We start from the raw sequence: 105532 nt of genomic DNA, 5'->3' as shown, positions 1-105532 counted from the left end.
AGAATAAATGATTTAGTTTGGGATATTACGGAGACGATTCCGTGGGATTACGCCACCTCATAAACGGAGCAGCGGGGATCAATTCCTCGCCGTGGGAATGCGCCTGTGCCTACGTGCTGCTGCCTCAGGGGCGTGGCTACGGCAGCTACGGCACAGGTGGGGTGGCTATGGCACAGGTAGGGTGGCTATGGCACAGGTGTGGTGGCCATGGCACAGGTGTGGTGACTATGGCACAGGTAGGGTGGCTATGGCACAGGTAGGGTGGCCATGGCACAGGTGGGGTGGCTACAGCACAGGTGTGGTGGCCATGGCACAGGTGTGATGGGTATGGCACAGGTAGGGTGGCTATGGCACAGGTGGGGTGGCTACAGCACAGGTGTGGTGACTATGGCACAGGTAGGGTGGCCATGGCACAGGTAGGGTGGCTACAGCACAGGTGTGGTGGCTGTGGCACAGGTGTGGTGGCTGTGGCACAGGTAGGGTGGCATTGTGCTGGGGGTTAGATTTATTTCGTTTTTACTTACAGAATTCTTTCCCATAAATTGTGAGAAGATTAACTGCTGGGTACTCGTGGGTGGATGAGGTGGCCAAAAGTCCAGAGAGGAGTGTGGCACTGGGCTGCACTCCTTTTGTCTCTGGGAATTTCCTCGGAGGGGGAACATAACAGGAGTTTTGGGGGCAGGTAAAGGACAGGGCTGGGGCAGTTTCTCTCTCTTGCTCTTGGCATCAGAGAGAAGACAGCCAGGCCGCTGCTTGCTGCAGGAGGAGGTCACTGTCACCACCAAGTCCGGTCCTGGGAGATCAACCACCATCTGCTCGAGTGAATTCTGAGCTCGTCTCCTCCTGCCCTGCTGGATCTGGGCCTGCCCTGTCCCCTCCTCAGCGCGGTGCTGGTGCCACCACGGTGTCCCCGCGGTGCTGTGACAGGGGGTGGGCAGAGCTTTGAAGCGCGGGGCTGAGTGGGTGCGGGAGCCAGCGCGGCTGTCAAGGCTCCTAATTAAGAGAATCCTTTGGGAGATGCAGATCCCTCAGCTGCTGGGGCTGTGTGGGAGCACAGCCCAGCCGAGGACCCTGGGGACAGGGGTTTCATTGGGAAGCCACCCCTGTCACTGTCCCCACACCTGTCCCAAGCCCAGGGAGGGGCCTGCAGCCCCCAGCCCTCCCTGCAGATGGGACACCTGGCTGTTCCTTGGCATTCCATCATGGAAAAGGCATCTCTCCTCCATCGTGCCCTAGCCAGCCGTGGATCCCACCAATCCAAGGGACAAATCCAGGGGAAAAGCAAGGCAGGAGAGCCCATAAGTCATGGCTGCCCTGAGAGGTTCATCAATAATGCACAAACTCAGGGCTGGGGAGGCCTTTTCCCAGTTAATTCCGTGCACGGGGAGTGCCTGCAGCCACGGCGGCACAGCTCCCTGCTCCCAGGGAATTCCTGCCTGCAGGACTGACACGTTTATTATTTCTCCCGTAATTACGTTATTGTGAGCGTTTGTCAGGAAGCTCCCTGGGAGCCACGGCCCCACACGGGGCTCCCAGGCAGGAGCTGCCTCTGGAATGCTGACGGAGAGGGATTTGATTGGGAAAGTAGGTCAGGATGGGACCTGTGGCCTCGCTGGTGCGGCCCGGAGCTGGGATTCACTCCAGCTGCTGTACCTGGGATGGGATGGGATAAAGATGGGATGAGATGGTGATGGGAATGGGATGAGATGGGAATGGGATGAGATGGGAATGGGGAAGGGGGTGGGAGGGGATTGGGATAGGGATGGGAACAGGGATGAGGTGGAGATCGGAATGGGAAAGGGCACGGGGTTGGGATGAAGATAGTGTGGGGATGGGGATGGGGATGGCATGGGATGGGATGTGGATGTGATTAGATGGGAATGGGTTTGGAATGGGATGAGACGGGGATGGGAAGGCCATGAGGATGAGGATGAGATGTCCTGGGGATGGGCACAGGGGCAGAGGGGACAGGGACGGCGCCGGGGCAGCGTGTGCCGTGTGTGGCTGCTGCAGGCGCCGTTCCAGAGCCGCTGGATAATTGCAGCGCTGCCGCCCGGAGCCGAGCGGATGAGCCGGGCGACAGCTCCCAATTATTGCAGCGCAGCGGGAGAAAGGGAAAGAAAGGAAGAGAAGAAAAGCACAATTATCGGGGCCTCGGCGACGGCGCCGCACACGGCTGCAATTTCCAGGCACAGCCCCGCTCCCAGCGCGTGACACTGCCATTGATTTTTAAACGGGCACTTTTCCATCTCTGCCTCCCGTCCTTCATCCCACGGGCACTGGGACAGGCTCCTGGATCCCCCCGATGCTCCCTGAGCATCCCTGCCACCGGCTCAGCCCAGCCCTTGGTGGGCACCTCCACACCACCCGTGTGTCTGGAGACTCCCATGCTTCCCCCATTTCCTTCTCACTCTCCCACCTTTCCCTCCCAGAGCTGCTCCCGGCTCTGGAATCGCAGCCCTGTATATTAAAAAAGGTCAGATTTCAGCTCTTGTGAGGAAGCAGAGAGCAGAGCAGCGTGAAGAGCCGCAGCTCCTGGTTCTTGAGGGATCAGGGACTGGGGGCACGGGGGGGTCCCGGCGCTGGATCCGCTCCCTGCTGCAGGGGATGGGCGGGGTTGTGCCGATCCCACATTGTCACTCCTTAATTGACAATTAAATTTAATTACACCTTTGAGAAATAACAGCGTGCGCTGGGTTAATGGGCCTGTCTGGAGCAGGGTGGGTTCCTCCCACTCCTCGAGGTGGAGCAGGGGTGACATCCATGACATGGTGACACCGTTTGCCAGGGTGGGGTGGCAGCTGTGGGGCTGAGCAGCGCTCTGGGGACCCCAGCAGTGGAGCTGGCCTTGGCGTGGGGACATGCTCCATCAGCAGCAAACTCATCCCAGGGCACATCTTGGACACTTTTCCTGGGAATCCAGAAGCACCCAGAGGAAGCAACATCACTGGCACCTGCAGCTCCATGCTGGGGGTGCTGGAGGTCCCCCAGCACAGCTCAGTTATTTATCTCCATAAAAACCACAGAGCGTGGAGCTGCCCAGCCACCTTTACCTGTTCCCATCCTTGCTCTTTTTCCCTTTTTTTTTTTTAATTTTCTTTGAAGCAACATCACAGCTGTCTCCCAGATTTGCTTCCTGCTTTATGAACCTTTGGATGCAATCATCGGCGGCTCTCAAGGTTTCTGCTGCAATTAGAGAGATTTTTCCAGAGCGAGGATCAGGTGCTCAGCGGGAGCCGAGGTGGTCGGAGGCTCAGCAGTCCCAGACTCCACATTTGGGATAACCAGCTCAGCATGTCCCTGGCATCCCCATCCTTTCACACCTCTCTCTAATTAACGGTAATCACCTGCAATTTCCTAATTAGCTGGCTGATTTTTGCCCTCTGATCCAGTACTCATTGCACTCTCTTGGAGCATCAGCACTCAGCAGCTGCCCCACACTTTGGGGTCACACAGCACCCAGGTGTCCCCAGGCAGGGGACAGGATGGGTGGCCAACCCTCAATATCCCCTTGGCACCCAGGTGCTCACAAACATCGTCCCAGTGTGGCCCTCAGGGGGACAGGAGTGACCTGGTCCCCTCTGGCTGCCTGGAGAGCCACATGTGCCACGGCGGTGGCACCTCCCCATGGCACCCTCTGACATGTGCCATGTCTGTGGGGACACGTGCCAGGGCTGTGGGGACACCCAGAGTGCACAGACTCATCCTGGAGGTCCCCAGTGCTGCTGTGCTCCCGAGCCACACCAGACTGTGCAGGGACATTCTCGGCATCCTCGGATTCCCACAGCACTTCCTGGGATTGTGACCCCCAGGGTGGCACTGTGACATGGTGTCCCTGCTCTGAGGGGTGGCACAGAGGTGACAGGGCCACAGCCAGCGCTGGGGAGGGGTGACCCTGGCTGCTGGACGCTGCAGGAGCGCGGCAGGGAACGAGGCCAAAGCGCGGCCGCTCTCTCCCTCCCAGTGATCATCGCCCTCATTAAAACCCAGCTAATTATTATTCGGGCTCATTAGCAATTATAAACTCCAGCACTGGCACTTCATTAAAAAAATGACAACTTCGCACTTAATTACGTTCGCCAGCAGCCCAACGGGTGGGAGCGCTCGCCCTCCTGACCCCTGCCCGTGCCAGCGCTGGCAGCGGCACCCACGGCAGTGCCAGAACCAGAGTAGTGCCAGAACCACAGCAGTGCCAGAACCAGTGCCCAAGGCAGTGCCAGAACCAGAGCAGTGCCAGAACCACAGCAGTGCCAGAACCAGTGCCCACAGCATTGCCAGAACCAGAGCTAGTGCCCAAACCAGTCCCAAAGCACTGCCAAAACCAGTGCCAGCACTCACACTAGTGTCAGGACTCAAACCAGTGCCAGCACCCACACCAGGACCAGTCCCCAAAACAGAGCCAGCACCCAGGGCAGCGCCAGCAGCCACAGCAGTGCCAGCAGCCACAGCAGTGCCAGCACGCTGCTTCCTGGCACTGGGCAGCCTCTCCAGAGCAGCACATGGCACACAGGACACGGCACATGGCACACGGCAAAGGACGCAGGGCACACGGCACATGGCACCCGGAGCTGGCAGCCAGCACCTGCCCGCTCCCTGATGGATAATTGGCCACTAAATCCCTCTGGGGGGAGAAACGGTTGGGGAAAAAAAATTACAGCTGCGGAACCAGCTCTCCAAAATTATATCACCTTCTCTGACAGGATAATTGCTCCTTTTCCCTGAGATTTAGTACGGATCTCACATCCTTAAACAGTTGGGTGTTATTTTAAGGGCTCCCAGTGTTTTTCCCTCCTCTCCCAAGTACCAGGACTGGAGGAGAGGGGGGGATGGGAGTGGGGACACCGGTCCCGGGAGGTGATGGAGGGGAGGACACGCCTGTGGCACCCGGAGGGGAGGTGGGGATGATCCCGTTCCGGCAGTGCCTTGTTGTCCCTGCGCTCTAATGGCCACATCAATATTATCTCGACTGCACGTTAGCCTGTGACAGGTGAATTAATGACACGGAGCCAGGGAGGGACGCGGGGCCACACGGGCACGGGTCTGCTCAGGACAGCCAGGGCCTGCCTGGGGTTGTTTGAGGGGGCAAAGCCCTTTGGCAGACCCCAGACTCAGAGTGGTTTCAGCCCTGGGCACAAGGAGCTCCTCCCTGAGAGCCTCCCCAATATTTTGGGGTGCCCAGTGCAGCGCGTGTGGCTCCCTGGGTTCTCACCCTCTCCCAAGGAAACCTCTCCCTCCCTCTGGCTCCAATCCAGCTTCCCAACCTCCAGGCCCACCGCGGCGAGTGATAAATCAGCCGGAGTCCTCGGTGTCACCGGCGCTGCCACCGGCCGAGCCCCATCCATCATCCCCGTCCCTGCCGCCCGCCACCTGCGCCCCACGCGGGGACCGTGACCCTCACCGGGGCTGCTCCGGGGGACCCCGGCCGCGCCAGCCCCCGGCACAGCCCGGGCTGCTCATTAGGGCCCCCCACGCCAGCCCTGTGCCACAGCCAGAGCCACAACCATCAGTGACATCCCGGCAGCAGCTGGTGGCCGGCACACGGGAGCAGCTGGGGAGCGAGCGGAGCGTGCCCGGGAGCAGATCCTGGGAATCACCATCACCCCACACCTGCCACACGCTGCCTGCCAGCCCAGGGACCCCCGTGTCACCCTGCTGTCACCCCAGCCCCGAGCCCGTGCCAGGGCTCAGGGCGAGGAGCAGCCGTCCTTGTCACCGCACGCGCTGCTTGGAAAACAACCCCCCATTAAAGCGTTTGGGGATTACAGCCAAGCAAGATCGAGTTCGTCAGGAGCCAGGGAGCATGAAAAGACGGCTCAGCGAGAGGATTTCTGCCTGCAAGCCCTGGTCGGGAGCATCACTCTGGGAGCCGCTGCCTGAGTGTGTCCCCGTGTCACCCAGTGTGGGGACTGGCACCCTCCAGCAAAGTTTGGCTTTGCCAAGCCACACCAAGCCCCGACGTGGCATCTGCTGTGCCATGGGGACATCCCTGCCAGCCCCACGCCGGGGAGCAGGACTGTAAGTCTGTAAATATATTATTTATTCTCTCTATTACCCTCCTCCATTATTCATTGTTTAATCCTCTGCTATTCTATTATTAACTCTCCCAAGCGCTTCGGCTCTGCTCTGACATGAAAGAGGCACCGCGAAATTCCGCATCCCGCGGTCCCCGCACCGGGATGGGGCGGGAGAGGGACCAGGAGCACCAGCAGTCAACGCTCCACTGGTTTTTCCTTGGGTTTGGAGCACGGCCCTGCCAAAAACCCCTCACCTCCCGCAGCTGTGATGGGTGGATGCACGGAGCAACAAGAGGTGCCTGCTCCGGAGGGGAATTTGGGGTTCTGGGGATCAGGGAAGATTCTCCCGCAGTGTGGGGGTGGGGGTTTCCCACATTCCTGCTTGAAATCGTTCCAGCTAAATTCTGCACCAGGGTTTTAAAGATCCCTTTGGGCTCGGGGGGAGCTGGTGGGGGTTTGTAGCAGTGCCTGGTGCCCAGCTCGGCCTCTGAAATTTCATTCCAGGGTGGTCAGAGGGCTCCTAATTCCTGCCATTCCTGAGATGAGGGCAGCAGCTCCTGCCCTGGCACCTGGGCACTGCGGTGCCCGGCAGAGCGGGCCGTGGCTCTGGAGCCTCATTCCTACTTGGATTGCCCCAGGATCAGTTTTTGGGATGATTTTCAATGAAGGCAGTGAGGGTGAGGCGTGGAGGATCCTGAATCCGCTGTCAGGACGGATTTACACCAAGAGCCAGGGAAAGGGATGTTCATTAATTTGGGATGATCCCAGTGAGAACTGGGATCTGCAGGGATCCAGCTCCAGGTTCCTCAGGGATGCCGTGGGGAAGGGGCTGGGGGAAAGAGTGTTCCCCTCCCTCGCTGGGGACAGGGCCCAGCCCTCTCACCTCACACCCTGGGGAAGTGTCCCAGAGCTCTGCTCCTGTCACACCTCCCGGTGTCACACGCTGTCACCACACCTGCCCCCAGCGCCGCTCCCCTGGAGGGAGGGAGAGGAGGCACTTCAATCTCAATCAATTAGAAATAAGGCAGCCTTAACGACAGGGCAATAAAAGAACACTTTAATTTTAGAGCTAATTAAATATCAACAATTGGAATGCAGCAACAGACAGTTAACCTGGAGTATCCCATTATTTATAAGGAATATAATGCATTGACTGGGGGGTGAAGTGAGTTGTAGTCATTTTAATATCAGCTGTCACAGTCTAACTGTTCTCTTTTGTCTCACTCCAGCACAATCATCTCCCCGGCTTCCTCCGGGACCATTCCCACTTCTCTGCTCGACAGAAGATTAATTAAGCCCAGGTCCCCGCAGAGGGCGGGTGCGTGTGCTCCTGTCCCCGCTCCGTGAGCCCGGGTGACACCGGGGCTCCGCGGGTGCAGCCGAGCGAGGCGGCGCCTCCAGCCCCGGGGCTCGCTGTAATTGCAGCCCCCGGCCGAGTGACAACGCTCCGGAGCCGGGGATTATTGATGGGGAGCGCTGGAGGCCCTGCCGGGCACCCCGCGGCCGCCGGGGCTCCGGGCAGGGACAGAGCCACGGTCCCAGCTGCCACCCCAGCCCCCCAAAACCCGCAGCAAATCGCTCTGCTCCCCACGCTGCCACAAATCCCGGGCCCTCTGCTGCAGGAAGAGGAGCCTCTGGATCTGCAGGAATCTTTGGGGTTCTCCTAGGGTACCCCAGCACCCCTGCAGGGCTCTGAGTCCCTCTCCAACCCAGGAGGAGATGCTGAGCCCCAAACTGGGGATATTCATCCCCAAAGTGGGGTGCACGTCCTCCCCACAGCCCCCAAAGCCTCGGTGGCTGCGCAGCCATCCCGGGGCTCCGGCTCAGCCTCGTTCAACGCGTGCAAAGGCCCTGCTTAATTTGGCACATTCGGTGGATTTTTAATGGTTTCAGCAGCGCGAGGAGAGGCGGGGACCGAGCGGGTCCAGCCACCCCCGGCAGCGGCTGCAGATCCCTGGAATGCCGAGGGGGGGACACAGGGCTGATGTGACACCCTGAACACCCTGAGGACTCTGCCCCTGGAGGCCAGGTGGAATAAACCCCCCGGCAGAGGCTGTGCCCCATCGCTGCTCCCTCTGCAGGAAGGGAAACTCCTGCATTCCCAAAATTCACATTTTCCTCCGCGAAAGTTCCCTGGAGCTCACCTGGGTCTCTCCAGGGCACGGTCCCAGAACTCACACCCTGTGCTGCCACCCTTGTGTCACTCATCCTGCTGTCCCCATGGCAGCCCCTCCGCAGTGTTCCTGCACCGGGCTGGGGTGTGGGCAGTGCGGAAAGGTGGGAATGACCCTCACTTTCCATCTGCCTGCCCCGCGAGGCTCTGGCATGGCCTGGGGGGCTGTGCCACCCCTGCCACCCCGGGGGCGTCTTGTGCCACCAATCCCTGCCAGTAGAGTGGCACAGAGGGAATTATTCCCATCTTTAGGCCATGTTGACTTTCCCCTCTCTATTTTCCGCTCTGGCTGTTCCCTGAAGGCGCCATAAGGCTGGAACAGCACCATGGAGCAGCTCCAGTGGGAAGGGATCCATGAGGATCAGCGAGTCCCATTCCTGGGGTCTGCCCCTGCCCGGGCACCCCAATCCTGGGGGAACTGGGGGGTGCAGCAGCAGTGGAAGGGACCGGCGTCAAGGCAGGGAAAACGTTTTGGTTCCCAGTCTCCAGGTTTTTGTCACAGGTTGGGGATGCTGGATTTCAAAGCAAAATGCCACTGTGTGACAAGGAGCCAGGGAATTTTCTTTGGGAAATGTCAAAACGAAGCACTGCCAGAGGGAAATGTCTCACTGCCCCCATCCCCACAGCCCGGAGCCTCCCCGCTGCTGGCAGTGCCACCCGAGGGGGCCGGGGAGGGGCAGGGGAGGGAGGGAGGACAAAGCCCCCATCCCTCCATCTGCAGCGTTTCCATGGGAGCTCTCTCAACCTTCATTACTGGAAAAATAATCCCAAGCCCTTTTCCACCTGCCAAGGCGGAGAGGGGCTGCTGTGAGTGGGAAGTTCCGTGGGATTTCATTAGTGTTATTATTGTTATTATTTAATTCTCAAGGTCATGGGATTTAGGCCTGAGCTTACTTATTATCCAACCCCGCCAAATAAATGATGGATTCCCATTCCTGCCTCCAGCCGTGGCTATTACGGTTGCTAAAAACGTTTTCTGCTCATTAAAAAAAAAAAAAATAAAGGGAGAGGAAAGAAAAAAGGGGGAAGAGAAAGAGCAAAAGGAAAACTGCAATAGGAGCCAGGGAAATGATGGATTGCGGGAGATAATCCATCTTGTCAGCCCAGGACTACATAACCTTGATGTCAGCGGGTATTTTTCTCTGCCTGAGTCTCCGGCTGCGTGCGGGAGAGAGGAACAGGGATGCTCCCGCCACACCTCGGGGAAGCTGCCGGGATTCAGGGTCCGCCCTCATTCCCGTGTCCCAGGTGGGGAGGGGGATGCCAAAGCCCAGCGCTGGGTCCCAGGGGGAGCTGGGGAAGGACTGGAGACGTGGTGGGCAGCGGGGGACAGCAGGGGACCATCCCCAGGCAGGCCCTGGCAGAAGAATGTCCCTCCCCTCAGCCTCTTTTTGTCACCAGCCGGTCCCTCCTGTCCTCCCCGCTTTTCTCTCCCCTCCCGCCACTCCCCCTTCCCGGCGTCTCTGCCATTTTTATCCGACGCTGCCCGTGAAAATTGGTGTGAAATAAAAAAAAGGCCTCTGTGCCCAGAGATGAAATCAATTGATTTGGCAGGGTCGCCTGTGGACACCTCCGAGCAGCTCTTCCAATTTGCAGGACGGGCGCCGGCGCGGAGCAGCTCCTTCCCTTTCTTCTCCTCTGTCTCCCGTTCCTCCGCCCCGGTTTGTTTTTTGTTTTGCTTCTTTCTTTTTTTTTTTTTTTTCTTTTTTTTTTCTTTCTCTTCAGTCTTTCCAATTTCCCTTTGATGTTCCCCTTATTTCTGCTTTCCACTTAATGGAAATCAGCCCTGGGTGTGTGAGCGCTGCACACGCGGTGCCGCTCGTCGGAGGCGGCTCAGGATGTGCTGGGTCCCGGAGTGCCCAGGACACGGAGGATTTGGAGGATCCCAGGGGGCTGGGCAGGGGGATCCCAGTGTCCTGGGTTCCTGGGCTGGCTCCCAGGCGGGCTCGGAGCTGGGAAGGGTCCCCTGAGCTCAGAGCAGCCTCACACACGTCAGGGAACAGGACCAGGAGCTGCTGCACCTGGAGCCGATCCTGTCCCAGGCTCTGCTCCATCCTTCCTCCGTCTCCTTCCTTCCTCCAGCTCCATCTCTTCATCTTCATCTCCATCCCTCCACCTCCCTCCCTCCTCCATCTCCATCCCATCCCACCCAGGAATGCACTGGAGGACAAATCTGGAGCCAGAGGGGTTCCAAGCCAGCTCTCCCAGCCCTCCAGCCCCTGGGAACGTTCAACCCCAAACCAGCCACATTCACCCCCAAAATCCAGGGAAAATCCCAGTGCAGGGATGGGAAGAGCCAGGGCCAAGCAGGGGAAGCACCTGGGCAGCTTTGAGCCCTGTTGTGACGATTCTCCCTCCTTTAATGGATGTCCCTGACCTCGGGCACCTCCAGGATGGGCACAGAGGTGCCAACACCTGGAGGATCCCGATGGATCCTCCCTGGAGGGCCAGGCAGGCATCCCCACCCTGCAGGAGCTGCCTCAGCCCCACTGCCACCACCCTGGCCTCGCCCAAAATTTGCCCTCGACACAACTTCCCTTCATTAGAGCTTCAAGGCAGATGCAACTCTAATCAGGAGAACCTTGATATTCCACAGGAGCCTTGAGCCCTGAAAGGGAAGGGGAAAAAATCCCACGCTCGCTTTGCAGCGCTTTCATTGCGCTTTGAGGTTAATGGAAGGCTAATTTGAAAGGACTCGGTTAATGAGAAAGCTAAAAATATTCCTCCCGTGCAGCCCCTTCCTCCGTGCGCCCAGCTCCGCGCCAGCCGCTGCCGAGGATGCTCCCTGAGCCCAGGGACGCCGTGTCCCTCACCTGACCCCCGTCCCCACCCTTGGGGACATGGCCATGGAGAGACGTGGTGGCATCTCCAGCAGGGACGTGTCCCTGCACCCCTGAGGTCGTGCCATGGCCCCCTGGGAAGGGGTGGGTGGGAGTGGGAGGCTCCTGTGGGGGTCTGGAATTCCAAGGATTTTGGGGTGGGACAAGGGTGGGGACACCTGGGGTGGCGGCCACATCTCCCCTCCCAGGAAGGAGCAGGGATGATAAAGCTCCTCCATCCTCGGGGTGCTTGGGTGGACTCATCCTTCCTCCTGAACATCCACCCATTTCCAGGGTGGATCCACAGGGCCTGGAGCAGCCGATGATGCTCCTGCAGGAAGAGACTGGTTTTAATGGGAAAGATGGAAACTCGAGGGGATTTTCCAGCTGTGGAAGGGTCGAGGCTGGCTCTGCTTCGTCCCTGCCTCTTCCTCACACGGCTGTGGCAGCTGGATTCTGGTTTTCCATCAGGGAGACTGGATCAGCTCCAGGCTTGGCAGGGGCCAGTGGGGGCTGGCGGGGACACATCCCCTGTCCCGGGAAGCTCCCAGCTCACAGGCAGCCACTCGGGATGTGGTTTAATTAGGGAATGATCTGCATGGAAAATTACTCACTCGAGCGCCTCCCATCCCAGGCTCGTGGCTCTGCTCCAAACCAGCAGAAAATCACCCAACTCTGAGGACAATTCCTGGAGATTTTCTGGAGCTGCTGGCTGGGAGCAGCAGCCGTGGCCAGCAGGGGCTGAGGATGGCACCGAGTGCTCGGAATGCTGCCAGTGCCATCCCAAAAGGAGCCCCATTCCCTGGACCCCCAAACTAAACCACTGGAAAGGGAGGTTTGGGGGAGCCCTGGGACCAGCCGGGAGGATCTGGGACATGCTGGGACATGAGATGCCCAGGGAGGCTGGGATGTGCTGGGATGTGCTGGGATGTGCCAGGAGATGCCCAGAGAGGCTGGGATGTGCCAGGAGATGCCCAGAGAGGCTGGGATGTTCCAGGAGATGCCCAGGGAGGCTGGGATGTGCCAGGAGATGCCCAGGGAGGCTGGGAAGTGCTGTGTCATGCCAGGAGATGCTGAGACAACTGGGGACATGTCAGGAATTCCCCATCCATGGGCAGAAGCAGGAGCCAGCAGTGGGAGGCTGTGCCCACAACCCTGGAATTCTCCTGTCCAAAGCTGCCCCAAAGCTTTTATCACAAACAGGGATCAGGAGGGCAGGGCTGGGTTGTCTCCCTGGAATAATCCAGGAGACTTTCATTCCCTTTCCACAGCGCCACATGAAAGGATTTGTGTTCTCCTCCCGGAGATCAGATTCCCATCTCCCTTCCCTGCTCCTCCAGAGACAGATCCCACATTTCCCCTTGAGGGGCTGGGTGCCTTTACCCTCCACTTCCCGGGAAATTAGGAAAAATTACCGGGGTGACACGGGGAGGTCCAGGCAGGGGGAGGGCACTGGAGCTCCCTGACCCCACTGATGGTTTAATTTTCCTTGGGAGAAGTAAAGCAGGAGATAATCGTGGCTGCTCAGGGATGTTTGGGCTCCTGTTCCAGCCATTCCCCAGGAGCCCATTATGGAAATTTTTCTCTCACTGGGAAATTGTAGAACAAGTCAGGATGAGAACCAGCAAAGCCAGGCAGGAATTTGTGTTTTAATCCAAGTCCTGTGCCCTGATGTTCCTGACTCTCGTCCCATGAAGTCCCCAAGCCCTGTGTCACAGTGCAGGTCTGTGTCACAATGTCCCCAAGTTCTGTGTCACAATGTCCCCAAGCTCTGTGTCACAGCATTCCCAAACCCTGTCCCTCAATGTCCCCAAGCCCTGTGCCAGCTCCACCCAGTTCATCCAGAGCTGTGAATATCCCACTACCCAAAAACCTGCTGGTGACACCCCAAGGTCTTGGCAGGGCTGTAAACAGCCGCTTTGGATCGCGTTTTAAGGCTGGATTAAAAATAAAAGTGGGAAAAACTGCCCCTGGGACCAGCAGCCCCTTTGTGGGGTCACAGTGTCCCAGGTCACCAGGCCAGCAAGCTGTGCCCATCCCTGTTCCAATCTGGAGCCTAATTAGGATCAAACAAACCCTCCCCCCACAGAGAACTGTCCCTGGATGAACAATGCAGAGACACCCAAACTAAGTTATTTTCCTGCCCTGTTTTATTCCAGTTTTTAATTAGGTGGCTGCTGAGATGTGACGTGGCCCCGTGTAATGGTGTCACCGTGATTTATTAGGGCTGGAGTTACTGTCACCCTCCACCCTCTGTGTCTCCAGTCACTGATGGGGTCCTAGAGGTCCCTGTCCCCAAACCCTGGTGGGGACACCTCTTGCCACCTTCCCAGGGGAGGGAAACCTGCTACAGATTTTTTAAAAAAATAACACCAAAAGACACCCAAACCCAAGAACAAAAAAACCCCACCAAACACAAAAGAGATGAAAATAGTCTGAGCCTTCTTTTTAAATAATTACAAATATATTTTCCAGCAAAGCCCCTATGCTGCCAGCAGTGAGGACAGTGACACGTCCCCAAAAGGCACAGGGGAAGGATGGGGTGCCGGGGGGACACGGAGCCACATGCCAGCTCTTCAAGGGACAATAACCCAGTGCCACCATCCTGGAGGTTTTCCCAGTCCCAGCAGGATGCTGAGCCTGGATCCGTCTCTCCTGCACCACCAGGGACCCCTCGCCTCCCCCTCCGAGCCTGCCTGGCTCCTGCCACCTCCAGCACTGCTCCGTGATTGACGGGATAATCCAAGCGCCAGAGACCCACAGAGGAGCAGGAGCTCCTTGGTCTGCTCCCCTACAGGAGGAAAAACCTCCCAGGGAGCTCTGAGGGCAGGGACAGGGCGGGAGCAGGGGGAGAAGGGCTGGGAATGAGCTCCAGGTGAGATCCAGGGGTCCCACGGGTCACCCCCTCACCTGGATGCCAATGGGGCAAGATGAGGGATCATGGGATCCTGGAATCATTGGATGTTTGGGGTCGGGAGAGACTTTAAAGCTGAACCCATCCCACCCCTGTTGTGGGCAGGGGCACCTCCCACTATCCCAGGCTGCTCCAAGCCCTGTCCAACCCGTGCCAGCAGAGACCTGGGATCACCAGGATGGATTCACCCCAAGGCTGGGCTTCACCGGGGATCTCCCTGAGCATCCAGGTGGGGAATCCTGATCCCAGGGAATCCTCATCCCGGAGAATCCTCATCCCAGGGAATCCTCATCCCAGGGAATCCTCATCCCAGGGAATCCTCATCCCAGGGAATCCTCATCCCGGGGAATCCTCATCCCAGGGAATCCTCATCCCAGGGAATCCTCATCCCGGGGAATCCTCATCCCAGGGAATCCTCATCCTGGGGAATCCTCATCCTGGGGAATCCTCATCCCAGGGAATCCTTATCCCGGAGAATCCTCATCCCAGGGAATCCTCATCCCAGGGAATCCTCATCCCGGAGAATCCTCATCCCGGAGAATCCTCATCCCAAGGAATCCTCATCCCAGGGAATCCTCATCCCGGAGAATCCTCATCCCGGAGAATCCTCATCCCCAGGAATCCTCATCCCGGGGAATCCTCATCCTGGGGAATCCTCATCCCAGGGAATCCTCATCCCGGAGAATCCTCATCCCAGGGAACCCTCATCCCAGGGAATCCTTATCCTGAGTATTGGGGGCTGTGAATAATGAGGGAGGAATCCATGAGTAATTGCATTCTAATTAATTAAGGATGATGGATAGAGGGGACCGGGTGACTCCGTGCAGAGTAAAGGACCTCGCTCCTGTCACCCCCAAAGTGATTTGCTGCTTCCGAGGGGAGAGGGAGAGGAAAAAGAGGAAGAGGAGTGGGAGGAAAGAGGGAAAGGAAGGGGAAAGGAGAGGAAAAGGATGGGGAGGGGAGGAAGGGGGAAGGGGGAAGGGGGAAGGGGGAAGGGGGAAGGGGGAAGGGGGAAGGGGGAAGGGGGAAGGGGGAAGGGGGAAGGGGGAAGGGGGAAGGGGGAAGGGGGAGGGGGAGGGAAGGGGAGGGGGAAGGGGAAGGGGAAGGGGAAGGGGAAGGGGGAAGGGGAAGGGGAAGGGGAAGGGGGAAGGGGAAGGGGAAGGGGGAAGGGGAAGGGGAAGGGGAAGGGGAAAAGGGGAAGGGGAAGGGGAAGGGGAAGGGGAAGGGGGAAGGGGGAAGGGGAAGGGGAAGGGGAAGGGGAAGGGGAAGGGGAAGGGGAAGGGGGAAGGGGAAGGGGAAGGGGAAGGGGAAAAGGGGAAGGGGAAGGGGAAGGGGAAGGGGAAGGGGAAGGGGAAGGGGAAGGGGAAGGGGGAAGGGGGAAGGGGAAGGGGAAGGGGAAGGGGAAGGGGAAGGGAAGGGGAAGGGGAAGGGGAAGGGGAAGGGGAAGGGGAAGGGAAGGGGAAGGGGAAGGGGAAGGGGAAGGGGAAGGGGAAGGGGAAGGGGAAGGGGAAGGGGAAGGGGAAGGGAAGGGGAAGGGGAAGGGGAAGGGGAAGGGGAAGGGAAGGGGAAGGGAAGGGGAAGGGGAAGGGGAAGGGGAAGGGGAAGGGGAAGGGGAAGGGGACTATCAATGCTCCATTCAAGCTCATTCCCTGTCTGCGATCCCTGGCTTTTAGCAGCCCAGGGAAGACAACATGTTAGGAAATTTCTATTATAAAAAATTGCCAGATTCTCTTTAATTTTGCAATGAAATGAGTTGGAGTGTGAGGAATGGCACGGTAATTCATCCTGAAGATGTTGGGCACCTCGCCAGGAAGATCCTCTTCCTGCAGTGAGGAAATTTCATTTAAAAAATGGTTTGTTTTACCTTTTTCTTTTTTCTTTTTTAACTGTTGTATTTTAACCCAGAGGCCATAAAGTTCTGAGCAGCGAAAGCCTCTCTGAACTTCCACCACATGAACTCCTTCCAATGACCAGACAAACACTTGACCCCCCACTTCCTTTTCCCATTCTGATATTTTAATCCAAAATTATTTTATCGCCCACTGCCACCAAAAAAAAAAAAAGAAAGAAAGTGCCTAAGTAGTCATTTATTAACAGTTATAAGTATCATTAGGTAGAAAGATGTGGTAAAATATAGATTAGAGCGGGAAGAGCGGGGGATCCGAGTGCCATTTTTCCTGTTCAGCGTTGTCATTACACATCCCGGCGTGCCGGATCACAGCCATGATTAGTGGCATCAAATGACTCCTGAAAAATGATTATGTGCCATTAAAACCATCAGTCTGCCTGAAACCAGCACAAACAAATGGCCGTGCCGGGCATGAGGCAGCAGCTCCAGGGCTGTGGGATGTGACGGGAATCCCGGAGCCACAGAGGGCACGGGGGTGTGGGGCTGGGGCCGGGGCTGCGGATCCCAGCGGGGTGACACTGAGGGGACAACAGCCAGGGCTCCTGGGGGGTGGCTGGGGGGATCCAGGGCGGGATTTGATGGTAAATGGCTCCAGCACCGCAGGCTGTGGTTGTGGGGTGCCCCTGCTCCAGCTTCCTCCTTCCCTTTTGTCTGCAGTTCCAGAATGAAGCCCAGGCACCGCCCTCATCCTGGGAAAGGTCTCCCTGCAAGGGCTGTGGCATCAGCCCCACCACCCCAAACCATCACCCCAAACCATCACCCCAAACCATCACCCCAAACCCATCACCCCAATACATCACCCCAGCTCCATAACCCCAACCCATGACCCCAATCCTTCATCCCAACCCATCACCCCATTCCACAACCCTGACCCCTGACCCCAACCCTTCATCCCAATCCATCATCCCAGTTCCACCTTCCCAGCCAACCACCCCCAAATCCACCACCCCCTCTCCATGACCCCAACCAATCACCCCAGCCCATCATCCCTGACCCCTCACACCCCACCCCGACCCTGTGCCCACGCCGTGCCAGCCACTTCCAGCCCTTCACTCCCTGCTCTTTCCGCTTTCCGAGGACATAAATCCAGTTAGTCTGTCCAAGGAAGTGAAATCCAAATGTCACATCTGCCGAGACGGCTCAATCGAGGGTATTGATTGTCACGGAGAATATTCGCACTTCATTCACCTACTTAGTCCCTTCCCCCAGGCACACAGGAATTCATCAAACCTTGTCACACCACATAATAATACTTGTTCCCAGGTGTTGTCGCAGCAGCTCAGACTTTCTCCAGCCTTCCTGGGCAAGCAGGAATTTAGGGAAGAAAGAATTCGCCAGCAGAATAAATGTGACGGTGCCGAGATGTGAATTAACCCTGTGGCAGCCGAGGGAGGACTTGACCCCCTCCCTGTGCCCGTGCAGAGGCTGCTCAGGCTTTGTTTCCGGCTCCTTGGGATTTTTGGTGACAGGAATGAAATTAAGTTGGGGAGAAAAGGCATTTTCCCATTTTTTGGAGCCTTTTATTGACGTGTCTGCAGTGCCTTTGAACCCTTTGGAGCAGAGCAGGGACGTGGCTGCTCCCCCTTCTCCAGAGGGGAACCTGGGCAGGGAAGGAAAGACAACGGGGAAGGAGATTTGGAGGGGAAGGAAAGGCTGGATGAGGAGAATGGCTCAGAGTTGGAGGGGAAGGAAAGGCTGGATGAGGAGAGTGGCTCAGGGTTGGAGGGGAAGGAAAGGCTGGATGAGGAGAGTGGCTCAGGGTGGTCTCTGCAGCCCTGCGGGGGCTGTGGAGGCTGCAGGGCCCCACTGGAGTGAGCAGGACGCTGGTGGGGTGAGCCTGGACCCCAAAAGGGACCCGCAGAAGGGGGCAGGGTCACAGTGGCACATCTGCTGTCATTGTCCCCAACCCTGGAGCTCGTCCATGTGTCCTCTGTCCCTGGACCACGTGGGTGGTGGCAGTCACCAGCCCTCGCCTGCTGGCTGAGATAAAGTGGAAGCAGGAGCTGCTGCCCCTGAGCCACGTTTATTATTCATATTATTTGTGAGCTGATCTGATTCCCTGTAATGATTTAATCTGTTAATGGCCCCTGATTCAATCGCTCCTCTCCCGTTAATCTCCTCTTGCCATTTGCACCTGATTTCCTGATTTTTCTGACGGCGTTTTGGCAGCTGAGGGTCGGATTTGCAGCTTTCCACAGGCGCAGTGCCACGGCAGGTCACCCAGGGGCTGTGACAGGATTCTGCAGAGCCATGGCTGGGAGCGGGGGAGGAGGAGGAGGAAGAGGAGGAAGCAGCAAGGAAACCTTTGAGGCTGCCCAAACCTGGAGATCCAGAGGGCATCGGGGCAGGTCCCAGCTCCAGCACCATCCCTGGGCACCACAGGACACCAAGGTGCCCCAGGCTGTAGGTGCTGGATGGGAGAAGCTGTTCTGTTCCTGGGAAAGCTCCCGGCATGGCAGCCTGCATCCTATCCCAGGGACGGGGTGATCCTGGTCCCTACATCCCATCCCAGGGACAGGGTGATCCTGGTCCCTGCCTCCCACCCCAGGGACACGGCTGTGCTCGTCCCCTGCCTGTGACATTTGCCATCCCCCCTCTCGCTGCCAGGCTCCCCGAGCTGATTTATGGAAGCGCAAGATGCAATCAAGGCCCCGGCCCCGGAGGACGCGGCGGCGGCTCCGCTCGTTTGGACCGGGCGCAGGCGGCGGGCGCGGCGGCGGAATGCCAATGGGAACCGCGGCCGGCGGGGATGGATCTCCGCACCTGAGGCTGGAGACGCTCCAGGCAGGGCTGGAGTAGCGGGATGTGCTCCCGCTAATGGGAATGTGGTGTCAGGAGAGGGGACGCGCCGCATCCATAACGCCGGTGACAAATGCCGCCCCTCCGGGAAGGAGCCCCCGAGGCAAAGCAAATATCTCTCTGCAAAGACAACACCAGTGTGGCGAGTGACAGGATTTGTCACCAGTTCCTGGGAAGGCGCCAGAGCCGCGCGGAGCCTTTGCCTTCGCCTCTGGGGAGCCCTGGGCACCCCGCGCTCCCCTGCTCTCCCACTCCAGCCCCGAGCAGCGATTCTCGGCGGCGATTCCTGGTCTGTGCCGGTTCCTCTCGCCTGACGTGAGCTGATTTTGGGAGGCAGTGGGTGACGAGGGAGTACAGCTGCCGCTAAGTTATCCAAACGATTTATCTTAAGATTCATCCAGAATTCATGGCGCGGGAGCCTGGGCCGTGTCGGCCGTTAATATTCATGCGGATTTGGAGCAGCGTTAATCACCGGCGCTGACAATTGGCACTTTCCTTAATTGCCCGTGCAGCCGGCTGTGCCCGCCGTGTCCCTCCCCCTCCGCCCCCCGGGATGGGTGCAGGGTCACAGAATGTCCCCGTCCGGCTTTTTGTCCCCGTCTTGGTGTGGCACGCGGGGCGGCTCGGAGCATCCCCAGCGCCCCGGGTGAGCATCGCTGCACCCACAGCAAGGCTCAGGGGGCTGGCGCGTCCCCGGGGGCTGTCCCTGTCCTCCAGTGGCACATCCCATCCGGATCCCGGTGGAGCTGCGCCCTCGCTGCCGCCGTCCCCGTGGTTGGTGGAGCATCCCCAGGGTGACATTGCTGCTCCCACGGCAGAGCTCAGGGGCCTGGATCCCGGGACATCCACCCCCGGGGCTCTCCCACGGCTCATTCCACCGTGGGGACACGGATCCGGATCCCAGCGGAGCTCTGTCCTCGCTGCCGCCGTGCCCGCGCCTGGTGGAGCATCCCCAGCACCCCGGGGTGGGCGCGCCCTGGAGCGGCTCCCACCCACCCTGGAGCCCCCAGGGCGCTGCCAATCCTCCCGCGGCACATCCCGGCGGGAACACGCGGCTCCGGACGCCAGCGGAGCGCTGGCCCGGCTGCCAAGGCGCCGGCTGCCGCCGCGGCCGTGGCTGGCGTTACCTGTCACCGCTGTCACTCGGCTCCCATCCCGCCAGCTGCCGCGGCGCGTCCCCGGAATGCCAATGAGGATCCGGGAGCTGCAGCGCGGGGCCCCCTCACCGAGCACCGCCGGGACCCCCGGGCACGGGGGACAACGACTGCCACGGGCAGGGGTGACACTGTCCCCCTGAGAGGTGCTGAGAGCCCTGCAGCTCGTGAATCAGAGGTGCCACCGTGTCCCCTGGCAGGACACGGCCATGAGAACACATCTGAGGTCACTTCCATCCTCTTGGGGCCTTGCACCCCAAAACCAACGCCGGGAAGCAGCACACGGGGCTGGGACCCCCCGATCCCATCCATCCCCCTGCAGAGCCAAAGGAATCCCAAAAAAGCCCCTGAAACCCCCCAAACCCTGGTGGCCCCTCTGGCCGCTGCGGCTCTGGGCGGGTTTCAGCTGTCCTCGCGCTGTAATTGTCCTAATTAGATCGACAGATTTTGATGAAGGTTTCACAAGGAACAGAAAGCGGGGAGGCAGGAGGAGATAATGGAATCGCAGATGACATTCCCATCACCCAGCCTCTCCCACAGCCGCTGCTGCAGCCCGGTCGGAAAATTATGCGTAAGGGGGGAGGAAAATTACCATAATCTTCCTCTGCAGGATGACACCAAATTCGGCTGGAGCCGAGAGGGGTGACAGGGAGCTCGCCTGGCGGTGCCACCACGGATGTCACCCATCTGTGTCACCCACTGGCCGCTCTGTGTCCCATGGTGCCAGCACCCATCGGGGCCCTGGTCTGGGTCCATCTGGGGCTGCCCACCCATGGCACCCCCTCCTCCAGCACCCATGGGTGGGGGTCTCCCTGCATCCCATCAGGTTCTGGATGTGTCAGGTGTCATCGCTGGGTCACTCTTGGTGACTCACGGTGGATTTGGGGACATTGGGGTGACATGTGAGGGACACACAGGGACAGTACACAGCACCTCACATGCCAGCCTGTGCCCCCAGCCAGGACAGGTCCCCTCTGAGGGGGAGGGAGGGTGACATTAGGGTGTCACCCCTGGCTCCAGCTTCTCACAGCCCCCCAAAACAATTGGAGGCAAAGCAGGAGCCGCTCCCCATCCGGACTCCCGGATGCTCCTGGCTCCCGTCTGGATGCTCTGCCCGGGCAGGATCCAGCCCAACCCATCCCTAATTAAAAATATCTCTGTATTCCAGAGCTTCCAGCAGTGCCCAATGCCTGCAGGAAAACTTCCAGCCCCGTCATCCTTCTTTTCCCTGCTCTGCCAACACTGAACTCAACTCTCCCCCAGACCTTTCCCCAGCCCTGTGCTCCCCCTTCCCCAAATTCGCTGCCTCCTTTCCAGGGCATTTCCATGAAAACAGGCGCTTTGTTTCTTGGGATTCAGCTCTGCCTCCGCTGCCCGTTCCCCCTTCAGCCTGCTCCTGCCTTTGTCCTCCGCGGAACAAAAGGGGAAGAGACGGAGAAAATAGGACGGAGCCTCGGAGGGGGCCGGCGGAGCTGCGGCGGCTCGGAGCGATGTGCCGGGCTGATGGATGAGGCCGGGGGAGCTGCCTCGGGAGAGCTGAACAAGGAGGGAAACGAGAGTGGAAGGGGAAGAAAGAAGGAAAGAGGGAGAGACTGGCGAGAGATTCCTGTCCCTGGTAGTGATAAATGCTCCCAGCACGCGGCAAAGGGGGCAATCCCCCTTTCCCCTCTGCACTGGGGGGAGGAATTCAGGGAAACTGGGGGAGAAATCAATTCCTGGTGCAGTTTGTGCCCCGAATCTCCAGTGAACGTGTCCTGTCCTGTCTGCTGCTCCCTCTGCCAGCTCCCACCTCCTCCTCCCGGCACAATCGCTGTTCTGAGGGACACGGGGGCCGGGGGAACAAACCAGAGGCTGCACGGTGGCAGCGGTGGCAGCGGTGCCACCCCCGGGAGCGGTGTGGGGACAGGCTGCACTGTGTGCATAGCTGGAGACACGTGTCTGGAGGAATTCGGGGGGAATTCCCCCTTGGAAGGGTCCTCAGGTACTGGGAGGGGCTGTCCAGGGAGGTTTGGAGTCCCCATCCCTGGAGGTGTCCGGGTGCTCCGGGCTGGGGACAAGGTGGGGATGGGGCACAGCCTGGATCCAGTCCCGGAGCTCTTTTCCAGCCTGAGTGATCCTGGGATTCTGTGGGGCACTGGGATGCACGGCTGCATCTGCCACATCCCAGCCGTGTGTCTCGGCCACTCGTGTCCCCCCTGGCACCTCTCGGCCCAAACCGGGGCTCAGCACCTGTGGGATGTCCCTGGGCACCCCAAACCTGAGTGTGGCTGCAGAAGCACAGTATGTTTTGGGTTGGAGGGACCTTAAAGCTTGTCCAGTTCCACCCCTTGGGCAGGGACACCTCCCACTGTCCCAGGTTGCTCCAAGCCACATCCAGTCTGGCCCTTCCCTCCTTTCCCTCCTTTCCCTCCTTTCCCTCCTTTCCCTCCTTTCCCTCCTTTCCCTCCTTTCCCTGCTCTCCCTCTGTTCTCACTGGTTGGGGGTCACCTGCAGCTGCCAGGGACCCCCCCTCACTGTCCCACCGGTGCCCTGTCGAGGTTCCCCTCGTTTGCAGCCCCATTAAGGACAGGTTAATTATGGGTAATTGACCTACGGCAGCCCTCGGGTGCCGGAGCTTCCGCTCCCTCCAGCCTCCGGCTCTGTCCGCCCCGGGATCCAGGGATGGAGCAGAACCGTGACAAAAATAAAAATCCTTTTGCCTTTTCCTTCTATTTTTTAATGATCATTCCCTGCCGTCCCCGCCCCGCCCCGCAGCCCGCGGCGCTGCCGGCGCTGATAAGGTGATATCATCTTGTCACCGGCTGTCACCGCGCCGGGGGGACACCCCCGGTCCCTCCCTCGCTGTCCCCGCTGGGGGGGTCCCTGCGGACCCCAGGGACGGACCCGGACCGGGCACTGCTCCCAAGGGTGCCGGGGGAGGGACCTCACCTGTGCCCGATGTCCCCGAGGGGACAGGCGGCACCCGCAGGTCCTGGCAGGGGAGTGCGGGCAGGATGGGATGCGCTGGGGTGGATTTGGAATCTCGTTTTTCCTCCATGTGACTCCATGGACTCGCAGCTCCCAGAGCCTCTGGGGCTGCTGGAGGAGAGGAGGAGGAGGAGGAGAAAGGAGGAAGAGGAGGAGGAGGAGAAAGGAGGAAGAGGAGGAGGAGGAGGGTCCTCGCTGACCTGTCCACCACACCGCACACCAAGGGGCTTCACAGCACCCCCAAACCACGAGGTTCAACCCCCCTTGATCCTTTCACGGCTCTTCCCGAGCAGAATCCGAAGGATTTTTTAATCTAAAATTGGCACTCGGAGGGTGAATTAAGGCCGTTAATTGAATTTCCTCCGGCGGCGGAGCCGGGCCGGGGGGAGGCGGCAGGAAACGCATTTGATGTCTTGGAAAAGCTGCGGATTCTGAACGTGGTGGGGTTTGGGGTTGGCAGTTTTTAATTTTTTTTTAAATTTCTTTTTTTTTAATTTAAAGTCGGTCGTAAAAAAGAGCCTGACTTTGAGGAGCTAATGACTCTCATGAATTATTTTTTGTTGATTTAGGCACCCACTCGGCTTTAAATATTATTAATAAAGGAAAAATGATTCCTTTCCCCGGGAAGCGTGGGAATGACACTGCTTGGGGGGTGCAGGCACCCCCTGCCCCACACCCAGCCCCGTCCCCTGCTCCCGTGGGGAGGCCAAGCTGCGTTCTGGGAGACAAATGGTTGTGGATGGATAAGGAATGGGTTGGAATGTCCTCTCCAGAGGGTGGTGGTCAATGGCTCAGAGTCCTGATGGACATCAGGGTCCAGCAGTGACCTCAGGGACCAGCGGTATTTTGTATCTTCACTGATGACACAAATGAAGGGATCACAGGAATGATTTGGGTCGGGAGAGACCCTAAACTCATCCCATTCCACCCCTGCCATGGGCAGGGACACCCTTCCCTATCCCAGGCTGCTCCAAAATGTCCCGCCCGGCCTTGGACACTGCCAGGGATGCGGCAGGGGTGGAACAGGGTGAGCCTTAAAGTCCCTCCCAACCCGAATCATTCCATGATCCCACAAAAACCCGGGGGTTTTGGGGTTCCTGGACGGTGCCTCAGCCCCCCTCGGCATCAGCATTCAGCTTTGGTGCCAAAACGGGCGCTTTTCATGCCGCTTTAGTTTTATTGTTATGCCAAAAGCTTTAATTCGGGGCTGTCGTCCTCCCGCGCCACTGATTTACGCTGCCAGGGGTTTAATTACACCATTCAGCATTTCTTAAAACATGAAAAACCGCTCGAGTTTGGGAGCAATTAAAAGGCAGCCGAGTAGATCAGCCCATCAGAGAGGAGATAAGTAAATCAAACAATTAAAAAGCTCTTTCGGTGGCGAGGGAGAAGGGTCCCACCCCAAAATCATCTCCTGGGTGGGAGCTGCGGGTTTCACCCCATAACTGGGCTGGGGTGATACTGGGAGCTACTGGGGGGATTGTGACCCCCTCCAGCATCCCAGCACCCACAAAAACCGGCCCAGCCCCACTTAGGGCTTGGCGGGATGGGGATGGGGACAGAGACAGGATGGGGTTCCTGCCCCTCGCCACCCGTCCCCAAGGATTCTGCCGGGGTTTTGGGGCGGTTTGTACGGCTTTGGGGTTTTCAGCGGGACTGAAGCTCTCTCTTGTGGCAAAACCGCTCCATTACAGCCCGAGCCGGGCTGGCATCTCCGGCTGCCCTGGAGCACGGCTGAGACGGAACCTAAGGCGGATCATCCCCCAGAGATTCTGAGGCTCGGGAAACTGCGAGCAGCCCCTGCTCCCCGTTCCCGGCCGCCCGGCTGGCTCTGGGAGGCTGGGGGTGCCCGAAATTCCCCCCGCAGCTCCCCGGGCGCACCGCGGGCTGAGCCCCCGCGGGCTGAGCCCCCGCGGGCTGAGCCCCCGCGGGCTGAGCCCCCGCGGGCTGAGCCCCCGCGGGCTGAGCCCCCGCGGGCTGAGCCCCCGCGGGCTGAGCCCCCGCGGGCTGAGCCCCCGCCCGCTCATCGCAGCCGCCGCCGCCGCCTTCGCCATCGGGCGCTTTTTGTCCGCCGCCCGCGCCGTAGGAAATAAAGCCTCGGAGGCGGAAGTGCCGCGCTCATTTCCGGTTTCTGCGCAGCGGCTGCCGGTGAGCGATGGCGGCCGGGGGGGCCCGGGGGGATCCGCCGCCATCCGCGGCCTCGCGGCACTGGGCGGGCCCGGGGCGGGCCGGGGGGAGGAGGGGGCGCGGGGGGACCTGATGGCCGTGGCGGGGGCCGCGATGGGCGGGGGGCTGCGCTGACACCATCTTGATTCGTTTATGCCGCAGGTCGGAGCTACCGAAGCCGAGCTGGAACCATGGTGAGGGGCCGGGGGCTGCGAGGGGGCCGGGGGGAGGCAGGGGAGGGCGGGGGGCCCTGGAGTGAGGGAGGGGCGGCTTTGGGGGGCCCTGGAGTGAGGGAGGGGCGGCTTTGGAGGCCCTTGTTTGGCAGGTTCTGGGGGTCTCGGTGGGCAGGGGTTCTTGGGGGATTCTATGGCCAAAGCCTGAGCTGGGAAGGAGCTTTGGGCGGGGAGCGCATCCCTGGAAGTGTCCCGGGCCTGGAAGTGTCCCTGGCACGGCGTGGAACCGGAGGAGCTCCGGGGTCCCTTCCAAGCTGAACCGTTCCACGAGTCTCTGTTCGGCCCTGCAGCCTCGCAAGATTGAGGAGATCAAGGATTTCCTGCTGACGGCGAGGAGGAAGGACGCCAAGTGTGAGTGGGGTCCCTGGGCAGCACATGGGGACACTGAGGGGATCCTTGGGAATGCCGAGGGTTTTTGGAGTCACCTGGCGTGGCTGTGCTCCGTGGCCCGGGTCCCTCCTGTGGGGACAGGAACCCCGGGGCTCTCCGGGGAATGCTGCTCCCAGCCCAGAGCACTCCCGGGGTGTTTGCCCAAAGCCCAGGTGCAGCTCACTGGAAGCCATTCCCAAACATCCCCTGCTCCGTGGGATGCCGTGTGGAGCGCTGGGGTTCTGTCACAGCGGGTGATTCATCATCCCCAACGGGAGATGTTTTGTTGCCACCACAGAGTGGGGATAACTGGGACAAAGCACTGCCTTGTCTCAACAACACGGGAAGAGTTTTCCCTCTTCTCCCCCTCGTTTGGATCTGGCTGTCGGGATTCCTCGGGAATGTTTTGGTGTGGGCCAGAAGGGAGAGCTGAGCACTGGGACAGCCCTCAAGGAGCTTTTTCCTCCCCATCCTCACTCTGGCTGGAGCTGGAGCCCTGCACGGGGAAGGGACTGGGTTGGGTGACACGGGGGTGTCCCTGCTGTCCCCCCACAGCCGTCAAGATCAAGAAGAACAAGGACAATGTGAAGTTCAAGGTGCGCTGCAGCCGGTACCTCTACACCTTGGTCATCACCGACAAGGAGAAGGCGGAGAAGCTGAAGCAGTCCCTGCCCCCAGGTATCCCGGGAATCTCCTGTTGGATGCTCGGGATGGAGAGAGCCCCCTCCCTGCAGAAGGGTCCCTGAAGCCGGTGTCACCGGCAGTGCTGGGTGTTCCCGCAGAGCCCGGGGGCTCCAGGCAGCCCCTCCGTGCCTGAGCCCCCCAGTGCACGTCCTCTTCTCTCCTCCCCAGGTCTGGCCGTGAAGGAGCTGAAATGAGCCACGATCAGCTGGTGCCTGCTGGATTCTCTTCGTTTGTTAAAATAAATAAAAAACTGTTCTCGATGTGGTGTTTGGTGTTTCACAAGTCGCTCTGCCTGGCCCTGGAGCCCGTCCAGGGGTCTCGGAGCCACTCCGGGGGTCCTGGGGCTGGTGTTGCTCCCGGTGGAGGAGCCCAGGGGCCGGTGCTGGTGCCTGTGGGCGCCGGGGAGGGTCCCCAGCGCTGGAGCCGTGCTCGTGGGTGGCTCTGGAGTGACAGCGGGGGGGACGCGGGGCTGGCACACAGCGTGTCCCGGTGCGGTGCCGCGGCAGCGGGGCTGGCAGGACGCGGTGCCCCCGGGCGGGCGGTCCGGGGTGCGCAGTCCCGGGCCGGGGCCGCTCCTGCGGGCAGCGCTGCGCTGCGGACGGGCCCGGCCAGCGGGGGCGGGGGCGGGGCGCGGGGCGGGGCGGGGGCGGCGCCGGCGGGGCGGGCCCGGGGCGGGCGGGCAGAGCCCGCGGCGTGGCGGCACCGCCGCCCCCCGCCCGGCAGCGCGGCGACCCCGGCCCGCCATGGGGCCCGCCCGCGCCGATTACCTGGCGCCCTGGTGGGCGGCCTGGCTGCACGGGCTCCCGCACCGCGGCCCCAGCCTGCAGCCCGTGCCCAGCACCTTCCGCCCGCAGGACCCCGACTACCTTCAGGTACCGGCCCGGGACCCCCGCGCCCCCCGGGCCCTCCCCGCGCCGGGTCCCGCTCGCCCCGCGCCCCCCGCGCCGCTCCCCGGCGCCGCCCGGTGCCGGCTCTGATCTCCCGGAGCACAAAGCGCCTTTCATCGCCCGGCCCCCCCCCGCCCCGGGCCGGCCGGCACCGGCACCCCCGGCCCCGCCGCTCCCCTCCCGGCCTCGCCGATTCCTCTGGTGCTCCCGAGCCCCTGCCCCGCGCTCCCGGAGCCGCCGCGGCATCCCGGGGCACGGCCCGCCGTGACCCCTAACGGGGAGGGGGGACAGCGCCGGGGTCCCGGTGCTCCAGCATCCCGGCAAGGGGCGGCTGCAGCCCCGGCTCGGCCCCGCGGCTTGGGGGCCCTGCGTGGGAATGGGGACAGGGACGGGGACGGGGATGGGGATGGGGACAGGGACAGGGACACTTCCTCTTCCCCACGTGACAGTCCCGTGGGGCGCCGAACGCGGCCGCATCCCGGGCGCACCAGCGGGTCACGGGCACGGCTGCTGACCGTCCCCTCTCCCCTGCAGTCGCTGCTTTTCCTGGGCTTGGTGGCCGCCGTGTGCCTCGGCCTCAACCTCCTCTTCCTCACCGTGTACCTGATCTGCCTGTGCTGCTGCAAGAGGGCCCAGGACCCCGAGACCAAGCGGCCCCACTCGTGTTGTGTCACCTGGATGGCCGTCACCGCAGGGCTCATCTGCTGGTGAGGACGGGGACAGGGACCTGCTGCCATCCCCTGCCACCGAGGGGACTCTGTGCTCCAGCCACGAGTCGCTTTAATTAGATCTGTGCAATTAAACGTGCTCCATCCCTGCCTCCTCCCGTGCAGCTGCTGGGGCAGCCCCAGGGAGCAGCTGCGGGCCAGCCCCGTCCCCATCCCCGTCACGGCTGTGCCTTCCCGGCTAATCCCGGGCGGGAGCGTGGCCGGTCGCTAATCCCAGCCCAGAGCAGATGGCGGGTGGCAGCGTGACCCAGCTGGCAGGTCCCTTGTGCCCGACCTTAATTGCAACCACAACAATTAGGCGAGGGGACGCTTCTTCACCCGGCACCGCTCTGGGGCTTTCCAAGCCCACCTCAGTTCGGGGCAGCCGTGGCTGGGAGGACCCCCAGGGCAGCCAGCCCCAGTGTCCCCCAGCATTGGTGGCCTCGGGGGGAACGGGATGGGCCAGGGGCCCCTTTGGCTGCCTGGCCACGACCCTCGCTCCAGACAAAGGGGCTGCTTTGCCGGGGCGGAGCGAGATGGCTGCCTGCGAGCCTCGCACGGAGCGGGGAAACAGCGAGACAGGGGAACGGCAATAATGAGATCAGCGAGCTGCCCCCGGCGCCCCCACCACGCCAGGGGCCACTCTGCAGCTCCTGGGGACTTTGAACCCCCCCAGCAGCCTGTTGGTGGCCGTCCAAGGGCTAATGGTGGCTGTTAGCGGGCTGGTGTCTGTCGGTTGTACCGGGGTTTGGTGAGCACCGTGTGCACCCACCACATGTGGGCACATGCCTGGCCAGGACACGGCCATGGGCACCTCTTTCCTCGGAGCCAGCTCTGAGTTCCATCCCTGCTCCCTGGGGAGCTCTGCAGGGAGCTCACCACAGGGCCTGGAGCCGCTTCAGCTCCCAGAGGAAGGTTTCATCGGGAGCCACGGTGCTTCCAGCAGATTTCCCTAATCTGCGTGGCCCAGCCCCTCCTCCCTCAATCTCTCAGGGTTTGGCAGGAGGAGCTTCCAACCCACCGTGCCCACGGAGCAGCTCTGGGTGTCCCCAGGCCCCTGTCAGCAGCAGGAGCAGGTTCCCATCTCGGCGCTGTCCCTGTGCCACTCTTTGTCTCTGCCCTGCCATTGGTGGGCTGTCCCCCAAAGGCAGGATGGCCCGGGGAGTGTCCCCTGTCCAGCCAGGGTGGCAGGGTGAGCATGTCCCTCCCCTCTCATCAGGGTCCCCTCTGTGCCCACAGTGCGGCCGTTGGCATCGGCTTCTACGGGAACAGCGAGACCAACGACGGCGTTTTCCAGCTGCTCTATGCCCTGGACCACGCCAACCAGACCCTCACAGGCATCGACTCCCTGGTAGGGCCACAGCCCCCGGGGTGCATCAGTCCCCTGTCCTGGGTTTGGTTAAAGCACCAGGGAGGGATGTCCGGCCGCTCCAGCCGAGCCCCTGGCGTGGCTGCGCTGTGCCCAGCGCAGGAGGGTGATGTCACCCCAATAATGGGACCTTTGTGGCCCGGCAGGGCCATGGCAGGGCTGAAGGCACAGCGGGTTGGGGTGGAGCTGCTCTCCTGAAGAAAGAGCGTTCCAGGGATGGGACACATGGCTCTGGTGGGTGCTGACCATCCCACCGGCCGCAGGTTGCCAGCACCACGCTGCAGATGCAGGGAGGGCTGGAGCAGCACCTGGCGCGGCTGAACGAGCTCCTGGCCTCGCGGGGGGATTACGTGCAGACCCTCAAGTTCACTCAGCAGCTGGCCAGCAGCATCGTCCTGCAGCTCCAGGGGCTGCCGGCCTGGCGGGGCATCAGCGCCGACCTCACCGAGCTGTCGGGACAGGTCGCCTATGTCGAGTATTACCGGTGAGCTGCAGCGTTCCGGGCATGCCCGGCGGGGCTGGGGAGGGGCCCTTGTGTGACAGAGCCTTCCTCTGCACACAGGTGGTTGGCTTACCTGCTCTTCTTCATCCTCGTCCTCACCGTCTGCCTGCTGGCCTGCCTGGGGCTGGCCAAGCACTCCCGCTGCCTCCTGGTCATGTGAGTACCCAGGGGACGGCCCGGGGGGCTCACGGGGACCCCCGGCCGTGCTCCCCACTCGTGCTGTCCCTGCAGGATGCTGTGCTGTGGGCTGCTCATGCTGGGCCTCAGCTGGGCCTCCATGGCCGTGGACACGGCGGCCGCGGTGGTGAGTGGGGCAGGAGGGGAGGGGAGGGGCTGTGCCAGCACTGTGGGCATCAGTGACGTCCCTCTGTCCCCACAGGGCACCAGCGACTTCTGCGTGGCCCCGGACAAGTTCATCATGAACCAGACAGACGATGAGATCAGCGCAGGTGAGAGCTGCCCGTGAGGGGGGGGCGAGCACAGGCAGGGACCCCAAAACCCACCTGGAGCTCCGGTGCCCCCCACGGGCACTGTCCCCCCCATGGCTCCCTGTGCCCCGGGCTGCTCCTGCTGATGTTCCCGTTCTCTCTGCAGAGGTGGTTCATTATTACCTGTACTGTGACCAGAGCCTGAGCAGCCCCTTCCAGCAGGTACAGGGGGGGTGGGGGCTCCCCTTGGAGCTGCCTGGGGCTGGGGGGGGGTCTGTGACTGTTCCCCACTCCCCCCTGCAGGTTCTCACCGTGTTCCAGCGCTCGCTGACCACCATGCAGATCCAGATCCAGGGGCTCATCCAGTATGCACTGCCCCTCTTCCCAACAGCTGAGGTACAGCGGGGGGAGCAGGGGATCCCCATCCCTCCTTCTGCTCCCCAGAGCTTCCTGACCCCCCTTTTCCCACAGAAAGACCTGCTGGGGGTCCAGCAGCTCCTCAACTCCTCCGAGACCAGCCTGCACCAGCTGACGGCCCTGCTGGACTGCCGGGGGCTGCACAAGGTGAGGGGGGGCTGACTGGGGACCAGCTCGGGTGTCCCCCTGCGGTGCCACCAGCGCTGCCCTGCCTGTGTCCCGCCAGGATTACCTGGACGGCCTCATCGGGATCTGCTACGACGGCGTGGAGGGGCTGCTCTACCTGGGGCTCTTCTCCCTGCTGGCGGCCGCCGCCTTCTCCACGGTGATCTGCGCGGCCCCTCGCGCCTGGCAGCAGCTGGCAGCACGGTGGGTGTGCCCAGAGACCCCCGCCCCAGCCCCCTGCTCTCGCTGAGGACCCGGGGCGCGAGCGGCAGCACCTTGTCCCCCCGCAGGGACCGCGACTACGACGACATGGACGAGGAGGACCCGTTCAACCCGCAGGCGCGGCGCATCGCCACGCACCGCCCGCCGCGCGGGCAGCTGCGCAGCTTCTGCAGCTACAGCAGCAGCCTGGGCAGCCAGAGCAGCCTGCAGCCGCCGGCGCAGACCGTGTCCAACGCGCCCGTCTCCGAGTACATGTGAGAGCCGCCGCGCCGCGGGCAGGGCGCTGTGCCGGGCCGGGCGTGACGGGCTCTCGCTGTGCCCCCCCAGGAACCAGGCCGTGCTCTTTGGAGGGAACCCCCGCTACGAGAACGTGCCCCTCATCGGCAGAGGCTCTCCTCCCCCCACGGTACGATGGGCAAACGAGGCCAGAGCCTTGTGACGTCCCAGGAGGGTCACCTTGGCCAGCCACTCCGGGTCACTGAGAGTGACAGGGACGGGAGATCCTGATGTCTGTGCCCTGGCAGAGGACGTGGCTCCCTCTGCCCGGCTCTAACCCAGTTCCTGGCCACCCATGGGGAGGGGGACACCAAAATAACCCTCCCCTCCCTCCCTCCCCTGTGTTTCCTCCATTGTGGCTCTCAGAGGACGCTCCTTGCAGTCTCTCCCTTCACGTTCCCATTTCCCTGCTCGTTAATCCTGCCCTGGTATTGCTGCTTTATTTTTTATTCCTTGTCCTTTTTTTTCTTTTTTTTTTTTTCTTTTTCTTTCTTTTTTTTTTCTTTTTTTTTTGTGATTTCTTTTAATTTTTTGCATCCATTATTTTGGAGCTAAGTTGCCCATCAAGAGTAAGTTCAGCCAATTCCTTCTCCCTCCTTATCCCGGGGCAGCAGCTGGGTTCTCCCCTCCTCCTCACCCTTCCACGCCTCCCTCCATCCCCTTTTCCTGCTTGGCTTTTGGGATGCAGAGAGCTCAGGGAGGGGGGACAAAGGGCCACATTTTGTGCCCAGCCACATTCCAGGAGGATTTTCAGCTCCTGCATGTTGGGATGCTGGTCCCTATCTCCATCCCTGGAGCAGTGAAAGCCCTCCCAGTCAGGATATGGCTCCAGGAATGCTGCCGTGGCAGGAATACTGCGTCCCTCTCCTCCAGGGATGGTGTTTTCCATCAGGTGGAAGCTTGGATCCCATCTCACAGACCTGGCAGCTGGCGAGAGCCTCCTCCCGGGGGGGGACACGAGTGGGGGGATTAATTGGAGCGCTTCTCCCAGCCCTGAATAGTCCAATTTACCCAGGATTGAGATCCCTGAGGAAAGACTTTCCGAGTCCAGAATAACAGACTCGGAATAATCTTCCTTAATGCCTGGCTGGGGAGATCCTCCCTGCTGTGAAATCCTGGAGGAATGTGATCTGGGGTGGGCTGGAGGCTTGGGCTCGCTGGTATCCCTCAGACACCCCACGGGCAGATTTGGGGTGAATTTCCTGTCGGGCTGAAGCTGGGATGGTGGAGGATGAACCTGGGAAGGGGCAAAGCAGAGCTGGACGGGCTCAAAGGGTCTTGGCTTGGGGGTCTTACCTCCCGCAGCCCTCAGAGCTGGCAGATGAATTTGGGATTAATCCACATGGGATTGATCCGTGGGGCAGCGCAGGGGCTGGCCTGGTGTTTTTGGGGTGCTGACCCCCGTGTGCCCCCCCAGTACTCCCCGAGCATGAGAGCCACGTACCTGGCGGTCACCGATGAGCACGTCCGGCACCGCGGCGACCTCTCGGCCTAGGAGGAGATTCCCTGGGGAAACCAAAGACCCTGGAGAGAGAGCACGGGCTGGGAGACACGGCGGGGCTGGAGGGCGAGCCTGGAGCCCCCCGGTGCCCCCTGCCCTCGGCAGCCCCCTGGCCCCGAATCCTGCTGCCTTACGGGCTCCCGGGAGCGCTGAGGGCTCTCCGGTGTCCTCTCCTTGGGAATGTTCTGGAGCACAACTCCCGGGCCACGCTGCCTCCGGGGCGGGCAGGGGCTCCCGTAGCAATGCAGCACCAACCACTCGTGATCCCAACCCCTTCCCGGCTGTCCCAGCTCCCCGTGCCCCCCTCGCTGCCCCGGCCGCAGCGTTCCCAGGATGAGGAATCACGGATGTTCTGGCTTGGCTGGGTTTCCTTTGCTTTGCCCCCAGGATTTGGGAGCTGTGGGAGGTGCTGGCTCTGTTCCAGAGAGGGCAATTGCCATGGGGTTTATAGCAGGTTTTGGGGTGGGTTTAGGCTCTTTTTGGCTCCCCAGGGCAGGTGTGGGCTGGGGCAGGCTCCCCTCCTCCTCCTGCAGCCCTGGAGTGAACACAAATCCCCTGGGAGGGGGACAGGAACTACTGGGGCATCCCTGGGAAGGGACAACGTGGACCTGCCACCCTGGGAGCCTCATCCAGGATTTCCAGGCTCCAGGGTGAGGAGCTGAGAGAGCAGTACGAGCTGAACTTGGCCCTTTGGGGCTGCCCTTTGGCACATGGATCCCCAGGAAAGGCCTCTTCCCCCTGGAGCAGGGATGGACCCCCTGCCCCATCCCACCCAGACCCCCAAAGGGTGCGGACAGGGCCGTGGGTGTGACGCCCACCCAGGGCCAGGACATCCCTCTGACTCCCCATCTCCATATTCCCCGTGACTAGCATCCCTCCCCTTCGGGAAACTCCCGAGGGATTTTTTTATTCTTTTGGCTTTTAACGTTTCCATGTAATGGTACTGGTAGAAGAGCTGTTGTAACCGCATGTGAACTAACCGAAGGACTCTGGCTGGGAGCTGGAGTCCGGCTGGATTTGTATGTGCCCTTTTGGGGGAAAAGGTAATAAACACTTGGACTAAATTAATCTCTCCCGTGCGGGTTTTTTTTGGGGGGGGGGGAATAATCAGTGTTTGGAGCATCATTGAGTTGACCTTCCCAACATGGCAGCGGTCACGTGATGTCACGAGCGCCGCCATTGCGGGGAGGGCGCCACCGGGCTGTGTCACGTGGTGCGGCGCCTGTGTCACGTGATGAGGATCAAGCTGTTGCCTGGCAACGGCGACGCGTCCCGAGCAGGCCCCGCCGGGAGCGGGACGGGACCAGGCCCCGCCGGGCTCCCGTGTCACCCCGGGCACTTCATCACTCCTTCCCTGCGGCTCAGCTCCGTTCTGGGGCTCCCTGAGGCTCCTGCTGCCTTTTGGGGCCCTCTCAGGGTCCTCCCCTCTACCGGATCCCTGCTCACATTTGGGGTTTGCTGAGGTTCCTATTCCTTTTGGGACTCCCTGAGGTTCCTGTTCCCTTTGGGACCTTCTGGGAGTCCCCGAGGTTCTTGTTCCCTATTGGGACATTCCCAGAGTGCACACTGTCTTCTGGGGCTCCCCAGTCCCTTTTGGGGTCCTCCATTGAAGACCCCATTCCCTTTTGGGGTTCCCTGAGGTTCTCAGTCTCTTTCAGTGTCCTCCCTCTCCAGGGTCTCTGTTCACATTTGGGTCTCTCTGAGGCTCCCATTCCTTTCTGGGGCTCTTCATCCCTGAAACCCTCACTCCTTGGAGCTCCCTGAGAGCCCCACTCCCTTTCCAGGTCCATCTCTCCATCCCTGAAAACCCCTCTCCTTTTTGGGACCCTCTCAGAGGCTCCCACTCTCTTTTGGATCTCTCTCCTCCTCCCTGAGGCCGCTGCTCCATTTTAGGCTTCCCCAGGGTGCTCCAACCCCTCTGGATCTCTCCTTCCCTGAGGCCCCCAGCCCATTTTGGGGCTCCCTTTGCGGACCCTCCATCCCTGCAGCCCGTCCCGCTCTCTCCCGCCATGGAGATCAGCTTTGAGTACTCGCGGAAGCGCAGCGAGTTCGGGCGGCCCTGCAACTTCTCGGACTTCCTGGCCGAGGTGACCGTGGACATCCCGCCCGACCCCAGCCTGGCCGACAACTTCATCCGCCAGGACCTCGTGGACTCTGCAGTGCAGGAGGGTCCCCTCATGGCCTTGCACGAGGTACGGGGACAGCCCCTCCCCAGGGGCAGGCGGAGGGGACAGCCCAGGATGGCAGCTGGCCCGAGGGGACAAGGTGTGTCAGGTCCCTCCTGGGCTCAGGGCCCCGACCCCTGGTGTCCCCACGCCCAGGTGAACACGGAGCGGGTGGAGGTGTCCATCCGGGGCGTGAACCACGTGGAGGGAGGGTGGCCCAAGCACGTCGACCCCAAGAACTCGGAGCTGACCACCCGCTACCGGGAGGAGGTGGAGAGGGAAGAGGTCTACACCAGGAGTGTCCAACACCTCGGCTCCGTAAGACCCTGCCCTGGTCCCCCCCAGACCCCCTGAGCCCCCCAGGGCTCCCCAGAGACACGGCCGTGCTGTCCCTGCAGCTGGTGGAGCACTACATCAGGCAGAACAACACCATCGACATCTACGAGCAATATTTTGAGGAGGAAGAGGAGGAAGAGGAGGAGGAGGAGCATCCTTCAGCCAAAACCATCAATGTCCTCAGGTAGCACAGCTGGGGGGGCTCGCCAGAGCCACAGCAGGGTCAAACCACCTTCACAGAGAGTGGGAAAGCTTTAGGATTTAAATCCCAGTGGGTTTGGGATGGTCCTGGTGCAGTTTGTGTGTGGAGAGCCCTGCTGAACCCTCCCTCTTCTATCACATCCCTGCCCCTCCACCCTGCCCTGGTGATCTGGGGATGGGAACCAGGGTCAGTCTCAGCTCTGAGCATCTCCTGATGGTGCTCTTGGATTTTCCTTCTTATTTTTGGTGCCTCAAAGGTTAATCTCCACATCAAGGGTGTTTAGGAGTCAGATCCCGTAAGATAATTGGATTTTTAGAAAGGTATGCCCGGAAAGACAATGAAATCATCAATGAAATCATCAACCCTTCTCCCCCCGCCCGACCCCCCAGGAGAATCATTTCCTGCACTCAAGGCTCGAGGGCTGCAGAATGGTTTCCTTGAGATTCCCACATTCCCTCTGGGGGATGTTCATCCCAGGGATTTGCACACTGACCTGTCTTGGCTGCTGTGTCACCCCAAAGGGACCCCAACCTGCCCCGGAGGATGGCCACGCACCTCTGCTGGCACCCCGACGCCAACAGGGCAGTGGCTGTGGCTTACTGCAGCCTGGACTTCCAGGACAGCAGGAAGAACTTGAGCTTTGACTCCTACATCTGGGATCTGGGTAAGGGCAAACCCACCAGGCATTAAGGGAAGAGAATGTGTGGGGAGTTTGAGGGGATTTGTGTCCCAGAGAGGAGGATGAGGCCTTGCAGCTCCCCAGGGAGGGTTGCTGGGGGAGCCTCCTGCTTTGCCCACACAGCAGTGCAGAAACAGGGAGAAATGGGAGCTGCAAGCTGGGAAATAACCCCTAAAATCCCATTCCATGGCTCCAGAGCTGTGACAGGCTGCAGAGCCTGGAGCCTTGGATGAGGTTCTTGTGTTGATGTGGTTCAGTTGGTAATGAAGGAAGAAAGAGGCAGCAGGAGCCTGGGGGGACTTGCCCTGGTCTGTCCAAGCCTGGGTCACACCTGATGTACTTTGGAGTGAAAAGCACAAAGAAGAGGGGTGGGAATGCAGGAGATTTGTGTGCTGGGGGTCTGTCCCCAGGCCAGCTCCCAGTGCCATGGGCACCTCACCCTGCACAGCAGCGTGAGGGAACGGGGTGGGGGCAGCAGGGTGGGCTGGGGCTGCTTTGAGAGGGCTGCCTCCACCCTCTGCTCTTCACTCATCCCTCCTTGGCAGAAAAACCCTACACCCCTGAGCTCACCCTCAAGCCCTCGTCCCCTGTGGTGACCCTGGAGTACAACTCCAAGGACTGGTACCACGTGCTGGGAGGCTGCTACAACGGGCAGATAGGTGAGGAGTTAATTGTGCTCCAGCCTGGCTCCAGCACTGCTGCACTGCCGGGATCAGGGCTGGGATTTACCTGTGCACAGGTGTGTGCTCACCTGGGGGAGGGGAGTGCCAAGGAGCCCTTCACAGCAGAGGGATAAAGGGATGGATGGATGAATCCAGGGGATGAGCAGGATGGGTGCTGTACTCCTGCCTCTCCCACCACCCTGAATGATCTCCTGGAAGCACTGGGTGAGGTTTCCTCCCTGTTCCAGCATGAACAGTGGGGGAATTGTGACAAGGAAAGAAGCTGGGCAAGAGCTTTTCTTTTCCTTCCCAGTGTATTGGGACACCAGGAAAGGGGGGCTGCCCATGGAGATGACCCCTGTGGAGCTCAGCCACAGGGACCCCGTGTACGGAGCGTGCTGGCTGCCCTCCCGAACGGGCACCGAGTGCTTGACAGGCTCCACCGACGGGCAGGTGAGGGGCCGGGACAGGCCAGGGGGCCAGGGGCTCCTGAGGGGTCCTGAAAGAGCTTCCTGTGCCTGCTCTGCCCCTCAGCAGCACAAGATCCAGGTCTCCCAGGCTGCCCCACAGCCCCTGCCACGCCTTGTCCCCGCAGGTCCTGTGGTGGGACATCCGCAAGCTGTCCCAGCCCAGTGAGAAGCTGATCTTGGACATCACCCGGGAGGATCAGCTGAAGAAGGCTCTGGGCGCCATCTCCCTGGACTTTGCGCCCACCATGGTGAGAGTCCCTGTGCCCACCACCCACACCCCGGCCTGGGCAGGAGGGAGAGCCCAGCCGGGCACAGGGCACTGTCTGCTCACCCCTGTGGGCACAGCCCAGGGCCAGATGTCCTTGGAAGAACTGGGGGTTGATGTGCTCCAAAAACACAGGGTCCTGCAGTGTCCCTAAACCCCCAGGGTTGGTGGTGGTGGGTCCCAGGGTTCTGGCTACAGCAGGATCCCCCGCTGCCCCCCACACCATGGGGTCTCCATCCTGCTGACAGCTGCACCCTCCTGCCCCCACCCCCAGCCCACCAAGTTCCTGGTGGGCACAGAGCAGGGCATCATCATCTCCTGCAATCGCGACGCCAAGACACCGCCCGAGAAAATCGCCAACATCTTCAGCAGCCACATCGGGGCTGTCTACAGAGTGAGCAGGAACCCCTTCTTCCCCAAAGTCTTCCTGTCCGTCGGGGACTGGACTGCTCGGATCTGGACAGAGGAGCTCATGGATTCATCATCGATTATGGAGACCAAGTAGGTGTGAGAGGGCGTTTACCTGGCCAGAAATCACCCCCAGGGTGGCAGAGCGTGCTCAGGGCAGGCAGCAGTGGGGTCTGGTCGGCTCTGAGGGCCGGGATGGGCCGGTGACCGCAGCAGGGCAGCGCCAGCGTGGCTGAGGGGTGGCTCTGCTGGCAGGTACCACACTGCCTACCTGCTGGACGTGTGCTGGAGCCAAGTGAAGCCGGCCGTGTTCTTCACCGCCAGGTCGGACGGGACCCTGGACGTCTGGGACTTCCTCTACCACCAGAAGGAACCTTCCCTCAGCCTCAAGGTGGATCCCCAGCACTTCTGGGACCCTCGCATCAGCGCAGAGCTGAGTGTCACCACCCCCCTGTGCCCTGTCCCCAGGTGTCCATCGACCCCCTGCTCAGCCTGTGCTCCCAGGACAATGGGCAGATCGTTGCCTGTGGCACCAGGCAGGGCACTGTGTACCTCCTGGAGATGTCCCCAGGGCTCTGCACCATGCGCAAGAACGAGAAGACCCTGACCTCCACGGTATGTGCCAGGCCCCACCCGAGCCCCACGCCCTGCCTGCAGCCCTGTCCTGTCCCCAGACACATCACAGGGTCCCCCGTGCCCCCCATGCCCCTCAGCCCCCATCTCCCCGCAGATGTTCGAGCGGGAGGCGAGGCGGGAGAAGGTCCTGCAGGAAAAATATCGGGAGCGGCAGCTGCGGGAGCAGGAGCGGCTGCAGGCCCAGCCAGAGGAGAAGGAGGATCCATGGGAGGTGTTCAAGCAGGCCCAAGCAGATTTCCTCTCCCACATCAAGGCAGAGCAGAGAAGGAGGGGCATGGATGTCCCCGGAGAGGTAATGGGGACAGGACAGGCTGGCCACCATGGCAGGGACCCCACCAAGGGCAGAGGACACAGTGGACCTCTGTCTTTCAGGATTAAGAGAGCCAGGCAGCTGCATAGCTGGAAAACCAGGAAGAGGAGGAGGAGGATGCCAAGGTCAGTGTGCTCCAGCTGCACCTTCCTTTCCCCTCCATGCCAGAGCTGCTGCAGGGATGAGGCCACTGTCCCCAAGGCAGGCAGCTCTCCTGGGCTCTCTGCGCTCCTGGGGTGGCAAGTGGGGGTCCCTGCGCAGCCCCTGACCCCACTGGCCAGCTGCTCCCTGGCCTTTGCATCCTGATTCTCTTTGGTGTGAATAAACCGGTGCTTTCCATGTCACATTTCCTCTTTTGTCACAGCAGGGTCGAGCAGAGGGTGGGAAAGTCACGTCCTCCTGCTCCTCCTGTCCTTTCCTTGACCCAGCACACTCAAAGCCAGTGGTTGAGCACAGCCAAGCACCCACGGCAGCACAGGGTGTCCCCCAGTGTCCCCAGGCCACGGAGCAGGGCACAGCAGGGTGGCTGGTGGCAGCAGGGGGGCCCCAGTCCCCTCGGGGCCGTTCACAGCTGGAGAGCCCCATGTCCCCACAGGAGCAACCCCCGGGCTGGGTTATCAGCGCTGGGTAAACAAAGCCCTGCTGATAGAACCGGCAGCCACCTCGACTCCTCACCCCTCTTAATTAATCATTAACGAGCTGCCAGCAGCACTGTCACAGCGATGGGGACATCACAAAGGTGATGGCTCTCTGTGGGCTGAGGGGGAGCCCCCAGCAGGACCCTTCCCCAGGCTCTGCTCAGGGGCTGAATCCACCCGTGGGTGAGCGATGCCAGGACAGGGTTCAGGGGCCATCACCCACCCCAACCCAGCCCTGGGGGGCTGCTGTGCCCCTTCCCCAGGCACTGGGCTCCTGTCTGTGATTCTCCTGAGTGCCTGTGCAGCACCCTGCGCCAGCCCTGCCAGGGCCAGCTCTCCCCATGCCAAACCCGTCCCAAGCAGGGACCCAGATCCCCACAGGGAAATGTATCCGAGCCTGGATGGGAGTTTTCCTTCCCAGGAGTTCCATTAGAGGGAGCTGAGCTGGGGAGCAGCATCACCCCAAAGATGCCCCACACGTCCCACACTCATTTTCTGCTTTATTAGGAAAGGGGTGGGGGTACCTGGACAGGGATGGGGCAGCTGTCACCACCAGTGAGGACAGTGACCCACACCCCTGCTCCACTGGGGGAGGCTGATGGGCCCCTCACCCCCAGACTGGGCAGCTCCATTTGCTCCTGAGCTGGACCCAGCTGCCCACACAGAGGGACCCCGGGCCTGCCCCACGGGAAGGATGGGCTGTCCCTGTCCCCATCCCCGCACCCCTTGGGGTCTGTGATGTGCCCGTGGGCTGCACTTTTCACCTCCCACAGCCCCTACATGGGTCTGGGGTGCTCCCAGCATCCCCCATCCCCAGGGACAGCGATGGGGACGGGCCGTGGCAGGGGAACACTCAGGGAGGGGTTGGCAGTGCAGAGCACAGTCCTGGGGCCCCCCAGCGAGGGGACCCCCATCTACCTACGGGACCAGGCGTTCCCCCCGTGGCGCTGGGGCCAGCATGGCAGGACTCAGCTGTGCCCCGTTACTTCTTCACCTTGATGAGGGAGTGGTAGACAGGCTTGATGATGATGTGGAGGTGCAGGGAGTTGTCGATGAGGTACTCGGAGGTGCGTTTCTGCAGGTCGGCGTGCGCCAGGAAATCGGCCGCCTCGTCCGAGCTCTGGTGGAAGCTGTAGGCGTGCTTGACCAGCACGCGGCCCTGCTGCCGCACGCCCACCAGCACGGTCTTCTGGAAGCTGACGCCGGCGAAGTCGGGGCTGCTCATGGCCGGGGTGATGACGAGGCGCGGGCGCCCGTCCTCGATGCGCACGGGCTGGATGGCGCCCGCCACCGAGTCCGAGTACACGGGGCGCAGGCTGACGGGCAGCCAGCGCGGCGAGAACAGCACGTTCCACGTCACCCTCTTGCCGGCGTCGTGGCTGCTGGGCCCCAGCTGGGTCTGGAAGCTGGTGCTGCGGTCGTCCCGCGCCGGGTTGGTGATGACCCACTGGGAGCCCCAGCTGGGCGCGAGGTAGTTGCGGGGCAGGAACATGCTGCAGTTGACGTCGAAGTACTTGGCGAAGTGGAGCGGGGAGGCGGCGTGGAACTGGAAAGCCTGGAAGAGCAGGTCCTGCACCGCGCCGCGGTGCCGCGCCAGCACCGCCGACTGCGCCTGCAGCCGGAACAGCTGGCTGGGCGCGATCATGGGGTAGCGGATGGCGCGCAGCACCCGCTCGGCCACGGGTGCCTCGGGCTGCCGGCGGCTCAGCCAGCCCTCCACGGCGGTGTAGAGCTCCAGCTCGCTGTGCAGCACCAGGTCGGAGCGCTCCAGCAGCAGCAGCAGCAGCTCCACGCTCACCGAGCCCCACTCGGCACTGCCCAGCACCGCCGACAGGTTCCAGGCCAGGAACTGCAGGCAGCTCTCCTGCAGCGCCGCGTCCCCGACGCGCACGGCGTAGTGGTACCAGCCCACCACGTGGCCCTGGCTCGACTCGCTGGCCAGGTGGGTCCTCATGTACTCGGCCACGCCGCGCTGCAGCCCCCAGACACGGTACTTGCTGGCCAGCTGGTGCATGGGGATGGCCTGGTGCAGCAGGATGGAGACCCCCCCGCAGTACAGGTACCTGGGGCACAGCGTGGGTGGTGACACTGGGGACACCTGTCCCTGGCAGCTCAGTTCCCAGGGGGCAGCCTCTGCCCTGGGCTGCTTTCCTCTGACTATTCCCACCCCGTGGAGTCCCCAGAGTTCCCAGGGAAGCATCTCCACTCCTTGGATGCTTCCCTATGGGTGTCCCCATCCCATGGTCCCCAGGGGTGCATCCTCCCTCCCTCCAGGTACACCCATCCCACAGGATCTCCATGGTCACCAGCGGATAATCCTCCCTCCTAGGCTGCATCCCTCCCAAAATGTACATTCCACAAGGTCCCTGTGGTTCCCAAGGGAACATCCCCCTTCCTTGGCTGCATCCCTCTGGGCACCCCCATCCCGTGGAGTTCCCTGTGGCTCCCAGGGGAGCTGCACCCTCCTGACCTCCCCATCCCACGGGGTCCCCACGCACCTGATGAACTTCTCGAAGAGCGCAGCAGTCTCGGGGGGCTCGTACAGGGTCACAACGCTCTGGTTGCGCAGGAGGCTCTCGAAGACCTCGCTCTGGAGGCTCAGCAGCAGCTGGTGCGTGTGGAACACCTTGGGCTCGTCGGAGGCGGCCGAGCGGACCCGCAGCACCGAGTCGCTGCCGTTGCCGTTCTGCAGCAGCTCCTGCAGCCGCTGCAGCAGCGTCAGCGAGTGGTTGATGGTGGCCGCCGTGGAGTCCCCGCTAAAGTCGGCTTTTTGGGCTGCAGGGAGACGGGACGGTCCCAGAGCTGCACCCCAGTCCCAGGCACTGAGGTGGGGTGGGGTTACTGGGGGGCCGTGCACCTCCTGTCTCCGCTCCGTCAGTGCCAAAGGGCCACTGGTGCCAAGGGGGTGTGGGGGAACAAAGGACATGGGGACGTTTGTATCCCTGAGAGCCAAAAAACTGCCTTTCTGCAGCAGAAGGGCTGAGACCACCATGTCCCAGGCTGGGGTGTGCTGGGAAATGGCCGGGTGCCGGCGGCACTGGCTCTCAGCCCGGTCTGCCTGTCCTGACCCCGTCCCTACTGTGGGCAGAGCGAGCCCCGGGCACTGCCCTGATCCCTCAAGTCCCGATGGATACATGGGGGGACAGAGAGCCCGTGGGTGTGGGGAGCCAGACATGCTTAGCCCTGCACCCAGGGATGGGGTCCTGAGCAGTCTGGGGACACCTCTGCCCTGGTGTCACTGCACGTCTGTGCTGGGATCCCAAGAGGACTGGAGAGGGATCTGGGAATGTGGAACAGGGATCTTCATGCTCCTGTGGGCACTGGGATCCTTCCTCTCCTCTTCTCCCTCCTGACACCACTCCCACCCTCTCCTCAGAGCATCCTTCTCCCGGGAGGAATTTGGCCCCGTCTGTCTCAAATCCATCTTGCCTCTCAAATCCCGTCTTGCCGACGGATTACCCTTCCCAGCGCCAGCTTAAGGCCGGCTGAGCGGGGATGGGGAAGGGGAGCAGGCACCCTGTACCCCGCCGTGCTGGACTTGTCTGCCCGTGGCACCGAGCCCTTCCCCGGGCACCAGCCAGCACAACCCGGCTCCGAGAGCACAGCACATCCCGGAGCCACTTCCATTCCCCGCCGGCACCCCGACGGCAGCCGGGAGACGCGCTCAGCGCTCCCTCCGCCGCCAAGCCGCACCCTGGCACCCACGGCTCAGGGACCCTCTGCGCCTCCCCCCACCACGGCCACCCTTACCGGCTTGCACGGTGAAGAGGAGGAGGAGGAAGGCGGCGGCACAGCCCCAGCGGCGGGTGGCCACGGGCCGGGTGCCCGTCAGCCTGGCCATGGCGTCGCAGGCGCATCTGCCGGGTGCAGCACACGCTGCGCGCCCGGGGCTTATGTAGGCCACGCGCCCTCCCGGCCCGCGCGCCCGCGCCGCCGCATCGATTGGTGGAAAGTGGGACCGGCCGTTGCCACGGGAACGACTTCCAGCCTCCCTGCATCCCACCCTGACCCCCAGCCCCGCACCCCGGGGTGCTGCACAGCTGGGCCGTCGCCGTGCGGCACCTGCCGCTGGCACCGCCGCGCCGGAGCCCCACGCGTGGCCGCGGCCCTTTGTGCCGGGGTCTTTGCATTCAGGGCACAGCTCGGTGGCCTCCCGCTCCCCCCGGCTCATGGGTATTCATGCCGGCAGCAGCCCATCACCATGGCATCCGCGCTGCCGGCAGGAACTGCCTGCCCTTTTCCCAGCCTTTGCAGCCAAGAGCCCGCCCGTGCACCCTGTGCGGCCTCCCGGGCCCCCCTGCCCTGACACCCCTTGGGGGCTTCGCCATGGGGCTGGGCCCCCCAAAGCCCCAGTGCCACAGGCACAGGCCGGGGTGGGGCTGGGTGAGCAGGGTAGGGGCAGCGAGGTGTCAGCCAAGTGGTGCCAACCCCGCTTTGGCTGTGGCCCCGGTGGCACCGTGGGGTGGGGACCCAAGAGCAGGACCCCAGGCAAGGGGACGTGTCCCACGGAGGAGGCAGCACAGCTGGCAGGGCACAGCGGCCCTTCACCCGCTGCCAAGAGCCCGTTCCCCTGCACAGCCGTTCGAACACGGGCTTAGACACTTTCCAGATGTTGAGCGTGGGCAGATGTTGGTGCAGCTGCCGAGGGGGTGGGGTCACCATCTGTCCCTGCCCCATGGGCGCGGAGACTGAGGACAAGGCACCAATCACCCCCACGCTACGCTGCTGGGGCTCCCTGGCCCCTTGCAGGGACGGGCAGGTGGGCAATGCTCAAGCCCTGTGCCCCTATGGGCAGGAGACCCCCAAAATCTCGGTGCCAGCAGAGTGCCCGGGCGGTGTCCTTGCACAGTGGGGACCCGGGGGCCAGGGCCCCCCCGCGGCACAGCCGCTTCACGGCTCATCGCGTCCTCCGACGCCTCATTTCACCGCCCTCCCGATAAACAACAGCTTGTGGCAGCGTGTGCCCGGCGCGCCGCCGGCACCGGGCCAGCCCTGGCGGCGGCCACGGCCCGGGGACCCCCGTGTCCCCCGAGGGGACATCGGCTGCTCACGGCGGTGAGGTGACCGCGGGGGGACACGGGGGACCACGGGGCTGGTTCTGGAGGTCGCCAGGGGCCACGGTGACATCCCCCAGCCCGCGGGGAGGTGAGGGAGCAGCTGAGCCGACCCGGAGATTGCGGCTGAGGTGGCGCAGGGCTGGCTCACCATGGCGACCTGTGCCGGGCAGCAGTGCCAGGGCATCGCCGCCGCGGGCTGGGGGCACTGGAGAGACGGAGCTGGACCCAGGCAGCGGCAGGGGACATCAGCACGGTGTCCTGGCAGTGGGCACAGCGGAACTGCCAGGGCAGAGCCCGGCAGGGACACGCAGGCAGGGATCCACACTCGTGTGCACAGGCACACGTCACACCCTGTGCACACCCGCTCCTCTGCATCCCCAGAGGCGGCCGCGGACCCACCTGCCCACCCACCCACCATCCCTACTGCTGTGCGGCGGGGACGAGCTCTGTCACGGTCACTCGGAGCTTCCCGGGTGACCCCTTCCCGGGCCTCCGCGGGAGCCAAGGGCTGGTGACGTCCCTGTGCCCGGCCAGCCCAGCCCGCGGCTCTGCCCGTGGCTCTGCCCACGGCGCTCTCCCTCCGCCCCGTGTCCCGCGCCCCGGGAGGCTGTGCCGTGCTGCGGGCGCCGGCGGGGACAGCGACACTGGAGGGGACACGGAGCCCGGAGAGGACAGGGACACCAGTGGGGACACGGAGCCCGGAGAGGACAGGGACACCAGCGGCAACGCGGACACTGCCGGGGGCACGGAGAGCGGTACGTGCTTGGGAAACGCCAAGCCCAGGGAAGGCGGCACTGCGCGCCCGGCGGGTGGCACTGCGGCCACCCAGGTGAGAGTCCCACTGGGCAGAGGGAGCAGAAGGGGGCCCAGAGCCAACCCGCCGCCCCCAGCAACACAAAAACACCGAGGGGATCGGGCTGGGAAAGGGTTAAGGCGCTCGCACTGCGGCTGCCGCCGATCGATGCCCCAGTTCGGCGGGGGACGTGGATGGACGGGACCTCCTGCTGATGAACCGGAGCTAATTTGCAGTTAATTGGCACCCATCTGCTCCCCCACCCCTCCCTTCTTTTCCCTCGGGCTGTGCTCAGGATCTTGCTTGGATCCGGGCCGGCAGTTCCAGGATCGGGGAGGTGGGACCCCCGCGTTCCCACACACTCGGGCACTTCTGGGAGAGCACATCCATCACTGGGGGTCCCGGAACGGGAGAGAGCCCCGACGGTCCCTCCAAGCCCGGCCCGAAGCCACCGAGTGCCTGCAGAATCAGGGACAAGGGGAATTTGGGGTGGCCCTGGGTCAGACTGGGAGCAGCGTGGTGCCCCGCACCCCCTCCCTGAGCTCAGGTCCCCCCTTTCCACCCCGCAACCCCAAATCCCAAGATACCTCCCCCAAATAGCCCCCCACACCTCCGGGCCCCAGGTGCCCCCTGCACCCCACAAACCCCGGAACCCCACAACCCCCGATCCCAGGACCCCCCACAACCCCCGGTGCCAGGACCCCCCACAACCCCCGGTCCCAGGACCCCCATCACCCCCACCCTCCCCCGGCACTGGGACCGGGGCTGGCGGTCCCCCGGGGATGCAAATTTGGGGGGGATTCTGACCAATCAGAAGGCAGCGCTCAGCTCCGGCCTCACCACTCCCGCGGAACCCCTCTCCCATTGGGTGGGGCCTGGCTGCCCTGAGCCAATAGGAGCGCAGAGCTCGGGAGGGGGCGGAGCCTCCCTGGTTTATGAATGGGCGAGGGCAGCGCGGGCACGATCCGGGCGTGGGGAGCGGGCAGGGATGGGGCAGGGATGGGGCAGGGATGGGGCAGGAATGGGCACAGATAGGGCAGGGATCAGGGCAGGGATCAGGGCAGGGATGGGCACAGATAGGGCAGGGATGGGCACAGAGAGGGCAGGGATGGGGCAGGGATGGGCACAGATAGGGCAGGGATCAGGGCAGGGATCAGGGCAGGGATGGGCACAGATAGGGCAGGGATGGGGCAGGGATGGGCACAGATAGGGCAGGGATCAGGGCAGGGATCGCAGCACAGACAGGGATGCGGATACGGATAAGGATCCGGATGCAGGCGGGTTTGCGGGCAGGGCCGTGGGTAGGGTCGCTGCCAGGCTCCTCCAGCTTTGCTGCCTCAGCCTGAGGAGCTGGGAAAGGACCCAGTTGGCAGCATGGAGATGGCCACCCCACATTTGGCACCTCTGGAACCCCCCATCGACACCTCTGGGTCCTCTCAGCCACCACTGGGAGCCGTCTGGTGGCACCCAGCCCGGGCTGGGGGCCAGAGCCTCCCTCTGCTGGCAGCTGCCCAAGAACATGGTGTTTTAATCCTGTTTTCTACAAAAACGGGGCTGAGGCATAAAGCAGGAGCAGCTCTGCCAGCGGGGGCTCTGCTGGGACATGGCACAGCAGCCTTGGGGTGCATTGTCTCCCATGGGTGCAGCAGCCCCAGGTCTGCCTGTGGTAGCCCATTTTGGAGCTGCCCACTGTCCATGGATGCTTCAGGATAAGGGGTCCAGCCAAAGTGGGGCCACCCAGGTGATGGTCCCTGTCCCCAAGCCCCCAGTGACATGTCATGGCTGACCTCCTGCCCAGGTGCCATCAGGACCCTCATCCCCCTGATGCGCCCTGTGTCTCCTCACAGCCCATCCGTGGTGGAAGATGATGGTCCCAGTGCCCAACAGCACGGCTCTGTCATGGGCACGGCCAGGGCCAGAGCCAGAGCTGGAGCGGTCACCCTGCCTGGTTGGCATCGTCCCCATCGTGTATTACAGCGTCCTGCTGGGGCTGGGGCTGCCAGGTGAGGGGGCTGAGGGGGCTGAGGGGGCTGGGGGGCTGGAATGAAAAGTCCTCAGGATGGAGGAACCCTACCTGCTCCTCCCCAGCCTCAGACCTGGCCCCGCTTTGCTGCCCGGCCCCAGGGCAGGTGACACCGCCACGGGGACAGATGGTATTTGCATTGCTTGGGCTGGCACACGGAAGAGATTAATCAGCCCAGCAAATCCCCACAGCACCAGGATATTTATAGCTCCCCTCAGCTGGAGCCTGGGCACCCCTGGGATCTGGGTACGGCAGGGGGGGCTGCGAGCCCCCAGCTCTCACCTCCACCCATCGCTTCCCTCCTTCCAGTGAACATCCTGACTGCCGTGGCCCTGTCCCGCCTGGCCACCAGGACCAAGAAATCGTCGTACTGGTACCTGCTGGCCCTGACCACCTCCGACATCCTCACCCAGGTCTTCATCATCTTCGTGGGCTTCATCCTGCAGACAGCCATCCTGGCACGGGCAGTGCCCAGCGCCTTCATCCACACCGTCAACGTGCTGGAGTTCACGGCCAACCACGCGTCCACCTGGGTCACGGTGCTGCTGACCGTGGACCGCTACGTGGCCCTGTGCCACCCCCTGCGCTACCGCGCCGTGTCCTACCCGCGCCGCACGCGCAGGATCATCGCCGCCGTCTTCGCCGCGGCGCTGGCCACCGGCATCCCCTTCTACTGGTGGCTGGACATGTGGCGTGACGCCGACCCCCCCACGGCGCTGGACACGGCGCTCAAGTGGCTGCACTGCGTCACCATCTACTTCCTGCCCTGCAGCATCTTCCTGGCCACCAACTCCGCCATCATCCGCAAGCTGAAGCGGCGCAGGCGCGCGGGGGGCGGCAAGACCACGGCGCTGCTGCTGGCCGTCACCACCGTCTTCATTGTGCTCTGGGCTCCCCGGACCGTCGTCACCATGTGCCACCTCTATGTGGCCTCAGTCAGGAGGGACTGGCGCGTGCACCTGGCCTTGGACATCGCCAACATGGTGGCCATGCTCAACACCTCCCTCAACTTCTTCCTCTACTGCTTTGTCAGCCAGACCTTCCGCAGCACGGTGGCCGAGGTGCTGCGGGGACAGCCCCGGCAAGACCCCCGCCGTGGCAGCGGTCACTTCCCACCGCCAGCCCTGAAACCGCTGCAGCTGCTGGGCAGCACCGCGCTCTGAGCCAGGGCAGTGCCAGGCTGGCAGTCCTGGTGCCCACCCAGCCCCACGCACTGCACCGGGACCCAGGGAGGCCCCCACCCTCCACAGAGCCGGGGCTAATTAATGCTGGTGGTGGTGGCAGGGGGAGGTGGCTGTGCCCAGAACTCATCGGGGATATCGTGGTGCCTGCCTGGCAGCAGCACCCCAGGATGGGCAGCTCAGCCCTGCCCATGCTCAGCCCCTCGCGCAACACTGGAACTCATCCAGGGAACTCACCCAGGACATGCCCCAGCTCAGTGGCACCGAGGGTCCTGGGGAGCCCAGGGGCTGCCCGTGGTGAGGGGTGGAGGGCACGAGTGAGCTGCTGGGAGCCCTGACAAGGACGTGGTGCCCTCTGGGTGCCACTCCATAAACTGCCGTGCTGAGACCAAAACTCTGCCTTGGGTCCGGCTCCCTGCGGGCAGCTGGAACGGAGGCACCCTGCACCAGCATCTCTGGCACCGGGTCCCTCTGCCCTGCCCACCCCTGTGCCCTTCTGCTGCCCACGAGTGCTAGAGGGAGCACCCACAGGGTCTGCTGTCCCCGGCAGTGGGGTCTGGACACACGGTAAGATCACAGCTCCTGGCCCCCACCCATTAATCCCCCTGGCAGCAGCCAGGCTGCAGCCCCCCGGGCAATGCCCCCCTGAGTCGGGTGCCCTCCCAGTCACACCAGTGCCAAACTGGTGTGACACTGGAGGAGTGGCCGTGCCGTGCCAGCCTGTCTCCAGCTGCCAGCAGAGGGCAGGGATGGGACACTGTGGGACTGGCACTGCCGGGGCAGGGAGCTGGCACCCCCAGCCCCCCAAACCAGCCCTGTTGCCACCCTAATTCCCTGTAATCCCCTTAGCGTAATCCCCAAAACCGTCCGGCCTTTCCGCTCGGATTCCCGAGACGGGGCAGGACAGACAGGGGCACAGGGGTTGCCCGGGGCAAGGGGGAATTGGGGCCTCAGCTGGCTCCTGGCAGGGCACAGAGACACCCCCAAACCCCGCCAGACTCCCTGCCCACCCCCGAGCCCTGGCTGTGCCCGCGCTGGGGTGGGATGGGGCGCAGCCTTTGCCCGCAGGGTGTGGGGCTGACCCACTCACGGACCCACCCTGCCCCCGCCCTCGGGTCATTCTCCGGCGCGGACAGACCCCGCCGGGGATGTCACCTCATCCCAGACCGGATCCCTGCCGGGGGACAGGGTTAAAGCCCGGCCCGGTAGCGCGGGGGGTACCTGGGAGGTTCTCGCTCCATTAATTCTGGCACGTGAGGAGAGCAGAACCGGGAAGGGATTAGTTATTAACCCGACCGCAGGCAGGGGCTGAGGGGCCGCGGGGCGGGGGGCTCGGCTGCCTCGGGAACCCTCGGCGGGAGCTCCGGGATCGCCACCGGCCCCCCCGACTGCCACCGGCCCCCCTGTGCCAGCCGGTGCGTATTTACTTGGCAAAGGAGGTGGAAATGTGCTGACGGCGTCCGCCGGCGAGGGGCTCCGCTGGGAACGGCTCCGAGCCCCGGCCGGAGCGGCGGGAGGCTCTGGGAGGGCAGCGGGACCCCCGGCCCCAGGTACGGCTCTCGCCTTCCCGAGGGGAGCCCCCGCGGAGACGGGGCTCATCCAGCCGTGCCAGCCGTGCCAGCCGCCCGTCCCTGCGGCTCCCGAGGAAAGGTAAGCCTGGAAAAAATGCGCCCGGCGTGCTGATGTTTTCGGATAGAGCCTGGCCAGGGTCCAGGTGCCGGTGCTGAGCGACATCCCAGCCCCTCGCTGTGGCCTCTGTGCTGGAAGGACCAGTTCTGCCCAGTTCCACCACTGGGATCGCGGTTCCGAGCCCACCCAGAGCACCCGGAGCTGGGACTGGGCTCTGCCCGTGCCGGGAGGTCAGAGCCGGGGATCCACGGCCCCGAGAGGAAACTGAGGGCAGCGTGTGGTGGGCACCACTGCCCAGTGACCCCACAGCCTGTTGGGGTCTTTCTGTAGGACCTGTAAAAACGCCGGGAGCGAGCGACCGGGGCTGGAAGGGCGGGCAGGGAATTCCCCATGGGAAGGGGGAGCGGAAAACGCCCGCAGGGGGTGGAGGGCGAGGGTCCCCGTGGGAACTGGAATCCCCCGCCGTGGGGACGGGGTGCTCCCGTGGGAAGGGAATGAGGAAATCACCCGCCGAGGAGGGGGACAAGAAAGGCAAAGGCTGTGCGGCCGCGGGGCAGCCTCGGCGGGACGGCCGCCTGCCGGTGGCCCCACGGGGGTCACGGGGGTCTCGTCCTGACTCAGCAGCCGGGAAAGCCTCCGGCGGAAGGAAGCAGCCGGTGGAGAGGCCTGGCTGCGGTGTGGGGGCGGCAGGACAAGCGGCCTCCGCTCCCGGCACCGCTTATCCGAGGCTGAGCCTTTCCCGGAGAGCGAGGGCTGCCCAATCGCGGAGCCTGCGCTCCAAACCCCTGGGGAAACTGAGGCACCGGGGCCGCTGCAGAGCCCCTCGCCTGCACTGCCCTGCCCCGCGCGAGGGCAGGGATGATCCAATCCCGAACACCATCCCCAAGCCAAATGATCAAAGAGGAAGAGGGCGGGAGGGTGGCGGTGGCGCCGCTCTGAGCCTGGACGCACCGTCCTGTCCCGGGGGCTCCGGCGGGAGCCGGTCCTTGTGCCACGGGTGCTGCCGGTTCCGGCGGGAGCCAGTCCTCCCACTGCTGCCCTTTCTCCCCGGATTGTTTTCATCCTGGCCTGGACTGGGGCAGGCCACGCCGGAGGCGCATTGAACTTTCCTCTGCATCCTTCACCCTCTTGCTTCACCCTCCCGAAATAGCAGCGCCTGCCTGGAAACCTCTTCCAGAGCTGGCAGGGCCCCCGGGGTGCCCCAAATCTCCCAGGGCTTTTCCCCATCCCCTGGGATGAACGTGGGGTGTCCATCCCAACTCCAGGATCGCGGTCACCCCCATCAGGACAGGGACCACCAAACCCTGCCAGTGCCTCGGGCTGGGGCTGCCCTTGTCCCCGGCCCTCCACAGAAAGGGCTTTTCTGGGGTTTTCTGGGGTTTTCTGGGTCCTGCTGCCCTGCCAAGGGCTCCGGCTTTATCCATCAGCTGACATTCCTCCGGGAGGCCCCTCCAGGCCGGTGTATCCTCGCACGGCGGGGCCGCCTGTGCAGCGCCACCCCCGGCCCCCACCCCAGGGCCCACCGGAGGTGGAAGATCCCGATGGGTGACCGAGACCCCACTGCTCCACCCCTTGTCCCCCGAGGGTCTTTCCTGATGTGCAGCACTCAGCAGGGCCAGGCTGAGACCCCCAGACTCATCACACCGATGGCCAGGTGGGCTCCCCCCTGCTTCACCCCCAGCTCAGGCTCTGCCCCCCTCAGCCCCTCCGTGCCCCCGGGCAGCCCCCCGGCTCCGTCCCATGTCCCCTGAGAGTCCTTCCAGGGGAGACAGAGCCAGGCTGAGCCCCCAGACTCATCACACCGATGGCTGAGGCCGCACTGACTCCTCACACCCATGACCGGGTGGTCTCCCCCCTGTTCCGCCCCCCAGTGCGGGTTCTTCCCCCCACCAGCCCCCTCCGTGCCCCGGTGCGACACCCCCGCCCGGTGCGGCGGGCAGGTCCCGGCCGGCCCCGACCGCGCTCCCGGGGCTGAGCCGCACCTCGGGGAGGGGCCGGGCCAGGCAGGCGCACGGTGCGGCGGCACCGGGGCTGGCTCGGCTCGGCACGGCTCGGCACGGGGGGAGCGGAGCGCCGGGCACCGGGGGCTGGGCCGGTGAGCGGGGCTGGGGGCGGGGGCGAGCCCTGCGGGGCTGGGGGGCACCGGCAACGCCGACGGGAAGAGACCTGGACCGGGACCGAGAGCCGTCCGCCCCCGCAGCTCCTCCGGCCGGAGGGTGGGGGCGGCTCCGGCTGAGTTTTGGGGCCAGGACCCGGCGGGAGCCCCGGGACCGTGCGGGATGGGGGTGCGGGAGGACGGGCGGCGAGAACCGGCGGGAGGGGCAGGGGAAGGGGGACGGGAGCGCGGCGGGACCGGGCTGGGGGAGCGGGGGAAGCCGACGGGCGATGCGAGGGACCGGGCGGGGTTGCAGGAGGAGCAGAACTGGGGACGCGGCTGCAACCGCCGGGGGCGCGGGGGGAACCGAGCGGAGGTACCGGGCTGGAGGTGAGGGGGAACGGGCCGGGGAACGCGGTGGGAACCGGGGGTGGCGGAGCTCCTGGAACCCGCGGGCACAGGGACTCTGTCCTAGGGTGGTGCTGGGGGTTCCTGCCCCCAGCCCGGGCTGGGGGGGTGCCCGGTTCATGGTGCCCCTCGGGGGACCGCTGGTCCTTTTGCTGGGTCCCCTCCGGGTTTCCTCCCCCAGCAGTGAGGCTGCAGCGTCCTCGCTGCCTCCTCTTCCCCGTGCCCACCATGGGGTGGCGGGAATGGGGTGGCAATGAGGGGACAGGGACTGGGACCCCGTGCCTTGCCGTGCCTTGCTGTGCCATGCCGTGCCATACCGTGCCAGGCTGCGGCTGCCTACGTGCCAGCAGGCTGGACATGCAACCTGCACTGGGCCGGTGCCCAAAGCCAGAGGGAAGTGGGACGGGAGGAGTGGAAAGAGGAACGTGGTGGCACGCAGGGACAAGCCAAGGGGACAGCCCTGTCCCCCAGTTATCACCTGTGCCATCTGGTCTGGGCCCACATTTGGTATTCCTGGGAAGCCGTCACGCACGGTGCTGCTCCTGACACTGCAGGAAGGGATCAGGACAGCCCCACAGAATTCCCATGGTGGGAGGGATCAGATGGGGCACAGAGGGGCTGAGCCCCTCCTCAGCTGCCACCAATCTCCAGGCAAGGAGCCAACGGGGGCTGCCTGGTGCCATCTGGAGCTCCCTGTGCCAGCAGGGCAGAGCTCCCCAGGACCCCTCTGCTCCTTGTGCCCAGTGGGGACAACGGGCAGGGATGCTCTGAGCTGAGAGCTGATCCCCATCCCCAGTCCCTGTGCCCTGACCCCGCTGTGTCCCGCAGGGTCCCTGGATGCCACGGTGCAGGATGGGCACCCCGGCCGTGCTGCTGGCCCTGCTCCCCATGGCTACAGCACAGCCCACGCCGCCCCCGGGCTGCAGACACGACCTCTCCTCCCTCTACTACAACCTCTGTGACCTCTCAGCGGGCTGGGGCATCGGGGTGGAGGCAGTGGCCAGCCTCGGCGTGGTGACCACCTTCGTGCTCACCATCGTCCTGGTGGCCAGCCTGCCCTTCGTGCAGGACCGCCAGAAGAAGAGCCTGGTGGCCACGCAGGTCTTCTTCCTTCTGGGCACCTTCGGGCTCTTCTGCCTGACCTTCGACTTCATCGTGGGGCCGGATTTCTCCACCTGCACCTCCCGCCGCTTCCTCTTCGGCGTCCTCTTCGCCATCTGCTTCTCCTGCCTGCTGGCGCATGCCGTGGCCCTCAACTTCCTGGCGCGGCGTAACCGGGCCCCGCGGGGCTGGGTGACGCTGGCGGTGGCCCTGTCCCTCGCCTCGGTCGAGGTCATCATCAACGCCGAGTGGCTCATCATCACGGTGGCGCGGCGCGAGGCCGGCCCCGCCGACCCCTGCCAGCTGGCGGACGCTGACTTCGTCATGGCCCTCATCTACGTCATGGCCCTGCTGGCGGCCGCCTTCGGCACGGCCTGGCCGACCCTCTGTGGCCGCTACGGCCGCTGGCGCAAGCACGGCGCCTTCATCCTGGCCACCACCGGCCTCTCCGTGGCCATCTGGCTGGCGTGGACCGTCATGTACCTGTACGGGAACCGGCGTGCCGGCCACAAGCCCGGCTGGGATGACCCCACGCTGGCCATCGCGCTGGTCTGCAACGCCGCCGCCTTCCTCCTGCTCTACGTCATCCCCGAGGTGACGCACGTGACACGGCGCAGCCCCGAGCAAGCCTTCGAGGACGACGGCTACCCCACGCGAGGGGTGGGCTACGAGACCATCCTCAAGGAGCAGAAGTCGCAGAGCATGTTTGTGGAGAACAAGGCCTTCTCCATGGATGAGCCATCCTTTGGTAGGCAGGGACCCTCTCACCCCGTGGCAGGGCTGCCAGCGGGCACCATCCTCTTGGGGACCCCGGGGGATGTCCCCAGGGTAGATGGCAGCGGTGGCTGGGTGACGGGATGTCTGGCACTGGCGCCTGCTGCTGCTGTGGCTCCCGAGAACTGGCCGGGCTGGGTGTACCAGTCTGGGCTGAGCCCGGCAGCCGCAGGGAGCTCCCTCCCTGGCGTGGGGCGCCCGCGGCTCCTGCCCCTCCGCCCCAGGCCCACGAGACCCTGCAATAACATGGGGTGGTGACAGTCCCAGTGGGTATCATGGGCACCCCATGGGGGAGGGAGGATCCCCCTGAGCAGCACCTGCACCCCACAGACCCTACAATAACAAAGCCACGGCCAGGCAGCATCAATGCCTTCCCTGGGGACAGGAGTGTCCCACGGGAAAGGCACGCAGCTGCTGAGCCAGCTCATTAAACCTGCTAACGAGGTACAGGGAGCCCCAGCGGGGTGGCAGTGGCTCCGTGGTGACTGTCCCCGTGTCTCGGCAGCCAAGAAGCCGGTGTCCCCATACAGTGGCTACAACGGGCAGCTGCTGACCAGCGTCTACCAGCCCACCGAGATGGCCCTGATGCACAAGGGGACGGTGAGTGTGGCACCAGGGGTGGTCACATCCTGCCAGGAGTGACGGGCATGGGGGACAGACGGGGTGTGGGTGGGGGGCTCCCGTGTGTCCCAATGGCTGCTGTAAGGGGGTGGGGACCTTTAGAGCCTTCCCCGGGACCCCGTGGGGCTCGGGCATTCCCGGTGCTGTGACCTCCCACCCCCGTGTCTGTCCCCCAGAGCGAAGGTCCCTACGACGTGATCCTGCCCCGCGCCTCCACCAGCCCCATGCCCGGCAGCGCCAGCTCCACGCTCCGAGCCGAGGACGCCTTCGCGGCACAGGCCCGGCACTGCAGCATCCCCAGGGACACCCGGAGCTGCCAGGTGGGTGAACGGTGGCTGCAGCAGGGGCAAAGTCCGGCCCCACCGTGGCGACGGCTCTGCCCGGCACCCAGAGCCCCCCCTGGTGGGTCAGGGTACACGCCCGTGGTCCTGTTGCCACCGCGGTGCCACCCTGCTCTGCCTGCAGGTGCAGTCCCCGTACGGCAGGAACCGGTGGTGAAGCCCCCCTGAGGCAATCCCACAGCGCCGGCACAGCCACGGCCCCTCTGTCCCTCCGTCCAGGGCTTGCCCAGCCTCATCCCACCCTGCCGTGTGAATCCCACCCCGGCTGGCAGCCAGAGCTGGTTCCTGCCCGAGGGATGCCTGGACACGGTCCCAGAGCCAGCGCTGCCACCTGCCCGTCCCACCCGGCCATGGACCCCACATCCCTGCCTCAAGGACTGGCTCCCGTGGGGACACCCCCGGCTGTTGCCTCACTGCCTTTGTGATGCACAGACACCCCACCTTCCCCAGATCATGGACCCTCCAAAGCCAGGGACCCCCGCCCAGGACACCCTCAGCACCGAGTCCCTGGCCCCACGCTGACCCCCACCAGCTGTCCCCCGAGCTGAGCTGGCCCCGTCCCACTGCAGGGCACAAGGGGACACAAAGCTGTCCCCAGCTCTGCCTCCTTCTGTGCCTGTTTCCCCATTGCTGGGGGTCCAGGGGATCAGTGCCTTGCTGGGGCTGGGGACCGGCCCCCACAGCTCTGGCCATCTTCTTGATGCCTTCCCCCTCCGGGGCTCAGGGACCCCTGCAGGGAGCGGGGAGGGAGCTGGGCCCCTCGCCCTCCTTGTGGCTTTCTCTGCCAAGTTTCCTTTCCCTTTTTTTCAGGTCACCCCAATAAAGGTGGTTTTTCCTATGACGCTGTCACAAGTGGCCTGTGATGGGGTCTCAGGTGTTCCCAATGCCCCTGGCTGCTCCCACGGGCTCAGCCCCCGTTTAGGGGAGTGACAGAGGCCATGAGGGGGGCTCCGGGCAGGGTCCCCAGCACCCCCATCCCCCAGGCTGGGGCCGCTGGGCCAGGATCCCGTGGGCAGATGGGCTGCCGGGCAGGAGGTGGCACAGCACGGAGGACGTGCCAAGGTCGTGGTGGTTTTCCCGCTCGGATTGCCTTCCCCTCCACAGCCATTCCTCCTCCTCCGGGCAGGAAGCCTGCGGCCGGCAGTGCCATGAATTATTCAGGGCTGGAATGGCTCCGTGGGGGCAGCGGGTGACCCGGTCTCCTTGAGCCGGAGCCGGGATGGCGGCACTGGGGCTGCCGGTGGGCACGAGTGCCCTGCACGGTGTCCACGCAAGGGACACACAGCGGGAGGGTGGCACCGGCCGTGTCCCGCCTGTGCCTTTAGCTGGCACAAGCCCACGCTCCCGGCTCCGGGGACACAGCCGGAGGGTGTTTGCAGCAGGATGTGGCCGTGCCCCCCGGGCTGTGCTGCGTCACCCGTGTTTACCTGTCACCTGTGTTTACCTGGCACCGAGCGGCAGCGGGGACATTGCCCGGCAGCACCAGGCACTCGGTGTCACCAGGGCCACTGTCACCACAGCACCGGCTGCGGGCACCACATGGCACAGCGGGTGACCCCCCCCAAAGTCACCTCCACCTCGGCAGGGACACAGCGGTGACACCCTGGGTACAGCAGAGCCACCCGAAAAAACAAGGTACGAGGAGTGCTGCACCGAGGCGCGGCGGGGCACGGCGGGGCGGCCCCGTGGCCGTGCCCGGCCCCTCCGGAAGAGCGGGATCCCACCGGCCCCGCCAGCGCCGGCCGCGGCCGCGCTCCAACAGGGAGCGCTTTGTGCCGGCGGGGCCGCGAACAGCGGCGCCTTTGTCCGGCCAGGTGAGGCGGGCACGGCCGCGCCGCGCCGGGAGCAGCGCCGGGAGCGGCCCCGGAGCCTCCCCGGAGCCGGGGGCTGCCCGGGGGGGTGGCAGGGTGGTGGCAGGTGGCACCGGCGTGGCGCGGGGGCAGCGGTGGGGACGTGGCAGCGCACCTGGCACCGGGGTCACCGTGAGCAGGGCCAGGCAGGGACACGGGCTGCGATGCCAAGGGCAGGGCTGTGGGTGGCTGCAGCCCCAGGGCGCAAGCAGGGTCACCAATAGTGACACTAAAGGCAAGTGACACCGTGCAGGGGAGTCCTCCATGTCCCCAGCACTGCCCCACTGTCCCCCCACCGGGCTGGCCAGGCACTGGGGTCTCCTCATGGCTGAGGAAGAAGGCTCCTGCCCCCACCAGAGCCCTGCCAGGGCCAGCCCGTGGCAACAGTGACATGCCTGGGGCTGCCACCTGCCACCACATCAGTGTCCCTAAGGGATCCCTAAGGATCTGGGAGCACAGACACGCTCACACCACCGGCTCCCACTGGCACTTTTTACTCCAAGCGGAGTCCGTGGCACCGCAGGGACCCCGCTCCAGCGCTGAGCCGTGGAGTGTGGAGCTGCGGGAAGCCCCGGGGCTCAGCAGGGACACAGGAGCATCAGGGCAGGGCCCCTCCCGAGTCCCAAAGTGCTCAGCCTGGACCAGCCCGGGCCCGCTGCAGCTGCTTGCGCCTCTGGATGTCCCTGTAGGCCTGGATGACGCGCGCCCGCTCCTCCTCCAGGATGCGCCGGCGAGCCATGGACATCACCGGGGACACGGGGGACATGGGGGACGCTGGGCCCTGGCCCAGGCGGGGCGTCAGGAGGAGCTGCTTGCGCCCAGCCTGCAGGCAGAGACAGGACAGCTCAGGGGTGAAGGGTGAGACACTGGGACTGCACCCCAAGGAGCTATCACCGCCTCACTGCGGCCACCACTGCCCTCCCAGGTACCCCAGGGTGGGTGGCATTGTCCCCAGAGCTCACCTGCTCGGCAGGACCCCGTCCCCTGGGCCGTGAGGTGATGGTGGGAGGCTGTGTCACCACTTCTCCAAAGGGCACCGTGTCTGCAAGTGAGGCCAGGCTCAGTGGGAGCCCCTCGGGGTGCCCAGCCCAGCTCCCCCCACCCCTCCATGTGCAGCCCCCCGGGGCTGAGGGTCACCCCCCACTCCATGCCCACCTTGGAACAGGCTCTTCTCCAGCATGGCCTCCTTCTTCTCCTCCTTTTTCTTCCGAACTTTTTCCAGCTTCCTTTTCTGAAACCTGAAGAGCCACAATAGGGCTGGGGCTCAGGAGCGGACAGGGAGCAAGGAATGAGTCCCTACCCCACCCTACCCCTTTTGGGAGCCCCTCAAATCCCACAGTTTTTCCCTCAGGAGGGTGAAGCAGGCTTGTGGCTGCTCCCAGAGATCCGTCCCCATGGAAAGGGGGCCCACTGCCCCCCACCTGCACCCGCAGCCACCGCCAACACCGACCTGCCCTGCAGAACCGGGCAAGGGGACAGGCCACAGGTGTGGGCTGGCCCCATCCAGCCCCCATGGCCTTGCTCTCACTCTTTTTTCCTTTTGGACTTCTCTGGAGCCGTCCCCTCCTTCTCGGGCTCTCGCTGGAGCTGGTTCTCCGTGAGGAAGAGGACGTGTTGCACCTCCTGCTCCATGCGGCAGATGTAGGAGCGCTCCGACTCCCCCCTGCCCCTGCGGAACCTGGGCACAGGGATGTCCCCCGGGGCCCTGGGGCCCTTGGACTTCTGCTGCTGCTTCTCCTCTAGGAGAGACAGGGGACATTTCTGCAGCGGTGACACCACGGGGGTCCCTGCGGCTGGCAGAGCCCGGCTGGGACATCACCGGAGGGAGGAGGGTGTCCCACGGCAGGATCCAGCCGTGCCACGGGCTCCTGGGCCAGGCCCTTGGCCACCTGCTGGGGCCACCCGCGTGTCCCACCTGCCACCGGCCTCTTCCCCGGCCCTGGGCGCCTCAGGGCCTCGCGGCTCCGCATGAGCTCCCGCAGGCGGAACGGGATCTCCTGCTCGTCGGGGTGTTTGGGCTTCATGTTGTCCTTCTTCTCCTTCCTGGGGAAAACGAGCACAGTGAGAGCACTCCAGGGAAGCACCAGGACCTGGAGGCTGGGACAGCGGGAGCCGGGCACTGGGACAGCGGGACCGGGCACTGGGACAGCGGGACCCGGGCACTGGGACAGCGGGACCCGGGCACTGGGACAGCGGGACCCGGGCACTGGGACAGCGGGAGCCAGGCACGGAAGGATGCTGGGATTTGAGCATGGTGGGAAACAGACTCGGGCATGGCGGGACACCGGGACCGAGGCAAGGGGAGAGATCAGGGCGCAGATTCCGAGAACGGGACCCCGCCAGGGCCCATCCGCGCCCCGAGACCCCGCGTGGATGCAGACCCCAAACCGGGAGAGACCCCGCGACTGAATCCCGCGGGCACGGACCTTTTGCGCAGTGGGACGGCTGGTCCATGTTCCGATCTCGGTCCCGCTTTCTGTCCCGATCCCGCTTTCTGCCCCTGTCCTGGTCCCGGTCCCCGGCCCTGTTTCGGTCTCGATCCCGGTCTCTGTCCCTGTTTCGGTCCCAATCCCGGCCTCTGTCCCTGTTTCGGTCCCGATCCCGGTCTCTGTCCCTGTTTCGGTCCCGGTCCCGGTCTCTGTCCCTGTTTCGGTCCTGATGCCAGTTTTTGTCGCGGTCCCCGGGCCGGTTTCTGTCCCTGTCCCCGTCCCGGTGCCCGGGCCATGGTTCCGCCACTCCCCATGTGGCCGTTCCGCCGCCACTTCCGCCTTTCTGGCCCCGCCCCCTGCTGCTTATTGGTCCCATCTTACCCGCCCATCCCGCCCCTCTGAGCGTACCGCGTCTCCATTGGCTGGCAGAGCTGTCACTCGGCGCGGGGGCGGGGTCAGAGTGCAGTGGCCGGATGCTGCTGCGGGGGGCGCGGGGGCTGGCGGGGGCGCGCCGGGGGGTGAGCGGGGACCGGGGGGACAACGGGGGGGACAGCAGGGGACAACGGGACACGGGGGGGACAGGGGGGACAACGGGGGACAACGGAACACGAGGGACAGTGGAGGGGACACGGGGGAGTCCTGGGGATGGCGGGGGAAAGGGGGGCTTGGGGGACATGAGGGGACAAGGAGGGGAGGGGGGCTGTGGGGAGTCGGGGGACAAGGACGGCGCTGGGGGGGGTGCAGGGGGGTGCAGGGAATGGGGTGGGGGCAGGAGCTGGGGGTGTGGGGAGGGGGATTGGCGGTGCTGGGGGTGACAGCGGTGGGCGGGGGATGCATGGGAGCAGGGGGCTCCTGTGGCAGGGGGTTCCCCGCCGTGCCCCCCAGGCCGGCTCCAGCACGGGGGTCTCTGTTCCCTGCAGCCCCCGAACAGCCCCGGAGGGTCCCCCGGCAGCGGCCCCCGGGGGCGCTCGGACACCGCAGGCGAGGCCGGCGGCACCTCGGACCCTGCGGGAGGGGACAGCAGCACGGCCACCCCCGGTGGTGACAGCGGGGACCCTGCGGGAGGGGACAGCAGCACGGCCACCCCCGGTGGTGACAGCGGGGACCCTGCGGGAGGGGACAGCAGCACGGCCACCCCCGGTGGTGACAGCGGGGACCCTGCGGGAGGGGACAGCAGCACGGCCACCCCCGGTGGTGACAGCGGGGACCCTGCTGCAGCCCCCCCGGTGCCACCACCGCCCACGCACTGCTGCGGCACCGGCTGCCCCAACTGCGTGTGGGTGGGGTACGTGGAGGAGCTGCTGCAGCGGCACCGGGACGGCGGAGCCCAGGCCCTGGCGGCCGTGGAGCAGCACGTGGAGGACGAGAACATCAAAATGATCCTCAGGATGGAGATCAGGCTGCGGGCCAGGAAGGACTGAGCCTCCCCCGGCCCCCCAGACTGGTGGGGACACCACTGGAGTGGCAGGATCCGGACCTGGAGCATTTGTAGTGTTTGTTGTGTGCTGAGCTCGGGATCCGGGGGTGTCAGGCCAGGCCGGGTCACCTCCCGTGTCAGAGGGAGCTGTCCTTGGGGACAGGCTGGGCTCAGGCCTGTCCTGAGCCCTGGATTTCCCGGGAGCTTGATGCTGTGCTCTCCTCAGCACGGCAAATCCCTGCCAAGGGCAGACTGGGGCTACCCCCCAGCCCTCCTCCTCCTCCTGTGCTCCCAGCTGGAATTTAAGCACCTCGGGGGGATTTTCAGCACCTTGGCCGTGCCCTGGTGATGGGGAGGGCTCAGGGGCAGCGTGTGTCACCCAGCACGTGGGAAGCAGCAGCCTCCTGTCAAGGATGCTGGCCCTGTCCCTGTCACATCCTGCCAGGCTGCTCTCCAAGGTGCCTTTTCTGCCTCCACCTTAAATCCCCATAAACTTGTCCCAAATCCCCCCACTCCATCCTGGGGGACTCGCAGCCACTGAGACCCACACAGACCCCCCACATCATCCTGGGACAAGGTCCCCAAGAAGCCACTGAGCCCTCGAGTGTCACTCATTAATGAACCCCAATTAACAGCCAGGCTCTGCTCTCTGCCAGGGAAGTAGGTGGTTCTCCATGGAAAGCACTCCTGGATCCCTTTGATCCTATTTGTTGGAGCCCAACTAATTGCAATTAGTGGCAGGGACTGAAGTTCAATTAAAGTGTGCCGAGATTATTCTGTTTTTAATTGCTTTAGTGCTGGATTAGGGAAGCTTTAGAGCGACACCGGTCGTGGACAGGGGCTGCCCAACCCTCCCTGGCTGGCACCAGGACCCCACCCCGGCTGGAAGGGAGGCTGGAATGGGGGTCCCATCACTCCCTCTGGGCTCAGGGACACTGAGGGAATCTTTGGGAATGGGGATCCCCCAGGAGAGGAGGCAGGGTTCCCCCCACGTGGATCCACCGCCCACCCGGCACGGTCAGGGCTAATCCTGACACCTCCTCCCCACCAGAGCAGGGGAAGGACACTGGATTACCCCTGGGGAAAGAAGGGAGGGAAATAATCCTATTACCCCCAGGCAGGATAAATCTCCCTCCCCGAAAAGCCCCCCAGAGCATCTCTGGGCCTCGGGACGGAGGGGAGCGGGCGGAGGGAGCAGCTGTGGAGTCGGGACTCGCGGGACTCTGTGAGTCAGGGGTTTGCGGGCTGGGAGAGGGCGTGGGGCTGCTTTGCTGCTCTTCCTGCATCCAGGAACAGCTCCCCGGGTGGGATCCTTGTTCCCAGGGCCGTGTCCAGCTCTGCAGCAGGGCCAAATCCCTCATGCCTATCCCAGAGCTGGGCTTGTGTCCCCAGATTCCCACTCCTGGTGCCGTGGGCCATCCTCTGCTCCCCCTTTCTAACTAGGGTACCCACCACCCCCACCCAGAGCTGGGGCCAGCCATGGGAGGGTCCTGGCAGTGCCCCGAGGGGTCTCCACGTGTCACATCCACACTGGGGTGGGGGACAAGGGAGGAAGGAGCAGCAGCAGCTCTGGGGTCCCCCGGGATGCCCTTCCCTGGCTTTGGGGATTAATGGGGCTGTGGGGAGGGGGCTCTGCAAAGCCCATCAGGGAGCGGGTGGGAGGAGAAGCTGGTGCCCCCCGTTTCCCTCCAGCGGGTGTGAGGAGCCGTCCCTGGCAGCGCCGGATCCGCAGGGAGCGCCGTGAGCCGGGGCTGCCGGCCCCCCACAGCCATGAGCCTGGAGCCCCCCAAGCTGGAGGTCAAATCGGCCACGAGGGTGACCGGGGGTCCTGCCACCCCCCGCAAGGGGCCCCCCAAGTTCAAGCAGAGGCAGACGAGGCAGTTCAAGAGCAAACCCCCCAAAAAGGGGGTGCAGGGGTGAGTGGGGAACAGTCCTGGGATGGGGGGGCTCTGCCTGGGTCAGGCCAGACAATCCCTCTTTCCTTGCAGGTTTGGTGATGACATCCCAGGCATGGAGGGGTTGGGAACAGGTATGGGAAGGCCACCCCTTTGGCATGGGGGGATCAGGGGCTGGGGGGGGTCACAGTGCCACAACCTCTGTGCTCTCTCTCCTCAGACATCACTGTCATCTGTCCCTGGGAAGCCTTCAGCCACCTGGAGCTGCACGAGCTGGCTCAGTACGGAATCATTTAGGATTTGGGCAGGCTCACCACCCCCGTAGTGTTGTGTAGGTCGAGGCCCCCCCGCCCATGCTGGGGGGGCTCAGCTTGAAAAAATGTTCATTAAACTCAAACGAGCACAGGAGTCGGTGTTGTGGGCTGGGGAGGAGGGAAAGCGGCTCCCCGCAGCCTGGGGTGGGATGGGCAGGACACAGATGGGTTCAGGATTCTGACATGGTTTATTTGGGGCTGGACATCCCCAAATCCCCACCCTTGGAGAGCAGCAGTGTCCCTGCACCAGTGGCGATGGAGGCACAGACATCTCCAGATTTTCATAAGGTTTATTTGAGACCAAACCAAACATCCCAATCCCCAGGGTGCCCTCACTCCCACACCCTCACAGCCGTGATATCCCCAAGCACCCTCAGCACCAGGAGCGCTCCCACGGCCTCCACCAGCACCAGGGCGGCGGCACCGGCGGCGATGGCCCCGGCCTGGCGCTGCAGCCACGTGGCCAGCGCAGCCCCACAGCCCCCGCCACCGCCGCCCCCAGCCCCAGCACCCCGAACCCGCACTGCGCGTTGGGCACGGAGCCGCCCTGCAGCGGGTCCTGGCAGCACGAGGCCGGCACGCCGCACGCCTGCGCGCCCGGGGCGCTGCAGTTGAAGTACCTGCGGGACGGACACGGAGATGTGGGGTCACACACGAGTGGGGTGCGGGGATGGGGGTCTCTCACGCTCCCCAGCCACAGAACTGGGCACCAGCTGTGGGTTCCAGCTCATCCCTCTCTTTTCTGGACTGTTCTGGGGCTCCCACCACCCCAAACACGAGACCACAGCACAGACCCCACAAGGAACAGGGGGGTCTTCAGCTCTGTAGGGGGAATGGGGTCCCTCAAAGGAGGTTTCCAGCCCTGTGGTGGGCATGGGGTCCCCCACTACGCCCCCCTGGCCCCGACTCACGGGTTGCTCTCCCAGTCACGATAGGACTCGAGGCCACAGCACTGGAGGCTCCGCTGCACCTCATCCACCAGGAACTGCAGGTCGGGGTCCTCCTGGTAGCGCAGGAGGCAGAGGAGCAGCAGGTCCCGCAGCGCGTCCCGCAGCTGCCGCCGTGCCAGCAGCAGCAGGAGCCCCCCCAGCACCTCCAGCCCCCCGAACGCCAGCACAGCACCCAGGAAGAAGCGCAGCAGGCAGGGGCTGGTGCAGAAGGAGCCCAGGCAGCCGGCCAGGGACACGATGCTGGCCCCCAGCCCTGCCAGCACGAAGAGCAGCATGGGGTCCGAGCCCAGGGGCACCCCACGCTCCCCCCCAGGCAGGGGGTTCTTGGCCAGCAGCCCCCAGACCCCCACAGCAAGAGTCAGCAGCCCCAGCAGGAGGAAGAGGAGGTTCCAGAGGAAGGCCAGGTAGCGCACGCAGCGGCTGAAGGGGCTCAGTTTGGGGGGGTCGGGGTACCACACCCCGGGGTCCTGCTCGGCCGTGTCGTCGTCGTCATCATCGTCATCAAAGGAGGAGTAGGGCAGCTCCACCAGCCTGGATGCCTGCACGGACAGAGGAGCCAGGAATGTTCCTCCAGCCCAGGAACCTTGTCCCACAGCCGGACACTGTCACAGGCTCCTGCAGCCACCCTACACAGCCTTGCTTAGCCCCAAGCCCACCCCTGCTCACCACGGGGGACTGCAGGGGGCACCCCAAAGACTGTGACCCTAAGAGACTCCCAGGGATGCAGCACAGTGGCAGCACGCTGCTACCCGGGGCGGGGGACGTGGGGTGCACGAGTCCCGTGGCAGAGGAGCGAGGGTCCCGGGGTTACCTGGGGCAGCAGCCGGGTGCCCTCCCCGTGGGGCTGGAACAGGCGAACTCTGCTCAGCGCCATCACCGTTACCTCGTGCCCGGACCCGTCACACTCCCATCATGTGAGGGGCTGCGGGCGGGCTTAAATGGGGCTGTGTGTGCCGCCCTACAGCTGGGCACGATCCCCCTACCCACCCACCCCCACAGCCGGCCCCGATCGCCCCCCGCTCCACAGCTGGACCCGATCCCTCCCTCCGACACCGCGGGGACCCTCCGAGGGCACCGGCGGGGGGGCTGGTTGCGTGCAGAACCAAAGAGCGAGGGCGGCAGCGGGGGGACACTTGTATCTGTAGCACCGAGGCAGCAAGGGGGACTGTTATGCCAGTGACACCGAGGCAGCACGGGGGGAACGAGCGGTGGTGACACCGGAGTAGGAACTTTGGTGCGGCGGAACGCGGGCGCGGGGCGCGGGGCCGGGGGGGCGGGCGCGAGGGCGGGCCGGTCCCGGGAGGCGGCGGGCCGGGCCGGGAGGAGCCGGGCAGGGCCGGGCCGGGCCGGGCAGGGCCGGGACGAGCGGAGCGGGACGGGCCGCACCGGGCCGTGTCTGTGCGGCGCGGCCAGCCCCGGGCCCGCGGGCAGCGCCATGGCCGAGACCATTGTGAGTGCGGCCGGGGGAGGGGCGATGAGGCAGCAGATTCCTGTGGGGCCGGGACGGGGCACCGGGACGGGGGGCCGGGGCCGGGGCCGGCGGTGTCCGGGCCGGGCGCCCCCCTGAGCGGCGGCGCGGGCGGGTCCCCCGTGGTTCTCCCCGCGGGGGCCGGGGCCGGGACCCCGCGGTGCCGCTCAGCCGCGGGCGGGGGGCTCGGGGAGGGAGGGGAAGGGGCTGCTCGCTCCGGTGAAGGGCCCCGGGCCCCGGCCCGGCGGGCTTGTGCCCGGGAGGGAAGTTGGGAGAGCGGAACGGGGCTCTGCGGGGTGACGGCAGGACACGGGCAGCTCCCTGTGTCCCCTCGCGTGGGTCTCCCGTGCCGTGTCCCCCTGCCCGCAGTCGCCACCCCGTGCCCGTGTCCCCGTGTCCCCGTGTCCCCGTGTCACACAGCAGCGGCTGAGCGTCCCCTTAGAACGGCTCGAGTGCCAGCGCTGTCCCTCAGCGCTCCGGGGACACCGGTATCCACATTTGTCCCTTGGCTGCCTGTCCCCGGAGGGTTCCCCGGGCCGGTGCCCGCAGTTGCTGCCCGCCGGGAGCTCAGGTTTCCCGGGAGCAGCTGGAGCCCCGCGTCTCTCCTCTCGCGCTCATTACCAGTGCAGTGCCCAGTAACACCAGTTGGGCCGGTGCCTGTGTGAATAACTCCCCTTGGAAGGTCCCAGCCGCCCTCCTGAAGGTTTAATTCCACCTCTGAGGTCAGAGCTTTGGCCAGAGGTGTTTTCCTTGGAGCCAGCTCCTGCCTAGAGCCCTCATGCTCACAGACACCACCCGGTGCTGCCCCAGAACTGCTCTCCTGGGTGTTTGCAGGCCCTGTGCAGGATGGGGACAGGAGGGAGGAGTGGGGGACATCAGGCTGGGGGCTCAGGGTGGGTGCTGTCCCCCCTCCCTGACTCGGTGCTCCCTCATTCCCAGATTATCCGTGTGCAGTCGCCGGAGGGAGTGAAGAGAATCACGGCCACGAAGAGAGAAACGGTGGCAACGTTCCTCAAAAAGGTACCCCAGGGTCCACAGGGATCCACAGGGCTCCTGTGGCTCTGTCCCGTGGGAAATCTGTGTTCAGCCCCCCTGGCAGCAGCAAGGGACAGCATTCTGTGTGGAAAAACACACTTTGATTGGTGCAGCTTGTGTTGTTCCAGAGGGAAAACAAGAAATTTAAAGAAAAAACTCCCTAAGCTTCTCCACTGGGGCCTCCTGGGGTGGGAGCTTTCCTGGGAAGGGCTTTTTGGGGTTCTCCCAAAGAAGTGGCAGCTGGGAAGCAGAAGGGGAGCTGTGGGATGGCCAAACCTGCTGCTCCAGGCAGGTTCCAGGCTGGCTCAGCTGCTGGATTTGGGCTTGGAATATCGTTTGGATGTGCTGTGTGTGCTCCTGGTTTTCCAGTATGGATTTGGAGAGAGCCAGGGAGGGATGGAGTGAGATCTCAGGAGTCCCTGGGCTCTCCTGGGGAGGGAACTCATGGAGTGGGGCTGGCTGTGCTGTGCTGCTCTGTGTTCTTCAGGAGTGAGCAATTCTCCCTTTGCTTCCCTCCTGGAGTTCCTCTCTTTGCTCCATGACGTGGATTCCTGACAGGAATGGGGGCAGGTGGGAGCCTTCCCTTTGTGAGTCACAGCTCTGCCTGGAGCTGTGGCCCAGACAGAGCAGCGTTCCCTGACAGCATTCCCACCTGGCCAGGAAAAATCCTGCTGTTTTTCAGGGCTGGCTCAGGGACACTCCCTGCAGCCTCAGCCAAGGCAGGAGGAGCTTGCAGGACCTCTGGAGCCTGTGCAGAGCGAGCTGCTGCTTTCCAGGGCTCAGGTTACCCCAGGGAACAATCGGGCTGGAAAACACTTCCTGCCAGGACAAAGCACCTGGAGCTGCCTCTTGGTCTGGGGAGGGCTCTGTCCTCTGGCTGAGCTGGAGCAGAGACGTGCTTGGGTTTATCCCCTGCTGCAGGGTTTGCTTGGAAGAGGAAAGTGGCAGATTTTCCCACCTGAGGTCTGTGTTTTGTCTAAATCCAGGTCTGTCCTACCTTTGCTGAGGATTTTAAGGCTGGATTGTTCACCCAGGGGCTGGGTTTGGTGTTTGGGGGCACAGCTGTAATTAGAGAGGTGTCAGGTTGCTGCTTCCATACCAGGAATTAACCTAGATCTGCTCCAAAGGCCCTCAAGGAGTAAAGGGCTGGAGAATCTTCCCTGTCTCCTGTGGCACATCCCAGGGAAAAGCACCCCAAAAAGTCACTCTGGGTGTGAGGAATTGGCTCAAGCCTGCTGTTAATGTGTTGTGGGGTTTGTCTGACCCCCAAAAGGGAATTCTGAGGCCTGAGGAGCAGGAGCTGATCCCTGTGAAAGGGTCCCATTCAAAGGGATCACTCAGTGCTGCCAATCACGGCCAAGCTGACAGGAAAAAACCCGCTTTTCATGGCTGTGCCCATGTGACAGCTCTTTGTGGCTCATCAGATTTGTCCTGTGGGCAGGATCCCATCCCTGACTCCAACCAAAGCCATGTGGATTGTTTTTATTAACGAAAATAAAGGCCTTTCACTTCAGAATCTAGGGTAAAACCTGGCAAACAGACAAACTTTAAACACCACTTTTAAACTGGTGAAGTCCTCAAGGGGCCAAATGTGTAAATTATTTTTGCTGGGAAGAGGTGTTGGAGTAATTCCAAGTAAATCAGACTTAATCTGAACTGGGAGAACCTGCCTGGGGACTGAGGGGTGGCTGTGGGAGTGAATTCTACGGGAGAGAGGAAAAAAGGGGGGGAAACTGGACAGAACTGCAGGAAGAGGTTGAGTGAAGCAGCTGGGAGATGAGAATGGAGCTGAGGGCAAAAGATGCACAGAGGTGGAAGTGTGGATTGTGGAGTTCTGGTCCCAGGAGGGTGGGAATGACTTGGTGGTGTGTGCTGGTGCAGCTGCAGCAGGAGAACTGGGATCACGGAGAGGTTTCCTCCTCCAGTCATGCAGTGTTTGCCTGGCTGCAGCTGAAACGCTGCATTTGTGTTGTGTGAGGCAGAGACAGTTCTGGTGAAGTTGTTCAGGCTCCTGCTTTAATCCATCACTTGTTTTTCCAGATGTTTCCATCTCTTGCTATCCCGAGCTCAGGAAGGGGGGTGAATTGAGCTGAATTTCTGGAGGAGAAGTTCTCTGGGATTAGCTCTGGCTCTGAGTCCCTTTTAGGAGGCTCACACTTCCCCCCTTGTCCCTTGTCCCTGTGTTGCAGGTGGCCAAGGAGTTTGGGTTCAGGAATAATGGCTTTTCCGTGTACACCAACCGCAACAGGACCGGGGAGATCACGGCGGCGCAGAACAAATCCCTCAACCTGCTCAAGATCAAGTGAGTCCTCACGGGAGGGGGCTCTGCTTGGAGCTTCCAAACTGGGAGAAGTCACATCCCAGGAGCCCCCAGCTTCCAGTGTCACTCCTGGGACTGGGGAGGAAGGGCCTTGGTGGCTGTGCTGGAATGGGGGGGTCACAGTGGCACGGGACAGGTGGTGGCTGTTCCTTGGGTCACTCCTTGGGGTGTGTTTGCTGTGGGGAGGCTCCATCCTGGATTTCCCTCCCTAATCCCTGCTTTTACCTTTTTGTCCCAGCTTTCCCTGCCTCATCCCCACTTTCCCTCTTTCATCCTCAGCTTTCCCTGCCTTATCCCTGCACTTGCCCTCCTGTATCCCTGTTTCCACCCTTCCATCCCTGCCCTCCCTCCCACTTGCCTGCTTTCCCTCTCTCACCCTCCTTTCCCTACCTCATCCCAGCTTTCTCTCCCTCGTCCCTGTTTTCACTCCTCCATCCCAACACCCTCCTCCATATTTTCCCCTCAGCTTTGTCTCCTGATGGAAGGATTTGCATTTATTGCAAATAAAAGCAGGAAGAGGTGGCTCACAGAGCAGCCTCCACCTGCCACCTGTGCTGGTCTGGTTAGAGTTTGTGCCACATTCCCTGCTCTGCCTGCTGGGCAGCACCTGCAGCCTCCTGGCTGTTGTTTCCCACAGCTCCCACTACCCCTGTGCTGTTTCCCACCCTGCAGGCACGGGGATATGCTGTTCCTGTATCCCTCCAGCCCGGCTGGCTCCTCCTCAGAGACCATGGACACCTCTGTCTCCCAAAATTCCCGGCCTGGGGGCGCCCCCCAGGTGGTGGAAGATGAGATTGACCAGTACCTGATCAAGCAGGATGGGAAGATTTACAGGAACCGAGACCAGCAGCTGTAAGTGGGGCTGGGTCCTGTTCCTGCCCGTGGGGCTGGGTCTCACCAGAGCCTGGAATGTCATGGCCCAGCCCAGTAGTCAGGAAATCACTGTGGGAGCTCCGTCCTGAGTGCCCTGGGGGCGTTCTCAAGGAAAAACAGCCCCTGCTGTTGTCCTGGGAGGTTCAGGGAGGAAGCAGATGCCCAAATCCCGGGGGCATCTGGTTTGGAAGTGGGACTTGGGTCTCTGCCTGCTCTGGCTTCCCCTCATCACGTGTCTGCCTGACCTCTCCACGAAACCAGGGAGTCCCTTTTGCTCACAAAAATGCACCAAAGTCCAACTTCCCAAAGCTCTCCCGTGCAAGAGGCTTAGGGAAACAAAGCAGCTTCTCTTTGTGTAAAAATAACACCACAACGAGTTAAACCCACCCCAAATGAGCTCTGGTGCTGCTGAAACATCCTCTGCTGGGAGGGGGCTTTTATTGCTCAGTGTTAATGACCCAGTTGGGTCGTGGCTGATACCTGCACTGGTTGTGGCCTTGAGGCTGGAACTCCCTGGAAAAAGAGTCTTGAAAAGGTTGGAAGGAAAATTTTAGAGGCAGGAATTCCTGCTAAAACAGAATGATTTGCCCTTCCCCTTGAGGTTGTCCTCCACGTGGTTTATCTTCAGTGCTGCAGCAATGAGGAAGTTTGTGGAAAATCCTCCCTGACCTTCCCAGCTGACCATAAATGATGGGATGTCACATCACTGGGGCAATAAAGGCAAACCCACCACTCTGTGGCAGAAACACTGCCTTGAGCTTGCCCACTTTTTTCAGAGGAATTGATGGAGTTGTTCCTAGCAGGGAGCCGAGGCCCAGGGGAGGGTGTTGAGGATAAAAGGAGTTGTCTAGGCTGGTTCCTGGCTTTGAGAGTGTGGATCAATCTCTGAGTGCTTTAGCAGCACTTAACTCTCCTTTCTGTACATTATCTGCCACAAAACATACTTTAAAAATCCCCTGCAACTGGATCCCATCCACTGTTTCCACAGCCCAGCCTCACTGCTCCTCTCCTGGGCCCTTCCTTTGGGAAGCAGCACTGGCCTGGTGCTGGGGATGTTTTCTTGTTGGTTTAGAGGCTTTTTTAAAGCAGTCACCACAAAAGGAGATGTTTTCTTCTCTGTAACTCTACCCAGCAGGGCTTTATCTGCCTGATAAACACACACTTGCCTGGTTATTCCTGCCCTGCCTGATAAAGGATGAACATTTTGGGTGGCTTTTTATTAAAATCACCCTGCCACATGGGGGTAGAGAATTGCTCAGAGCTCCTGTGGATCTCCCACACCAAACTTGCTCCAGAGAGACTTTTACAGGCTGATTTTTCCATGATGAAATAAGGTTTATTCCCCCTTTTTCCAGAGGGAATGAGATTTAACCCCAGTTCTCTCTCTCTCTGCCCAGGTGTCGCCACGGCCCCTTGGGCAAATGTGTGCACTGTGTCCCACTGGAGGTAAGAGCCCCAGGAAAGTGCTCCAGGCTCACCCCAGTTCCTCCCAGTAGGAACACTTCTCCTGGGAATGCTGCCTGGCAGGAGGTGGCAGCTCCAGGCTGGAATCCTGCCATGCACTGCCAGAGCTGCTGGTCCTGGTGTCACTAAAGCTCGAGGCCTTTGTGCCCCCAGGTTGACCCTGGTTAAAGCTGGTTTTCTGCAGTAATGAGTTTAACAGAAAGTGCTTCAAAAAAAGATCCATTCTCCCTCTGTCTTCACTTTCCCCTGGATTTTCTTGTTTTGTCTCCTCTCTCCTGGATCCCAGCACCTCCCAGTTTTAACCACCTGGCACAGGGTGCCCAGAGAGGCTGTGGCTGCCCAGCAGTGTCCCAGGCCAGGCTGGACGGCCTGGAGCAACCTGGGATAGGGGAAGTGGCAGGAGGTGGAATGGGATGAGCTTTAAAGGCCCTCCCAACCCAAACTATTCCATGATTATCCGGGTTGAAGCAGCTTTAGTGATGCCTCCAATCGTGCTGGGCTGTGTAATTGATAGCACAAGGCAGCAGCCACCCCTCCAGAGGGGATCCTGGCTGTTCCAGCGTGGCTCTTCCCCTCTGCTGGAACAGCTGGGCCCGTTGTTTGTTGTTAGGTATTGAAAGTAAAAAGCTTTTTGCCGTTGAGATCCTGATTTGTGGGGCCGATCTGTTCCCGGAGCAGGAGGCCACCATAAAACTCCCCGTTGTAAAGCTCCACTGTTTGCATCCCAGTAGTAGCTGCCTTGAAAATGAGCCTGAATTTCCTTGATTGCTTCCACATTGGCGGGGTTGAGTGTGGAACATGCATTTGCTGAGGGCTCAGGGTGTTATCAGACAGGTGTGTGACCTGGCTCTGCTCTGTGCCGTGTTCCTGGCAGCCCTTCGATGAGGATTATTTGAACCATCTGGAGCCTCCTGTGAAGCACATGTCATTCCATGCCTACATCAGGAAGCTGACCGGAGGGGCAGACAAGTAAGGAAATCTCTGGGTTTAAGGGAATCTGATTGGAGCTTCGGTTTTTCTTACACAAATGAAAGTACAGACAGATCTCGGGGTTGGACACGAGGATTGAATGGCAAATGGAGGAGAAAAAAACACTTTAAAAAGTTGAGGATAAAAGGAAAAGGCAGGAGGGAAACATTAGGTCTGTCTTTTTATTTTATGTCCCCGTTTTATTTCTATTTTTTCTTTTCCTGTGGCAATATAATTCCTTCCAGGAAACACTCCTGATGGGAGGGAAGGCCAGATGGAAGGAAAGAAGTTCCCTAATTACACCAAGCTCCAAGCCTGTTTCTCAGACTTCGTGGACATAAGTTACACTAAAGTGTAATCTTCTCCCTGCTATTCCTAAATACCATTGAGACTTTTAAAATCTCTTTGGGAGATGCAGCTCAAGTCCATGAGACTTCCATTTGAAGGGAATTTCCCATTCCAGGAAGCCTTGTGCACATGAAAGGACAATTTGCTGTGGTGCTACAATCTCTTACTTCTCACACGCTCCATAAATGATTGCTCCAAAAGCATTTACTGTGCTAACAGCAGCTTTTTCTTCCCTCTCTTCCTTTTCTTCCCCCTTCCTTTTCTTCTCCCTCTTCCTTCTTTTCCCCCTCTTCCTTCTCTCACTTCTTATCCTTCTCCCTCTTCTTCTCTTACCTTTCTTTTTCTCTTCCCCCTTTCTATTGCCCCTTTCTCGTTCTCTTCCCCGTTTCTCCTCCCTCCTCTCGCAGAGGGAAGTTTGTAGCCCTGGAGAACATCAGCTGCAAGATCAAGTCGGGGTGTGAGGGACACCCTCCCTGGCCCGAGGGGATCTGCACCAAGTGCCAGCCCAGCGCCATCACCCTCAACCGACAGGTGAGAGGAGCTCGGGCACTGCCAGGGGACCTGGCTTTTGCTTTGGGAAAGGTGGCTTCCAAAAAAGCCAGCCAGGAGCACAGAGCCTCCAGGTGTCAGGGCAATCCTGTCCCGGTCCTCAGGCCTTGCAAAATGGGTTCCAAAATGTCCTGGGTCAGGATTTCCTCCCAGCGTGAGGACTGAGCTGGCAGCACTGCTGATGAATCCTGGTGATTAATCCTACTGGTTTTCCTCATGAGATCCAAAAAGCCACTCAGGTTCTGCTTGTTTCCTCCCAAATTTCAGTGTCCTTTTCCCTGCAGAGGCTCTTGGGGACAAGGTCCCAGTGAAGCCCCCAAGGTGCTGGGGGTGCTCCAGCCTGAGCAGGGCTGAGGGGTGGGAGCTGAGCAGGGGGAGAGGGAGGGAGCCCCAGCCCCAGCCCTGCTGTGCAGCAGCCAGCTCGGAGGGGGGAGCGTGTCCTGGGAAGGGCCCGGAGCCAGCAGAGGACGGCCTGACGCTTGAACTTTGTCAAACAGAAATACAGGCATGTTGACAACATCATGTTTGAGAACCACACAATTGCAGATCGCTTCCTAGACTTCTGGAGGAAGACAGGGAACCAACATCTGGGCTATCTGTACGGCCGGTACACGGAGCACAAAGACATCCCGCTGGGAATCCGGGCGGAAGTGGCGGCCATCTATGAACCCCCCCAGGTGAGACCCCCAGGGGACACTCAGAGCTGGGGAACACACAAACACTTTCAGTTTGGGAAAGCTCACTCAGTATTTTCAGCTGCCAGTCCACAGAGAAAACTGTCCTAAGAGGTGAGACGCAGACTCAGAATCGGGGAACACACAAACACCTTTTTAGTTTGGTATTTCCAGCTCCCCACGGAAAACTGTCCTGAGGAAAAGAGGACATGATTTATTTCCTTAACAGCACCATCCACTGCAGCCACAGAAAGAATTTTAAACCCCGGGTTTGCTTTTTGTTTTTTACCCTCAGATTATTTAAATTCAGGTGACTGTAACAGTGGGTTTCACTTTTAATCTATCCTCGATTCCTGGCTTTCCAGCAGATTGTGTGCTAGCAAAAAACAGTGGCAGCCCTTGCTGCAATTCCTTACCAGCTTTCTGGGAAAATTGAAGCAGCTTTATTAGATAGAATGAAGTGTAAATGATTTGAAGACGAGATGATGGAGAGGCTGAGGATGGGTTTGGCTGGAGCAACCGGAATCCCCACTAGGTGGGGCATGGCACCACTCCTCAGCCGAGTGCTCCTCATGTGTTTCCTTCCTCCTCATGGTTTCTGCTCGGCTGCCAAGTAAAATCCAACAGATTGCCAGTGGAAAAGGAACAAATGGATCCTCGGGAGTGTGGCATGAGAGCAGGGTGGCACAGGGAGGTCTCTGGGGTGACACCAGTCTGTGGTGATGCCCGAGAGGACGCCCAGACCTCTGCTCCCACCCTCTGCCTCATTGCCCAGAGTGGCTGTACTGGTTTTTCCCCAGTTCTGTGTCACTAACCAGTGTCTCTCTGCTGCAGATCGGCACCCAGAACAGCCTGGAGATCCTGGAGGATCCCAAAGCCGAGGTTGTGGATGAGATCGCAGCGAAGCTCGGCCTGAGAAAGGTCAGGATGTGTCGGATCTCTGTGTCTGTGTGTGGCAGGGAAGTGCCAGCAATTCTCTCCAGCTCCACGGGGTTATCCAGGACTCTCTAGGTTAACTAAATCTTGCTAAAGTGTCAGCAGCTGTTACATTTTTAGGTCTGAAACCCAAATCCAGAGGGTTTTTCTGAGCACAGGCCCCTCGCAAGGCTGTGTGGCTGCAGTAGCAGGGGCAAAGCAGCACAAACTCCATCTTCCCTTTCTTTTCCCTGCAACAGGAGCATTCCTGGGTGCTAATTTGGCCCAGATGGAGCTGGAGCTGCCTCTGTGCTCAGTTTCCAGGAGCAGGGGCTGCCCTTGGATTGTGTTCCCCACTTGGTGCTGCAGTGAGTCAGTGGTGTGTGGGGTTAGGGGTGCAGGCCCCCCTCAGTTCCAGCCTGCAGTGATCCCATCAGGATTCCCTGATTTCCTGACAGCCCTCCAACCTGCGCCGATGTTTTCCGGTTTGGGAGCAGCGTTGGTATGGTGGGAATGCCAGGAATGGGATGTACACAAACAAGATTTGACTTGCAGGAGAAAACCCGCCTGGGAGAAGGCTCAGTGCAGACTGTAAACATCTGGGGAGGGCTTTGTTCTCCCAGATAAGATCCCACCCCTTGCCAGAGGCTGGAGCAAAACTTCTCCGTGTGTTATTTATTTCCATGTTTTCCCATCAGATATTTTTAATCCACGAGACTTAACACGTCACCAAGTGCTGGGTGCAGGGCTTGGTCTGCCTGGGCTGCAGGGGGAGTTGGGATCGGTTCTGCCTTGGAAGGGTTAATGCTGTGGGAGCTGGGATTGGCACCTGGGATCATCCCAAGGTGTGTGTCCATGTCACACGTGTGTGTGAAAGGATTCACTCCGAGGTGTGTTTGCAGCACAAAGAGCAGGAATGTGCTCTCGGGTCAGTGCCAACTCCAGTTTGGAAGGAGTCACACTCCAGTATGAGCTTTCTCTTCACCAGTGCGTGCAAAGTTCAAACTTGGATTGTGTGAGAGGCTCAGACTGGGGCCACACGAGCTGCTCTGTCACCCACAGGCACTGGATCCCACTCCAGACTCTCTGTAGGAAATGCTGGGGGTGGGAACAGGTGGTGGCACAGAGGCCTCTTGCAGCCTCCAGATCTTTCCATGAAAAATATTCCGTAGTGAAACCTAACGCTGCAGGTGCCCTGGCTGGCCAGCTGGCATGCTGCTGCTCCTGGAAATGGGATTCCAAGGAGCCCAGCACAGCTGGGAGAGCCATTCCCTGCAGGCAGTGTGCACAGGCCCGACAGAGCCAAGAACATCGTGTCCTGTGAGCAGAAAATGGCTGAGCTCTTCTGGTTTCCTCTTTCCTTCTTTTTTTTTTGTCCTTTTTTTCCTTAAAGCAACGTTCTCCATCCCCCTCTGTAGGTTGGCTGGATATTTACTGACCTGGTCTCGGAAGACACGCGGAAAGGAACCGTTCGATACAGCAGGAACAAGGTGAGATCCAGGCGAATTCCCAGTGAATTCCCAGTGAATTCCAGCTCCTGTGCCAGGCAGAGAGCTGAGCCAGGGCTGCAGGTGGCACTGGAATTCTTGGGGGATGGGGTTTTCCAGGTAGTTCTGAAGGAAAAGGAGCTGGAACCCTTGGATATGTTAGGGACTGAAGTGTTTGGGAAGCAGGCAGAGCTGCTGGAGCCCTTCACACCCCTCCTGTGAGGGAATGGTGCTCATGGAATCATGGAATACTTCGGGTGGGGAGAGACCTTAAAGCCCATCCAGTGCCACCACGGGCAGGGATAACTTCCACTATCCCAGGGTGCTCCAAGCCCTGTCCACCTTGGCCTGGAGCACTTCCACAGATCCAGGGGCAGCCACAGCTTCTCTGGGCACCCTGTGCCAGGGCCTCACCCTCCTCACAGGGAAGAATTTCTCCCTGAAATCCCATCTATCCCTGCCCTTTTTAGGGCTAAGAAAACTCCAGGGAGTGGAGGGGCATGCGAGGGAGAAACCCAGTGAGGCAGAGTGACTCAGAGGATGTTCCCATGGGCTGGGCTTTGTGACACATACGTGGCTCAAACTTCGACCTCCTCAGCTTCCTGGCCTTGTAAACTCACTGATGTCCATATTTGGAAAGTGAAACTTGATTTTTCCAAAAAAATAAAAGGTGTGTAGAGGTGGGTGGGACAGTCCTGAGCCAGCCCAGGGCTGGGAGCTGACAGGTCACATTCTTGTCCCGAGCTCAGCACAGCTTTCCACGAAAGCGTGTTTTCCTGGGGTGTTGGTCGTTTCCCTTGGCTGCAGCCCAGGGAAATGGGTCTGGGCTACGTCACCTTGTCCTGTGGCTGATTGGAGTCCCTGCTCTCCCCTCAGGACACGTATTTCCTGAGTGCAGAGGAGTGCATCACAGCTGGCAACTTCCAGAACCAGCAGCCCAACATCTGTCGCCTCTCTCCCGACGGGCACTTTGGATCCAAGTTTGTCACAGTTGTGGCTACAGGTACAAACTGGCCTCAGCCCTCGGGGCTTCCCCTGAATTACCTCTTGTTAGTAGAAGAATGTGCCAAAAATCACATGTCCTGCTCCCCATCTGTCGTATTTAACAAGAGGTTTGCTCTATCCACTAAAATACTTCCTCATTCTTTGTTTTATCCTTTCTGCAATTACTCATTCATAATTTATTTGCCTGGTTTTTACTCTAAAACTGTTTAATTTGAGGCTCAGCCCCACCTCTCTGACCCAGAAATCACTCTGCCTGCAGCCAGGGCAACAACTGTTGCTCACTTTTTGTTTCAAATCCTTAAGCTCCAAATTCTGTTGCCTGGAAGCAGCAGTGCAGAGCCACAACACACCAGAGTTATGGATTAGTTCCTCCTTCAGGAGGGATCTTTACCTCCCTCATGTCGCTGTCAGGGAGACCTGACAGGGAAAAAAAATCCGTCAGGGAAAAGAAATGCTTGGAAACGTTTTTTTGGCTGAGTAAAACAGAAGCTCCTGCAAAGTACTTATGGTTAAACCCTCTGGTTTTAGCTGTTTTCAGGGAGTCTCCAGAGGCACTGTCGATGGGCTGGGCTGGGCTGGGAGGGGGGACACTGGCATGTGCTGGGAGGGCTGGAGTGTTCCCAGTTCACTCTGTTCTTCTCCATGGGATGACACATGTCTTCATTTAAACCTTCCCTGGAGCGGAATCGCTGGTTCTGGCTCTGTTCAACACAATGAAAAGCCCTCATGACTTCCAAATAACATCCAGAGTGAAAAGTGAAAGTGGGTTGGGACATTGCCTGCCCTGAGCCTGGCTTTGTAAGGGTTCCCAGGGCCTTTTTTCAGTGAAAAAGCTCTTTTTTTAGTCAACAGGCCCGGGCCTGTACATTCCAGACTGCTAAACACATCCATCTCTCATTAAATATAGATCTGTATCTCTCTTTTCAAATATATATATTTATTTAATTTTTTTTTAAACAAGGTGTTTTACTGAGCAAACACACTGCGTTCAGGCCTTCCCCCGTCCTGGTCTATGTTTAATTTCTAGGAGTGTTTGTTCTGGAGCAGTGAGTGATTGAGGTTACAGATCAAAGGGTAGAAAAGGAATATTTCCTCTTTGCTGTTCCAGCTAATTTCATTCTCCTCTGTTCAATCAGCCCAGCAGGTTCTATTTAAACACTTGAGTCCCTCTTTCTGTGCTGCAGAAATGTATTTGGATAGTTTGCCTCAACTTTGCCTTTAAATCCTGCACATGGATTAATTCCTATTCCCTCCTGAATTCCACAGCTTTGGAAATAGTAACGTTTTCCTACCATCTGCCTCCCTCCACTCTTTCCAGTTGTATTCCAGTGACACATGGCCTGATGTTGCTTACATTATCCAAAGGAAAGCGCCAAGCATGTGATCCTTCCCTGAGCCAGGCTCTTAATTCCCCCTTTCCATGTCAGATTTCCACCAAACCATCCAGTACAGGCTGAGAAAACCCTGTTCAGGCTTGGCATGGCCAGGTGATCTGCAGCTCAGGGATCCTTGGGAATGGAACACGGCCACAGAGGCTGCGTGCCTGAGTTTTGTTTGGAGAAGGAGGAGATACCTGCAGGGTGATGGAAGGTGATGCTGTCAGAGCCCCCAAAAGGGCAGCTCCTCCTCCTTGGAGCTGCTGGCGGAGCTTTCCTGCTGTTCCCTGGGCTCTGTGCTCTTGGGATAGTTGTGGAAATGTGCGTGGCTATAAAAATCTGGAGTTCAGAGGAAATTCTTGCCTAAAATTCTTGCCATGCAGCAGCGCCAGCAGCTTCATCTTGGAGTTCATCACTGTTAGCCGTGTGTTTAACCATGGAGTCTTAGAATTGTTACAGTTGGAAAAGAGCTTCAAAATCATCGAGTCCAACCTTAGTGCTGCTCTTCCAGTCATTTCTGTTGGGCTCACACCAGAAAATCACCCCTGTGCAGGATTTTCAGGGAGAATTTCTTCATGGGAAGGGTTGTGGGATGGAGTCCCCACCTCTGGAGGTGTCCAAGGCTGTTGGCCTGGGTGACAACGCGTGGATTGGTCACAGATCCATCTTGGAGCTGAGTGAGTGAGATCACAGTCATCCTCAGATCTTTACCCATCCTCTCCTCCTGCAGGTGGTCCTGACAACCAGGTGCACTTTGAGGGGTACCAGGTGTCGAACCAGTGCATGGCCCTGGTGCGGGACGAGTGCCTGCTGCCCTGCCGGGACGCGCCGGAGCTGGGCTATGCCAAGGAGTCCAGCAGCGAGCAGTACGTGCCTGATGTCTTCTACAAGGTGAGGGCTGAGGGCCTGGGCAGCTCCGAGATCTGCCCCTGGATCCAAGCACTGGTGCTGAGGAGCAGCAGGGAAAATGTGCATCAGGAGCGGGTCCAAAATACTCAGTGTCACAGAGACGTGGAATGGTTTGGGTTGGGAGGGACCTTCTCCTTCCACCTTCCACTGTCCCAGGGTGCTCCAAGCTCCATCCAGCCTGACCTTGAACACTTTCAGGGATGGGGCAGCCACAGCTTCTCTGGGCACCCTGTGCCAGGGCCTCGCCCCCCTCCCAGGGAAGAATTTCTCCCCAGTATCCCATCTAACCCTGTCCTCTGGCAGTGGGAAGCCATTCCCCCCACCCTGTCACTCCATCCCTTGTCCAGAGTCCCTCTCCAGATTTCTTGGAGCCCCTTTAGGCACTGGAAGGGACTCTCAGGTGTCCCTGAAGACTTCTCCAGTATCTCCAGATGAGTACCCCCTCCTCTGGCCTCGCTCCAGCAGCTCCATGTCCTTCCAGTGCTGAGGGGCCCAGAGCTGGAGGCAGCTCTGCAGGAGGGGTCCTGGAAGGACATGAGGTGTCACTGCTGTCCCTGCCTGCTGCACTTTGGGGTTGGTGGTGATGGATGGAATGTCATTGCTCTCTTGCCAGTTGTTTCTGGAGTCCTTCAGCCCCTCCTGTGCCTGTGTGGCCGAGTTGGGAAGTCTGGATCAGGCTCCCTGTGGATGCCAATAGCACTGCCTAGAGCTCCTGGTGTCCTGTGAGCAGGGACAGAGGAGTTAATTAATGGCACTGCTCGCTGGCTAATTAGCCATCCATCACCCCCTTAGTTATCTCCTTCCTGTCCTGTCTGCTGCTGCTGCCTGTGGTAAAGCTGTCCTTTAAGGAGCACAGGATAAGGAAAGCTGGCTTTGTTTGGGAGGAGTGGGATGAGGGGATTGTGCTCCAGCAGCGGGAATAGAGCTGGTCAGGGTGTTCCTGCACGCCCTGAACGTGGGACTGGGAAGTGCTGGTTTCCCTGTGAGCCTCCGTGGTTTCCACCCCTTAGTGCCAAACTGCTGGCTTGCCTTGACCCCACCTGGAATAAAGGAACACCTCTGGGCTGAATCCAGTGCTGGAGAGGGAGGGAGGATGGAATCCTGCTCCCTCTGGAGCACGCAGCTTCCTCCTGGGAGCTGATAAGCCGGGGCAATCGCAATCCAGCGGAGCCGGGTGTGCAAAGGTTGGCCCTGAACGTGAGGAGGAGGATGAGATCATCTCCTGGCGTGCCCTGACCCTGCTCTGGAGCAGCCCGGGCCGTGCCACGCCGGGGCAGCCTCGCAGGAGGCCCCGCAGCTCTGTGAGCCACATGTGGCCCACCCGGGGTGCTGGGAGCAGCAGGGAGCCAGTGGGTGTTCCCAGAAGGGCTTCACTCCCATCTCTAATCTGAAGCAGGGAGATAAACAAAATGGGAACGGATGGCTCCAGCCTTGTGTGGAAATTTCCATCGTGCACTGATTCACTGGGTCGGGCTGCAGCTGATTCTGTGTTTTAGAGCTTCTCTCCCTCATTGCCCTTTTCACGGAGCGCTTGAGGATGGCTCTGCCGAGTGGGATTCTCCCTCAAGCTTTCAGCAGATTTGGCTCTAGGATCCCTCGATTATTTTTGAATGTTCTTAAATCTGTGGAAAGCTTAGTCACTCCTGGCTTGGGAAACCTTTGGGGTCCCATTAAATGTGCAAGGCTTGAGGTCAGAGACACTACCTCATCCTGGGATGGTGACAACAGCCGTGTCCGAGCCCCGGGGAACTTCAGGAGGAGCAGGAATCTGGTGGCACAGGATGGAACCTTTGGGGTCCAGTACCTTGCTGTCCCTTTGTCCCCAGCCTGTGATGTGGGGTTCCTCTCTGTGCTGACCTTCCCCCCAGCCAGTTTTGGGGAGAAAGCTGCACTTTGGAGTAGTTGCTGTTTTCTCTGGGAAAAGTCCATGTGCGTTCCCATACAATATCCAAGTATTCAGCTGAAAAGCCCTTTAGGATGAAAGGAGCTCTACAAATTAATTCTAATTGGATGAGGACCAGGAGGCCGATGTTTGTGGAGTGTGGATGTATTTATAGAACAGCCAGATGTGAGGCAGGATCCGTGGAACTCAGATCTGTCCGAGGGCAGCGCGGTGGATTCATCTCCAGCTTGCAAATGGGAAAAGGGGCTGCTTTTCTTCCATGGAAATGGGAAAGCTGATGGCACTGGCATTGTCCTGCGGTTTTCCTGAGCCTGCAGCTGGGTGGTTTCTGTATTTCTTTACCATTCCCTTTATGTTGGCCCCTTGCCTGCTGCTCCGAGGAGCCACCCCCGTGGAGTTGGCTTTGGACACGCAGCCGTTGCTGTCCTGGCTCAGGAAGAGAGAGCTCTGCTCCAGTGGGGAATTCGAGGAGTTTGGGGACTGTGAGAACAAACTCCTTTGCTCTGAGGTGCCTCCCCAGGTAAGATTAGCCAGGAGGAAGAACGGATCCCTGCCAGCCTCCGGGGGTGTCTGGGAAGCATCAGGGCTCAGCACTGGTTCCAGCTGGAACGGGGCATGACCAGCACGTGCTGCTTGGCCAGCTCAGCACACAGAGCCTGGGAAGGAGTCCATGGTGTGCAGACACGGACACAAGGCTGGGATAAAGACCCTCTGAGTGAAGTTGATGTTGCAGCAGCCATTTCACCCAGTTTCTGAGCTGGATGAGGGTGAACCCGGCTGAATATTCCACACGATTTTCCATCCTGTCTTTTGTCCTTGAGCAGCCTCCTCTGTCCATCTGGTTTTAGAAGAGAGCTGGATTGATTTGGATTTCACTGAGAATGTACCTTGGCTTGGTATTCAACTGAGGGAGTGCTCAGGGTGCAGCTGGGGGATCCCTCCCTGGGGCTGCTGCACCCTGTCCCTGCTGTCACCTCCTCCCAGTCCACTGGCCCAGGAACTCTGCAGTGCTGAACTGCTCCACCATTAACTTCATCAACTGTGGGAAGAGATTCCTGATGTTTTACAGATGCTTTAAAACTCCTGGATAATTGGATTTGGGGGCTGGCTGGCTTTTTCTCTTATCACAGGTATTTGTGACAGCTCAGCGCAAACAGTATGTCATAGTCATCCTCCTCGCAGTGAATTGCATTTTCCAGCTGCCTTAACATCCCCCCAGAGTTTCTTTAGGACGGTTTAATGTGCCTCCAGAATTTCTTTGGGATGGTTTACCATTCCCCCAGAGTTTCTTTGGCATGGTGTAAGACAAAAGCCCTTTACAAGCGTTGTGCAAGAGCCCTTTGCCCTCGAATCCTACACATGCTCTGAGCTCTCCTGCGGCTGAGCTGTGTCTGAGCCCTGGCCTGGCACCAGTGACACGTGTCCCATCCCTCCCTGGGACAGCCCCGAGCCAGGGCCCTGCTTTTATGAGAGCCCAGCAGGACTTCTGAGGCAGGCTGTCCTTCCATGGCATTGGAAATCCTCTTCCCAGGGAGAGCCAGGCTGCCGGGAGTGTTCACCGACGGGGAAGGACTTCCCTGGCTGCCCTCCCACCAGCTCAAGAGCTGCCTTAGCCTTAAATGTCCCAGCTGCTCCGGGGAGGAGGATGCTGGATTAGCTCAGCAGGAGTCTCCCGGGAAGGATTTCAACTCTCCCTGACCTGTCACTTGCTCTTGGAGGAGTCACTTCATTTCTACGCCTCAGCCGCGCTCCCTGTGCGAGGGGCAGGACTGCCCGGGAAAGCGCCTGGAAGTCAGCAGAGGGAAGAGCAAAGCTGGGATTTGTTCACACATGGGAGGGACAGATGGCTGCCGAGCTCTGCCGTGCCTTCAGCAGAGGGAGCAGGTCGGGAGTAACGGCGTGGGATGCGGGATGCTCGCAGCATGGCATGGTGACAGCGTGGGATGCTCACGGCTGTCCTGGGACACGGATCCCCAGCCTCCCTCCTGGCTGGCAGCTCCCCTCACCCTCCATGGATAATCCTGAGGCCACCCAGAAGTCTTTCCATCCTGCCAAGGTGTCTGTGTTCCCACCCTTTTCCCTGTTTGCCCTCATCCCTGTGCAGCTCTGCCTCCAAACAGGGGGTTGAAAGGCTCTAATCCCAGCTTTGAAGGAGTCTCCTGGGATGAGGCATTGTCCAGACCCTCCAGGCCTTGCTGCTGGATTTTTGTCCCAAAGCCAAATGGTCTTCGCTCCATTAACCCCTTCCTGGCCTCCCTTTGGAGCTGGTGCCACTGGGCTTTGGGGGTCTCAGGCTGCAGCAATAACAGGGGGCTGGGAGGGTCCTGGTGATGCCAAGCTCAGGATAAGGATCTTTATCCCAACAATCCCAACTTGATGTTCATTAAGGCCTTTAAAACATCACTAAATACTCATGGTGGTGAGAGAGGAATGTTGGGGTCTGGGGGGACTGTCCTGTCAGGATCAGGACATGTCCTCAGCTTGGGGGGAGCACGGTCCCAGTGTGTGGATGTCTTGGAGGCCTCAGCAGCATGCCATGAAAAAGCAGGCTTTTAACATGGAAATCCCCAGAGGGGGAGATTAAAGCCAACAGGTGCTGGAAAAATGTTTCTGCATATTAGAACTTAATGAGATTGGAAAATGAATTCCAGATGGGCTAATTATGCGTGAGTTGTTGCAGGTCCCTTCATGCAGTGGCAGGATTGTGTTTGGGAAGCTGATTGGATCTGATTCCTGCCTCTTGTGGTATCACTGAGATCTAGAAGCAGGTTGGCTCTGGGGTCCTGTGATCTCCCAAAAAAAGGCTCCACGGCTCCTCCTGCTCCTGTCGGAGCCAGAGAGATCTGAGGCCACAACCTGTCATGTGCGAGGAGCAAAGATCCTTATCGGGATTGCCTTTCAAAGGAGCTTCAAAGACTGCAAGGGAGAGTTTTTTACAGAGGGAACAGTTGCTGGGGACAGTGGGTGCCTGGGGAGGGGGTCGGGAGGGGGGCTGTGCCTGGAGGGGAGCAGCGTGCTGGAGCCTGCTGGGGCCGGGTCTGACTGGGAGAGGGGTGGTGCTGGCTGCTGCTCCTCACAGCCGCTCTGTAAACACCAGGGAGAGTGGGGGAGTGGTGTTCCCTGCCTGAGAGAAAGGGCAGGGAGTCCTGGAGTCAGCCCTGCTCGGTGCTCCTGGCTCAGCCTGTGGAATGCTGCTCCATCCCGCGCGGGAAGAGCAGGACTGGCAGCCTTTGGGGGTGACAGCTCCGGATCCGGCTCCCGCCACCGGGAGCCCACGGAACGTCCAGTGCAACGTCCCTGACTGGGAATTACGGGCGTATGATTTATGTGGGGCTCCATGAATGATTTATGCCACGTTAAGTGATGATTTAGGGAGAAAACACAACCCCCTCGTATGGAATCTTTAATGAAAAGTGTCAGTTCTCCGGGATTTATCTCCGAAGCGGCGTTTGAACCCGGCGTGTTTGACATCAATCACGTCTAATTGTCAGGTTATGATTAATGAACATATGCCGGCCGTTTGTCTGCCTAATTAAACTTTATGTTCCCTTCGTCTGGCAAAGCAAAACAAGTTTACGCCGTGGGATGTGCTGGTTCCAAGGGTCTGGGTATGAGAAAGTGCCCGGATTCCCAATTCCCAGATGGAGAGTTGGGTGAGGCACTCTTGGACTTGCAGAAAGGCAGGTTTGCCTTGGCTGAGGAGGCAGAGGTGACCTGTCCCTCTCTGTAAGATAGAGCTGCCGCCTAAATGGCATTTAAAATCATGGAATCCTGGGATATATGAAGTTGGAAGGGACCCACCTGCAAGGATCATGGAGTGGAATCCCATCTTCACACTCCTTGGATAATTCCAAGCTCTGTCTAGTGGGAGACAAGCCCAAGGTGGTTTGTGACCCCACACTCCCTTGGCTCGCAAGGAAACAGATCCTGATTCCAGAGATGCTGGGATTACAGAGATCTCCAGCCCCAGGGAGCAGCAGGGAATTGGGCAGCCCTGCACCACCCATCCAGGTTCCCTTAGTGATCTGCCAGAGCCCAGGATTCTGCATGAGCATCTCCAGAGCAGGATCCCTTGGGCTTCACACCACTTCCATGCTCAGGAATAATCCAACTCTTTTTCTTTCAGGACATAGACAAGTTTGGGAACGAGATCACCCAGCTGGCTCGCCCGCTCCCGGTCGAGTACCTCATCATAGATGTGAGTATTCCCTGCATGTGTTTGCTTCCCACAGGAGATGGTCAGAGTGGAGCAAACCCCTAACTCACCTCTGAAATTCCCCAGGGAAGGGATTCCTGAGACAGATCATCCTCCTCTGCCTGCTGCTGCCAGGCATTCCTAGCAGGGAGGTGGCTGCCCTGCTCCGTGGGGTCGGTGTGGTGCCAGGGAACACATTTGTTTTCCAGGAAATCACTGCCTGGTGCCTTATCAGGGCTCTGAGCTGGCCCAGAGCCACATGGCCGGGAAGCAGCAGCCCCACAGACCCGTGTCCCGGGCACTGCCTAATGAGGAAACTCCAGAGCAGCAATTAGGGATCCATCTCCTTCAAGTGACTCAGCAGGTCGTCCAGAAATGCCTTTTCTTGGAGGAGGGAATTTGTTCTCTGGCACAGCTTGGCCAGAGCAGAGCAGCTGCCAGGCACGGCACAGTTCAGCCCCTGGGGCTGGGAAACAAAGTTACGGTGTAGAAAGCAGGAAAGCAAATAATTGGGATGCCAGATGATACTGCTGGATTTGGAGGTGGTGCCAACAACCATTAGATCCACCTGGAGCAGCCTCTCTGGTCCAGCTGCCCCTGGCACAGGCAGTGCCAGAGCATGGGAATTCCTGCAGGAGTGAAGGCACCTGTTCCTGGGACACCTGGGGTGTCACTGGGATGAAAACAGAGGGGTGAAACGTGTTTTGGGATCCCCCCAGGACCTCCCTCCAGCAGCAGCTGCCTGGCACAGGGCACAGCTGTGCCAGGATCTCTATCCCAGTGACTCGTGCAGAGAGGGATGCTGTCCATGGCATCTGTCAAGACCAAACACATCATGTCCCTCCAGCTTCCTTAGAAAAGGAGCCAAGGGGTGTGGTGATGGCATATCACTTTAAATTAAATTAAAAGCCATCAGATCCCTGCAGGATCCCTCACTGTTGGGCTGAGCTGGGATCATAGCTGTTCTCAGCTATCTGAACTTACTTCCCATATCTCACTGGTCTCTGATCATCCTTCCTTGGATTTTTTCTCTTTTTTTAGATTACTACAACTTTCCCCAAGGATCCAGTCTACACTTTTTCTATTTCTCAGAATCCATTCCCCATCGAGAACCGCGATGTGTTGGGAGAAACTCAGGTGAGGGGCGATTCCTGACGGAGCTGGGTTCCCCAGGGACAGGCTGTGCCTCCCTGGCGCTCACTGACATCTGCACAGGGACAGCTGTGCCCTCAAGTCACCCCTCCCCGGCTGAGCTTGCCAAGTCCTTCCTGCACAGAGCAGTGTCTGCATGCCAATGCCGGCTGCGGGCCGGTGCTGAGCTCCCACCGGATCCATGGGGATCAGAGCTCCCTGTTCCTGCCAGGCAGCTCCAGAGTGGCCAGGGGGCTCCAGCCCATGGTGACAGCACAAACCTGCCGAGACTGGGGTCTGTCCCTGCGCCCAGGGTGCTGCCTTCTCTTCCTGGATGGACTCTTTAAGCACAGAAAGCTGTTCCTGCAAGAAGCCAAGGGAGGAGGAAGGGGCTGCTCTGTCCTCTCTCTTTTCTGTAGGAACAAGGCTGGAGTTGCCTCCAGCACCTCTTGGATCTGAGATCAGCTCTGTGGGTGCTGGCTTGGTCGAGAGGAGCTCCTATGGGTCCAGAGATCATTTTTCCTGGAAGTTGTTAGCTAGGATTGAGTCAGCCAGGCGGGGATCTGATTTTGGGAATGTCGCTGCACGTTGCAGACAATAGCCAGAGAGGAAGGAATATCTGTTAGTGGATCCAAATAGGAATTGACTTCTCTTCATTACTGTCCCCTCTCCCCAGGACTTCCACAGTTTGGCCACGTACCTGTCCCAAAATACTTCCTCCATTTTCCTAGACGTCATTTCTGATTTCCATCTGCTCCTCTTCCTGGTCACAAACGAGGTCATGCCTCTGCGGGTACGTAACGGGGCTGGGAGTCCTGTCCCCAACACCATCCCCCCCATCCCAGGGCCCTCAGCCCCTCCAGGGGTCCCCCAAGTGGGTGGAGGTGATCATTCCTGTCATCCCATGACCTTGGGCAGGGCCTTGTGCTGCCTTTTCACGACCAAGCTGTCGGGAGAAGGTTTAAAGAGTTTTGAAACCCTTTTTAAACTCTAAACACAAACCCCCTGAGCCGCTGGGAGCACTGAGGGGGGTGGCTGTCCACATGATCCTGGAGCCAACTTGGCTGCGGCTCCTAGAGCTGGAAATACTTTAAAAATTATCTCAGAATCAGGAATTTGGTGGGAACAATAAGATCAGAGCCCCCAGAAGTGAAGGCCAGCGAGGTCCTGGCTGTGCAGTGCTGCTGCCCTTGGCCGGGCACCGGGGGCTGGCGGCTGCCCCGGCACTGCCGGAGCCTCCCAGTGAGATCCAGCTGGGCCTCCTGGCCCGAGGCTGCGCATGTGCGAGGAACCGGGATGACCGTGGGCAGCTGGAGATCAGGATGGGAGCAGAGATCGGGGCTGGAGTGCTCCAGCATGGGGGGATTGCACCTCTGGAAGCTGGGACTGGCCTGCAGTGCCAGGACACTGTCCCACGGGGGTGGGAATACCTCCTGGAAGCAGAGGAAAGGAGCTTTTGGGATGTTGGAATCTGTCTGAATGCTGGGGAGCAGAGGGATAAACTGAGGCACCCCAAGGATGTCGGGAAAGGGGGAACAGCTCAAATTCAGGGTCTTGCCTTGCACTGGTGCTCATTTCCCACCTGTGATTTCCAGGACAGCATCAGCTTGTTGCTGGAAGCCGTGAGGACCAAAAATGAGGAGCTTGCACAGACCTGGAAAAAATCAGAGCAGTGGGCGACCATCGAGCAGCTCTGCAGTAAGAGGAGGGTCCCTGGGGTAGGGTGTCCCTCAGGGAGGGGGGTCCCTTGTCCCTTGGCAGAGATGGCTGGAAGTTGTGTGGAGCTGCTCTCAAGCTGCCACAGAAGCTACTGGAGGCTCAGGGGGAGAAAGCTGTTCCTGGTCATGGGATCCTGGAATAGTTTGGGTTGGAAGGGATCTTAAAGCTCATCCCACCCCCCTGCCATCCTCCACCAGACCAGGCTGCTCCAAGCCCCATCCAACCCGGCCCGGAGCACTCCCAGGGATGGGGCAGGGGCTGCAGGGTGGGCTGAGCAGGGGGATCCCAGCGCTGCCCGGGCTCTCTCCCGCAGGCACGGTGGGGGTCCCGCTCCCGGGACTGCAGGAGTACGGCGCCATGGGGGGCTCGTCGCACGCCGTGGCCGCGGCCATGTGGCCCTGCCAGCACTGCACCTTCATGAACCAGCCGGGCACGGACCACTGCGAGATGTGCAGCCTGCCCCGCTCCTAGCCCCGCTCCTGCCGGAGCCCCCCGGAGCGGCCGGCGCTGTCCCTCCCCTCTCCTCCCTTCAGCTTCCAGCCCGGGCTGCGGAGCCGGGCACGGGTGGCTCCAGCCCCCCGGTTACTCCTCGCTCCCTTTTGGGGGCTCCCAGCCCGGACAACCAATGCTTTCCTCAGCCCGTGCCTGGGCTGGCCCCCCACCACCCTCAGCTCCTGCCAGCCTGCCCTGGGGGAGCTGGTGAGCTTAGGGAGCTGCCCATGCCCACTTCCTACCCAAGGGGAGAGGGAGGCTTCGGCATCTCCCTGCCCACAGCTTTGCTCTCATTCCCTGCCCACCTGAGTGCCTGGATCCCGACAGCTCCGGCACTGACCGGCCCCGGCGGCACAGGCAGGTGGCTGTGACGTTCCCAGAGCAGGACAGGCACCCCTGGACACTGAGCTTGGTGAGCTTTAGCACCCCGTGGGGGCTGCGGGAGGGGCATCCCCTCTGGGTGCCGTGTCACCCCACTGTGCACGGTTGGGCTCCCAGGGAATGGTTGCAGGGCAGCCACGTAACTCGGGCACCCACCTCGCCTCCATCATGCCCTGGGAGCCAGTTCTCCAGTTGGTGCCTTCCCCCTCCCTCCAGAGCGTGTCCAGGCCGGAGCTGGGGCTCGGGGGTCTTGCCCCCAGCCTCCCTTCAGCGCCCAGCTGGGGCTGCCCTGGGCGCCGCTGGCAGAGGAGAGGGGCAGGCAGATGCTGCAGGGGCTCAGCGCTCTCCTCACAGGGCCTCTGACCCCCAGACCCCTCCTGGAGCTCCCCAGCCCTGGCTCCGCGGGCTCTGGTTCAACCCCGGGGGCACCGGTTCCAGCACTGCCCCGTGTCCCCTCCTGGGAGGGGTCCGGAGGGCCTGTGCTGCTCCAGGACAGCACTGCCCAGACCGCAGTGGGGCAGGGACCCCCGCGCCCCTCGCTGGGGCTTTCCAAAGGCTTCATCCCACAGCCCGGCTCGGGCTGCGGTTGCTTTTCCCCTGGGTGTGCTGGGGTTGGGGGGTGCAGCGCCGGGGGCGCCCGGGCCGGGCTGGGCTGACCCAGGCGCGGGGGCTGCGAGTAACGTGGAATAAAAGCACCTCAAACCAGAGCCTGCTGCACTCTGTCACCTGTCCCGGGGTGCTCCCAACAGGAACAGGGGAACGCTGCAGCCCAGTGCGTCGCTCCTGCGCTCCTCACCTGGGCCAGGATGGGCTGGGATGGATGCTCTGTGTTCCCAGGGGGATCTGGGGGACTCTGTCCCTCTGCTGTCTCCTGCACTCGTCACCTCGGGTGGGGCTGGGATGATCTCTGTTCCCGGTGGGAAGGGGGGGACACTGCCCAGCACGGTGCCACCATCTGTGCCAGGGTGGGACCAGGATGCCCACTGTCCCCAGCTGGAACAGGGGGACACAGCCCCGTGCCTCCTGTGCTTTGTCACCTGCGACCAGCCAGGGCCGGGATGGGGGCGCCGCTGCCCGGGGCCGTGCCGGGACGCTCCGCACTCCGCCGGGCCGTGTGTCCGGGCTCGTGTCCGCGGTCTGTTTGCAATCAGCCCCGGAGCCGCGTGCGGCCGGGCCCGGTGCCAGCCCCAGCCTGCAAAAGGGGGAGCGGGAGCGGCGGCGGCCAGAGCCGGGGAGCGCAGCCCGGCGAGCGGCGGCGGCGGCGGCAGCGCGGAGGTGGCACCTGCCCAGCCCGGCCCTGGGGACACCGCGGCCCTGGGGACACGGGGACACGGCCCCGCCATGGCCCGGCTGCTCCCCCTCCTGCTCCTGGCGGCGCTGGGCTGCGCGGCCAGGCCGGGCCGGCGGCCGGCGGCGTGGGACGATGGAGCAGACGGTAATTGCCACCCTCGGGACCCCCTGCCCGCTAGGGACCCCCTTCCCGCGGGGATGTGGGCACGGGGAAGCGCCTGCCCGGGCAGCCGCCCTGGCTGCGGGGTTGGAGGGGCCCCGGGGTGGGCTGGGGGGTCCCGGGTGAGGGGCTGGGGTCTGCTCGTGCCCCCAGCCCGGCCCCTCCAGCCCAGAGACCCCCGGCGAGGGGCTGCGCCAACCTGACGCTGGTCCTGGACAACTGGAAATTCGCCATCACGTCCCAGCTGCGGAACCTGCTGCTGTCGGACCACCAGACCGTGCTGCCGGACTACGGCCGGTGAGCCCGGGGAGCCCGGGGGCGTAGCCGGGGGACATTTGGGGGTCCCTGCCCTGACGCCGCCACGCCCGCAGGATCCCGGCGCTGTCGGGGGCCCTGGACGAGCTGTACCGGGATTTCCGCGGCCTGAAGGAGCAGCTGGGCCGGCTCTCGGATCGCTTCGCCCACCTCGAAGCCACCGTGGAGCGGCTGAGCCGGGCCCGGGCTGCCGCAGCCCCCCCGCGCCGGGGAGGGGTCCCCCAGAGCCCCCGCAGGGCCCCCGGGACCCCGCCGTGAGCGGCACCGGGGCGGCGGCGGGGGCTCCGCCAGGCTCGGGGACAGGGACAGCACCTGGGGGGCTCAGACTGGGGGCGGCAGAGGCATCACTTGGGGGGGCTCAGAAGGACGAGGGGGCAGAGACATCACTTGAGGAGGCTCAGGCTGGGGGGTGTAGGGCATCACTCGGGGGTCTCAAGCTGGGGGCTCGGGGTCATCCCTTGGGGGCTCAGCCCGACTCTCGGGGGGCTCCATCCCCGTGGGGCACGGTCAGCTCGGGGGTCTCTGCCCCCCTTGGGGCTGGCACCCGGACCCTCTCTCTATCAATAAAGCCGCTACCGACAGCACCGCCTCGCTCCTTTCTCCCCCCGCGCCGGGATTTGGGGGGAGTCACTGATGGGGCGGGGGTTCCCTGATGGGGCGGGGGTTCCTCTCCCCCGGTACCGACCGCCGGTACCGACCCCGGGAGCCGCCCCCCGCCCGGCGCCGCTTTACGGCCTGTCGTAAACTCCCCCCCGCCCATTGCGGCGGCCGCCGCGCAGCCGTAAAGCGGAGCCGCCCGCGCCCCCCGCCCGGTACCCGCGGCCCCTCCGGGAGGGATCGGGGGGGGCGGGATGGGGGCGAGCGGCGGGGGGCGGGGGTGGGTGGGGGGCTGTGGGCGGGGCGGGGGTGGGTCTGGGGTGGGGGGCTGCCGGTGGAGCTGGGCTTGGGGGTGCCTGGGGGGTCTCAGTCTGGGGGGGGCTGTGGGACAGGGCCTGGGGTACAAGGGCTGTGATGTGGGGGGGTCTGGAACTGTGATTTGGGTGGTCCGGGGTGGGTCTGGAGAGTCTGGGGTACAAGGACTGTGATTTGGGGGGTCTGGGGGCTGTGGGGGTGGGAATGGGGGTGCTGAGGTTGATGCTTGGGAAGGGGCTGCTTGTGCGGCTGGGTCTGAGGGTCTCGTTCGGGGGGGAAGGGGCTGTGGGGCTCAGGGGTGGGGGACTGGAGGTCTACACATGCTGTGGGGGGCTGGGGGGCTCTGAGGGGCACAAGGGCTGTGTCCCCACACAGTGCCCACAGCTCGGGGTCTGGGCTCAGCCCCTCACAGCCTCGGTGTCCCCCCGGCCCCTCCCCACGTCCCCAGGCCGGCACCATGGCACAGGTGGGGCACAGGGTGGATTACCTGGCCGGATTCTGCTGCCCGGTGGGGGGGCTGGTGGCGGGCAAGCCGCGGGTGCTGTGCCACGAGAACGAGATCTACCTCTCCAACGGCACCGAGTTCGTCTACGTGTACGACCAGGAGGGCAAAGTGCTCAAGGTGAGGGGCTTGGTGGGGTGGGGGGTCACCCTGTGTCCCCATCCCGTGGGGACAGTGTCCCTGACACAGTGGGAGCACCCCCCAGTTACGTCCCCACTCCCTATCCCTGGATTCCCTCTGTCAGGATCCAGCAAACAAATCCTGCAAGCAGCACCCCTTGCTGTGGGGTTTGGGGGTGCTGCCAGCTGGCCCCTCTCCCAATCCTGTGGGACACCCATTGGATCAGACTCCACAGGCTCGTTCCTCCCAGCACAGGGGCTTCTCTCCCCTCTCCCCCAGGCCTGGTGGCTGTCCCTGCTGTCACAGCACCCTGACTGACACGCTGCTGCCTTTGTTAATTTGTTCTGATTATCATTTCTAAGAAATCCACCGCTGTAAGAGCGGGATCTGCCTCCCACACTGCGCTCCCGCTCAGCAAAGTAGAGCACGTACCCTGCTCCCTGTTTTCCTTCCCCTCAGGGAGCGGGAATGGCAGGCTGCCTCAGCCCCTCTGGGAACACCCAGCTGGGTGCTGCCCAGGGATCCATTTGTCCCTGGAAATGGCTTTGGGCCCCCCTCCGCAGGGAGCCGCTTTGTCCCTGCCGCCCCACGGGTGCCGTGGGAGGTGACATTTGGTTCTGTCCCCGCTGCCAGGCTGTGTTCCGCTGCCCCGACCAGGTGTGGCACGTGGAGCTGCTGCCCCAGCCCCGGCAGCTCTACATCCTGTGCGCCCACAGCGGGATCTACTGCGTGTCCCTGGAGCAGCAGAGCAGGTGAGCCCGGGGTGAGCCCCTGTCCACCCCGGGGCTGCCCTTCCTGCCGCGGGAAGCTCTGGATCCGTCTCTGCCGGTGCTCAAAGCTCTCCTGCAGGAGTTATTTCCCAGGGCCAGGCAAAGAGGCGGCCAAGGGACACGCTGGCTTCTCCCCACGGCTTGGCTCAGAGCTCTTCCCTGCTTTCCCCAAGGTTAATGGAGCAGACGGACGGCGACGGCCAAGAAAGCAGCGGCCCTTCCGGTGTCTTCCCGGTGGAAGCGGACGCCTGCATCTTCCCCGACGCCAGCCTGAGCATGTTCACCCTGCTCAGCACCTTCGTCATCACGCTGGCCCAGGACGAGGGCAAGTGGTGGATGCGGCTGCACGAGCTGCCGCGCCCGGAGCAGGACGGGCCCCCGTACCGGCAGGTCAGCCAGGTGGAGTTCTGCCCCGGGAGCGCTCCCGCGGACGGCGGGGACGCGCCGCCCTCCTGCTTCCTGCCCGTGCTGTGCTGCGCGGCCGCGCCCGGCACCCAGGGGCTGTGGTGCTCGGGGGGCTTCGTGCTGGAGGAGCCCCTCTTCAGCCTCCTCTTCGGCATCGACGCCGCCATGCTGGAGTCGCCCATGATCCTGTGCGGCTTCCCGGACGGGCAGCTCTGCTCCGTGCCCCTCAAGGCGCTCAGCTCCTCGCCCGCCGCCGACGGCTGCCGCGACGTGTCGGCGCCGGCGCCGCCCGTGAAGATCCTGCACCACCTGGAGGAGCCCATCGTGTTCATCGGGGCGCTGCGCACCGAGCGGCGCGCGGCCGACGACGCCGAGGACGAGCCGCCCGCCGGCGAGCCCGGCTGTGACTGCGTGGTGGCCGTGGGCCACTATGGGAAGATGGTGGCCGTGAAGGCGGATCAGCGGGAGGAGGCCACGGTGCCGGAGCTCAGGGAATATTACCTGCGCGGGCCCATCCTGTGCGCGGCCTGCGGCAGCGGCTCCCGCATGTACTACAGCACCCACTCGGACATCTCCGCCGTCGACCTGGACTGGGCCGGCGACTCCTCGGACCCCGAGGACGCGGAGAGCGGCGCCGGCGTGCTGCCCCCCGTGCTGTCCCCGGCCAGCCTCAGCATCTGTAGCGTCGTGGCTCTGTCCTTGTCCTCTCGGGCCTCGGAAGGTACTGGGGGCAGCGGGGTGGGGTCCCACCTCTCCTCCCTCTGCGGCTCCATGTGGGTGCTGCTCCATCTTTCATCCTGGTTGGCTCCCCTCGGTTTTGTGAGTCGTTGCTGTCCGTTGTGATTGCTGCTCTTCCCTGCCCATTCCCTGTCCCTCAGCTCGGCATTGCAGGAATTCGCCAGCCCTCACAGCCTGGGACAGCCCCAAGCCAGCTCGGATGAGGCTCCCTCCAAAAAGGGGTGTTCAGTGTGCCCCTGGACTGGCTGCCCACGGAGCCGTGTGTGCCACCAGCAGGGCCCCTGTGTGACAGCTGGGTGCTGCTGGCCTTGGCTGGGGAGTGGCAGGCACAGGGCAGTGTCCCCTCATGGGGGTCTGTGTGTGAGCGGGGTGTGCTGTGGTGATCCATGTCTGTCCCCATCACATCCCACTGCTCTCAGGAGGCATCCTGCTCCCTGTCCCCCCACCTCAGCCACCCAGGAAGGCGCTGCTCCCTCCGTGGCCCCTGACCCGCCCGTCTGTGCCCGCAGGGGAGTCAGAGCTGTTGGCCCTGTCGGCCAAGGGCCGCCTGGTGTCCTGTGGCCTGTGCAGCCCCGAGGAGCCGGACGTGGAGCTGACCCCTGCTGAGATCGGCCGGAGGATCAAGGAGCTGCTGTCGGGGATAGGGGACACCTCAGAGAGGTAAAGGTGGCACTGAGCTGGGCCTTGTGCAGGCCATGGCCAGTAATTAATTATGGTATCACAGATTGGTTTGGGTAAGAGAGACCTTAAAGCTCATCCAGTTCCAAGCCCTGCCATGGGCAGGGACACCTTCCACCATCCCAAGCTGATCCAAGCCCTGTCCAACCTGGCCTGGGACACTTCTGGGGATGGGGCAGCCACAGCTGCGATGGGGCAGCCTGTGCCAGGGCCTCCCCACCCTCACAGGGAACATTTCCTTCCCAGTATCCCATCTAACCCTGCCTTCTGGCAAGGGGAAGCCATTCCTCTTTATCCTTCACTCCAGGCCCTTGTCCAAAGTCCCTCTCCAGCTCCCTTGGAGCTCCTTTAGGCACTGGAAGGGGCCCTAATGTCTCCCCGGAGCCTTTTTATTTCCAGGCTGAACACCCCCATCTCTCTTCGAGCTTTTCTCTTGGAAAACTGCTCCAGCATTTACCTTTTCTGTCTGGGAAGCCCCCCCAACCTCGATAATATAAAACCAGCGTTTGAGGGCAGCCCCCTCCCGTGGCACAGCCACCCCCAGCGCCGTGGGCGGGCTGGCAGCGGCAGCCATGGCAGCAGAAGGTGGCACAGGCAGGGTGCCAGGCGCCTGCCACGCGTGCCAAGCCGGCAGTAACAGGCAGGGCAGGCACATGCCTGCATCCTCCATGGCTGGCTGTGTGTGGGGAGGGGCTGTGGGGAGTGACCCCCCCTCCATCCACAGGGGGATTCCTGAGGTGTGGCTGTCCGGAGCCACCCCACAGGGTCAGCTCTGATGGGAACATGGATCTGTGATTGCTAAGGCAGAGAAGCTGGGGGTTCCTGTGGTGGGATCGTGCCAGGAGCAGCTCAGCTTGGCAGCACAGCGCCATCCTGACGTCCCTGTCACATTGTCCTTGCAGAGTGTCCTTCCTGAAGAAAGCCGTGGACCAGAGGAACCGAGCCCTGGCCAGCCTGAACCAGGTGATGAACGTGAGCGCGGCGCTGCTCTCCAGCCATGAGGGCCACAAGCCCATCGCCTGCACCGTCACTGCCAACTGGAGCTGCCTCCTGCTCCAGGACACCATCACCATCTCCTGCTTGCTGGAAAACTGCAGCGAGTACAGCCTGGAGGAGGGCTGGACCCTCTGTGTCCAGCTCCTGGCCAGCCCCTGTGCCTTAGAGGAGGAATCCATGGATTCGGCCACCACCTTCACCTTCCCCATTGACCAGCTGCTCCCTGGGAACAAGCGGGAGCTGACGCTGCCCCTGGGCCCTGCTGCAGACACCAAGCTGGACCTGCCTCTGACCATCTCCTGTGCCCTCTACTACAGTTTACGGGATATTTTGGGCAGCGGCTCCGACTCCTCCGAGGACCTGGATGATTTCCTGCCCGACGACTCGCCCCTGCTGTCCCCAGACAGAGAGGGGATCTGCCTGCCCCTCAGCCAATGCACCATTGACATGCTCCAGTGCCTCCGTTTCGGGAGCAGCCCCCCCGGGCCCGACGCCCCCCCTGCCCCCTCAGACCCCGTGGAGACCTTCCTCAAAGTGTCCCGGGAACAGACTGAGCCCGAGGAGGGGAAAACCCCGGCAGAGGAGAACCTGCCCCCCTCGGCAGCATCCATCCGGGTGTCCTCAGAGCTGCTGAAAAATGCCCTCAAAACCTCGGAAACAGGTGGGTCCCTGGAGAGGAGCATCCCGGCAGTGACAGCCTCGTGGGGCAGGGGCGCTGGCAGGGTGGCACTGTCACAGCCCCTCCCGTGGGCGAGGAGGGCTGTGTGACCCCACTGCCCCCGCCACAGCCTTGGCACACATGTGGCAGTGCCACGACTGAGCTCAACGTGTCCCACTGGGGGGGTCCAGCACGTGTTACCCCTGCCCCCTCAGGGACTGCCTTGGGCACACGCTGTCAGCGGTGTCACATCTCTGCTCTGTCCTTTGGTCCCCAGATGTCCCACTTTGCTGTGCCACCCTGCGCTGGCTGCTGGCTGAGAACCCCGGGGCCGAGGCGCTGAGCAGCACGGAGGTGGCATCGGTGTGTGGCACGGCACCCGACGGTGGCCACGTCCAGCTGCTCGTCCGAGAGGCAAGGAATGGGTTAGCCCTGGGCCAAGGAATGGGTTAGCCCTGGGCCAAGGAATGGGTCAGCCCGCAGGGAGGCTCCCTGTCCCACAAAGCCAGTCCTTCCTGGAGCCAGGGAGACGACTGGGTGCATGGCCACACCATTCTGACCCCCTCCCGTGGGGCTGGGTTGGAGTGCTGGGCTGGACAGGCAGCATTCCCAGTCCATTCTCCCAACCCTGAGCTTCCCAAGGGCTGTGGTCATTTCCCTCCCTCTCCAGATGTTCCCATTTCTTTGGTTCTAGAAAACGCACTTGGATTTGGCTTGTAAATCCACCCCATGCAAAATTCCCCTCTAAAGGCACAGGGAAACAGGGATTTGTGCCCAGCTCTCCTGCCTTACCCCACCTGAGGGGCCCCCAGGTACCTGGCACAGGTGGATTTGCAGCTGAGAGCTCAGATGTCCCCAGGGTGATGAGTGACAGTGTTAATTCTGCCGGGTTCAATCCTGCCAGGGCTCACCTGGTAGCACTGGGCTGGGGCCAGCTGCTCCTAGGAGGGGTGGGAGGGTTTGGGGTGTCTGGAGCCTTCTGGGGAACCCAGTGCCCGTGGGGAGGGGTCCTGGCCCCCAGTGCCCAGCGAGGGTGGCAGTGACACTGCTCTCACTCCAGGTGGCCATGAATGACCTGAGCCCTGCGGGTCCCATCCAGGCTGTGGAGATCCTGATGGAGAGCCCATCCCTGGCCCACATGTGCAGGACACACCACGCCGTCATCCGGCGCATACAGGTACCCCCGGGGGCAGGGGGACCCCAAGGGGCCCCAAACCCCCTGGAATGGAGCCTGGGGTGCAGTGGGGGCATTTCTGTGGCACCACAGTGTGATAGACCAGCACCACTGTGGCTGGGAGTCCCCAGACCTGGGGGTCCCGGGTTTGGGCTGCCCAGGGCTCAGGGGGTTCCCTGTGGCTGGGACTCCCCAGAGCTCAGACTCCCTGAGACTGGGAATTCCCAAGGTTGGGGCTCCCAGGATTTGGGAGCTGCTGGAGTTGGGAGTCCTAGAGCTGGGGGTCCCTGGGGCTGGGGCTCCTGGGGCTGGGGTCCCTGGGGCTGGGTGCTGCCAGCTCCCCCAGCACCCTCCCTCCCTCCTCCCGCAGGCGCTGGTGCTGGAGCAGGCGGCGCAGGGCTCGGGGCCCCCCGACCTCCGCATGCAGTACCTGCGTCAGATCCAGGCCAACCACGAGGTGAGACCCCCGACCCCTCCCGTGGGGAGCACGCCCGGGACCCCCACCACCACCCCGTCCCTCACCCCCGCCCCCCGCAGATGCTGCTGAAGGAGGCGCAGACCCTGCGGGACCAGCCGCCCCTGGGCGAGGAGGGGGCTGAGGGCTCTGCCACGGCCGAGAAGCTCCTGAACATCTACCGGCAGCTGCGGAACCCCAGCCTGGTCCTGCTGTGAGCGGGGGGCGGCCAGCCCGCCCCAAACCCCGCCGGCCGGGGTGGGGGCCCACGGGAGAGCCCCCCACCCCACCAGAGGAGGAGCGGGGCCGGCGGCGGCCTGGGCGGGGGGTGTGTCTGTGCGTGTTTCGTGGTCGTGTTGTCGGCAGCACCGGGGAGGTCTCGGGGCTCCGGTGGCGGAGCGGGGGCTCCTGGGCTGGCCCAGCCCTGCCCCGCCGCCCCCCAGCCCGGCCAGCCCGGGGCAGCCCCCTGGGGCCGCGCTGTCTTGTGGATCCGTGGTAGTGTAGTGGCCGTGCCGAGCAGGGCCGGCCGCGGGCTGAGCCCCCCAAGCCGCCTTCAGGATCAGGACAAACAGGGTGCTGTGCCCGGGGGAGCCCCGTTTTCTGCTGGGCAGGGGAGGGGGTCTCTGCTCCCCCGTTGTTTCTATAAATGATCTCGTATCCATGCTGGTGCGGCGTGGTCCGGCCCCGGCCCCTCCCGCACCTCTCCACTGTCTGTAACTCTGTCGTCTGCCATGAAAACGATCCTGTTGCTCACCCCGTGCCTGGCTCTGTTCCTTTCCATCCTCCCGGAGGGTCCTGGCAGCTCTCGGGGTGGGGGGCTTCCACTGCCACCCCCCTGCTCCCCCAGCCTGGCAGAGGAGCCACAGGCTCCCCAACCCCCTGGGGCTCCTGCCTGCAGAGGCTTTGCTTTGCTGACCCCTGTGGCACCCCTGGGGGTCCCTGCATCCCCCGGATCAGCCCTTTCCACGGAGCCTGGGCACTCCTGGGAGGGAAATAGGGCTGGATCTCGATGGGAAGGAGGACGCGGCGCTGCCCCAGTGTGATCCAGGCGACTTTAATGCCGTGAGTCGCGGGGGCACAGCTGCCACGGACGGTGCCACCGCTGCCACCACCCCGGGGACGGGCGGGTGTCCGTGGGCAGGGGTGGCCCCGGGGATCAGTATTCCCAGAGCGTGGCCCGCAGCACGGACTCGCCGTCGGCACGCAGGGTCCCCGCGGGGTCCCCGCGCAGGTACCGCCCGTTCTTCCCTTTGATGGCCACGCGGCCCCGCTCCCGGAACTCGAAGAAGAAATCCTCAGAGAGGTCCCCGTCGCTGCACACCGACCCGCTGCTCGCCACATACCAGTACTTGCCACCCTGGCCTGCAGGGAGCCCCGGGAGGTATCAGTGCAGGCTGGACAGACCCCCAGGGCCACCCCGAAGCCCCCCCTGCCCACCTTGGATCTGGTAGGCGCCGTCGCTGAAGGTGATGTGGAAGACGTCGTAGACGGAGCGGTTGGAGTCGAGCAGGTTGGAGCCCCGGTGGTAGCAGACGAAGCCGTGCTCCCCCCGCAGCACCAGCATCGGGCGGTTGATCAGCTTCAGAGTGAACTCCTCGTCCTCCCCTGCGCAGCACCGGGCCCTCAGCACCCCGGGGATCCCCCCCGTCCCCCCCGTGCCCCCCAGCACTCACCCACGGTGTCGCTGACGGCCGCCAGCTGCCCGTTCCTCTTGGTGCAGACGTAGCGGCCGTTGCTGGCGCGCAGGGCCACGCGCCGCCCGCGCCACTCGATGTCAAACATGGTGTTGGCAGCGCTGGTGACAGAGGGACAGCGTGAATTGGGGATGCCTGTGTCCCCCCAAACCTTCTCTCCACCCCACAGCTGCAGCCTCACTCACATTTCGGTGGCCACGGCCTGGATGCCCCCGTGGGCCACCAGGGTCCAGTAGCTGCCGGTGTTGGTGTGGAGGCTGCACTTGTTGGTGTCGCGGTCAATCTGCAGCTGGAAGGTCTCGTGGTTCAGCTCCTCATCCTGGTTAGCCGAGACATTCACACCTAGCAGGAGAGGGGGTGTTGGTGCTGGTCCTGCTCTGGACATGAGCACTGGTCACACTCCAGCCATCAGCACTGCTCCTGCTCCGGCCACTGGCACTGGTCCCTCTCTGATTGCCCTCAGGGGCCCTGTCCTGGCCCTGGGCAGCAGTCTCAGTCTGGCCATGGTCACCAATTCCACTCTGGCACTAGTTGGCACTAGTCCTACTCCAGTCATCATCAGTGACCCTGCTCTGGCCACTGTCACCGATCCCCATCCAGCCACAGGCACTGATCCCACTCCAGCCGTTGTCACCAGTCCCACTCGGGCCATCAGGACCAATTCCAGCCGTTGTCACCTGTCCCACTCGGGCCATCAGGACCAATTCCAGCCATTGTCACTGTCCCATTGCAGCCATTGGCACCCATCCTATTCCAGCCATGGGTATCGGTTCCACTCTGTTGGCTGCTGTCACCAAAACCACTCTGTCCATGGTCACTGATCCCACTGTGGCCACTGGCAGCGATCCTGCTCTGGCCATCAGGACTAATCCCACTGCAGCCATTGTCCCTCCGCAGCCATCACCGCTGCTGCCCCACGGCCACCCTCCCCCAGCCCCCAAATCCTCCTGCGAACAATTGTGCTAATTGGGCTGGTTAATCAGCTTGTCACCGCCGTGTCCATCTGGTCACAAACCCCTATTTATAGCCGGTCCCCCCCCGCACCCGGCACTAAGCTGCTTGGCACAGGGGTGGCACCGTGCCCGGGGGGCACCTGGGGGCGAGGGGGGTCCCTTGGGTCCCAGACAAGGGGTTCTGCTCACCTGTGGTCACATCTGCTGGCTCTACACACGTGTGTGCACACAGGGAATCGTGTGTGGTGTGCATAGGCAAATGTGTGAACCTGTGGGTGCTGCACGGAGCGTGGCGCACCTGTGTGTGTGTGTGTGTGCACGTACACACCTGTGCACACCCGCAGCCCGCACGTGTTCACACACACAGCCCTGTGCATGCCCCCAGAGCCCTGCACATGCACACGTGTGCACAGACACCCACGCGTTCCCCCCGCAGCCCTGCCCACCCCACAGCTGCCCCCACTCCATCCTCACTGGCCTCAGCCCCCCCAGGCAGACAGGACCCCCTGTGTCCCTCTGCAGCAGCCAGGCTGTGGTCCCCCATGTCCCCAGGATGTGCCTGTGGGATCCCCCCAGGCAGGTACAGCACTGTGGGGTTGTTACTGTGGGGTCTCCCCTGGACTGGGAGTCCCAGGGGTGCTCTCATGGAGCTGTGGGTGGGCAGGGAGCGGGCAGGGGGTGTGGGGAGCTCTTACCCTGCCGGATGGAGACATATCTGCCGTTGGCCGCCGTGAACACCACCTGGGGGTGACTCTCCTCCAGGTCAAAGAGTTCATCCTTGCCCGGCTTGGAGCTGCGGCCGGATTTGAGGGTGCCGGTGGGTCCGGTGGGCGCCAGGTATTTCCCGTCGCAGTCCTTGAACGCCAGCTTGCCCGCCTTGAACTCGAGGGTGTATCCGGTGCCGGCGCCGGGCTCGGGCACCAGGGTGCCATCGCAGCGCAGGTAGCGCTCGTCGGCCGTGCGCAGGCTGTACTTCTTGTCCTGGAAGCAGAGCGTGATGAGCGCGTCCACCCCCCAGGGCAGGTTGCTGTCGGTGGCGATCTCGTCCTCGTGGGCGCTCAGGTGGGCGTAGCGGCGGCGGCTGACGCTCAGCAGGTTGGCCTGGGGGTGCATGGCCAGGTGCACGGTCCAGAGCTCGCCCTCCGTCACGCTGGGGGCGAAGCAGGACAGCCGGTCCTCGCGGCCGCCGAAGAAGCGCCGGTGCGGGGCCGACTGCAGCGCCCAGCGCCCGTCCGACTGCGTGATGATGCTGAAGCCTTCGTCCCGGCCCGGCTGCTCCGCCTCGCAGCGCACCTTCCCGTCCTTGTCGGCGCCCAGGTACCGGCCCAGGTGGCTCTTGAGGAAGACGATGGAGCTGTCGGCTTCATCCTGCTCCAGCGTCCAGATCTGCTTGCGCTTGAGGCTGGGCGCCGAGGCGTTCACCTTGTAGCCGAAGCTCTCCGCCGTCAGGTACCGGCTCTCGCAGTTGATCAGCCCGAACTGGATCTTCAGCACCTGGTGGATCCCATTCGTTGGCATCTTCCGCCGAGGCGGGGTGGCCCCCGGGGGCCGGCGGGGGCTCCCCGGAGCTGCCGAGCCCGGGCGTCACGGCGGGGCCGGGCCGGAGCGTCCACGGAGCGGGACGGGGGCCCGGGGGACTGCGACCCGTTCGATTGCCCGCAGGCGGGATTAGAGACCGGCCGGGCTGCGATGGGCACCGGGGGCGCCCGGGCGAGGGGGCACCGCGGCAGCCCCCGGCCACGCCACCGTCCCTCGCCGCGGCCCCGTCCGGCTGTGGCGGAGCCGCGGGTGGAAAACTTGGGTGGGAACCCGATCCGGGCCGGCGTATCCGTTCCGATCCCGGCGGGTTAAGGTTACCGGCCCCTCTGATTCAGCAGCGGGTCACCTCCAGCCGCGCCGCCTCCCGGCCAGCCCCTAAGCGCCTTTTCCAATTAGCCAGGCATTTTGATTAGTGTAAACCTTTTATCCTGCTTTGGGGCCCTTGGCCTCCATCTGTCCTGTGGCCCCAAATCCTTCCTGCGGCTGTGGATCGGGGTCACCCCCAAACCCCCCCGAGCCAACCCCCTGGGCGTGGGCTCCTTCGGGGCTGAGCCTGCCTGGAACTCGGGACAGAGATGAGGGTCCGGCCCCTTGGTGGCAGGGGACAGGAGAGGATCGGGGGGTGGGGGATAGGGGGACACAGCGGTGTAGGGGACAGTCACCACTCCAAACCCAGCCCTGCTGGGACCCCAAAACAGGGGCAGGCACAGCCACAGGGACCCCCGGCCTCGGCCACGCTGCACCGGGGGCACCTGGGGACAGGCAGGGACGGGCTCTGCCAACACCTGAGCCCCCCAAAAGTGTCCCGAGCGCCCGTGCCGGGGTCTGGCCGTGCCGTAGCGATGCCGCTGCGGCTCCCGCCGCCGTCCCCCCAGCCCTGCGGCTCCGGTGTCAGCCCGGTGCCCGGTTATTGTTCCCGCAGCAGCCCCAGCTTTCGTTGCTCATGACTTTTTCATGCCGGGCTGGCGCTGCCCGCGCCGGGGGGTGCCGAGGCCCCCCGAGCCGCGACACCCGAGCCGCGAGTGCCCGGCCGCGGAAAATGACCCCCGAAACGGAGCCGGGTCGGCTTTCGGGCCGCGGCGCGGGGGGAATAAGTGGGTCAGGGTCCTGGGGGGCCCGGGGGGGCCGTGGGTGGCTTCGTGGCTCTCGGTGGGTGCCCGCCGGCACCTGCCCGGCAGCGCAGCCGGGAGCGGCATTTATACATCCCGGGCCCCCCCGTCCCCCCCGGCGGGGTCAGGTTCCCCTCGGGGGGGGCCCTGGGCGCTGTCCCACAGGCACAGCGTGTCCCTGTGTCCCCCCCGCCTGGGGACAGCCAGACCCCTCCCCACTGAGGGCTGCTGAGACAGGACACGTTCGTGACAACCCCTCTGGCCGGTGCCCCCCGATTTCCATCCAATACCCTTCCCTGGAGGAAAAGGAGGGTGCTGGGCTGCCAGGAGGGGTCCCCAGCACCGGCGGGGGGCTGGCAGAGAAGAAGGGGGGGGTTAGCTGTGCCCCCCATGCCCAGGGGGTCAGGCAGTGTCTCGGGGTGGGGGTCGTGGTCGGGGTCAGGAGGGTGTTGGGGTGCTGGGGGGTGGGAGCCCCCCCTGGTTTCCATCCGGGGGGAATTTGCGGCTGTTGCACTACCCGGGGGCCCCAATCCCTGGTACGGAGCTGGCAGACGGGGGCGGGGGCTCAACCGTGCCCGGGGGTGTCAGGGCAGGGGCTCGGGGGGTCCGCTGGGGGATCGGGGATCAGCGAGGTGCGACCCCCCATCACCACCCCCTCATTCCTCCCCTGCGCACGGGCGGCGGGGACGGAAGGACAGACAGACTGACGGACACCGGGCGGAGGGGCGGGGCAGGGGCGGTGCCTTCCTCCTCCTCTTCCTCCTCCTCCTCTTCCTCCTCCTCCTCGTCCTCCCGCCCCTGCCCCTCCCTGCTCGGCCCTGCCCGCCCTGAGTCACGGGTGGGGGCGGCCCCGGTGCCGTGTCTGGGTGGGGGGTGCGGCCGGGATGTCCCCCGGGGACCCGCGGGGTGCGGGTGTCACCTGCGCAGCCCCCCCGAGCCACACCCCCAGGGCCCTCCATGTCCCAGCACGGCCCGGCGGACACGAGACCCCTCCAGGACCCCCGGGACCCTCCAGGAGCCCCGCCAGCCCCCCGAGGCCATCCCGAGTCGCTGCTGTCCCTGTACCCCGACAATGCCCGTGTCACTCATGCCGGTGGCACCGGGAGCTGCTGGGAAGGGCTGGGCAGGGCTGGGATCAGCGGCCACCACTGCCATGGGCCGGAGTGGCACCGGGAGCTGGCGTGGGTGGCTGGTGCGTGGGCCTCTGGCACAGCGTGTGGCTACCTGGCACGGTACCTGGCATGATAGGTGGCTACTTGGCATGGTACATGGCTAATGTGACATGGGACATGGCTACCTGGCACGGTGTGTGACTACCTGATGTGACATGGCTGCTTGACATGGGTTGTGGCTACCTGACATGGGGTGTGGCTACTCGAATGGTACATGGTACATGGCTACCTGGTGGTATGTGGCTACCTGGTGTGGGCCCGGGCCTCTGGCACAGCGTGTGGCTACCTGACATAGTGTGTGCCTACCTGAGATGGTGCAAGGGCTACCTGATGTGATATGTGGCACCTGACACAGT

General features: G+C 62.4%; 13 protein-coding genes across 23 annotated transcripts; 9 read left to right on the top strand and 4 right to left on the bottom strand.

Annotated features, from left to right (window-relative positions):
* The first annotated feature begins 24831 nt into the window (after positions 1 to 24831).
* On the top strand, positions 24832 to 26461 carry RPL38 (ribosomal protein L38). Its single transcript, XM_063409051.1, has 5 exons — positions 24832 to 24897; positions 25078 to 25109; positions 25439 to 25499; positions 26073 to 26195; positions 26370 to 26461. The coding sequence occupies exons 2-5, from the start codon at positions 25107 to 25109 to the stop codon at positions 26393 to 26395; spliced, it is 213 nt and encodes a 70-aa protein (XP_063265121.1). The 5' UTR covers positions 24832 to 24897; positions 25078 to 25106; the 3' UTR covers positions 26396 to 26461.
* Positions 26462 to 26846: 385 nt separating this feature from the next.
* TTYH2 (tweety family member 2) lies at positions 26847 to 33739 on the top strand. The gene is made up of 14 exons (XM_063409520.1): positions 26847 to 27073; positions 27623 to 27795; positions 29035 to 29146; positions 29428 to 29648; positions 29727 to 29822; positions 29898 to 29970; positions 30046 to 30115; positions 30261 to 30316; positions 30398 to 30490; positions 30566 to 30658; positions 30738 to 30880; positions 30967 to 31152; positions 31226 to 31304; positions 32592 to 33739. The coding sequence occupies exons 1-14, from the start codon at positions 26945 to 26947 to the stop codon at positions 32667 to 32669; spliced, it is 1602 nt and encodes a 533-aa protein (XP_063265590.1). The 5' UTR covers positions 26847 to 26944; the 3' UTR covers positions 32670 to 33739.
* Positions 33740 to 33922: 183 nt separating this feature from the next.
* DNAI2 (dynein axonemal intermediate chain 2) lies at positions 33923 to 39152 on the top strand. 4 transcript variants are annotated; one of them, XM_063409642.1, is made up of 12 exons: positions 33923 to 34867; positions 34997 to 35158; positions 35239 to 35360; positions 35900 to 36042; positions 36603 to 36716; positions 37033 to 37172; positions 37315 to 37437; positions 37729 to 37955; positions 38187 to 38253; positions 38331 to 38477; positions 38576 to 38790; positions 38871 to 39152. In XM_063409642.1, the coding sequence occupies exons 1-12, from the start codon at positions 34685 to 34687 to the stop codon at positions 39112 to 39114; spliced, it is 1887 nt and encodes a 628-aa protein (XP_063265712.1). In that variant the 5' UTR covers positions 33923 to 34684; the 3' UTR covers positions 39115 to 39152. The 4 variants fall into 4 exon arrangements, with proteins under 4 accessions (XP_063265712.1, XP_063265711.1, XP_063265713.1 ...); XM_063409641.1 differs by having other exon boundaries at positions 38118 to 38253; XM_063409644.1 differs by having other exon boundaries at positions 33924 to 34867; positions 38118 to 38253; positions 38593 to 38790; positions 38871 to 39009.
* A 145-nt stretch (positions 39153 to 39297) lies between these two features.
* Positions 39298 to 43617, bottom strand: BTBD17 (BTB domain containing 17). The gene is made up of 3 exons (XM_063409659.1): positions 43197 to 43617; positions 41945 to 42221; positions 39298 to 41509 (listed from the first exon to the last, which is right to left on the bottom strand). The coding sequence occupies exons 1-3, from the start codon at positions 43615 to 43617 to the stop codon at positions 40429 to 40431; spliced, it is 1779 nt and encodes a 592-aa protein (XP_063265729.1). The 3' UTR covers positions 39298 to 40428.
* GPR142 (G protein-coupled receptor 142) lies at positions 41390 to 49624 on the top strand. Of its 5 annotated transcripts, none has more exons than XM_063409653.1 (3): positions 41390 to 41505; positions 47144 to 47299; positions 47629 to 49624. In XM_063409653.1, the coding sequence occupies exons 2-3, from the start codon at positions 47161 to 47163 to the stop codon at positions 48480 to 48482; spliced, it is 993 nt and encodes a 330-aa protein (XP_063265723.1). In that variant the 5' UTR covers positions 41390 to 41505; positions 47144 to 47160; the 3' UTR covers positions 48483 to 49624. The 5 variants fall into 5 exon arrangements, with proteins under 5 accessions (XP_063265723.1, XP_063265724.1, XP_063265718.1 ...); XM_063409654.1 differs by lacking the exon at positions 41390 to 41505 and adding an exon at positions 42184 to 42273; XM_063409648.1 differs by lacking the exon at positions 41390 to 41505 and adding an exon at positions 45130 to 45258.
* Positions 49625 to 49776: 152 nt separating this feature from the next.
* On the top strand, positions 49777 to 56307 carry GPRC5C (G protein-coupled receptor class C group 5 member C). Of its 3 annotated transcripts, none has more exons than XM_063409646.1 (5): positions 49777 to 49915; positions 53461 to 54481; positions 55013 to 55107; positions 55305 to 55448; positions 55594 to 56307. In XM_063409646.1, exons 2-5 carry the CDS (start codon positions 53470 to 53472, stop codon positions 55624 to 55626), a joined length of 1284 nt encoding a protein of 427 aa, XP_063265716.1. In that variant the 5' UTR covers positions 49777 to 49915; positions 53461 to 53469; the 3' UTR covers positions 55627 to 56307. The 3 variants fall into 3 exon arrangements, with proteins under 3 accessions (XP_063265716.1, XP_063265717.1, XP_063265715.1); XM_063409647.1 differs by having other exon boundaries at positions 49832 to 50150; XM_063409645.1 differs by lacking the exon at positions 49777 to 49915 and adding an exon at positions 52096 to 52224.
* Positions 56308 to 57411: 1104 nt separating this feature from the next.
* On the bottom strand, positions 57412 to 60062 carry CCDC137 (coiled-coil domain containing 137). The gene is made up of 6 exons (XM_063409655.1): positions 59746 to 60062; positions 59235 to 59362; positions 58848 to 59058; positions 58475 to 58557; positions 58282 to 58361; positions 57412 to 58142 (listed from the first exon to the last, which is right to left on the bottom strand). Exons 1-6 carry the CDS (start codon positions 60060 to 60062, stop codon positions 57951 to 57953), a joined length of 1011 nt encoding a protein of 336 aa, XP_063265725.1. The 3' UTR covers positions 57412 to 57950.
* A 132-nt stretch (positions 60063 to 60194) lies between these two features.
* Positions 60195 to 61939, top strand: OXLD1 (oxidoreductase like domain containing 1). Its single transcript, XM_063409656.1, has 2 exons — positions 60195 to 60266; positions 60669 to 61939. The coding sequence occupies exons 1-2, from the start codon at positions 60222 to 60224 to the stop codon at positions 61167 to 61169; spliced, it is 546 nt and encodes a 181-aa protein (XP_063265726.1). The 5' UTR covers positions 60195 to 60221; the 3' UTR covers positions 61170 to 61939.
* Positions 61940 to 62083: 144 nt separating this feature from the next.
* Positions 62084 to 63455, top strand: PDE6G (phosphodiesterase 6G). The gene is made up of 4 exons (XM_063409657.1): positions 62084 to 62390; positions 62858 to 63081; positions 63154 to 63194; positions 63281 to 63455. Exons 2-4 carry the CDS (start codon positions 62936 to 62938, stop codon positions 63355 to 63357), a joined length of 264 nt encoding a protein of 87 aa, XP_063265727.1. The 5' UTR covers positions 62084 to 62390; positions 62858 to 62935; the 3' UTR covers positions 63358 to 63455.
* Positions 63456 to 63706: 251 nt separating this feature from the next.
* TSPAN10 (tetraspanin 10) lies at positions 63707 to 65198 on the bottom strand. The gene is given in 4 exon segments (XM_063409921.1): positions 63707 to 63861; positions 63864 to 63994; positions 64286 to 64863; positions 65136 to 65198. Coding segments are annotated over 4 exon segments (927 nt in total).
* A 395-nt stretch (positions 65199 to 65593) lies between these two features.
* On the top strand, positions 65594 to 90244 carry NPLOC4 (NPL4 homolog, ubiquitin recognition factor). The gene is made up of 17 exons (XM_063409919.1): positions 65594 to 65774; positions 66732 to 66812; positions 69017 to 69129; positions 69820 to 69999; positions 71418 to 71466; positions 72359 to 72453; positions 73209 to 73332; positions 73848 to 74027; positions 74859 to 74945; positions 76358 to 76429; positions 77303 to 77429; positions 79538 to 79698; positions 85746 to 85817; positions 86856 to 86951; positions 87622 to 87738; positions 88541 to 88643; positions 88978 to 90244. Exons 1-17 carry the CDS (start codon positions 65760 to 65762, stop codon positions 89133 to 89135), a joined length of 1830 nt encoding a protein of 609 aa, XP_063265989.1. The 5' UTR covers positions 65594 to 65759; the 3' UTR covers positions 89136 to 90244.
* Positions 90245 to 92001: 1757 nt separating this feature from the next.
* FAAP100 (FA core complex associated protein 100) lies at positions 92002 to 99473 on the top strand. 2 transcript variants are annotated; one of them, XM_063409917.1, is made up of 10 exons: positions 92002 to 92114; positions 92663 to 92836; positions 93470 to 93588; positions 93780 to 94732; positions 95259 to 95409; positions 96330 to 97084; positions 97359 to 97495; positions 98142 to 98258; positions 98626 to 98712; positions 98793 to 99473. In XM_063409917.1, the coding sequence occupies exons 2-10, from the start codon at positions 92672 to 92674 to the stop codon at positions 98925 to 98927; spliced, it is 2619 nt and encodes an 872-aa protein (XP_063265987.1). In that variant the 5' UTR covers positions 92002 to 92114; positions 92663 to 92671; the 3' UTR covers positions 98928 to 99473. The 2 variants fall into 2 exon arrangements, with proteins under 2 accessions (XP_063265987.1, XP_063265988.1); XM_063409918.1 differs by lacking the exon at positions 92002 to 92114 and having other exon boundaries at positions 92547 to 92836.
* Positions 99474 to 99729: 256 nt separating this feature from the next.
* On the bottom strand, positions 99730 to 104351 carry FSCN2 (fascin actin-bundling protein 2, retinal). Its single transcript, XM_063409920.1, has 5 exons — positions 102052 to 104351; positions 100589 to 100745; positions 100383 to 100504; positions 100147 to 100314; positions 99730 to 100071 (listed from the first exon to the last, which is right to left on the bottom strand). The coding sequence occupies exons 1-5, from the start codon at positions 102872 to 102874 to the stop codon at positions 99866 to 99868; spliced, it is 1476 nt and encodes a 491-aa protein (XP_063265990.1). The 5' UTR covers positions 102875 to 104351; the 3' UTR covers positions 99730 to 99865.
* Positions 104352 to 105532: the final 1181 nt, after the last annotated feature.

Source organism: Prinia subflava, chromosome 12, assembly GCF_021018805.1.
Source record: "Prinia subflava isolate CZ2003 ecotype Zambia chromosome 12, Cam_Psub_1.2, whole genome shotgun sequence".
NCBI lineage: Eukaryota > Metazoa > Chordata > Aves > Passeriformes > Cisticolidae > Prinia > Prinia subflava.
Note: the sequence above shows the minus strand (reverse complement) of the source record. Positions and strands in the feature narration are given on the sequence as shown.

Excerpts from the sequence above, each read along its gene's own strand:
- CCDC137 (XM_063409655.1), bottom strand. The coding sequence starts at position 60,062 with ATGGGGAGTGGCGGAACCATGGCCCGGGCACCGGGACGGGGACAGGGA. Across the intron at positions 59,363-59,745 it reads GCCGTCCCACTGCGCAAAAG|GAAGGAGAAGAAGGACAACA; the intron begins GTCCGTGCCCGC and ends CGTTTTCCCCAG. Across the intron at positions 58,558-58,847 it reads AAGTCCAAAAGGAAAAAAGA|GTTTCAGAAAAGGAAGCTGG; the intron begins GTGAGAGCAAGG and ends GTGGCTCTTCAG.
- GPR142 (XM_063409653.1), top strand. The coding sequence starts at position 47,161 with ATGATGGTCCCAGTGCCCAACAGCACGGCTCTGTCATGGGCACGGCCA. Across the intron at positions 47,300-47,628 it reads GCTGGGGCTGGGGCTGCCAG|TGAACATCCTGACTGCCGTG; the intron begins GTGAGGGGGCTG and ends CCCTCCTTCCAG.
- PDE6G (XM_063409657.1), top strand. The coding sequence starts at position 62,936 with ATGAGCCTGGAGCCCCCCAAGCTGGAGGTCAAATCGGCCACGAGGGTG. Across the intron at positions 63,082-63,153 it reads CCCAAAAAGGGGGTGCAGGG|GTTTGGTGATGACATCCCAG; the intron begins GTGAGTGGGGAA and ends CTTTCCTTGCAG. Across the intron at positions 63,195-63,280 it reads CATGGAGGGGTTGGGAACAG|ACATCACTGTCATCTGTCCC; the intron begins GTATGGGAAGGC and ends CTCTCTCCTCAG.
- NPLOC4 (XM_063409919.1), top strand. Across the intron at positions 74,946-76,357 it reads CGAAGCTCGGCCTGAGAAAG|GTTGGCTGGATATTTACTGA; the intron begins GTCAGGATGTGT and ends CCCCCTCTGTAG. Across the intron at positions 77,430-79,537 it reads TGTCACAGTTGTGGCTACAG|GTGGTCCTGACAACCAGGTG; the intron begins GTACAAACTGGC and ends CTCCTCCTGCAG.
- TTYH2 (XM_063409520.1), top strand. The coding sequence starts at position 26,945 with ATGGGGCCCGCCCGCGCCGATTACCTGGCGCCCTGGTGGGCGGCCTGG. Across the intron at positions 30,491-30,565 it reads CCCTCTTCCCAACAGCTGAG|AAAGACCTGCTGGGGGTCCA; the intron begins GTACAGCGGGGG and ends CTTTTCCCACAG. Across the intron at positions 31,305-32,591 it reads GAGGCTCTCCTCCCCCCACG|TACTCCCCGAGCATGAGAGC; the intron begins GTACGATGGGCA and ends GTGCCCCCCCAG.
- GPRC5C (XM_063409646.1), top strand. The coding sequence starts at position 53,470 with ATGCCACGGTGCAGGATGGGCACCCCGGCCGTGCTGCTGGCCCTGCTC. Across the intron at positions 54,482-55,012 it reads CATGGATGAGCCATCCTTTG|CCAAGAAGCCGGTGTCCCCA; the intron begins GTAGGCAGGGAC and ends GTGTCTCGGCAG. Across the intron at positions 55,449-55,593 it reads GGGACACCCGGAGCTGCCAG|GTGCAGTCCCCGTACGGCAG; the intron begins GTGGGTGAACGG and ends CTCTGCCTGCAG.
- BTBD17 (XM_063409659.1), bottom strand. The coding sequence starts at position 43,617 with ATGAGCCGGGGGGAGCGGGAGGCCACCGAGCTGTGCCCTGAATGCAAA. Across the intron at positions 42,222-43,196 it reads CCTCTTCACCGTGCAAGCCG|CCCAAAAAGCCGACTTTAGC; the intron begins GTAAGGGTGGCC and ends GTCTCCCTGCAG. Across the intron at positions 41,510-41,944 it reads CTCTTCGAGAAGTTCATCAG|GTACCTGTACTGCGGGGGGG; the intron begins GTGCGTGGGGAC and ends GCTGTGCCCCAG.
- FSCN2 (XM_063409920.1), bottom strand. The coding sequence starts at position 102,874 with ATGCCAACGAATGGGATCCACCAGGTGCTGAAGATCCAGTTCGGGCTG. Across the intron at positions 100,746-102,051 it reads ATATGTCTCCATCCGGCAGG|GTGTGAATGTCTCGGCTAAC; the intron begins GTAAGAGCTCCC and ends CTCTCCTGCTAG. Across the intron at positions 100,315-100,382 it reads GGCCGTCAGCGACACCGTGG|GGGAGGACGAGGAGTTCACT; the intron begins GTGAGTGCTGGG and ends GGTGCTGCGCAG.
- OXLD1 (XM_063409656.1), top strand. The coding sequence starts at position 60,222 with ATGCTGCTGCGGGGGGCGCGGGGGCTGGCGGGGGCGCGCCGGGGG. Across the intron at positions 60,267-60,668 it reads TGGCGGGGGCGCGCCGGGGG|CCCCCGAACAGCCCCGGAGG; the intron begins GTGAGCGGGGAC and ends TGTTCCCTGCAG.
- FAAP100 (XM_063409917.1), top strand. The coding sequence starts at position 92,672 with ATGGCACAGGTGGGGCACAGGGTGGATTACCTGGCCGGATTCTGCTGC. Across the intron at positions 93,589-93,779 it reads TCCCTGGAGCAGCAGAGCAG|GTTAATGGAGCAGACGGACG; the intron begins GTGAGCCCGGGG and ends GCTTTCCCCAAG. Across the intron at positions 94,733-95,258 it reads GTCCTCTCGGGCCTCGGAAG|GGGAGTCAGAGCTGTTGGCC; the intron begins GTACTGGGGGCA and ends CTGTGCCCGCAG.
- DNAI2 (XM_063409641.1), top strand. The coding sequence starts at position 34,685 with ATGGAGATCAGCTTTGAGTACTCGCGGAAGCGCAGCGAGTTCGGGCGG. Across the intron at positions 36,043-36,602 it reads CTCCTACATCTGGGATCTGG|AAAAACCCTACACCCCTGAG; the intron begins GTAAGGGCAAAC and ends CCTCCTTGGCAG. Across the intron at positions 37,173-37,314 it reads CAGGCTCCACCGACGGGCAG|GTCCTGTGGTGGGACATCCG; the intron begins GTGAGGGGCCGG and ends TTGTCCCCGCAG.
- RPL38 (XM_063409051.1), top strand. Across the intron at positions 25,500-26,072 it reads GAGGAGGAAGGACGCCAAGT|CCGTCAAGATCAAGAAGAAC; the intron begins GTGAGTGGGGTC and ends GTCCCCCCACAG. Across the intron at positions 26,196-26,369 it reads GAAGCAGTCCCTGCCCCCAG|GTCTGGCCGTGAAGGAGCTG; the intron begins GTATCCCGGGAA and ends TCTCCTCCCCAG.